Source organism: Mustela putorius, unplaced genomic scaffold (genome assembly GCF_011764305.1).
Source record: "Mustela putorius furo isolate JIRA1106 unplaced genomic scaffold, ASM1176430v1.1 tig00000196_pilon_pilon_pilon, whole genome shotgun sequence".
In the NCBI taxonomy this organism is placed as follows: domain Eukaryota; kingdom Metazoa; phylum Chordata; class Mammalia; order Carnivora; family Mustelidae; genus Mustela; species Mustela putorius.
The window spans coordinates 12,133,540-12,258,012 of NW_025421310.1; the positions used below are offsets into that span (position 1 = coordinate 12,133,540).

General features: G+C 53.4%; 4 protein-coding genes across 13 annotated transcripts; all 4 read left to right on the forward strand.

Annotated features, from left to right (window-relative positions):
• Nucleotides 1-1,273: 1,273 nt before the first annotated feature.
• Nucleotides 1,274-43,176, forward strand: ZNF541 (zinc finger protein 541). 6 transcript variants are annotated; one of them, XM_045077101.1, is made up of 17 exons: nucleotides 1,274-1,353; nucleotides 1,619-2,709; nucleotides 12,950-13,347; nucleotides 16,855-17,098; nucleotides 18,630-20,466; nucleotides 22,170-22,228; nucleotides 22,504-22,663; nucleotides 22,897-23,064; nucleotides 23,942-24,266; nucleotides 31,624-31,687; nucleotides 32,316-32,458; nucleotides 32,840-32,943; nucleotides 33,975-34,050; nucleotides 34,614-34,702; nucleotides 41,833-41,973; nucleotides 42,160-42,341; nucleotides 42,455-43,176. In XM_045077101.1, the coding sequence occupies exons 3-17, from the start codon at nucleotides 13,047-13,049 to the stop codon at nucleotides 42,621-42,623; spliced, it is 4,062 nt and encodes a 1,353-aa protein (XP_044933036.1). In that variant the 5' UTR covers nucleotides 1,274-1,353; nucleotides 1,619-2,709; nucleotides 12,950-13,046; the 3' UTR covers nucleotides 42,624-43,176. The 6 variants fall into 6 exon arrangements, with proteins under 6 accessions (XP_044933036.1, XP_044933039.1, XP_044933038.1 ...); XM_045077104.1 differs by having other exon boundaries at nucleotides 1,276-1,353; nucleotides 2,558-2,709; XM_045077103.1 differs by lacking the exon at nucleotides 1,274-1,353 and adding an exon at nucleotides 1,404-1,490 and having other exon boundaries at nucleotides 2,558-2,709.
• A 4,169-nt stretch (nucleotides 43,177-47,345) lies between these two features.
• On the forward strand, nucleotides 47,346-69,193 carry NAPA (NSF attachment protein alpha). Of its 2 annotated transcripts, XM_013064030.2 has the most exons (12): nucleotides 47,346-47,596; nucleotides 56,280-56,359; nucleotides 58,758-58,874; nucleotides 63,501-63,547; nucleotides 64,273-64,350; nucleotides 64,594-64,649; nucleotides 64,736-64,820; nucleotides 65,621-65,725; nucleotides 66,865-66,933; nucleotides 67,447-67,497; nucleotides 67,603-67,682; nucleotides 68,422-69,193. In XM_013064030.2, exons 1-12 carry the CDS (start codon nucleotides 47,499-47,501, stop codon nucleotides 68,423-68,425), a joined length of 870 nt encoding a protein of 289 aa, XP_012919484.2. In that variant the 5' UTR covers nucleotides 47,346-47,498; the 3' UTR covers nucleotides 68,426-69,193. The 2 variants fall into 2 exon arrangements, with proteins under 2 accessions (XP_012919484.2, XP_004767525.2); XM_004767468.3 differs by lacking the exon at nucleotides 67,603-67,682 and having other exon boundaries at nucleotides 47,349-47,596.
• Nucleotides 69,194-71,851: 2,658 nt separating this feature from the next.
• KPTN (kaptin, actin binding protein) lies at nucleotides 71,852-79,141 on the forward strand. Of its 4 annotated transcripts, none has more exons than XM_004767472.3 (12): nucleotides 71,852-71,878; nucleotides 72,500-72,582; nucleotides 72,679-72,776; nucleotides 72,870-72,924; nucleotides 74,296-74,371; nucleotides 74,497-74,570; nucleotides 74,920-75,029; nucleotides 75,105-75,182; nucleotides 75,852-75,927; nucleotides 76,636-76,771; nucleotides 76,855-77,037; nucleotides 78,717-79,141. In XM_004767472.3, the coding sequence occupies exons 2-12, from the start codon at nucleotides 72,503-72,505 to the stop codon at nucleotides 78,843-78,845; spliced, it is 1,095 nt and encodes a 364-aa protein (XP_004767529.1). In that variant the 5' UTR covers nucleotides 71,852-71,878; nucleotides 72,500-72,502; the 3' UTR covers nucleotides 78,846-79,141. The 4 variants fall into 4 exon arrangements, with proteins under 4 accessions (XP_004767529.1, XP_004767526.1, XP_004767527.1 ...); XM_004767469.3 differs by lacking the exon at nucleotides 71,852-71,878 and adding an exon at nucleotides 71,885-72,168 and having other exon boundaries at nucleotides 72,692-72,776; XM_004767470.3 differs by lacking the exon at nucleotides 71,852-71,878 and adding an exon at nucleotides 71,919-72,168.
• A 2,137-nt stretch (nucleotides 79,142-81,278) lies between these two features.
• On the forward strand, nucleotides 81,279-109,637 carry SLC8A2 (solute carrier family 8 member A2). Its single transcript, XM_004767473.3, has 10 exons — nucleotides 81,279-81,424; nucleotides 85,951-86,640; nucleotides 90,776-91,440; nucleotides 97,288-97,710; nucleotides 101,870-101,973; nucleotides 102,126-102,143; nucleotides 103,559-103,683; nucleotides 103,993-104,092; nucleotides 107,605-107,883; nucleotides 109,129-109,637. Exons 2-10 carry the CDS (start codon nucleotides 85,966-85,968, stop codon nucleotides 109,503-109,505), a joined length of 2,766 nt encoding a protein of 921 aa, XP_004767530.2. The 5' UTR covers nucleotides 81,279-81,424; nucleotides 85,951-85,965; the 3' UTR covers nucleotides 109,506-109,637.
• The last annotated feature ends 14,836 nt before the right edge of the window (nucleotides 109,638-124,473 follow it).

A 124,473-nucleotide genomic window follows, 5' to 3' on the forward strand; every position in this document is an offset into this window, starting at 1 on the left:
CTGTCCCCAGTTAGAGGTATGCTTTTAGTACCGGAGCCACTAGCTACCTGTGGCTAACCTTGAAATGCCACAGGTCTGGATTGAAATGTCCAGGGTTTCAAAAAAAAATAGGCAACTTGCTGAAAATTTTGTATTGGTTACCTACTGAAATAACCTTTTGGGTTAAGTTGTATTATTAAAGTTAATTTCACGTTTTTGTATTGTTTCATTAGGACAGCGCTACTCCAGAACATAAGCTAGAGCAGGGTTGTCTGTCTGACTCAGACGCAGGTCTAGCTTGGAAAGAAGCTCAATAAATATTTGCAGAACAAAGGAATCCAAAAGTAGAATGCCGGTCTTTTTCTTCTCCTTTCTGTTCTGTCTACCCCAGGGACCCATTTTCGAAATCAACTAAACTTTACTGAGGTATCATTTATGCAAACGTCACCCGTTTTAAGTGCACAATCCAAGAATTTCTAGTACATCCACCCTGTTGTACAACCATTGCCGTAACTCACTTTTAGAATCTTCCCATCACCCCAATCCGATCTCCTCGTGCTCAGGTACGGCGGATCCCCAGTCTCAAAACCCAGGCAACCGCAAAGCTATTTTGTGTCCTAGGATGTTCAGAGTTCACCTTCTAGGGTATGAATTCCCGTCTCCGCTCTTCCAAGGTTCAAACTCCTGGACCCGTCAGCGCTCTCTGGACACTGCTCACCCCGTTCCCACCCCTCCCTCAACACGGCCCAGCACCGTGCCAGACCCACAGACGGCTGGGAGCCGGCACGTCGAAGCGCGGCAGCCCCGAATCGTCCCAGCCCACTGAAGGGCCGGTCTCCGTGGCTCCCGCTCGCGCAGTGGCTGCCTCGGGAACACAAGGGGCTGCCTCGCTGGGCTCCACTACCCGGCCAGGGTGGCCCCCGCCTCGGAGCTCCCACCGCTGGCCACCGCCTCTCGGAGCGGCCGCAGGGAGTCCGAGTGCCCTGCCACTACGTTCTAAAGTCGCCCTCCAGGAACAATGGCCGGGGCTGCCGGCCTCCCGACCTCCCGGCCTCCGTGTGGGTGCGGGTGTTGGGGGGCCGGCCCCTCCCCCCGCCGCCCCTTCCCGGGCTCCGCCTTGACACTCTCCCGCCCTCAACGGCCCTCCTCGCAAAATGGCGACCAACCGCCTCCTTTCCCGCCCGCCGCTGGTCACCTGACCGCACCAAAGCCCCGCCCCTCGCGTGGCCCCGCCCCTCGGCGGAGGCCCAATAGCTGCGGAGACTTCGCCACCGGGCGGCACGCGCCGGGAGCCCGGGCGGCGCGAGGGGCGCGCGAGGCCGCCCTGGGCGTCGTGAGGCGACCCACAGCCACGCACGCGCGCCCGCGCCGCGGGTGAGCCGGCCGCTCCGGGGGGCCGGCCGGGGTGCGCGTGCGCGCCCGGCCGGCGGGCAGCGCGAGGGAGGCAGGGGGCCGCTGGGAGGCCCGCCAGGCGCGAGGCTCGAGGCCGGCGCGCGAGCCCCCGGGGGCGGGTAAAACCCGGTTGCTGCTGCCCTTGCCCCTTCCCTTTCCTCCCTACCCCCCCCTTCCCGCCCCTCCTCACTTTTCAACCCCTCCCCCCCCTCTTAAAATCTAATTCGTTTATATATTTGTTTTTTAGGGGGTCCATCTCCTTTTCGAGGAGCGCAGCAGGCGCCGCGGGCACCCCTCACCCTGCGACACGCACGCACCTTCTGCACCCCAACAGCTCCGGGCCCCGCTGCACCCCCGCAGCCACTTCCCCCTTGGAGAAGACTCTCCTCTGGGGTCCCTGGTCCGCTGCATGCCCTTTCTTTCCTCCCCGCCCCGCAGGCCCCAACTGCCCTCTCACAGCTCTCCAGCTCGCGCCTCGGGGCCCTACCGACCTCCGCACTTTCTGCACCGAGGCCTTGCATTCACCCTAGCTTCCAGGCCTTCTGCTAAAAATCCCCTTTTTTCTGAATAGGAGACCGAGATTTATTTGTTTATAGGATCTTCCAGCAAAAACAAAAATCCCTCCTCTCTTATTTGATTATACCCCTCGTCCTCCTTTTAGGAACTTCCTCTAGCCAAAAAAAAAAAAAAATAAATAATAATAATAATAATAATAATATATATATATATATATGTATATATATGTATATGTATTTTTCATTTCCAGATTCTTTCTCCATTAAGGATCACTTTTCAACAAAAATTGTTTCTTCCCACCAAGAGTCCCCCTTTTTGTAGTCTCTTTCTGCTGATAACAGACCAACTCGGTTCTTCCAATATCTCATGTGATATTTGTTTTTCCAACCCTTTTCAGCAAAAATCCTTTTTCATCACCAGTTCTACCCCAATTAGGCTTTTCCTGGCAAAACCTCCAGGTCCCTTACCACGGAAGGACAATAAGGAAAGGAAGAAAAAAATAGATTTCCCTTAACAACAAAGCCCCTGTACCATCTAGATTGCCCAGATTTAGTATTGCTTTCTTCCTTCTTCCAAATATTGCCCATCTTTCCCAATTTCACACCTGTGTGCTTGCTTCTTTGGGGACCCAAGTTCTGAATGCCTCTTCCTTTCCACCACCTGCTTTCAGGGCAAAAGAAGTTGGATGAGTGTCCTGAATTTACTACCCAGAATTCCAGGAGGAAATAGCCAGTGGTCTGCCGATTGCCTGAATCCCCTCTCTGAGGGGCTTAACCTGGGCCCTCCTGTTCCCTGGAGATTCACTCGTTTGCTCTTCTCCTGGTGAGTTTTCTTCTTTTGTCCTTGTCCAAAGATTGTCAGATGAATTCCTTTCTTTCTCAGAAGGGTTTCTAATCGATCCAAGAGTCTCTGTAGGGATGGTGAAACAATTACAAGTTGCTGCTTTGGGAAGTCAGATAAGGAAAAGGTTATTTGTAGTGCAAGCTGACTCCTCTGGAGGAATGTAGACATTTATTAAACTGATGTATGTTTCATTGTTGATTGCAAAAATGCTACCCCCCAACCCCCTGCCATGGCTCAGGGTAGCAAGTTAGATACCTCCAGGGACAGGCAGGCAAAGGCCTGCAGTGTGGTAAGCCAGACTGTGTGCCCCATCTAAGTGATACCTACCAGTCAGTGCAAATGCCAGGACACTGTTGCCAGAACTTAATTTTGTTTTTTGTTGTTGTGGTGGTTTTTTGTTTTGAGAGAGACCAGAACATTTTCTTTATTTGAAGCCTTAAATGGTGATCATGAATTTCAAAGGCATTTAAAGACAGCGTGAAGCCCTTACAAAACATGCCACTGGCCATCACTATGGAATATTTGCTTTAGGGTTTCTTTCTGTGTTAGCCACATGTGCACATGCAGGACTTTTCCTTTTTAGAGCTGCAGTTCTCAAACTTTTTGGTCTTAGGAGCCCCTTATACTTAAAAATCATTGAAGACTCCAGAGAGGTTGTGTGTACAAACTGTATATGCTGATATTTGGTGTATTGGAAGTTTAGTAAGTTTTTAAAATATTTATTCATTTAAAAATAACACTAATAAACTCATTGTATATTAACAAAGTTGATTATTTAAAAAAATTTTTTCAGAAGACTGTATTTCAGAACACAAAAAATTTGGTGAGAACAGTGACATTGTTTTATGCTTTTAGAATCATTTGGAATCTCATATCTGCTTCTGCATTCACCCTTTTGAGGTATTCCCTGTAGCTTCTGGAAAGTTTCACTGAGAATGAAAAAGGCAGATAATGTCTGAATATTATTATGAAAATAGCTGTGACCTTGAAGACTTGCTGGAAGGCTCTTGAAGACCCCAGGGCTCCCCACTCCCACCCACCTCCCTTTAAAAACTGCTGTTCTAGATGTTAATGTTTTTTTGCATTTTATGCTAGGATCAGCTTTTGGAATGAGAAGCTCTGAGGTCTCTTTTCCTCCCTTAGTTAATTCTCTGGTAAAAAAATTTTCCTGGAAAGCATAGTCCTTGCCTTCTGATTCCTCCATGTCTTCTTTCTCTCTCCTGATAAATCTTCTCTTTTATTTTTTTTCTAAGGTTTTATTTATTTATCTGACAGACAGAGATCACAACTAGGCAGAGAGACAGGCAGAGAGAAAGAGGAGGAAGCAGGGTTCCTGCTGAGCAGAAGCCCTATAAGGGACTCGATCCCAGGGCTCTGGGATCATGACCTGAACTGAAGGCAGAGGCCTTAACCCACTGAGCCACCCAGGTGCCCCTAAATCTGCTCTTTTAATGAGCAATCAGAGGAGAAGAGTTAACCCTCTTGTTAGAATTATTTTGGTTCCATGGCCAGGGGGAGGGAGTGTCCTTTGGTTGGTCAGCTTAAGAAACTAGCTACAGAATGTAGGGCAGAAGTCCCAGGCTCGGGGACGGAATCCTCGTGTACAGAGTGGTTACCTGGCAGGGCTTTGACATCAGATTCCCCTGGGTAGTCAAAAACCTTGATTTTGAAAACAAAACAAAACAAAAAAACCCAAAACCTTGATTTTGGGCAAGTTACTTTACTTCTCTGGACTTAATTTTCCTCATCTGTAAAATAGGGTTAAAACGAGAGGATGTGCCCGAAAGGGGCGTTGTGGGGATTTGATGATCCATAAGTGATTGAAGGAGGGCCTGGCGCATGGCAAAGCCAGAGAAGTCTGCTGCTATTGCTGGGTTTATGATGATGATGAAGATGACAGGGGCCAGGCAGGAAGAAATTGAGGACTGTGGCAATGTCTGTTAGGAGGAGGCAGTTGTCCCTCACTTCTCTCCTACAGAGAACTCTCAGGAAATGCAAAACCTAACAATTTTCAAGAGAAGCCAGACATTAATATATTTAGTTGAAATCTCCCCATTAAGAAAAATGTCGGTGACAAACCCAATTGCAAAAAAGAAAGCACCACATGGGCTGGACAGAACAGGCCTATAGTGGCGATAATGTTTGGGGTGGGAAAACAGGGAAAGAATTTGCACCCCCAGGGTAAAAGCTGCAAGTCGCTCTTATTTCCCAGCTTTGGGTGTGATCACTTTCTTTGTGGTAACACTGATGCAGAGAGGGAAAGGAGAAAATGGTGCTTGGCGGGGGGGAAAAAAAGGAAGGAAAGAAGGAAGAAAAGCAGGCAGAATGGCAGGTTGGAGCTTTTCAAAAAGGAATGGGATTTTGTCACTCATTGGCAAAAGGAAAGCAGAAAGCTATCTTTGACCAGAGTTAGTTCCGTGCCAGGCAAGATGCTGTTGAAGGGTTTCATTTGGTAAAGCTACTCAGAGAGAGGTTAGTCCCAAGGAAATCAGGTCCTAAGGAAATCAGGGTCCTAAGGAAAGAGCTCTCCAGGGGCCTGGCAGGGCATAGAAATGAGTGAGGTGGGAGAGGGTGAGAGATTAGGTTTTGGTGGGGACCCTGGCAAACCGGACAGTGTCTGCTCAGTCCGAGCAGCTGCCCTTCTCAGCTCCAGCTGTGGCTTCATTGTAATAGCAAAGCTTCTCTTGAAAGTTGTTATTGCAATTGACAGAGCTTCAGGTTTTTGTTGTTGTTGTTGTTTTAGCATTAAGACTTATTTATTTATGGTAAGCTCTATGCCCAACATGGGGCTTAAAACTCGCAGCCAGGAGATCAAGAGTCACGGTCCCCAAACTGAGCCACCCAGGCGTCCCCCTTCCAAGATTCTGAAATAGAAGTCGGAAAACATGCCTCCAGTAAGAAAACTGCAGAGCAGCGCGCGTCCAGTGTGGTAGCTGCCAGGCACTTGTAGCTATGTACACTAGCATTTAATGACACTTCAATAAAATACATAATTTAGCTGCTCAGTTGCAGCTCCTGCATTTCTAGGTGCCCATCAGCGGCTTGTGGCTGGCGGCTGTCGTCACACAGCGCCGATGTAGACGGTTTCCATCAGCACACAGAATTCTTTAGGACAGCGAGGCTCAGTCCAAAAGAAGTCTACAGATTTTTCAACTTGACAACAAATAGAAAAATATTCAGATTAATTGTGGGTGAAATAAAACCCCTTCATACAGGCGGTGTTTAGATTGTTCCCTCCTTTCCATCCAAACGATGCCCCAGTAAATGTTCCTTACCAAAGTGTGTACCTGTTGCTGCAGGCTAGAATGTATGGTAGACTAATTTCCCAAGAGGCTGTAGCTTTTCACAGGAGAATCCCTGTCTCCTTACACTCCCTCCAGTCATAGAATGACAGGCCTTTTTAAAAAGAAAAACATTAAAATTGCTTTGTATCCCTAGCGTTGGCTTAAGTTGTTTTTTTAAACTATTAAACAAGGCATAAATGATGATAAAACAAGGCATATGTTCCTAAAGCTTACAGTTCTTGTGGTACCATAAAGCCAGAATCAATTTGCAAATTAAATGTAAAACAAAGCAACCAAACCAATGTAATTCAAATTACAAACATCAGTTTAGTGGGAGGGGTGCTATTTTGCTAAAACCGAACAGCTTTCTTGAAACAAACATCTTGTCGAAGGCTGTACTGGGCTGCTGTGGGTTTAGCAGACCCTGTTATGTCTCAGGTCTCCTGTCCTTTTCCTCAGTTCAAACTGCCACAAGACCCATTTGTACCCTGATGTCTGTTAGCTTTTAGGTGACCCCAAAGACCTTGTTATGAGCTAAATCCACCTCTGTCGCCTTCTCATTAGCCTGTGGCAATTAAAATCATCCCTTTTGGCATTCATGCAATTATAAACATATCCCGGGTGTGGAAATCACATGGTAGTACTGGGTTATAAGGTAGTAAACCAATAATTCTCATAGACTGATTTTCTTCTCTTAGGTTGTTCTCTGAATGAAAGCACTAAATTATAAAATTCTTGGAAAGAATTGGGAATGTCGGCAAGGTTCCAGGGGACCACAAACCCTGCCCCACAGGGATTAACAGGGAGCCCTGTATCTAGAAGGTGCTAAAACTTGTTGAATTGAATTTATCTGTTGACAGAACAAGAACAAGTTCAATATTGGCTGAGCAAGGGGTTGCTTTACAACCTGGAAAAGGATGTAAATATCAAAACATGGCCTTTGGACTTTGGGCATGCCTGCCCCAAGTGGTAATGAGACCAGTTTGTCCTGTGGACTATGGGAGTATGCTGGAAAGCACATGACTTGGCCTGTGGGGAATTCTGCCCCATCCAGAACCTTTTGTGCTTTCTAGATTATTTGGTGTTATGCAGTGTAAATTTATTTATGATGAATTAGTATTGTGTAGTGGGTAAGAACACAAGCTATAAAGTCAGAATATCTGGGTTTAAGGTCCAGCTCAACACCTCGTTAGACATGTGACTTTGGACAAATTACTCAGCATCTCAGAGTCCATCATGTCCTTTCCTTCTTTGTAAAATGGAAGTGATACAGCTCCAACCTCCAGGTTGTAGAGAGAAGAAAGTGAACTCGTGCATGGAAATCTCTGAGAAGGAGAAAAATGCTTCATATTTTATTTTATTAAACATGGTTTCATGTTTATTTTAAACAACATTTTCTATTTTCTTTTATTAGCTTGTTTTTATTATTGGAATCTGAAAAGAAGAGATGGCTTCTCTCCTCTTTGTAGTGCTGAAGAAATTTGTTTTGCCTCAAAATATAAATTTCTATGGCCCACACTCCCTTCTCTGCAATTTGGAAACCAGAAAAATTCTGACAATGCCACAGGGTCGCAGACCTACTGGGTGGGCAAACCTGAACTCACAGGTTACCTTTTATAGTATTTAAACTCCGTTCATTCAGAGTCATCACAGGTGTTGATGCAGAAATAGTGATTTGGTTACCAGGTGCTACCCCAGATCAACTGAAGTTTACTTAACATACAGTGTTTTTCATTGATTTACCCATATTCTGAATTCTAGAACTCACTTGGGTCTCAGAGTTGTACTCTTGTGGGCCTGTGTTCCCCTTTTGAGCTCCTCCAATAGGCTCCACACCCAGATTGCAGGTAGCTGCATGAAATGCAGGTGTTCTGGGCATAGCTGTTCAACTACTTTTCAACCTGGAAAGTTTAAAAACAGTAGAAACCAATAGCCTAGGAGTCTGGACCCGAACTCCAGTTACTCTAGGATCCACCAGATTTGTTACCAGTGAGTCATCAAGGATTTTCTAAATGTTTAGGCGAGGATGGAATTATTCATAATAGCCCAAAATGGAAACAGCCCAAATACGCATCAACAGATGAATGGATGAAGAAAATGTGCTATATGCAGACGATGGAAAATCGTCTGTCCGCAAAGTCATGAAGGAATAGTGCACACTGCAGAGTGATTTACTTTGAGAATGCTATTCTTCCTGAAAGCAGCCAGATGTAAAAGGCCGATACTGTTTGATTCCATCGTTTGTGTGAAACAGTTGGCCCTCTCATTGAGCCATACTTTGTTTGCCTACCTTGTAATTATTTTTGTTGAGAAAGTGGACATTTTTAATATTGTAATGTGGTGACTCTTGGAATCATATTCTCCTTCCCTCTACCCCAAGTTTTGTTGCTGGCCACTCCTTATGAGTTATAATGTTTGGCTAGTGACTTTTGTAGATGCTCGCTGTAGACTGTATTCTTTGTCGTGCGTGATCAGCAAAGTCTCTGTTCTGTTAGTCAGCAGTCAGCTATGATTTGTCATAGATTTCCTTAAGTGCCTGGAGTCAAAATACATCTGGTCGTTGCAGTGGGGCTCTATGTTGAGAGTTGGGACACAACTTCTGCGCTCAGCAGGAGTTCACAGACCCAAAGTCAGCCAGAAGTAAGAGCTTAGAGCCTTCACAAATGTTTTCTGAGCATGTGCCTACCCTGGACACATGGCCTTCTTGATTCCTTGAAACATGTGGATGGTTTTTTGTTGTTGTTTGTTTTTTGTTTTTTAAAAGATTTTATTTATTTATTTATTTGACAGACAGAGATCACAAGTAGGTGGAGAGGCAGGCAGAAAGAGAGGAGGAAGCAGGCTTCCTGCTGAGCAGAGAGCCCAATGTGGGGCTCGATCCCAGGACCCTGAGATCATGACCTGAGCCGAAGGCAGAGGCTTTAACCCACTGGGCCACCCAGGCGCCCCAATGTGGATGGTTTTTATTTTTAAAGTTTATTTTATTCTTAGTTAACTAGAGTCTGTAGTTTACATGAGGATTCACTCTTTGTGTTGTGCAGTTCTGTGGGTTTTGGCTAATGTATAATGTCTTGTACCTACTGTTACATGAACCACACAGAGTAATTTCACTTCCCTCAAAGTCTCGTCTTGCTTTACCTATTCATCCCTCCGCCCTCCCCTCAAACCCTGGCAACCACCAGCCTCTGAGTGTCTCTATAGTTTTGTCTTTTTCAAAATGCCATATGGTTGGAATCATATAATATGTAGTCTTTTCAGACCAGCTTTTTTCACTTAGCAACATGCATTTAAGTTTTCTCCATGTGTTTTTGTGGCTCGACAGCTCCTTGGCTTTTTTTTTTTTTTTTAAGATTTTATTTATTGAGAGAGAGAGTGTGAGCAAGCACAAGCTGGGGGGAGGGGGAGAAGGGCAGAGGGAGGAGGAGAAGTAGGCTCCCCACCAAGCAGAGAGCCCAGTACAGGGCTCAATCCCAGAACCTGAGCTGAAGACAGATGCTTAACTGACTGAGCCACCCAGGTGCCCCTAGCTCCTTGGTTTTTATTGCCAAATAACATTCCATTGTACACAGGTGCCAGAGTTTGGTTATCCGTTCTCCTATTGGGAGATATCTTGGTTGCTTCTAGTTGTTTGCAGTTACAGATAAAGCTCCTATAAACATTTGAGTGCAGGTTTTGTGTTGACATAAGTTTCCAGCTCACAGGCAGTTACGGAGGAGTGTGATGACTGGATTGTACAGTGAAACCATGCTTAGTTTTATAAGAAACTGTCAGCATGGAAGCTTTTCAGAGCCCTGACTCTTCAAAGCCTCTCACTGTCCAGCTCTTCCTCCCTGACTTTCAGTGGCAAATTTGTTTTTGGCCCCGATTAATATCCTTTGCCCTGGGCTGCCTCATCTGCCGCATTGTTTTTATTTTTTATTTTCTGAGCATTTTTTGTTGAAGTATAATTAATATACACTTATATTAATTTTGTGTGTACAATGTGACCTTTAATATTTTCAACAAATGCCATCCTCATGGCTGTTCTCTCCTGAGAAATTCCAAGTTAGGTAAAATCAAGGCAAGACTTCCGTGTTAGACCTCCATCTGACAGGTCAAGACAGACAAGCTCAGGTGTGAGAACAAGATCTCTGCTGCCTTCTGCACTAGGATCCCACACCAGAATGTGGCTTCTGCCTTCAAAACCACAGCTGGTGTGGGGGGGAAGGGGGATGAGACAGGAATAAGTTAAAATGCCACAGGACCATGTTTCATTCACCTTTGTCTTGCTCAGGGTTGGTTTGTTTGCAGTAAACCATTGGCTATTTTCCAGAGTTCCAATAAAGCTGACTTTTTTCATTGTTTCTGCGGTGGCATGGGTAGGAAGTTTTTAAGTTACTAACTTAATCTTTTTCCTTCTTACATGGCTATGCAGATAGTTTCTTTCCTCTTGGGTCAGTTTGGTAATTTGTGTCTTTTTAGAATCTGTCCATTTTTCTCCAAGTTACCTTCTTTGTTGGCATGCAGTTGTTCATAGTAATCTTTTATAGTCTTTTCTGGTTTTGTTTCTGCTTTAATTGCAAATTTTAGTCATTTGAGTCTTTTTTCTCTTTTTGGGTGTGGGTTAAATTCTACTAGTTCAGATGTTACATAGTTTATTCCTTTTCTTTTGGTAGTTAAACTTGGATTTTTTTTTTTTTTAGCATGGGTAAAGTACAAAGTTAAACCTTGTCTTTTCTTTCCCAAATGGTTCAAAACTTGTATTAGCCTTTGAGCCAAGGTCTATGTGCAACCTCTTATGCCTTGTCTGAAAACGTCTTTGTTGCACACTCTTAATACTAGTTTCCCTGCATGTTGAGTTCTGAGCTGGCTCTCACCCTGCATTCATCTGCTGGCAGTGCTATACCTGGTCTCCTAGACTTTGCTCTTTTGAGATGTTTGCCAGCAGGCTAGTCATCATCCCTTTGTAGACTGTCTGCCTCTTCTTTCTGGTCCTTTGTAGGATTTTCTCTCTGTCTTTAGTGGTCAGCAGTTCTACTGTTGTGGGTTGAGGAGTGAATTCACTTTTACTTATCCTGCTTGTCTTTGCCCCACTTGGCATTAACCAATTATCTTCAGGAATTATGAGCTTAATTCTGGTGTCCCTGCAATTCTGGAAACTTCTCCGCCAATATCTCTTTAAAATGTCATTTCTCCTGGAGCGCCTGGCTGGCTCAGTCAGTGGAGCCTGCCACTCTTCATCCTGGAGATGTTTGTTGTGAGTTCAAGCCCCACACTGGGTATAAAGATCACTTAAATATAAAATCTTTTAAAAATATATGTCATGTGTTCTGTGTTCTCTCCTCTTTGTGGGAGGGATGCCTATCAGACACTGTTACTCTTTTGCATTTGCTTCTCTGTTTGTACTCTCTCAGCTTCCGATTTGTGTTTTCCATTTCTTTCTCTCTCTCTGCTGGATCCTGGGGGTACTTCCTCAGATTGCTCTGTCGATTCATTATTTCTCTCTTCAGCCCTGTTTCTTCTGCTGCTTAGCCCTTCTAAGTGAGCTCTTGGTTTAAATGTCTTCATGAGTGTTTCACTTGTTTCTTTTTAAAAATGTTTGGTCTTGCCCTGTACTGACTTACTTTTTTCTCATGCTGGGTTTTATTGTCTCTCATTGCCCATTTTCTTCCTGACTCTTGGGGGTACACTCTGGCTTGTGTGCAGATTTTTCTTCTTTTATTTTATTTTTTTAAGATTTTATGTATTTATTTGAGAGGGAGAAGCACGCTGAGCAGAATACCTGACATGGGACTCGATCCCAGGACCCTGGGATCATGGCCTAAGCCAAAAGCAGATGCTTAACCAACTGAGCTACCCAGGTGCCCCATGTGCAGAGTTTTTCTTTTTGATTGTGTAGTTTTCCCATGCATGGCTAGGCTCTTCCAAGGTCCCAGATCTCTACTTCCTGCAAGCTCAGGACCCTGTTTCCTTTTCTCCTGTGTCAGTTATGGCCCTGGGTTGCAGCTCCCTGGATAATGCTCTTTTTTAATAGGGATATAATATGAATCATATATATAAAGTTTTTTTTAGGATCCACATTGAAAAACTAAATAGAAGAAGATGAGATTCATCTTATAACATATCTCACCCACTGTATCCAAGATATTATCATTTTAACATGTAGTAATATAAAAACATACTAAACTTATTTTTTTTTTAAATACTAAGTCTTGGGGTACCTGGGTAGCTCAGAGGGTTGGGCCTCTGCCTTTTGCTCGGGTCATGGTCTCAGGGTCCTCGGATCTAGCCCTGCATTGGGCTCTCTGCTCAACGGGGAGCCTACTTCCCCTCTCTCTCTGCCTGCCTCTCTGCCTACTTGTGATCGCTGTCAAATGAATAAAATCTTTAAAAAAAAATACTAAGTCTTCCAAATCCAGTGTGTGGGTTAGACTCATGGCATGTCTCAGTTTGGGCCAGTCCCATGTCACGTACTTCACAACCCTGTATGACCAGTTGCCGCCATATTGGACAAGAGGCTTAGTATCAGAGTCTGACGTTGCCGTCTGGCTGACTTGAGCCTACACTTCTGAGTTTCCTTTGCATTTTTTCTTTGTTGCTGGCACATGGGGTTTTGCCTCTCTCTTGAGCTTGGCTACGTATTAAAATTTTCTTTTGTCATATTTCTCTGTGTTTATAGCTGGAGAAAGAGGTCAGTTCTGTCCACCATGTTGCCAGAAATCCTTCCATTTATTCCTTACAATAACCTTATGATGGAGTTTCTCTTATGCCCAGTTTACAGATGAGGAAACTGGGGCTCGTGGAGCTTAAGTGATAACTTGGTGCCCAAGTTCCCATGGCTGTTAAGTGGCAGAGAACAGACCCAAACACAGATCTGTTTGAACTCCAAGTCCATGTTCCATCTGCCATGCTGCATTGCCATCTCATAATTTTGATTCCTCCTCATTCATTTTCAGGAATTAGACAGCACCAAGAGCTTTTACTCCCTGACTCCTTACACAGCCTTGCTTGTCTGGAGAGTAGCTCTTGGCCAAGACCTGGCAGTGGAGAGCCATGGACCAGTACAGCCTCGGGGATGAGGGTGCCCTCCCTCCAGAGATGCATCTCCCTTCGTTTTCCGAGAGCCTCAATTGCAGCGACACCCTCAACCGGGATCTGGGTCCCAGCACACGAGACCTGCTCTATGCTGGCCTGAGTGGTTTGGACCTGGACCCCAGCCTCCCAACGCCCGACATGACCAGTGAGGTGCTGGAGGACAACTTAGACACCCTGTCCCTCTACTCAGGGAAGGACAGTGACTCTGTGAAGCTGCTGGAGGAGTTCGCAGACCCGGAATCTCAGGCTTCCTTACAAGGTGAGGCTGTCTACCTGGGTCCGAGGGCCTCGAGGGTTGTGCGAAAGCTCCTGTGGCCAGCTAGGGGTTGCTTCTGCATGGATTGGATATGAAAATTTGTATCCTCCACAGGTGACTAGGAAACAGAGGACAGTCAGTTTCTTTTTTAACTTGGGAATTGTTTCCAACTTCCTAGTCAAGGAAACTAAACATTGATCTGGAGGAATAATGTTGAGAAACTGGGCCATTCATGGATGTCCTGATCTTGTGTGTTGTGTGGGCAGACATTTGAGTTCACAGGAGATTTTCCCACTGATTACATCTCAGAGGCCCTTTTCACGTTTACAGTGTGACCTGGGATCCCGTCTGTCACTTGGTTGGCTAAGCTTCCCCAGCCCCAGTGTCTCATCTGTGAAGTGGAGGGATGATAGTGTCCACTCTGCTTCCCTGCAGAGTATCAGCAGTCAGAAGCAAGAGAAGAAAGGAGTGGAAAATCACTGCACAGACTGTAGAGCACGAGACAGATAGCATTCATTTCCATCAGTGTCAGTAGAGCTCATATCAGACTCAGACAAGTCTTTCTCTCCAACAGCAGAGGAGCACAAAGAGAACAGATGCAATAGTTAAATGGCTTGGTTTTTTGGTTTGCTTTCAGTCTTCCCCAACAAGATAAATCCAATTTTCAAAAATTTTTAAAAAGATGTATTTGTTTCTTTGAGAGAGGGCATGCGTGGGGAGGGGCAGGGAGAGAGAGAATCTCAGGCGACTCCCCGCTGAGCACAAAGCCTACCTCGGAGGCTCGATCTCACAACCCTGAGTTCCAGACCCAAGCCCAGACCAGGAGTTGGGTGCTCAAGTGACTGAGCTACCCCGGTGCTCCAAATTCAGTTTCTGCTAACTCTTCCACTGGCTCGTGGGTCAGTTGCTCAGATGGGTTGACTGAGCTAGAGCCCTTTGGTGGTTCCAATCACACTACATGCATGGAAGGCCATGTCTGTGGTGGCTCTGCTGAGTAGGGATTCAGTGAACATCTGCTCCAGGAGCAGCTCTGGGAAGGTCCTGAGGACTTGCCAAAGTGAGAAAGTCCCAAAGCCCCTCTCCACACAAGACACAGTAGACAAGGGCTCAGCCTTGTCCCCTTGTTGGAACGATGGCCAAGGTGGACTCCTGGAATCATGGGACAGGTGCAGTGTTGTAAGCACAGGGCCAGGCCTGAGGGTGCTGCAGGAATTAGGGTTCTCGACTCAGGCCACAGAAACCACCTAAAGAATGCTTGTAGTGTGAATATGTGAGCATTTTGCTGGACAGAGAACTGGCAGCCTTCGCCAGGTTTTCAGGGGGTTCCGCATCCCTCCCTGCAAAGTGTGTTACCAATCATTAACCTAGTTCAGCTTTTCCTGATGCATTTAAAGAGGAGTCCATTGCCCATCATTACGTTCTGTCTCCTTATACTTCTCCAGCTTACATTCAGGACGATATAAATGCATACACTTGCGTTTGTCATCTTAATCAAGAAACTAACACACAGTTATTAAAGAAAACTTAGGAAACAGAGAAAAGTCCCATCAGGAAAACTCCCTAGCCAGGCCCCCACATGTAGATTTTGGGAAACACAAGTGAAGGAGCTCAGAAAAAGCCTAGCTTTGCATGGGGGCATCAAGGGTGTGATGCGATTAGAGGTTTTTTTCAAACCGACCATATTCGCTTTCTTACATGAGGTATTCCCTTGTCATCACACACTACTCCATCATACTTGACCGCACTCCTGCTCATTAGACCGCTTGTGTTTCTGTGAACAACTTTTCACATGCTGTGCTTCCTTTTGGATGAGTTCTCTGAGCCCACTCCTCCAAGTAGGTCTGCCCATCAGAGAACGTACGTCCACTGTTTTCCAATACTCTCCTAACACTGCCTTCTGTGAAGATACGGCCATTTCCCAGGCCAGTGACCCTACCAGATTGTCCGTGTCTTTGCCAACTTTTTGAAACGATGTTTTGTTTTCCGGGTTCGTAGTTGCTGTAACGAGCATTTTTACAGTAGCTTGGCAGAGCTGAGGACTTCTCTGGCAGGAGTCCTTTTCTTCTGCATTTAACCTGCTGGGATTAGTCAAACACTTGCCGCAGTAATTTCTTACTCAATGAGGAGGAGAGCAGGCATGTTGTGGGACAAACAGTCCGGACAGAGCTGGGGGACTGTCATCCAGGCTCCTTTCTGCCATGTCTCTCAGGTTGCACCTGCTGTGCTCGCTCCTGCCCCCAACAGCACTCAGGAGAAGTGGCGGTTTCTTTTTTTTTTTTTAATTTATTTTCAGCACAACAGTATTTATTATTTTTTCACCACACCCAGTGCTCCATGCAATCCATGCCCTCTATAATACCCACCACCTGGTACCCCAATCTCCCACCCCCACCCCCGTCTCTTCAAACCCCTCAGATTGTTTCTAAACTCGCCATCTCATGAAGCAGTCCGATCCGTCATGAAGACCAGTCTAAAGAGCAGGGATTTCTCCCACAGTTGGTCCGTCCACCAGATGACTATGGAAGTGCCTGTGAGTCTGCCGGGAGGGAATTCCAGGCACTGGAGACGGCAGGAGCCCACAGCATCCTTGCATCCATCACACCTGTGTTTCTGGTGATTTGAAATCTGCTTCTCTTCAGTCGGGCACAACCAAACCTAATCTCTGTCCCTTGGAGCAGGACAGAAGCAGGCTCTTTCCTCCCCACATGCTGCCCCTTGAGATGCTGTCCCACCCCTCTCTCGCCTGAGCATTCCCTGTCCCTTCCTGGGTCCTCAGGTGAATGGTTTGTAAACATTTTACCCAAAGGGATACAGAAAACACAGAAATGTAGTCAGATACACGAGGAAAGGAAAACAGAAGTGTCCAAGAGTCCTCCCAGCCAATGTCATGCTTTCAGCTTGTTTTCTATTCAAATTGTTTTGTCTCCTTCTGTTCTGTAACGGGTCGCTCTTCTCTCACTGAGTAGCACAGTGTGAATATCCATTCATGTCGTCAGATATTTTCCCCCAGTTTTATCTTAAATGCTGTGTCCTAGACCACTGAGAGCGTCCTGCCTGCCCTTTCATCAGATGCTAGGAGGTTTCTAACAGGAAAGGCAGTGCTGCTGTTAACTGCTTTGCCAGCTACATTTTCGTACAAATCCATGTTTGTTCCCTTAACATCCCAGAAGTGGAATTGGCTGCCAGGAAGGATCTGTGCTTTGCTGAGGTCTTGGACTCTATTTTTCTGGCTTGGCCTTCTGAGAGCACCACGGATGGTCTAGCCATAAATCCTGGTCACCTTGTCTCAGAAGTGCTTCAGATTCCACCGCCACCATCCCTCCAAGTGCCATCCCAGGGGTCCCTTCTCCCCCTCCCCCTTCTCTCTGTGCGCAAAGCTGCTGGAGTTGGATGACATAGACGTGGTCCCTCTGCCCCAGCAGGCTGCAGCCCCAAGACTCACTGAGTGCCTTAGCCATGCCCTCTGACTTCCCCACATGTCCATAACCTGTGCTCTCTCCCTCTGTTTAGACCTTGGGCTTGGTGCCCTCAAGGTACCTAAGGAGGCTGATGATGGAGGCAGGGCCACCTGTGGGAGCGCCAGGAAAGGAAAGCGGCAGCACGCTTCCCCCCAGAACCCGCTCCTGGACTGCAGCCTCTGCGGGAAGGTTTTCAGCAGCGCCAGCTCCCTGAGCAAGCACTACCTGACACACAGCCAGGAGAGGAAGCATGTCTGCAAGATCTGTGGCAAGGCCTTCAAGCGCCAGGACCACCTGTATGTTGGAGTGTGGTCAGGGGGCTGGCGGGGAATGGGCGAGCTGCTCCTGGGTCTCCCTTACCCCAGACCAGGCCCCCCAGCCAGCCGTCCAGCTCCCTGGATGGCTGGGAGCTGTGCACGGACGCCCCTCTGTTCTTACACTGCCCGCTGTGGAGCGCGGGGTCCACACAGCCTGGGACAGGTCCCTCCGCCCAGCCAGCATGTTCCCACCAGGATGGAAACCGCTGCCTTGATTGCAGGCAGGACCCTTGTGGGTTTCAAGACATATACAGGTTCACTCCAAGGCAATTTTGTCATGCAGGGAATTGGGCGAACTATATAGAGAAATGCTCGGAGTCCCCAGCAGGTGTCCAAGGAGGATAGATCTGCGTCTCATGAGGCATGTGTGTAGGACTAATTCAGGGGCATGAGAGATTCCAAAATGCCTGTTTCTAGAATATGGCAATGGAGCATTGTTTTTTCTTACTCCTTTAAAAAAAAAAAAAAAAACTCTCGATTTAAAAAAAAATAAAGCCTCTTGTAAGAGTTAGAAGCCAGAATTCCTTTGTTCTCAGTATCTTGGAAATGATGAGCCTTTCTTGCTAGCGAGACAGGACAGACTTTTTTCAAACCCAGAGACTTGACAGTGGGAGATGGCAAGCCCTTGCATTTTTAGGAGGCTCCTAAACTCCTTCTCTTCAGCTTCCCTCAGAAGGGTTTCGGGAGGAGGGCTTCTAGAGATAACCCCATGTGCCATGCGGTTACTGTCCAGGTTAGGGCTGTTGGGAACCTAGGGCAGGACTGACTGACTTACTTGTTCATGCTTGTAATATGTTAACATAGCCAGAAGTAGGATGTAAATGTAGAAATTACAGGAGGCACATTGCTAGAAAGTTTTTACCGATGGGGCATCTGTAATCTTTTTTCCCCGGGGGGTAGGCTCCAGGTAGCAGTCTCCTTGGAGGAGTGCTAGGAGAAAGCAATGACTCTTGGGCTAAAGGAAGGGTTGTGGGGAAGTAAGCATCTCCTTGAGCGTATCCTGCAGAACCTTAGTCCTTAGGGACTCTACAAGAGGCTATTTGAATAAACGCTTCTGTGGACAAATAAGTCCGAGAGACATAGGAGGTGAAAGAGGGGTTTGTCTCCCTACCGCGTGGCTTTCAAATTTGCTGCTCTGATCCTCCAAGGAGCAAATAGTGTTTGTTCAAAACTTGCTTGCCAGCTGAGCCCACGTCCTCAGGGAGCCACTCTGGGGGACTGGTGTTCCTTGGGAACTCACTTTGGGGAACGCAAGTCGGCCTTTCATTGATTTTTTTTTTTTCCCTCCGACGAAGGGTCTGCTTAAAGGTGAGGGACAGGAGTGCCCCTTGCATTTGGCCATCAGTGGCCGCTTGGGTCTCTCCTCATGGGGGCGGGGGGGCAGAGCATGTATAGCTTCTGATATGGCCTCACCACTGCCCCCTGGGGACACCCTTGGGGCCCCCGGGAAGCGGCAGCGGAGGCTGCCGCTGACTCACTGCCCCCCCTCCCCCCCACCGTGTGGCTGCAGGACCGGGCACATGCTCACCCACCAGAAGACCAAGCCGTTCGTGTGCATGGAGCAGGGCTGCAGCAAGAGCTACTGTGACTACCGCTCCCTGCGCCGCCACTACGAGGTGCAGCACGGCCTGTGCATCCTGAAGGAGGCCCCCCCGGAAGAGGAGGCCTGCGGGGAGTCCCCGCAGGCCCACGAAGCAGCCAGCCAGCCTGCGCCCGCTGGCCTGCGCGCCCCAGCACCCCCGGAAGCCCGGTCCCCCGGCTCCCTCTTGCCCAACCGAGACCTCCTGCGCTGCATCGTTAGCAGCATTGTCCACCAGAAGATTCCCTCGCCAGTCCCGGCCGCCGCAGGGCCCGCAGACGGCGGAGAGGGCAGGACTGTGGCCTGTCTCTGTGCACCCTCTTCCGGGGCCGCCTCCTGCACCTCAGCAGGCATCCCTGCGGCTCCTGGGAACCTGAGCACGGACGTTCCGGAGGAACCTCGCCCCCTGCGGAAGGAGCCTGCCGCTGCCATGTTCACGGCTGTGCACTCGAGAGGCGTGGAAAACGGCGGCTCCGACTCCACTGAGTCCGAGCCGGTGCTCCCGCTGCCGCCCAGCCTGGAGGGCTGGCCTGAGGGTGGTCCCCTGCCTGCCTGCCTCCCTCTTTTCCGAGGCCAGACTGTCCCTGCCAGTTCCCAGCCAGCTGGCCACAACTTCCAGTGGCTCCGGAACCTGCCTGGCTGCGCCAAGAGCAAAGGGAACAACGTGTTCATGGTCCACAAGACCCCGTCGATGCCGTCCCGGGAGGGTGGCGAGTCAGGCCCGGGGCCCAGCAGCATCTCCCCTGCAGGGGAACCCTCCCCCAGCCCAGGGACTGTCAATCTGGAGGACACATTGCCCTTCCCTGCCACACTCTTGAAGGCGCCTGGGGAAGCCTCCGGTGATCCCCGATATGCCGGTGGGGAAGACGACGCCTGGGTTTCCAAGAAGAGCAAGTTTGACTGTGACTCCTTCTCGTGGCAAAACCCCGGGGAGCCGGGCCTTCAGGATGCCCAGAAGCCGAGTGGGCTCCCGTCGGACGGCACGCCTCTCTTCCGGCAGCTGTTCCTGAAGTCCCAGGAGTCTCTGGTGAGCCACGAGCAGATGCAGGTGTTCCAGATGATTGCCAAGTCCCAGCGGATCTTCTCCCAGCTCCCTGGGTCCGAGGGCAAGCAGGCTGCCCTAAAGCCCCTGCCGGGGCCCTGGCCGCAGCAGCCAACGCCGCTGGCACCCCCCGTCGACTCTCTCCATGCTGGCCCCGGAAACCTGGAGCCAGAGGGGTCCCCAGCCCGCAGGAGGAAAATCACGCCTGTGTTCCCCAGGGAGGCCTCCCCGGCCAGCACCAGACGGGACTCAAAGGGAGGACCTAAAGGGGCCATCGCTCCACCGTCCCTCACGGCTTCATCATTGGACACCCCCGGCAATCCAGACATCTCCTCTCTGGCCAAGCAGCTGAGATCCACAAAAGGGACCTTGGACCTGGGGGACATCTTCTCCCCTGGGGGCACACGGCAGACCCAGTTAGGTGGGGAGGAACCCTTTGGAGCCCCACTCTCAGGGAAGCAGGCCCAGGCGGAGAACAGCACGTCATTAGGGGCCACAAAAGGGGAAAAGAGCCAGGCCTGCGCCCGGGGCGGAGGCTACAGGCTCTTCTCCGGCAACCCCAGGTCCCAGCGCTTCTCAGGCTTCCGGAAGGAGAAGGTGAAAATGGATATGTGCTGCACAGCCTCCCCGAGCCAGGTAGCCATGGCCTCCTTCTCCTCGGCCGGGCCCCCAGCAGAGCCACCCCAGGACTCCAAGTCCAAGCTGACCATTTTCAACAGAATCCAGGTACCTGGGCTCTCCCTCACGAGACCCAACACCTGCCTGTGCTCCAGCCCGGAGTCTCATTCCTGACTTGCTCCCGCATTTACTGGTTGGTCGGGCATCATGTTTCATCTCAGGGGTTCCTCCAGGGCAGGTTTAGAGAGGTGGAAAGGAATGTTCGTGGAGACTGTGGTCCCTCCTGCCCCCTGCCCCCCAAAGAGCTGAGAACGAGGTCTTTCGAGTTGTCAGATGCTTTCTCCCCAAAGCTTTTCCTGCTTGCTTGCTGTTTGCCTTTCACTTCCTTTTGGATTGGCCTCCTTCAGTTCTTCAGAGGATATAAAGGTAGAGGGCCTGCCCCCGTAAATATTTCTGCGTGCAATACCGTCTCTCTCCTGATGGGAGTCACGGTCACGACCCCGGCTGGCCCTGCCGAGCAGTAGTAGCCTGGTTCTTGCTGGTCCTTGCAGATGGCACAGGGTCTGGGCACAGAGAGGGGGGCCTCTCTGTCTTACCCCGGCCCGAGGTGCAGCACCCTTCCCGCCACCCCCACAGCTGCCTTTTTTTTTTCTTTTTTCTTTTTTTTTTAAACAGCCTGTATCATTTAACTCACCATTTAAAGTGTATCCTCCAGTGGCATTCAGTATATTCACAAGGTTGGGTGTCTGTTACTGCTCTTCGCCAGAACGTTTCATCACCCCCAAAGAGGCCCTGGACCCTTCGTTGTCCTGCCCAATCTCTCCATCCCTCCTGGCCCCTGGCAACAATGAACCTATCTTCTGTGTCTGCAGATTTGCCCCTTATGGGCATTTCGTGTAGTTGGAGTAGTTGAAAATCACACACCGCGTGGCCTTCTGTGCCTGCTTCTCACGCTTAGGCTGGTGTTTTCAAGGCTCGTCATGCTGTGGCACCTCTTGGTGCTTTGCTCCTTTTTGCGGCTGAGTGACACTCCCCGTACGGCTGGGTCATGTTTTGTGAATGTGTCCATCAGCTGTCGGGCGTTGTTCCCGCAGCTCAGTCTGTGTGACTGCTGTGAACATTCCCGCACAATGTCCACGTGCACGTAGGTTTCCCTCTCTCGGGAAATACCGAAGCGGGGCATTGCTGGGTCATATGGTGACTCAGTCTGAGGGACTGTGGGACTTTTCCAGAGAGGCCACACCACTCAGCGTCCCCACCCACAGCACAGGAGGGCGCCAGCCTCACGGCCTCATCAGCCCCGCTTGTGCTCCAGGCTTGTTCACCCAGCCGTGCTTGTGGCTGTGACTTGGCATCTCAAGTGCCACTTGCCCCAGCGACTGAAACTGCCCAGCACCTTTTCATGTGCTTAGTGGCCATTTGGAAAGCCTCTTGGGTTACGTGTCTTCCAGATCCTTTGCTCATTTTTAAGTTGCGGTGTTGGACTTTTCATTGCTGAGCTGTGTAGGAGTTCTTTATATGTTATGAATACAAGTCCCTTGTCAGGTCATGACCTGCAGCGATTTTCTCCCATTCCGGGGCCGTCTTTTCCCTCTCTTGATGGGTCCTTTGACGCATGGCAGTTCGGACTTTTGATGAAGTTGAATTGTCAGTTCTATCTTTCTGGTTCAGTGCCCCCCACCCCCAGGGCACTGGGTCCTCCTCCAAGGTCACGGAGAATTGTACCTGGGCTTTTGTCTCAGAGTCTGACCGTTGGAGGTCTTGTAGGCCTCCTTTCCAACATGGTGGCTCAGATGTGTTTTCATCTTCAGGGTGGAAATATCTACCGGCTCCCCCATCCGCTGAAGGAGGAGAACGTGGCAGGTGGATGGTAAGTTCAGAGGACACACCCCACCCGGCCTGGGGGAACTCAGACCCTCCGATTCCTCTGGTGGCTCTTGTGTGCTGGGCCTGAGTCACCAAGTTCTGGATGCTTCAGTCCTGAAGAGGTATGCATCCGGCCATGAAGATCGGGGCACCCCCTCTCCACTTCCCAGGGTTTATCAAGTGTTAGCAGGGGATCAGACTTAAATAAACAAAGAGAAATTAGTGATGGGGGCCGAGTCTCTTTCTCCCGTTCTTCCCTCCTGCCGTGTTTCCCCACAGTAACCAGCAAAATGGGGGCCCTACAGACTGGGCAGAGCCAAGGAGCACTTATGTCTGCAAGAATTGCAGCCAGATGTTTTATACAGACAAAGGGCTGAGCAGCCACATGTGTTTTCACAGCGACCAGTGGCCATCACCTCGAGGGAAGCAGGAGCAGCAGGTGAAGTGTTGCGCAGTTGGCTCTGTGCTGCTGGGGCTTCTGGGAGGTTTTCGGGGGGTACGCGACCGACCAGACGTCACTTATCTCAGGATGGAGGTGTGCCCCTTGGGGGAGCCTGGGCAGGGGGCCAGGAGTCAGGTCTGGGCTGCTCTGGAGCGGCCTAGCTGGAGCCGCTCTTCTTCCTGTCCTGCCCACCAGTGAAGCTTACAGAGCCGTCGATTCTCTGCATTCAGGTGTTTGGCACGGAGTTTTGCAAGCCACTGCGACAGGTGCCGAGGCCAGAGGGGGATGGGCAGAGTCCTCCAGGAGCTAAGAAGTCCTTGGACAACACGGCTGTGGCCCCTCCAGGGATCCCTGTGCCCGTAGCTCCAGGGAACCGACCCGTCGGGAGCACCGCCAAGGTGGGTGCCGGTCAGGCCGCTCTCTTCCTGCTGCTTCCCCTGCCTGCTGGCCGAAGTGGCCGAGGGAAAGCCCGGCCAAACGTCCAAAAACTCTTTGAGTCTTGGAGCGAGCTCATTCAGTCACTAACATCCTCTGCTCCGCGGTGTCTGCCTATGGGAGCAGCGCTGCAGACTCTGGTGACTGCGCCTCCCCGGGACCTGTTGGTCCGGTAGTGAGTAGACCTGTCCGCCAGGCTGTGAGGGGGACTGGAGGGAGCAAGAGAGCATCCTGAGGGGGCACCAGGGATTCAAACTAAGGAGGTCAGGGGTTCTTCCCAGACGAGGTGTGGGAGCAGAGACCTGGAGGAGAGGAGGAGTGGGACTGGCAGAGAGGAGCAGAGATCGCATGGAGGTGACAGAGAGCATTGCAAGTTCACATGCCCGGTCTCTTCAGCCCATACTGGAGGATCCCGCCGGACAAGCCCGGGGGTATGGGGACAGGTTGCATGGATATCTTTGCTCGTCTTGCAGGACCTATTGCTATTTTTCATTTGCTCAAGCTGTGGCCCTCTCTGCCCCCCACTATCTAAGGGCCAGGCATTTTGACAACTGATACTGGCCTCACCTATTTTCAGATTCCCCTGAGTCAAGGCCTCTCCTTGAGGGCACGGGTGTGGGGAGGAATCCTGTGGCTTAGTTAGGGTCTGGGGTCTGGCTCAGGTGCAGAGGCCCTGTTCTGCTCCCTATTCTGAGGGCCCCAGGCATGGACGTGCTAGGCTGCAGGTCCTGTGTCCTTCTGTCGTGGGAGTCCGTTCCCTCTCGCCCGCTATCCTAAAGACATCTGTGTGGCGGGGTGCCTCAGGAGATCCCCTGAGTTCTGAACTCTCTTCTTCCACAGGGACCAGAGAAAGATGGGGAAGAGAGAGACAGCAAAGATGGCAGCCAACACCGGAAGCGGAAGAAGCGCCCCCAGTCCAAGGCATTGTTCATCCCTCCTCCACCCTCGTCCTTTGGGGAGCCAGGCCTGGGGGGATGCCACCAGAGCTGTCTGCGGTCTCCGGTGTTCCTGGTGGACCGCCTCCTCAAGGGACTGTTCCAGTGCTCCCCTTACACGCCGCCCCCCATGCTCAGCCCCATCCGGGAGGGCTCAGGGCTGTACTTCAACACCCTCTGTTCCACCTCTGCTCATGCTGGGCCTGACAAACTCATCAGCCACATACGTGGTGAGTGACGCCGGGCATGACTGTGGTCTCTGCTCCAGGTGGGGCGGGCCTGCGGGGGGCCGGGTCCCCTCCCTCCCACCGCGCCGGGCCTGCTATGTGAGCCCCACGGCTGTTCGGGAGAAGCCCAGCACCCCCTGGGACCGGCAGTCTTCTAGGTGCAAGAATTTTACAGCCAGAAAGAAAACGCAGGGACTGTTGACCCTGACCACCGTCCTGCTCGCCCTTTGAGTAATTTTACCAGTTTGGGCCAGAACAGAATTCATACACCATACAAATCACCCCCTGGAAGCAGACAGTGTTTCTTTAGTATTCTCACAGCTGTCTAATCCTAGGGCAGTTTTGTCGCTCCCAAAAGAAGCACCAGATCCACGCAGTCAGTCACACACACCCTGGGGCCCCCTTTTCCCCCTGCCCTGAACAACCACTCCTCTACTCTTTCTCTCTATGGAGCTGCCCATTCTGGACATTGTGTATAACTGGGCTCATACCTTGGGGGACGTTTTGTCTAGCTTCCTGCCTCAGCCTCCACAGACATCCATGTGACAGTGTATGCCACAGCCGCACGCCTCTTTAGGGCCTGATGACATCCCACAGTCTGGACATGGCACGTTCTGCGTACCTGTCCCTTACTTGATGGGCATTTGGGGCATTTCTGTCCTCCAGCTGCTGTGAGTTATGTGCTCCTGAACACCGTGTTCAGGTGTCTGTGGGACATGTTTCCTTTTCTCCCGCGTATGTTCCCAGGAGGGCAGTTGCTGGGTCATAGGGAGCTCTGAGTTTAACCACTTCCGTCACCACCAGACCATTTTCCAAAATGACAGACATGTTTTAAATTCTCTCCAGCGTTGTATGAAAGTTCCAGCTTCCCCACATCCTTGTCAGCTGTCGTGGTCTTTCTTCTCATGTGACCATCCTGCTATGTGTAAGGTGGTTTCCAGCTGCATTTCCCTGATGGTTCCTGAGACTGAGGGTCATTCTGCGTGTTTACCATCTGTTTGTAATCTTTTCAGATCCTTTGCCTGGATTTTGAATTGCGTTGTTATCTTTTTATTATTCAGTTGTAAAAGCTTCTTCTCTATTCTGGAATGAACGCCTTTATCAGGTACATGGGTTTGCAGACTCTCTCCCATTTGGGGCATTGCCTTTTCATTTTATTTGTGGTCTTGTTTGTAGCACAAAAGTTTTTAATTTCAATGAAGTCCAATTTATTTTTTGTCACTTGTGCTTTCCTTGTTGTATCTAAAGTTTTGCCTGAGCAAAGATTGCAAAGATTTGTCTCTCTGTCTTCTTGTAAGAGTTGTATCATTTTAAGTCTTAAATTTATGTCTGATCCATTTTGACTTTTATGTATTGTGTAAGGTGGGAGTCCCAACTCATTCTTTTGCATGTGGCTGTCCATTGTTCCAGCGCCACTTACTGACAATGCTGCTCCCGGGGTGCCTGGGGGGCTCAGTGGGTTAAGCCTCTGCCTTCAGCTCAGGACATGATCTCAGGGTCCTGGGATCAAGTCCCACATCGGGCTCTCTGCTCAGTGGGGAACCTGCTTTCTTCTCTCTCTCTCTGCCTGCCTGTCTGCCTAGATGTGATCTCTTTCTCTGTCAAATAAGTAAGTAAAATTAAAAAAAAAGAAAAGAAAAGAAAAGAAAAAGAAAATGCTGTTCATTTCTTCTTGAATTGGCTCTGCACCTTGTGGAAAGCCGATTAACCATAAATGACTTGAGATTTTCTGTTTTAATGCAGACATTTACAGCTATGAATTTCTCTCATAGCACTGCTTTAGCTGCATTTTACAAGTTTCAGCATGTTATATTCTTATTTTCATGTATCTCAAAGCATGTTCTGATTTTTTTATGTCTTTTATAAAAATTTTATTTTTGAGAGATTTATTTATTTATTATTCAAGTGGGGGTGGGGTGCGGCAGAGAAAGAGGGGGAGTCAGACTCCCTGCTGAGCAGCGAGGCCGATGCGGGGCTCCATCCCAGGACCCCAGAATCATGACCTAAGCCAAAGGCAGACACTTAACTGACTGAGCCACCCAGCCGTCCCTGGTTTTTTTGATACAGTGATTATTAGGGAGTATGTTGTTTAATTTCTGCCTCTTTGTGAATTTTCCAAGTTGCCTTTTTAAAATTGATTTTTAATTCTGTTGTGGTCAGAGAATATACTTTGTATTAGTTCAGTGCTTTTACTTTTTTCGAGGCATTTTTATGGGCTAGAATACATTCTGTCATGGAGAATGTTCCATGTGTACTGCAGAAGAATATATTCTCCCAATGATGAGCAGAAAACACTGTAGATGTCTGATATGTGCCGTTAGTCCAAGTATTCTACTTCCTGTTGGCCTTCTGCCTGGTTGTCCTGTGCATCATTGAAAGTATTTATATATTTAAGCTATTTTTTTAAGATTTATTTATTTGAGAGAGAGAGAAAACACATATGCGCGCCTGAAGGGAAGGGGCAGAAGGAGTGGGACAGAGAGTCCCAAGCACACTCCGCATCAGGCACAGAGGCTGACTTGGGACTCGATTCCACACAACCTCGAGATCACCCCCCGAGCCAAAATCAAGAGTCAGTCAGTCAACCGACTGCACCACCCAAGCGCCCCTCCAACTATTATCTTTTAATTGTTCATTTTATTCTTTAGTTCTATCAATTGTTGCTTTATGTATTTATGGAATCTGATTTAGGTGCATTATTTTTATATAATTGCCATATTTTCCTGATGACTTGACCTTTTATCATTATGATAGGATATCATTTATCATTTTTACAAGAATTTTGTCATTTTCTTGAGTAATATTTTTTGTTTTAAAGTCCCAGTTTGCAGGGGCACCTGGGTGGTACAGTCATTAAGCATCCAACTCTGGATTTCAGCTGAGGTTGTGAACTCTGGGTGATGAGGTCACCCTGCGTTGGCTCCACACTCAACAAGGAATCTGCCGGAGACTCTCCCTCTCCCCCTTCCCTACCCTGCTCCCTCACTCTTTCTCTGTCTTGCAAATAAATCTTAAAAAATAATAAAGTCTAATTTTCCTGACATTAGAATAGCCATTCCAGGGCTTTTATGATTGTTTTTCACTTGGTCTGATTTTTCCTGTTCTTTTACCTTCACCTTGTGTCTTTGAAAATAACACGTGTCTCCCACAGACAGCGTCGGTTGGATCATATTTTTATATCAGTCTGAGAAACTGCCTTTTGATTGGTTTGTTTAAGCATTCTCTTTTATGAGCCAGTGATGCAGTTAGATTTATATCTGCCATTCTGCTTTTTATTTTCTATAGGTCTCATGTCATTTTCTCCTTCTGTTCACCCTTTTCTGCTTTCTTTTGTATTCAGTGAATATTTCCTTGTAGAACACATCGTTTCCTTTAATTTTTCACTTTCTCTTAGTCATTTCTTAGGAGTTGCTGTAGAACTTAAAAAGATACATCTTAATTTATTAGAGTATGCTCAGTTGTATATTAATTTAATCAAATATAGAAACATATAATTCCATTTCTTCTAACCCTTCTGCTATTATTGTTGTATGGATATATATAATATTATGTTATATATGTATATACACATATATATTAGAAACCCAGAAATACATTGTTGTAATTATTACTTTATGTAATTTTGTGTTATAATAAAGAAGACAATAAAGGAAAACAGGCATTATTTATAGGGGTGCCTGGGTGGCTCAGATGGTTGGGCATCTGCCTTCAGCTCTGCTCGTGATCCTGGGTCCTGGGATTGAGCCCCAATCCGGGTTCCCTGCTCAGTGTGGGGTTTGCTTCTCCCTCTCTCCCCCCACTGTCCCCCCTGCTTGTGCTCTCTTGCTCTCTCTGTCAATGGAGTCTTTAAAGAGGAGGGGGAAAAAGGAAAGCAGGCATTATAGAGTTTGTTTTATTGCCCTTCTCACTTACCATTACTGATAACTTCATTTATTCCTGTGGATTCAAGTCACTGTCTGGGGTATCCTTTCTTTACTGTACTGCAACTCCTTTTTATTGCCACACATAGTATATTTCTATATTTTATAGGCCCACAATACATACTGTTTTATGCTATTGTTTTTCGAGTCCATTAAAAAATGTCATTATAATCTTAAAATTACCCATATAATTACCTTTACCAGCACCCTTTGTTTTTTTGTTTTGATTTACTTACTATCTCCTATTGTTTGCTTTCAGTCTAAGCAACTTTCTTAGGTGTCTATTATCAGTATGGAGATACAATGTACATAAAATTTATTCCTTTAAAGCATGGAATACAGTGGGTTTTATTAGTCACAGGAGACCTGTGCAACCATTGCTACTGTCAGGTTTCAGAGATTGTCAGCACTTCCAAAAGAAGCCCCACACTCCTTAGCAGCCATTCCTGTCCCTGCCCCCCACCCCCACCCACAGGTAACCTCTAGTTTACTCTCTGTCTCTGTAGATTTGGCTAATCTGGACATTCCATATACTTGGAATCCTGCAGTATGTGGTGTTCTCTGACTGTTTCCTAGCATAATGTTTTCAGGTTCCACCTGTGTTGCCGGGTGTGTCAGTATTCCATTCCCTTTTATGACTGAATGATATTCCACCTTTCTTTCTTTTTTTTTTTTTAAAGATTTATAGAGGGTAGGGGGCAGGCAAAGGGAGAGGGAAAGAGAGACTCTCAAGCAGACTCCCCATTGATCATGGAGCCCAACTACGGGGCTCAGTCCCATGACCCTGAGATCATGACCTGAGCTGAAACCAAGACTCAAGACGCTGAACCGACTGAGCCCTCCAGGCTCCCCTCCCCTTTACTATTTCTTATAAGACAGATCTGATAGCAACAAATCTCAGTTTTTATTTATCTGAGAATGACTTTATTTCACAGTTATTTTTGAAAAGTAATTTGCTGGATATGATTCCTGGTCGATAGTTTTTTATTTTCAATGACTTGAATATGTTATCCTTCTGCCTTTGGACCTCCGTTGCTTCTGACAAGAAGTCAGCTGTCAACCTTACTGGGGTGCTCTTGCGTGAAGCAAGTTGTTTTTCTCCTTTCACTTTCAAGATCTCTATCTTTGGCCTTCAGCATTTTGCCTGTGATGGATGTGTCTAGACATAGAGCCCTTTGTGTTTATTCTCCTTGGTGTTTATAGTTTCCTGGCTGTATATATTGGGGTTTTGTTTTTGTTATTTACCAAATTTGGGCAGATTTCAGCTGTTGTATCAATGCCATGATACTTCACATGTTTTGTCGTCCCTTCCTTGTCTTTCTCCAGTACTCTGATTACACGTATTTTGCGGCACTTAATGATGACCCCCATTTCTCTGAGGCTCACTCCATTTTTCTCCATTCTTTCTTCCCGTCTTCAGATTACATAATCTCCAGTGATCTATCTTCAGATTTGCTGATCATTTCTCCTACCAGCTGAAATCTGCTGTTGAGCCTAATCTTGGTTATTGTGCTTCTTTTTTTCCTGAAGATTTCTTTCTTTTTGAGAGTTGGGAGAAGGGCAGAGGGAGAGAAGGCATCTCAAGCAGACTCCCCACTGAGCTCAGAGCCCCATGCGGGGCTCAATCTCATGACCTTGAGATCACGACCTGAGCCAAAACCAAGAGTCAGACACTTAAGTGACTGAGTCCCTCAAGCACCCTGGTTATTGTGCTTTTTTAATCCCCAAATTTTCACTTGGTTCTTTTAAAAATCTTCTGTCTCTTTACAGTATTCTCTCTTTGATAAGAAGTCATCATACCTCCCTTTAATTCTTTAAGCGTGGATGCTGCTGAGAGAAGAGGTCCCTCTCCTTGGGTGCACCTGCCTAGGGTGAGGCACTCCAGGTAGAGCTTCTGTTAATGGAGCTTGGCCTCCAGTGGGGAAGTGATGGGCAGATGCCATAGACTTTCACTGTTCTTACCAATATTTGGTCATTTTCTTAAATGAGTATTTCCTAAAATGCTGTATGCCTTTAGGACAGCTTCCAGAGACCTTAGCTTCCTGTTCTATAAAATAATTTTTAATCAGTTAATTTGTCATCTTGCTGAGTTCCTCTGCCTCTTCCATGCAGTTTTTTCTTTAAATTGTGTGTTATCAGGGCACCTGGGTGGCATGGTCGGTTGAGTCCCCACCTCTTGGTTTCACTCAGGTCATGATCTCAGAGTTGTGAGATTGGGCCCCATGTCAGGTTTGTGCTCAGCCCCAAGTCTGCTTAGGTTACTCTCTCCCTCTCCATCTGCCCCTCTCCCCTGACTTCTCTCTCACGTAAATAAATCTTTCTTTAAAAATTGTGTTTTATGATGATAAGAAGTTAACATGAGTCTCCCTTAAGTGAGTAAGTACTCAGAACATCATTGTTGATTATAGGGACCACGTTGCACTGTGGACCTCTAGAGCTTACTCATCTGGCTTACCCAACACTTTATGCTCATTGATCAGTAAATACCCACTCCCCACTCTCCTAGCCCCTGGCAACCACCATCCCACTTTTGATTATATGAACTGGACTATTTTTTAAAGATTTTCTTATTTATTTAGAAAGAGTGTGAGCATGCATACGGGTGGGGGGAGGGGCAGAGAGAGAAGGAGAAGGAGAGAATCTCCAGCAGGCCCCGTGCCGAGGGCAGAGCCTGATGTGGGGCTCAACCCCAGGACCCCGAGATCATGACCCAAGCCAAACCCCAGAGTTGTATACTCAGCCAACTGAGCCACCCAGGTGCCCCTGAATTGGACTATTCTGGATACTTACATAAGCAAAGTCATGCAGTATTTCCTTCTCCGTGCCTGGCATGATGTTCTCAAGGTTTATTCGTGTTGTTGCCTATTGGAGGTTCCTCTCAAAAAAAAAAAGGTTGACTCGTATTCCATCCTATGTAAATACCACATTCTCTTTACCCACTCCTTTGTCGAAGGACATCAGATTGTTCCCACTCGGCTGTTGTGAATAGTGCTGAGTAAACATGGAAGTGCAGTTATCGCTAAGATACTGGTTCGCGTTCTTTTGGATAAATACCCAGGGTGGGGGTGGGGCGCCGCCTGGGTGGCTCAGTCAGTTGAGCATCTGCTTCTGGCTCAGGTCATGATCCCAGGGTCCTGGGATTTAGCCGCACGCACATCGGGTGCCCTGCTCAGTGGGGAGTCAGCTTCTCCCTCTCCCTCTGCCATTTCCCCTGCTTGTGCTCTCTGGCTCCCTCTCTCTGTCAAATAAATAAATAAAATTTCAGAAAAAATACCCAGAAGTGGGATTGCTGTATCTTACAGTAGTTCTCCTTTTAATTTTTCGAAGACTCTCCCTACCACACAGCTGTAAAGAGCCGGTTTTTAGCTGTGCCACGAAGGCAGGCAGAAGGGCCTTATGGTCAGTCTTCCTGAGGCTTTTGTTCTTGTCGCGTTTTCTAGATCAAGTGGACAGCTCTTTCGGCATTTGCATGGTAAAGGATGACACCAAGATCAGCATTGAACCGTAAGTTGGAATAGACTTAGCACTAGAGGGTGCGTCCTTCCAAAGTGGGGGTGCTTCTACCTGCCTTGCGGGCCTGTATCAGTTTTCCCGGGGCTCCTTCGTCACAGGAGATCAGGTCTCACTATGGAGCCTCCCTAAGAGAGAAGTGCACTTCTGTGGGTGTAGGTGGGAAGCTCCCCTAGTATTCTTTCTGTCTAGACATACCATAGCTGGGGCCCCGGGGACAAAATGCCCAGGACCCTGGGGTTCTAGGTAAAATTGGTGGTGGTATGGTCCAGACTTTCGAGTGTCCATAGGGTGTGGCTGGATAGTATGGCCGTGGGTGTAGAAGCATGAGAGCTATCAGCATGTACTCCCCTGTCCTGGACCCGCAGCGACACCTGAGGCCAGAGATATGGCAATAAGGAAAATGAGAGGAGGGAAAGAAGTACTCCTTTGAGGGGTTTCTGGAATGCCTGTACGTATCTGTCAGGGATGATGGACACTGAACACGTCTGGCAGATGGCACAGGGTTTGCATCGGGCAAGGCTGTGGCCTGAGAGAGGGGAAGACCACCTGTATCTGTTTCATTTCCCGTCTTAGTCACGGGTGTCTTTCCCACGTGTCTGTGTGTGCGGCGTTGTTTCAGACACATCAACATAGGAAGCCGGTTTCAGGCTGAGATCCCAGAGCTCCAGGAGAGAGCGCTGGCAGCTGCTGACGAGCACGTTGCTTCTCTGGTCTGGAAGCCATGGGGAGATGTGACGACCAACCCAGAAACGCAGGACAGAGGTGGCTGAGGCTCTGGGGCCAAATTCCAGTGGGCCCTGCTCCTAGCCCCCACCCCATGTCTGAGGACATCTCCTCCCAATTCTCCCCTCGGGCCCAGAAGCAGTACCCGGGGTGAGGAGGCGGGAGGGCGCCCCTTGGTGCTGCACGGCTTCTCCGCAGCTACAGTCTCCCGCCCACAAGCCCGGTCGGCTGTTTGGCTGTTTGGGGAAGGGTTTGTGCCTGTCCTTCTTGTCCCTCCCTTCCCTCATCCCACTTTCAGCGGAGATGTAAGGGGGTCAGTGACAAGGAGCCCGCCCTCTGTGCTGTCGGGGAAGTCTCCCCGGCACTTGCTGACTCCCTGTCTCCTCTCTCACACTCTGCTGGGATGGCTGCCGGACACAGTCACTGAGCTCTGCAACGTGGCCTGCTCCAGCGTGATGCCGGGAGGGGGTACCAACCTTGAGCTCGCTCTGCACTGCCTGCACGAGGCCCGGGGCAGTGTTCAGGTGAAGTGGAGGCGGGGCCAGGGGCAGCGGCTGGGGGTGCCTGGGGGAGCTGGAGCGGCAGGCGCATGCCCTGTGTGGTCTGCTTGGGCAGGCCACTGTCCTTCTTCCCGGTGGCTTTGGGATCGGTGTGGTCCTCATGAGCTGCAGGGGTGGGCTCTGGTGTGACAGCAGTGCCGGGCTCCACCAGCACACCCAACTCGGGTCCTGAGCTCATCAGGTTTCTTACTGAGCTTTCTCTCTTCGAATAAAAACCTGTGTATGAAAACTGCTGGTGCATTAGAATTGCCTGTGTCTCCTCTGAGGACCCTCCTCAGTTTGCTGAGTAGTGGGAGAGGAAGAGGCCCATCACCGAGCCAGTGCCACGGTCCTGCTCTTTCTTGAGCTGAGAGGCAGCGGCTGGCACATAGTAGGTGCTCAACAGAGCGGGCAACCCACCTTTCTGGGGTTCCGCTGAAGGCTTGGTAATGAATGTTGTGATGTGGGGGCCGGGGCCAGCTTTGGGGCCCCAGTATTGCTTTCATGCTCATGTTGTCATCTTGAAATCCTTAGTAAGTTTTGGACAAGGGTTTTCATTTTGCGCTGGGTCCCACAGATGCCACAGCGGGCCTGAAGGGTTACTCTGGGGAACAGGACAAAGTCCCTTTCTTTATGGGCTTACATTTGAGAAGAGCCAAAACAGCAAATAGTTCCGGAAGGTGGCTGGATAGCGATTAGCGCCATGAAGGAAACAAAGGGGGCGGTGGGCAAGGGCAGGGCTGTTCCAAATGCTGGTCCTTGATGGCAAGAAACGTGCACCACAGGAGCAAACCCACACAGCCACTGTCTCCTGGTCGGGAGCACCTTCCCGGGAGCGTCCACGGCAGCTGCGCTCAGCGGTCACAGGTGTGGGCTGGTCCGAGGACCCACCCCACTGAGTATAGGGCTGGGGAGTCTTCGGGAGAGCCGGCGGTGGCTTCGGAAGGAAGGAAGGAACAGAGGCAAGACTCTTCCTCCCCTCTGTGTAAAGTATCCTGCGGCCCCTCTTGTTCCAGGTCGCCCTGGAGACCCTCTTATTGCGTGGGCCCCAGAAGCCACACACTCACCCGCTGGCCGACTACCGCTATGCAGGTGACTGGGCGGGGGGTGTGGGCGTGGTTTCTGCCCGGCTGAGACCTCGTGAAAACAGTCCTGACAGCAAGCTTCACCTGTGCCTTTTGGGAGTTCTCTTGGGGCCTTCACCTGCCTTTCCAGAAAGGCCTTCCCTCTCCCTGGGGTGGTGGGGGGTGAGGGGACAGGACTCCGTGGGCCTGTTTTCTGCTAGTTACATCCTGCCTTCCCCCTTTTCCGTTGATTCCCGGGGTGGGGGGCATGCCCAGCCTGGAAGGGGATGCCCCCGGGCCAGGGAGGGGAGGAGGCAGACTGAGCTTCAGGGGTGAGAGTGGATGTGCCAGCCCTGGAGTCAGGCAGTCTGGACCCTCACCCAGTGCAGGCCTCCGTGGCTGCCTCGGTAAAGCACAGATCATGAGGGCCCCACCCGCTGAGGTTTTGTGAGGACTGTAGCTGATGAAGAAAGTAAGGGGCTTAGCAGAATGTTTGACACATGATCATGCTTAGTGATGGCAACTTTGGGAAGGACGGTGGTCTGCACGTCAGCCCCGTCCTGTCCCCATGCTTGACTCTTTCTCTGATAGGTTCTGACATCTGGACCCCCATGGAGAAGAGGCTTTTTAAGAAGGCATTCTGTGCCCACAAGAAGGACTTCTACTTGATACACAAGACGGTAAGGTGAACGCAGGTGCGCTGGCATAGACAGGGCCTCGCCTTGCGCAACTGAGCCCAGCTAGAGCAGAAGGCCCTGCCATTCACATTGTTGTGAATACCTCCAAACAGTACAGAGATGTGTCAGTGCTCAAATAAATGAATGCTCCCATTCTCAGCTTGAGGAATGCTCCAGTAAAGGGCTCCGTGTCCTCTGCAGAGCCTCTTCCTGGCGGCTAACCTTGGCCTGTCTGCTTGTGAGCCTCAGGCTTGGCATGGTCTGTATGCCTCTCTTGCTCGCCCGTGCACGTCCTTATGAAGGCCGAGATCCTTCTACACCAGATGTCCTGCGGGGTTGTTCTTCCGTTAACCTGATGACCACCGACCGACCCATGATCCAAGTGTAACCTTGGATGTTTTCGTATACTTACACCCACACAAGACCATCACCACGGTCAAGATCACATCAGTCCCCCCCCCATTTCCCATACCCCTTGGTCCTCTTTCATGCCACCCCTGTCCCTAGTCAACTCCTTGTCTCCTTTCTGTCCCTGTAAATTGGTTTGCATTTTCCAGAGTTTTTTCTTTGAGTGGAATCGTCGTACGACACATGCTCTGCTTTGGCTCCTCCTGCTCAGCATCCCCGAGCTCCATCCGGGTGGCCGAGTAGCAGTCACTCACCCCCGTTCATTGCCAGGGACCGTGTCACTGTGTGGGTGTACCACTGGCTATTCGGTCTGTCGCCTGTGGATATCTGGGTGGTTTCCAGACACTGGCACTTAGAGATGAAGCCGCTGTGAGCCCTGAGGCGTGTGGCAGACTTCTGTAGCACTGTTTCCCTGTGGGGTGAACGCCTAGCAGGGGGAGGAGAGCATTGTGTGGTGAGGATCATGTTTCACTTTGAAGAAGCTGTCGAACGGTCATCCAAAGCCATCGTGGCACTTCACATGCCCACGGGCAGCTCAGGAGACTTCTAGGGGCCCCTCGCCCTCCCCAGCGCACCCCACGGCCAGGTCTCCTCTCGCCTTTCTGAGCACACGACACGGCCTTCGCTCCCTGCGCTTTCGAGGGACTGACGATGCTGGGCATCTTTCCCCCGGCCTGTGTGCCGTCCCCACACCCTCACGTGCTGAGCTGTCTGCTCCCAATCTTTTGTTTATGTTTTTTTGGGGGGATGGGTGTTTGTGTTTTTATTAAACTGTGGGAGTTCTTCATTCCGAACCAAAGCTCTTCTTCTAGATACCTGCCCTGCACATATTTGCTCCCGGTGTCTGACTTCTCAGTGTCCGTTCAACAGTGTCTTTTCAGAAAAAGTTTCAGATGCTGAGTAAGCTCAGTTCATTAATTTTTCTCTTAGGGACCATGGTTCTGGTGGCATCTCTAAGAAAGCTTTGCCTACCCAAAGTCATCAAGATTTTCCCCTATGTTTTCTTTATAAGCTTTATGGTTTTCAGTTTTACGTTTAGATTTATGATCTGTTCTGGGTTGACCTGCCGTGCAAGGTACAGATTGGGTTCATTTTCCGCACACGCACGTTTAATCCTTCTAGTACCTTTTGTTGAAAAGAATGCATTTTCTGCAGCCAACGGCCTTGGTACCTCGGTCAAACATCAGTTGGCCGTATACATACGTGTTTGTTTCTGGACTGACCATTTTGTTCAGTTAGTCTATTTGTGAACTGTTAAGCTGTTACCATGCTCTTTATTGCTGTTGATTTGTTCTTTAACCCTGTTATTCTTTTTCAAAGTGTTTTCTATCCTGGGTCCTTTGCATTTCCATGTGAATTTTAGAATTAGCTTGTCAATTTCTTTAAGAAAATTTTGATAGGCTCTTGTCTGGTACGGCGTTGACTCTCCAGGTCAATTGCAGACAATGGATATCTTTAGTCTTCCTACCAACGAACAAAGTGGATCTGTTTAAGTCTTCAATCTCTCTCCATGGTGTTTTGAAGGTTTGGGTGTATAGGTGTTACATCCTATTTATTCCTAAGTATTTCTACTTTTTATGCTGTTATGGAAGGCTCTTTTTAATTTTGTTTTCCAATGGTTTCTTGCTGGTATATATAGAAATAAAATTGAAATAATATTGATCTTCTGTTCTGCAGTCTTGCTAAACTCATTTATTCGTTTTCGTAGCTTTTTTGAAGATTCTGTTGGATTTTCTACATAGACAATCATATCATCTGCAAATAAAAACACTTTTAATTCTTCCTTGCCTTTCATCTTTTCTTGCCTCACTGCACTATGGAACCTCCAGTAACTTGATGAGTAGAAATGGTGAGTGGACCTTCTGGACTTGTTCATGATCTTAGTGGGAAACCAGCCCCTATTTTCCCTCCTAAGTATGATATTAGCTGTGGGGTCTTTCCAGATGTTGCTTATCCGGTTGAAGAATTCCTTTTATTCCCAGTTTGCTGAGAGTTTGTTTTGGTGAAGGATATGAGGTTGTATCAATAGTGCTTCCTTGGCATCTGTTGAGATGCTCATATGGTTATTGTTTTTCATTTTAGCATGACTAGCTACACCAATTTTAGATTGTTAAATCGGCCTCACATTTCTGGGATGAGCTCCACGTGGTCCCAATGTCTTGTCCTTTGTATATATATTGTTGGAGTCTATTTATTAAAACTTTGTTTAGAAGTTTTCATCTGTGTTCAGGAGGGATATTGGTCTGTAGACTTTTTTACTTGTAGCATCTTTGGCTTTTGTATCAGGGCAATATGGCCCTTACTGAACAAGTTGGGAAGTATTCCCTACTCTTCAATTTTTTGGAAGAGCTTGTTTAGAATCAGCTTTATTTATTCCTTAAATATTTGGTGGTGAAGTCACCTCAGCCTGGAGTTTTCTTTGCGGGAAGGTTCTGAAATGCAAATTCAGGTGTTTTATACATGTAGGGTGATTTGCATTGTCGCATCTTCCTGAGTGAGCTTTCATAGTTTTTCTCTTGAGAAATTCATTCATTTCTTCTCAGTTGTCTGATATATTAGCAAAAATTGCTTGTAATAGTCTCATATTGTCCTTTTTATATTCATTGACTATAGGGATGTCACCTCTCTCATTCCCGATACTGGTAATTTGTCTTTTTTTTTTTTTTTTAATTTTTTCCTGACCAGTTTGGCTAGAGATCTATCAAATTTATTGATTTTATTGATTTTTCCTCAAAAAGCAGCTTTGGCTTGTTGATCTTTTTTTCTGTTTAATTGATTTCTGCTCTGCTGTTTATTATTTCATTTTTTCTGCCTGCTTTGAGTTTAATTTGTTCTTTTCTAGTTTCAGAAGGTGGAAAATGAGATCATTGTTATGAAACCTTTCTTCTTCCCTCATATAGGTATTTGGTGCTATAAATTTTCCTCAGAGTACTGCTTTGATACATCTTGGTATGTTGGGTTTTCATTTTTACTTAGTTCAAAGCTTTCACTTCCCTTTTGATTTCTTTTTTGAGTAAGTTATTTATTTATTTGGCACAGAGAGAGAGAGATCACAAGTAGGCAGAGAGGCAGGTAGGCGGGGGTGGGCGGCACGGAGAAACAGCCTCCCCGCCAAGCAGAGGGCCTGACACAGGGCTCCATCCCAGGACCCTGAGATCATGACCTGAGCTGAAGGCAGAGGCCTAACCCACTGAGCCACCCAGGTGCCCCTGACCTATGAGTTGTTTAGAAGTGTGTTATTGAGTCTCCAGATATTTTAGGATTTTCTGGAGTTCTTCTGTTACTGACTTTTAATTTAATGTCACTGTGGTCAGAGAAATACTTCATGTGACTCAAATCCTTTTAAATTTTTTGATCCTTGTTTAGTGCCCAGAATATGGTCTATATCTTAGTATGGGTCCCGAGTACTCTTGAAGAAGGTGCATTCTGCCGCTGTTGACTGGAGCTCTAGAAATACCAGTTCAAGATGGTCGATAATGTGGTTTGGATCTCCCATACCTTTACCATCTCCTTGTTCTAGCCATTATTGGGAAGGGGTTATTAAAATATTTGGCTGTAACTGTGGATCTATTTTTCCCTGTAGTCCTCTCAGGTTTTTCTTCGTGTATTTGAGGCTCTGAGTTAAGTGCATAAACATTTAGGATTCTTATGTCCTCTTGATCAGTTGTCCTTTTTATCATTATAAAATGATTTCCTCTATGCCTGGTATTATTCATTGCTCTGAAGCCTATTTTTCTGCCATTACATTATTATATATATTATATTATATAAGAAAGCCAACTATTCCAGCTTTCTTATAATGGGTGTTTGCCTGGTATATCTTTTTTCATCTTCTTACTCTTAACCTATTTGTGTTTTTATATGGAAAGTGTGTTCTTATAAGTAGAATGTGTTGGATGGTGCTTTTTAATTTGTTTTAATTAAAGTATAATTAATATACAGTGTTATATTGATTTCATGTGCACAATATAGTAATTCAGTACTTCTGTACATTGCTCAGAGCTCATCAAAGTAAGTGTGCTCTTATTCCTGTCACCTATTTCCCCCGTCCCTCCACTCACCCTCCATCTGAGAACCACCAGTTTGTTCTCTGTGTTTAAGAATCTGTCTTTAGGGTGCCTGGGTGGCTCAGTGGGTTAAAGCCTCTGCCTTCGGCTCAGTTCATGATCCAGGGTCCTGGGATCGAGCCCTGCCTCGGGCTCTCCGCTCGGTGGGGAGCCTGCTTCCTCCTCTCTCTCTCTCTGCCTACTTGTGATCTCTGTCTGTCAAATAAATAAAATTTTAAAAATCTTTAAAAAAAAAAAAGAATCTGTCTTAATTGTCTTTTTTCTTTTTTTGTTTGTTTTGGTTTCTTAAATTCCACACATGAGTGAACTCATATGGTGTTTGTCTTTCTCTGACTTCTTTCGCTTGGCATTATACTCTCCAGATCCATCCATGTTGTCATAAATGGCAAGATTTCATTCCTTTTTAGAGTTGAGTAATATTCTGTTATACGCTTAAAAAAAAAAAAATCCAGCCTTGGGGCGCCTGAGTGGCTCAGTCGGTTAACCTTCTGCCTTCCGATCAGGTCATGATCCCAGGGTTCTGGGATCGAGTCCCACATCGGGCTCCCTGCTCCATGGAGATCCTGCTTCTCCCTCTCCCTCTATGATCTCTCTCACTTTCACACTCTCTCAAATAAATACATCAAATCTTAAAAAAAAAATCCATTCTTTTAATGAGGGCATTTAGACAATTCACATCTAACATGATTACTGGGCTGGTGAGCTTTAAGTCCATCACCTTGCTGTGTGTTTGCTCCATGTGCAGCATGAGAACCACAGAGTAGTGGCTTGGTCTCTCCTCCTGGCCTTTATACTCTTACTGCTATGCCTTTTCTATACGTTACTAACTGTGCAATACCTTGTTACTGTTTTTGTTTGAACAGTCAATTATGTTTAGAGAGATTTAAGATACAAAGCCTTATATTTTTACCCACATGGCTACCATTTTTACTGCCTTACATCACTGTGTGTAGACCAGTGAGAACAACTTGATCCTTTTGGATATTGCTTTTAGGTTTTTAATGGCGGTACCAGAACAGCTTTTTTTTTTTTTTTAAGATTTTTTATTTTAACTATTTGACAGAGAGAGAGAGATTGCAAATAGGCAGAGCAGCAGGCAGAGAAAGGGGGACGCAGGCTCCCCGCTGAGCAGGGAGCCTGATGTGGCACTTGATCCCAGGACCCCGAGATCATGACCTGAGCCGAAGGTAGAGACCTAACCCAATGAGCCACCCAGGCACCTGGAACAGCTTTTTTTCTAGGGCTAATTATTTCTCATTTCTGAGGCAAAATCCTTCTCATTCCTCTACCAATGCCACACGAATTAGGAGGTTTCCCACCCCTAGCTGGTGGGGACAGGCACTGTGTCTGGCCCCTGAGAGCCACAGGCTGCTTTCCCTCTGATCCCTTATGATGGGTCTTTACCTAGCATTGGGTTCTCTTCACACGCATGTCCCTGAATCCCTGAGGGGAACCCTGTCCAGATCTCTGGCATTTTTCTCCATGCTGCTGTCTCCTCTACTGTCCTTTGTCCTGTGGACTCTTACCACCTCGGTCTCCGCAGTCACTCACCTTGCTTTCAGCTCAGGAGTCTGCTGGACTCTGCCTGGGTCCCTCCCCCTTGGCTGTGGCCTGGAAACCATCCCAAGGTAGTGGTGTATTTTCTGCCTCTCAGAAAGCTGTTTTCAGACCGATGCCTGGTGTCTTACCAACCACTGTTTCCTGTGTCTTCTCGTTTCAGCTGGGAGGGAGACCCAGCTCCTCCTGTTACCCTGTTTTGTTTGGAAGCACAAGTTCAGCTTCTTGGCTTTTTTTTTTTTTTTAACTTAGTGCCATTTCCTAGGACAGGTGATGTCCAGGTTTATTGCACTGGGGAAAGAGGAGTTCTCTATTGTTCTTCAGGTTCCCCCATTGGCAGGTATTTCAGCCAAGGATGTCCTAGGAAATGGACAGGGGGTGTCCCAGGAAATTTTATTCTTACTTTGTAAAGGCCCACACAGCCCAAAAAAAAACTCACACAGAGAAGGAATGTCCTGAAGTGAGCTCCAGATACTAAATGGCCAGTTGCATTTACCTGAGAAACGTTGTCTCCGGGGCAATGAAACTTTTCCATCCTGTTTTGTTTTCACAGAAGGTATTGTTAACGGGATCACTTCTTAGTGGAGGGAGGAGCACATGGTGGTGGTCTGCATGGCCAGGATCTAGCCATGCCTTCAGAGCCCCTTCCTTCTCTCATGGGCCACTTCCTCTGGACTCCATGGCCCTGCATCACTGTCCCAAAGGCTGTGTGGCCCCCACTGCCTCAGGGCATTCTGCTGTCATTGGTCCCAGCTGGCAAATGCGAGGCTCCTGGGTGTGATTTCCCTGTGAACACCCTAGTGGTATGCCTTCCAGTGTACCTTCCCACAGGGGAGGATCCCTGGGATGGACCTGCCCTCTGGCGTGTGCAATGCTGACCGGTGCTAGTGGCGGTGTCTGCAGTCTGAGCCGCTTGCCACCTGCAAGGACTTGTGATTCTCTGCTCCTTGCTCCAAAGGGGCACGCCAGGCCATGCAGAGGGACATTTCAGGAAAGCTTTCCAAAAGTGGCCTCATGGGGAAGGTATTCAGGGCATCATGGCAACACTCGAGGCTGCTCATGGGGTGTTGTCCACAGCCGCCTTCTGTTTTCCCTTGCTAGATCCAAACAAAGACTGTGGCCCAGTGTGTGGAGTATTATTACATCTGGAAAAAAATGATCAAGTTTGATTGTGGTCGAGCCCCAGGACTGGAAAAGAGGGTCAAGAGAGAGACAGATGAGGCAGACAGGACAGAAGCAAAGGTAGACGGTCCGGGGGGAGGTGGGGCTGGAGTTTGGCCCAGATTGGGATGCCGCTGCCCGTCCAAGTCAGGGAAGGGGGAAGGGGGAAGGGCCCCCGCTGGGAAGGGCTTCCCTGCCAGGCCAAGCGGATCCCTGAGAAGCGTGGAGGGTTGGCACCCTTCCATTGTCGTTTCTGCCCCTCTGCAGGTCACTTGCAGCCCTCGGGAGAGACCCAGCCACCGTCCTACCCCTGAGTTCAAGATCAAGACCAAGAGTTACAGGAGGGAGTCCATTCTCAACTCCAGTCCGAATGCCGGCCCCAAGCGGACCCCAGAGCCACCGGGGAGTGTGGAGGGCCAGGGTGTCTTTCCCTGCAGAGAATGTGAGAGGTGCTACTCCTGTCCCCACCCCCTTTCTCCCCACCCCCCCCCACGGCAGCTGCCCTTGAGCCACCTGCCCCCTGAACCCCGCTCTGACCTGTGTCATTCTGGTGACTCCTCAGGGTGTTCGACAAAATCAAGAGTCGAAATGCCCACATGAAGCGCCACCGGCTTCAGGACCATGTGGAGCCCATCGTCAGGGTGAAGTGGCCCGTGAAGCCCTTCCAGCTGAAGGAGGAAGAGGAGGAGGAAGAGGAGATAGGGGCTGACATTGGCCCCCTGCAGTGGTGATTGGGGCGGGGGCGGGGGCTGGGGCGAGGCCGCAAGTCTGGATGGGGGCCTCCAGCCTTGTCAACTATGCCCTCGGCCTCTCCAGGGTGTTTGGGGCACCCTTCTGCCTCCCCCCGATCCTTACTGTCCCTCCCTGGTCAGCCCTGCTCGGAAACATGGCGGGGATTTGGCTAGAAGTCGGCAGGAGGAGCTCCCGGTCCTCAGACCACTGTCGGCTGATGCCAGAGGCTCTGTTCTCTTTAGGTTTTAATTAGTCTCTCCCTTTCTTTCAGTTCCACTCCTTGGAGAGCAGGGAGGCTTGGGGAGGGAACGAGGTAGATCTGGGTAGCTCTTAAATCTTCGCCTCAGTTTTGGGGTTTGGTTACATTTGTTCGATAAGGCCAAGACGTAGAGAATCAGTGGGAAGATACCTTCAGATCTCCAACATGTGGGGCCTCCTCACCGGGGGAGTCTCTGCGTTCCAGATTCAGTCCCTAGTCTTGCAATGACTTGTACATTGTTAGGTTTTTTTTGTACGTGTCGACTTGTAAATCTTATTAAATTGGGTTCTTGAGCAGCTGTCTCCTGGCTTCCCTGGCCTGTTGATCCGACAAAGGCGTTTGAGCCCCTGCTACTCGCTGGAGCCACGGAGATGAGTCAGGGGAACCCCGATCCCGAAGGAGAGAAGCCAGGGGCCCCATGCGCTCAGCCAGAATTTAGCAAGTGCCCACCGTAGAGTGTAAGCCCCAGGGAGCCCAATCTGTGCAGTGGGGCTACAGGGACGCAGGAGAAACAGAGCCCCTCTCCTTGCAGAGCTTCTTCCTTCGTCAGAGTGGGAGAGTCGCGGTGATAAAGGAATGGAAAGGGGATATGGGATGTGGAGGGACACGAAGGCTCTGGTGCAGGGATGGGTGGTGGCCCCCCTGGGGCTCAGCTGTGAGGTCAGGAGCACCCACAGGGGGCCTGCCACAGCAATCACCTCTTTCTACTCTAACACCCAGACCTCTGGAGGCTGCGGGGTAAAAGAACATGGCCCTCTCCGTCCCTTCCTCCTGTCCCTTCGGAAGAGCCAGGAGAGCTGGTAGCAGCCCCCGGCAGGATGCCTCTTTTGTCCTGCTGGCTAACTGTAGCACCTGCCCTTTATCCACGGATCCCTGACAGCTGGAAGGAAGACAGCCACGGTTTTCCCGGACACTCCGGCTGTGTCTCCAGGAACCGGTGGAACCCAGTGTTATCCCTCAAGTTTGTTACCACCAGGTCAAAACTGGAATTTGGTTTGCCAGAAAAAGAAGGGGACACAGAGAGGGCTACTGGGCAGGGAGACAGTGTGTCTACCATAGGGTGACATGAAGAAAATAAAGTGGGGGGGGCCAAGTCCTAGGCCGTGTCTGGGAAGTGGCAGACGGTGGCCAGCCAGGGAAGGCCACACCGAGGAGGCTGCTGGGGCCATGGTCTGGGTTCCAGGCTGTAGCACAGCTGAGCGCCCTGGCACAGGGGCGAGTGGAGGATGGTCTAAGGTCCCCCAGCTGCTTTGTGGAGCTTGTAGGAGGCAAGAGGGCAAGCATAGACAGTAGACACGGTGGTGAGAAGGTGCGACGGTGGCCTGGGCTGAAGAGAGACAGAAATTTGGGGAGTAGGGAAGCATCTTGGGGGAAGACTCCACCTTGCTGGCGGGTCCCCTCCCAGGGAGAGGTGGTAAGGGAGAGGTCAGGGCTGACGTGGCAGCTCTGGGGTTTGGCGCCTGAGTGGATGTCAGTAAGTCAGACAGGGAAGAGCAGGGATTCCTCAGAGGACTGATTGCCTCGAGGTGCGATTGTGTCAGAGCAGAGCGGGTGCTGCATTCAGAGGGACTGAGGGATGGGGTTAGGGGGATGCGGGCAGAGGGCGGTATCAGGAGCCATCCCAGGGGGCCACAGTGTGGCTAAATCAATCTTAAAGCCAGGACTGGAGTGGGAGCAGAGGAGCAAGTTGAGTTTAAAGCACTGAGGACCCTTGTGGTTAAGGGACAGGGCTCAGGCGCCGGAATTCCTTGGCGCCAGAATTTACAGCCTGACTTGTCTTTCTTTGTGACCTTGGACAAGTCACTTTCCCTGTTTTAGCCTCCGTGTTCTCAGTCTGTACAATGGGATGGAAAGTACCTGCCCCCACGTCCTGGTTCAATGAGAAGAGGTAAACGCTTTCTGCAGGGTGCACCACAGGACCTGGGCAGCAGCTGTTAAAAGCGCCCTCCTGCTCTCACTGTTTACATCCTGCCCAGGAGGACAAGCTCAGCTGCTGGAAATGAAAGACCCTGACCTAACGGGTGGGTGATGGTCTGTTAGTTCTCTGGTGCTGCATAACAAATCGCCCTGAAATTAACAGTGTTAAACAAACTGGAGCTTTTATAATAGCCCCGCTCAGACCGACAAGGAACCAAAAATGCCTGTGGCAATCCAGACCCCCCCCCACCACCACCCCCGCCTGATCTGTGGTCAGAATACAGCAGCCACCGCAAGAAGGTGTTCCAAGAGAGTCTCTGAATGTCAGAGCCAAGGTTTCTTGTGAACTACTCCCCCTCAGCTAAACCCCACCCTCACCCCCCCAAATAACAGCGTTGTCTGAGTCATCTGGGAGCCCTGTAAGAAAATTCGTATTCCTGAATCCTGCCACCGACTTTCACAATTGGAATTGCTCTGGATAGGGGGTAGGGCTCTGGAACTTGAATCTTTTTTAAAGAAGATTTCATAGTAGAATCATTTTTAGATTCTTCAGAAAGATTGTGAAAATGGTACCGAGAATTCTCATATACCTCACACCCAGGTCCCCCTATTTTTTTTAAATTTATTTATGACAGAGCGAGAGAGGAAATACAAGCACAGGGGAGCTGGAGAGGGAAAAGCAGGCTCCCCACCCAGCAGGGAGCCCAATATGGGGTTCGATCCCAGGACGCAGGGATCGTGACCTGAGCCGAAGGCAGACGCCTAACGACTGAGTCCAGCAGACGCCTAACGACTGAGTCCCCCAGGTGCCCCCCCCATTATTTTTTAAAAGATTTATTTATGTGAGACAGAGTGAACTTAAGCAGGGGGAGGGGCAGAGGGAGAGGGAGAGAACTCTTCATGAAGACTCCTTGCTGAGTGCAGAGCCCAACTGGGGCTGGATCACAGAACCCTGAGATCATGACCTGAGCTGAAACCAAGAGTCAGACGCTTAACTGACTGAGCCACCCAGTCAGTTACAATTACCGAACCAACACTGACATGTTATTAATAACTAAAGCCCATACTTTATTCACATTTCCTTAGTCTTTACCTAACATCTTTGGTTTCAGGTTCCCACCTAGGACACCAGATTACATACAGTGGACACGTCTCCATAGACTCCCCTTAGCGATGACAGTATCTCTGACTTTCCTTATTTTTAAATAATTTGTCAGTGTTGAGACATCCTGGTGAAGTGTTTCAAAGAATGTGCCTCAGCTGGGGTTTGTCTGATGTTTGTGATTCGATGGGGAGAGGGTCGTGTCAGGAGCCATCCTTCACCGAAGTGATGTGCCACTCATGTCACAGTATTGAGAGCACATTCTATCAGTGTGATTCACCACCATCGATGGTAACCCCAGCCACCTGGCTGACCGGGTTTCTCGGGTTTCTGCGCTGGAAACAGTCCTGCCATCCCCGTCCCATACCACACTCTGGACCTCCACAAGCAGGAGTGAGGGGCCAAGCTCCACGTTCTGGAGGGAGGAGTCCACACGAACTAGGCAGAGCTCTTCTGCATAAAATGTTTGTCGATTCTCCCCGTCTATTCGTTCGTTCGTTCATTTATACCGCGTGGGCTCAGGGACGTTTTATACAGTGGACGACAATCCCGGACTAGTTTAATGTGTTGCTGAAATTCTTCCAGCTTTGGCCATTGGGAGCTCTTCCAGTTGGCTCCTGTGTCTCTGACATATCCTACCACTTGTGTGTGTGTCTCTCTCACACAGACACTTCCTTTTTGGCACTACAAGATGCTCCAGGCTCATCCTGTGTAATTTCCTGCCCAAGACTCAAAGCAGCCACTTATCAAGGAGTCCTGGTTCCTTTTATTGGGGAATGGTATTAAAGATCTAGTCTCTGAGTGTCTGAATTTTTGACACGCTCTCTCCAGCCCTTTTTTTTTTTTTTTTTTTTTTTTAATGAATGCAGGGAGCCCTCGCTCAGTTTTGTTTCCCCGTCTGGTTACTTTACTGGCCTTCCCAAACCAGTTCCAGTATCCGTCAGCAGAGGGCGCAAGAAAAGGCAGAGCGCTTTCCTGACCGCCGACGCCTCTCCTAGTGTAGAGCCCCGCGAGAAAAGGGGCGAAGGCGGGGACTGAGCAGCGCGCTGGACACCAGTCAAAACCGGAGGAAGGCGGGGCGTATCTTCCGGCCAGGGCCGGGAGCTGTCACGTGAGGGTCAGTGGTCAGCTGACGGGGGCTCAAGTTCCGCGAGGAGGGACGGACCGACCCGGGGAATGCTGGTGATTGGTGAAGCAGGAGCTAGAAAAAAGCACCTCGGACAGGGTCTTGGACGGTGGGGAATACGACTGGCTTAGACGAGTCACGTGGGATTTCGTGGAGCGCACCAGGAAGAGTGGAGAGTCTTACGCGGAAGTACGCGCAAGCGTTGAATTATCGCGTCGCTCATTGGCGGCCTTGAGTCACGGGGAGGTGTGCGGCTGCTGGCGGGGGTGTGGCCGGTGGGGCTCGCCCCTCCTTAGCGGTCCGCTGGTTGGCCGGCGCACGTCACATGGTGTCGAGCTGCGGGCGGCGCGCACCGGTGCGACGTCAACGCAGCCGTCTAAGCTTCCCCGACCTGTCTACCGCGGCGGGGCCTCGGCTGAGTCCCCCGTGGGCCCGGGTCGGGCCGTTTGCTGAGTACCTTTGGGGCCGTCATGGACAACTCCGGGAAAGAAGCGGAGGCGATGGCGCTGCTGGCTGAGGCGGAGCGCAAAGTGAAGAACTCGCAGTCCTTCTTCTCGGGCCTCTTTGGGTGAGAACCGCGCGGAGGGGTCGGCTGGGACCTGCGCTGAGAGGACGAAGGAGTCAGGGCCTGAAGCGGCGGCTAGAGTCGCACGGCTCGAGCCTAGAGAACGGAGGGCATTCCGGGAGGAGGTAGTAACAGAGGCGACACAGGCTAAGGACAGCTGACCCCGGCAGTGATAACACGGTTGGAGGAGAGACAGTCTGCGGTGTTGGGAGGGCCCCGGGCTGAGGGCACCCAAACCGAGGCCACACCGTCTGGGCTGAAGATGGGCCAAGGGGCTGGAGGAGAACCTGCGCGGAGCCAACACGGTCTGAGGCCCTCAAGGGGACCGGCCTGGGAGAGCAGACAGGTCAAGGAGTCTTTTGGAGTTCTAGGAGAACCTGTCTGAAGGCTCCCTGATGGGCACGGGGGCTGGGGGCGCCGGGACTGACACCTGGCCGGCGGATTGACCTTCCCAAGGCGCATCGCAGTGGGTTTCAGTGAACTCTGGATGATGGGGGTCAGGGGGGTTAGGGCTACGGTGATCCTGGGAGCGATGAGCCCAAGTCTGAGGTGTGTTGAGGCGCCTGAGAGAAAGCTGCCTGAGCTGGAGAAAAGGCGTGGACTCGAGGTGCTGGAGAACATTGAGGATTTTAATGGGGGTCGTCTTACTCTGTCTGGGCCTCTATGACAAAGTACCCTAGAAGGGGTAATTTATCTCTGACAGAAATTTATTTCTGACAGTCTGGAGGCCGGAAGTCCAGGATCTGGGTGCTGGCAGATTTCGTGTCTGATGAGAGCCCGGACAGGGAACTTGTCACTGCGCTCTCTCATTGTGGAAGGGGTGACGGAAGGGATGAGCTAGCATCCTGGAGTCTCCCATAAAGGTGTTCGTCCCAGTCAGGAGGGCTTTGCCTCATGACCTAATCACTTCCCAAGGGCGCCCATCTCCTAATACCATCATTTTGGAGGTTGGGTTCTTGACACATGAGTCTTGAGGCGACCCATTCAGTCCAGAACAGGGCCACTCTGGGAGGGCTCTCATTGGCCTTTTAGAAAGGACTGCAGCAGCTGGTGTGGGGGAGAGCAAAGGCCGTGACGGTCATAATACTGGATTAGATTTATTAAGTTCTATGATTCTGAGTCAGACTGGGTCAGGCACTTCACCTGTGTCCTTGTGTTGCATCCTCACAACATCCCTGTGGAGATGGACAGATTTACTTGCCTTGGACCTCAGTAAGTGGGAGACCTGGGCCTGTCTGATCCCAGAGCTATCTTATTGCCACACGCATTTCTCCCCGAGGGTTGTGCCCATTTCTGGACCCTACGCTTAGGGAGGATGTTGACAGACTTTCCAGTGTCTGAGGGGGCTCTCACCCCTGTAACTCTCCCTCCTTCCCTGCCTCCCATGGCAGTTTTCTCCAAACGTTCGAGAGAGCCGGTGTATTCCTCCCAGTCCCTTCCAGCTCCAAAAGCGGTTGAGATGGTGCTGAGAGGGGAGTGGGCAAGGCGGGAGTAGAGAGCAGAGGGACTGACCAGAGCCTGTCAGAGCGACAGGTCAGCCCAGACACTCCTCTCGGCCAGCAGCCACTCTTGGCACCTCCTCCCCTCTGGAGCTGGGATTTCGTGTGTTCAGCATTTCACAGCTGCCTTTTCTTGTGGCTTCGGGGACCACGGGAGGCATTCTGGGGCTCGGCTCGTCCCTCGTGGTTTTTCCTCCTCTTTCAGAAACCTCAGCGGTACCATTCCAGACTGAGAGTCCTCTGGTCACATCAGAGTGCCAAGTGGGATAGCGCCCAACCGGGATTCAGGGCCAGCCCCATATCCTTGGATGTCAAGGCCTTCTGTGTTCTTCCCTGTTCCTGGGCTCCTGGACACTAGAGGGCTTTGGGGCACCAGCAGCCCACGAGAGAGGAGGGAGGCGGTATCAGCCAGTTAGCAGATCCAGTTAGCAGATCGGAGCTCCTTGTGTCCCTTCCCTCTGGCTCCCTCCTCCTTCAGGCCCCCAGCCAGAGGTGCACCTGGGACAGGGAGCTGTGGGGAATGAGGAGGGGGCAACCCAGGCGGCTCTCTGGAAGCAAAAAGATGGAGAGTTCCTGAGTAAAGCACAGTGAAACCACCGGAAAGGGGAGGGGAAGCACGCTTTCTCCTCCTTCCCGCCCCAGGGCTTCAGATGGGTCCAGAAACTTCACCACTGTGCCCCCTCGGGAATGGTGCAAGCTCTAAATGGTGGTTGTGTTCCCTGGGGCTTGTCCTCATCCCTGACAACTCCACCCTCGTCCCCCTGCTCCCACCAACTGAAATCCAAGACAAAAACTTCTTTTCCACTGGGATACCAGTGTTGATAGGAAGTTTCTCTGTCTGTGAATGGAAAATCATAGTAATACCTACTTCACGGGATGGTCCTAAACAGTAACTGGGAACATGCTCTGTGGTGAGCACACAGCGCCTGGCCCTGGTGAATGTTTAAGTACTCGCTGTTATTAATACTGTTACTGCAAGTTGGGCAGGAGGCGCCAGGGAAATAGGAATGGTAGCAGGTTGCGCAGACCAAGAGCAGGTTCCTGAAGACAGAGTGTGGACCAATCAGTTCCTGTTTAAACTGCCTATAGGCCCCAGCACTCCCCAGGAGCCCTGGAGGCTGGTTTGTGTAGAGGAAGAGTGGGTGCCCAGGTCAGGTGGGTGGGCCCTTAGCCCAGCCCGGTGTAGGAACCTCAGCTTCTGGCCATGCCTTGGACAGCCTTTCTGCCTGTAGAGCCTGCCCACGGCCCGGCCTGCCTGTGTCCAGCAGGTACTGCGGTGACAGAGCTCCCTGCCAGCTGCTGGGCTCCACGGCCGAAAACTTGGGGGTCCCTTGTCCAGTCTCAGAGTGGAGTCCTTCCCTAAGGGATGCAGGGTCTGGGGTACCCCGGCTGTCATTTTGCGGTGGTCCCAGGGTTCTGCCTGTCAAGATGGAGGGGACCTTGCCACCTGGCTATACAGAACTTCAGTGCTCCTGTTTGGGATGGGACAGCAGAGAGGCCAAGGTCTTTCGGAAATGTCTGTTAAGGCAAGGAAATACGTTCAATTCCTGGGCCACGGTGAAGTCATCTTGTCGGGGTGCAGATGCATCCATAGCAGAGCTAGAGGAGTACCCATCCCACTGTGCACAGGCTTGACCCCTGCCACCGAGCTTATGGTCAGGAAGGCGGTGGCCCAGAAATAAGCTTGGTCAGCAGGATGTAGGAAGGAGGGGTGGGGACGTTGGAGGCCTCGGGGCTCTGTGGAAATCAGAGTGGGTGCCCTTTGCCAACCTGGGGGGCAGAGGAGGTTAAGCTCACACTGAGATTGGAAATAGGTAAACATTTCTAGAACGTGCTCTCTCTGCCAGTGCCGATAAGAGCCAGGCTGAGCACCTGCCATGTGGCGGGCACTCTCCCAGGTACTGCCCGTGAGATTGCAAGAGCCTCCAGTGGCCCCGTCAGGTACAGTGTCTCCCACCCCCACCCCCCACCAGGGTCACAGAAGGTTCTGTGTTTGAGTCCAGGCCTTGCTGCAGTCCCCGATTTTTTCTACCACCCCCTCGTGACTCTAGAATTCCCCTTGCCAGGTGGCTGGCAGCCCTCTGAGCACTTTTCTCCTCCTTCACAGAATAGCAGCCGTTTGAGCACCTGCCCTAGCTCTGCCCTTTGTGCCAGGCTGGGCGCTTCTGTTCTCTCTGATCCCCACAGGGCCGCTTCTCAGATTGGGTTCCTTGCCTCTGTTCTACAGATAAAGCAACTGAGGCTCCGCTGTTGCTAACCCAAGGTCACGCCGCTATCACGGTGCCTGAAACTGGGCTCAGCCCAGGTCCCTTGGCCCCCAAGTCCATTCTGTTTCTGCTTGTTGCCCATTACAGACATGTCACAAGAGCAACCTGAGGTGGTTGCAGAGTGCAGCAATTAGCATGTAACTTTATCCTTTCATTGTTGCCGGGACCTGTGTGTGCACTCTGGGGGCCCAGGCCCTGCCCCGCAGGAGCTCATACCCATGGGGTAGGTGGGGGGGGGGGCACTGCTGAGCCCAGTAGGGGGTGGGAGCTGTGGCGGTGAAGAGCTTAGCCTCACAAAGGGGGGCGGGAGGGGATGGCCAGGGATTCCGCGGTGCTCTGACAGCTCAGTGTTGTCAGCAGAGGAACAGGGCTGGTGGCTGCCCACTCGCTGTGCCAGGTGGTCCTTCGTGTTCTCTGCTGTTCCTTCCACTTGCAGCCCTGATGGGGGCCCCTGTGGGGGGCCTGGTTACTGCCTCTCTCCCTTGCCTAGAGGCAGCTCTGTGTGGCTCCAGCAGAGAGCAGCGTCTGCCTGTCGGGTGAGGGAGATTGGCCCAGTGTTGGCTGTTTACTCTGGAGCAGGTGGGGACCATGGTCCCCTTCTCATTTTCCAGAAGACCCTTGGACGTGGGGAAGGAAGCCTCCAGATCACTGAGTGAGAAGCAAGGCAGGACTTGATCTCCAGGCCTGGGTCCTAGTTCTGGGCCTTGCCACTTTCTGGCAGTGTGAGCATGAGCTGGCCCCCCAACTCTTCCAAGACCCAGCTTCCTCCTTGGTGGAGCAGAGGTGACAGCCAGGGCTTCGCTGTCAGGAACTCGGCACTCCTAGCAAGCAGTTCTAGTCACGTGATAGGGGTGTATAAACCGTGAGACACAGTAAGGGTGGGATGGGCCCTGGGGTCCCTTCTTGCCCATCCAGGACACTGCCTGGAGAAGCAGAGCCAATTGAGGACAAGGACAGGACCGAGGGGCGGTGGCTGTGGCCCTCTGGACACACAGGAGGCCCAGGGCTGCCCGAGGACCTGCAGTGGGAGTTACTCCATCCGGCCTGCCCTTTGCAGCCCTTGGGAGAGTGCCGGTGGGCCGGGTGGCATGTTTCTGGGAGCCAGGAAGTGCCCAGGGGGTGGAGGAAGGAGCGAGGGAGGCTGCGGCTCTGCCCTGCAGACCCCCCTCCACCAGGCCTGGGGCCCACTGGACCGTCTGTGCATCGCTGGCACCGCACGCGCCTCTCCATATGGCAGTCGCCGGAGGTTGGTGGCTGTGCCTGGGAGCCCTGAGGCTGCTTCCTCCACCCGGGGAGGGGGCAGAAAGCAGAGCTGAGTGGGTAATTATAGACAGCCCTGCAGCAGGCCAGCCCAAACCAGTTCCCTCTATTCCCGGCGTGACTCGGAGCCGAGCTGCGGGATAGGGAGGGCCAAGCAGAGGCAGCTCGGGGGAGGTCTGTGGGGGAGGGACTGTCAGCTGTCACTGGTGCGGCCACTGGGCTCTTCAGGAGGGGCAGGCCCAACTAGCTTTTCTGGATCTCCTGCAGGAGGCACTGGAGGAGGGCTGGTTTCTTCCCAGAAGGGAGTTCACCGCGCTTCATGGGTGCTCCAAGAGCTACCCTGACCTGGGGGAGAAGTCCTGTAGTCAGCTATAGCCTCATCCTGCAGGGCAGCCCCTTGGTAGAGTGCTTGCGCAGACTTCTTCCTTCTGGTCACTCTCCCTGCCAGAAACCTCCCTGTCATGTTATATAAATAGGGCCTCACCCCTTCCCCCGGCCTCCTGTATGGGGGTTCCCCACCTGCCTCTCCGCCCTCCCTGCACCATGGCCAGCCTGGCCCGCTGCTGTTCCTGGAACTGGCTGTGCCTGTTTCTGTCCTAGGGGCTTTGCACATGCTGTGACCGCTCTCTCGAATGGTCTTCCCTCTTTCTGTTGGTAGCTCCTTAGTCATCTTTGGGGACTGAGCTTGAACTTCCCGTCCTCACAGCAGTGGCCATGATCTGCCCGTGCATAGAGGCCCCCTCCTCCCCCAGTCCCTCCAGGGCTTACTCAGTCTGAAATCGTCTTGCTGATTTCCTGTTTACCGAGGGCCAGGTCCTTCTCCTTGGTTTACTGTTAATACCTGCGAGTGTCTGGCACATAGAGAATGCTCAGATTTGTTCCCCAGGTGAGTCAGTGGCTATGGGAAGGGCTTCTGTTTCAGGATCTGCCAGTGACCCAAGGCAAGTCATTTGTCCCCTCTGGGAATTCCACTTCCATCTCTTAAAGAAGATGATGGAATCCCAGAGATTCCCCTGTCATCGTCTGGCATGGAAATGGCCAGGACCCAGGTCCTGAGAGGAGGGAGGAGGCAGGCCTGAGCGGACATTAATCCCTCTGGTTTTCCTACTCTGCAGTTAGAATCATTGACCTGGTGCAGGGCTGGCCTGTGATCACAGAAATTTCAGCCTGGCAGCTGCCGGCCTTTGTGTGCTGTGTTCTCTCTGTCCCACTGAGCTGAAACACACCAGCTGGGGCTGACCCTGTCCATTGTTGGTCACCCCTCTTTGGGCCCCTCAGTGGGTCGAGCTGTTTCTGCTCATGGAGCCTGAGTTTTTTTCAGAGACTGGCTGAATCTGGATAGGGCTTCATTGTTCTCACAAAGAAGGGAAGGAGGAGCTCGGCACGGGGAGACCCGATTTTGGTCTGTGAGCGCATCCATCTACTTTAAGTCAGAGATCGTTCTAGAGAAGGTCCCCCAGAGGATTTTGTAGCCAGGCCCCAAAGGTCCCGTACTGCCGGTGAAAGTTCCTCTTTTCTCCCAGGCCAGTAGTAGGTTCTACAGAAGTCACTCCAAGCAGGAGCCCCGAGCCCAAGGTGTGTCGGCCCTGCTGGGGTGAAGCTGGCCTGGGAAGACCGTGAGACCCAGCAGAGTGAGCACAGGCATGCATTACTCCGCGGGGCCGCTTCCTATGGAACAGCAGAGGCTAGGGAAGACGGCATCAGCATAACTCTGGAAGGTAGAGACTTTTCATCCAAAGAAGAACTTTACCTTCTGGGATGTAGATCCTGGAGGCCGGGATTCCAGTCCTCGCCAGCCAGCTAGCCTGCCCTGGAGCGGGGGGCATATTACCAACGGAAACAGCCTGACTCCCAGAGAGAAGAGTGAGCCATGGGTATAGATCAGCTTTTTCCTCCCGAACTCACTTGAGCTCTCCAAATCCCCTCGGCCCACTGTGTAAAAAAGCCTGACTCCAGGCCCCACCCAGACCCACTGAGTGAAATCTTCCCAGAAGGTGGCTAGGGGGGGTCTGTTGTGATCATGGTAACCATCCGCTCCTGTGATGCAAAGGAAGGGACCGAAGGAAGGAGCCCTATGAACACAGCTTCCAGAATTACCCCGGAGGCCCTCCATAACCATAGCGGGGGGCTGGCTGGTTTCCAGGGCCAGTGAACACAGGTGTTGGGGGGAGGACAGGAAGGCTGATTTGTGTGGCTTTCTTTTTTTTTTTTTTTTTTAAAGATTTTATTTATTTATTTGACAGAGAGAGATCACAGTAGGCAGAGAGGCAGGCAGAGAGAGAGAGAGGAGGAAGCAGGATCCCTGCTGAGCAGAGAGCCTGATGCAGGACTCGATCCCAGGACCCTGAGATCATGACCTGAGCCGAAGGCAGTGGCTTAACCCACTGAGCCACCCAGGTGCCCTTGTGTGGCTTTCTGTTAGAAAATACCTCTCTTTTTTCTTCATTTAACACAAAACATTGATGTCAGCGAAGAGAGAATCTGAAATCCATTTGGTGGAACTCGGTGTGTGGGGTGTTTTCTACTGGTGGATGTGGGCATGGGAATTTGGACAGTTGCAGAGACCACAGACCTCATGAGCCAAGGCGGCGTTGCATTCTTGGAGGTGGACAGAAATATGGTGGGGACTCACAGGGTACACATGAAGGGCGCCCCCAATTCCGGACAGACTTCCAGTGCACAGCTTGGAGATCAGGAGGGCGGAGTAAAGCTGCCCCAGCGGAGTGCTCTTTATTTGATTTTTTTTTTTCAGATGTACCTCTGTATATCTCTCAGACCCCTGCTCTGGCACAAGAAGGTCTTCGAAGGTGGTTTTGTCATTTTAATTAATTCTGCACTGAACATCCTTGCACCTTCTCTGATTAGTTTTTTTGGGGTAGAGTGCTAGAAATGTAACTCATTGCTGGACCACAGAACCAAATGTAAATCCTGATATTTAAAACGATTTATATATATCTTTTCTGTGTTCTATATAAATACGTTTTAGCAGATAAAATGGGCAGAAGATAAGAAAATTCAAGCAGTACAAAGGAGGAGCGTGTGAAATCTTGTCTCTCACACCTGGCCCCCCCAGTCCTGTAGACCCCACCTTAAGAGAGGAAAGGCAGTGACTGGTTTTCTGTGTATTATCTGCTCCTACCTGAAATAGTAATGGCACACACGTAGGGTTGGGAGGTCTTCCCAGAACACCTGCAGCGAGTAAGGCATGGGCTTGAGGCATTGGGGGATAGACAAGGTGTCCAGAGTGGGCTCCTCCCCGAGAATGCTTTGCGATGTGTTGGTGGGGTGGGGTGGGGGGGTAGTTTGCGTAGAGCCTGGGAACCAGCGTTCAATGAACAGAAGTGGAAGAGGCCATCAGAGGCTGGCCTTACAGGAAGGCTGGGAAGTCTTCCCCCTCCCCAGCCTACCCCTGCCGTGTGATGACAACCTCGGCTCCCCTGGCTGCCCAGGCACCTGCAGTGAGTGTGCCTTTGTGCAGGGGGAGCGGGGACCATGGGCTCGGTCTCCCCTAAGCCATCAGCAGAGGCCTGGGCTGCAGAGGGCTTCACAGGGGCCTTATGGGGGTAGGGAGTGCAGGTACCCACCGTCCCCAGGACAGAATGCGGGCTGCTGCTCACTGCCTGACTCGTGCGTCTCATCTCCTTTTCCTTCTTTCCCCAGAGGCTCATCCAAAATAGAGGAAGCATGCGAGATCTACACCAGAGCAGCGAACATGTTCAAAATGGCCAAAAACTGGAGTGGTATGTGATCTCTGCAGAACCCTTCATGCTCCTTTCTTCTCCTTTCCCTCAGCTTCCAGTCCTGAGGGCCTGGCTCCGGGGCTCAACCCTCACCACCCCCTCCCCATCTCTCTCTGCCATCTGTGGCACCGGAAACCCATTGGCCTACCTTCGGGTCACTTTGAGCCCCCGGGTTCTTTTACTTGGGCCACGGGGCCTTGGCAAGAGGACTATAGGGATAATACATTATTGAATCCGGGTAGCTCTTGGAGGGCTTTCTCCTTAAACCCAGAATGTCCAGTTTGCCCCGGAACCTCCTCCCTAGTGCTTTCTAGGCCTGAGGAAACGTTCCAGCGGTCCATTAGTCACCTTAACCATCGGCCATTTATTGAGGGCACCCCTAGGTGCCGAGCATGCGTGTTGAATGGAACTGGCAGGGCAGCTCTGTGAGGGGCGCTGCCTCTAACTTCCCCGTGGTGGGAAACCGAGGCTTGACTCAGCCCCGAGGCCTCAGGTGGTGCCCCTAGTGAGGGACTGAGAGCCAGAATTCAGAAGGCAGAGCTCCGATTCTGGAGTGCGGTGCTCGGCCGGCCTCTTTGCAGCTTCAGGACCTCCGCAGCCGGAGGGACTGAGGTTTGTGGCACAGCTGGAGCCGGCCGTGTGACCCCAGGCACCATCTGTTGCAGCTGTGAGCACTGCCCCTGCCCCGCCTTGGGGTGGAAGCTGAAGTGCTCACAGGACTCTGGTCCGCAGACTAGCAAACTTCCGGAGCGGCCACAAGGTGCCCGGCACAGCCTCCCGTGTGCTCTCGCTCCGACTGGGGGAGGACACACTGTGACAGTGTCGCACACTGCTGCAAGGGCCTCCATCCTTGGGGGGAGGGTGTCCCAGCTCCCACACCTCCGGGGATGCTCACGACCTGTGTTGGCAGGCGGAACGAGCCCAGAGTTACGACTCCTCTGACTTGGCTGTGGGGCTGTGGTCTGGCTCCGGCAGGGCTGGCTCTTGGCGGGTTCCACGGAGCCGAGGTGGGGTGGGCAGGCAGGCAGGCAGGGGCTCCTAGAGGTGGGAGAGACCAGAAGAGGTGGCCAGGAGCCGCCTGAGGGCCTGGAGGAGAGCTTGGAGAATCTGGCGTGGCGTGGAGCTCATCGGGCCAGTTCCGGGATGTGGCCTCCAGCCCCAGTAAGACTGAATCCAGGAAATTGGGCAAAGACAGGTTTGGGACCCTGGGAGGAACTTTCTGACCAGAAGGAGACACAGCCTGGCATGGGACCCTGGAGGCAGAGGTGTGGAGGCCTGGGGTGAGACGGAGTCGCCTCATTTCCTGAGCACACCTTTGGTTTCCTGGAAACTAGAAGGGTTTTTCCTGAGCTTTCACCAGATATATTGTGCACAGAGCCACACGCCCTATATAGTTTCTGCTCCCAAGCTAACGAGGTGCCATCAGAGAAGGAATATTTACTTCTCGATTCGCATAGGTGTCGCTTTGCCCCTAAAACGTGTTGCTTCCTCCCCACCCCTAACTAGTCAAAAAAATCCTGGGCTCTGTTTCATTTTTCTCCCTATGATACTGCTTTTCTGGAAATTTTGCACTCACGTTTGAGCCTTTAAAGATAATATATCCTACATGATGGGAACTGGGCTGCATTTGTCTTTCTTGCTGCTCCGATGTCCCAGGATGGGTCAGGCCCTCCTGTCCCCTTCCCGCTTGGAAGTCTATGATTCCGATGTGGCCAGAGGAAGACAGTAGTGGGCATTGGAGCTTCCAGTCAGGACACTCCCACCCCCCACCCCTGCTCTCCAGCCCCATAGGAGAAGCGATGCCATTGTTTCCAGCAAACCGCCAGGCAGCTTAGGAGTCACAGGTGACTGCAGTGGCTTGGGAGCAGCGCAGGAAGACCACATGCAGCCAGGGACAAGACAGACTGGGCCTCCGGTGGTGTCTGCACCGCCCCTGCCCCGGGAGCACTTGTCCCCTGCACCTGATTTCCCGCTGTCCCCCGGGGCCACTGCTGGGGTCAGCTGGGGATAGTTTTTGTTTCCTGCGTAGCTCTCAGCCCCATTGGCCTTCTCCTCAGATCTTTAGAACCAGGTGGCCCTGGAAATACTGCCAGAGGCTGGGATTCAGGCTGTGGGATCATAGCGGGCCCCCACCTGGCTCTCTCTCTATATACACAGGGCTTAGGGGCCACCCCCAGGGGGCCGCTTCCTCCTCCCTCCTTGTCCACGTCAAGGCCTTCAGGAGCCTCAGCCCTGTCTAGGGTCAGGAAGCCTGAGGTCAAGGCCTTCACCTCCACTCCCCCAGGGCCAATCTGGAGCCCCCCTCCTCCCAGGGGGACAGGGTTGTGGGGGGCATCGTCAGGGCGGCTTCTGACGGGCAGAGCCCCACTCAGGCTGCGCACGCTCTCTCCTGTTCCAGCTGCCGGAAATGCTTTCTGCCAGGCAGCCCAGCTGCACCTGCAGCTCCAGAGCAAACACGACGCGGCCACCTGCTTCGTGGATGCCGGCAACGCATTCAAGAAGGCCGACCCCCAAGGTGAGCCTCTGCGGGTCCCTGGGGCCCGGCGAAGCCCTCTCCCAAGAAGTCCTCAGGTGTCCGGCCCAGGGCCGGCAGGGAGATACTTGCGCTTGAACTTCATGATTGGCTCCCTTCCGGCTGGCATTTGCATCCCGCTCCAAGCCTCCGCCTCCCCCTGCTGCTTTGTGCGCGCAGCTGATGCTTCCCTCCTGGAGCCTGGAGCATTTGGGAGTGGGAGTTACACCGCAGACCCACCGCATGCCAAGGAGAGAGGAAAATCTGTTCTGGTGTCAGAATTAACATGCAGAAGGGGGGTGGGAGGGGGTTCTGAGACCAGCCAGGTAGGAGTTGCTGCCGAAAAAGGAGCGGAAATTATCCTAACCTGGCTTCCCTACCCCCTGGGGGGGAAATCAGAGCAGAGCCCAAGATGGGAGTTGCCAGAGAACAAGTTACTTAAAACTAGGGCGTGCTGGGGAGAGAAGCCCGCTTTGGGACTGACTCACGGCAAGAAAACCACTTGTCCCACTGGGTTCGTCCCGACACAGGAGCACAGCCCAGTGGGGACCAGAATTTTGGGTCTCGGGAAGCTGGAATTTTAATTTCTGTTTTTCATCTCAGTGCCAGACACAGGTTGCTAACTTTTTAATTTAAGCGAGCCAAGATGCTTTTTTTGGGTGACCATCTATTGCTACTGTTCTCTCAGAAGAGAATAGGGAATACGTGAATGTTTTAAGGGAAAGAAAAAAAAAAAAGATGCCTCATCTTGGAACAAAGACCAGCCCTTCCCAGGAGAGAACAGTTTGCAGCTGGGCTTCGAGGTGCCTGCGAGGCTCAGTGAGCGCTGGTTCCTACCCCCGTGTGGGGGACTTGCTGGCCGATCCACTACGGCCACCAGGAACCTGTCGTTTCTAGGCGGGGATCGGGTGTCTCGATAGACCAAGTAGTGTCTCTGTGTCCCCAGACTTGACCAGTCTCTGCTGTGTACCTGGGGGTCTCCCAGAGGTTGGCGTGAGGGGTCACATGGTGGGCCCAGGCTCAGCAAGGACTGGAGGGAAGGCCTTGTGGCGGGGTTGAGCCACAGCTGGCCGTGTGGGTGATGTGAGGAGGACCTAGGGCAGCCTTGAATCACCCAGGGACGTCTGTCCCATTCCCTGCCCCACCCCTCGCCATCACCGTCAGCCTTCCCTCTGCTCCCTGAGGAACTGGTCTTCCTAGAGCTGTCACCCTAGGCCTGTGTGATGGTCAGCTGCTGCTCCAGAGTGACTGGAAGGACAGGTCTCTGGGGGCAGGAGTCAAGTGCAAACAAAGGCCAGCGCTTCCCTTGGACGGGCCCCCACCCGGCTCCACGATGTTGCATCTGTGATGTTGCGTCCTTGGGCCTCAGGTGGCTTTTGATCTGAGCTTCTCCAGCCAGAGGCAGGGCTCTGCAAGGGGTGGGCTGGGTGCTGGGGCTCAGGCCAGGGTTGGCGCCCCGCCTCAGGAGCTGTGCCACAAGAGTGGGAAGGCAGCAGTCGTTGGGTATGCTAACGTGGCCATCGTGAGGCCCAGAGGCCAACTTGGTTTCTCCAGGGATCAGCAAGTGCAGTTTGCTGCCTGGATGCTGAGTGTGGTGGTGGGGCAGAGGTGGGTTTGGGGTGGGAAGGACCTTTCCGGCAGCAAGAGGAGCAGTGACGAGGAGGGGAGCCTCATCTGGGCACGGCCTGGAATGGGTGCCTTGGCCAGAGCGCTGGGTTCTTGGTGCTGAGCAGGGAGGGGCCCCGGAGTAGTGACCCTGCACCGTAGCCTCGCTGACTCCCCGCCTGGGTAATGGCTCATGCGACGTGGGGCTCGGCATGCTCCCGAGTCTGGACCCAGCCCCTTTCCCTGTGACCTCAGGCTGGCAGTCACCTCATCTTTTGGGCCTCCGTTTCCTTGTCTGGCAAGGCAGAGGCCACATGTGAGAAGCACAGGCTCAGCCAGCCCAGCACCTGGTGTGTAGCAGATGTCTGGTGTGGGGTGGCCCTTGGCTCCCATCAGAGGCCCAGCCTCCCCCGGCCTCCTCCCCGTGGCTTCGTGGCTTATAAAACAGAGCCAGAGGGCCCGCTCAGATCCCCACTGGACTGCCCCAAGCAGGTAGCCAGCTCCCTGGGGCCTTCCTCCCTGAAGGCTTCTATCCTGTGTCAGCACCTCCAGGAGTCCTGGAGGCCCACTCCCGCCGCCCCCGCGAGAGGCCGCTGGCACCCAGCCCACACAGAAGGCCGGCCAGAGCTGGCCAGGATGGAGGAGCGGACTTGGCGGCTGTCAGCATGCCCTGTGTCTGCCAGTCTGCCTGGAATGGTGGACCGGGGCTGCCTGCTGCCCCCTGGGTGGCCAGGGGTGGGGCCGCGATGCCCCTGGCTGTGGGTGCTTCCCGGGGTCCCAGCCTCTGCCTGCTACGGTGGAGGGACTCAGCCTGGGAGGTCTCTAACCCCAGCCACCCAAGAGCCAGGCCCGGGGCTGCGTGCACACGCTACTGGGTATCTCCTGCGAACCAGACATGGCCAGAGCTTGCTTTAACCCAGGCCACTTCCCTGGGGGCCTTTGCCATCTGCCCCCATTATACCCAGGAGGGCTGAGTCCCAGGCTTGATGTGGGAACCAGCAGCCAGACCCAGAGGCTGCTGGAGCCCAGCAGGTAGGGCGAAGGCCCTGGGTTGCACGACTCCCAGTGAGCCTAAGCGAGCACCTTCCCTGCTCTGGACTACAGCACCCCCCGCCCTGGGCTGGATCTCATCCAGGGGTGCTGTAGCTACTCCTCAGGGACCTGGTACCTGGAGATAAGCCGGTTATGTCCCGGGTGCCAGTGCTCCCCGGGGTGTTCACTGGCAGCTTGCCGCTTGTCCCCGAGCCAGGAGCAGGAGTGAGGGGGCCTTAACCCCATGAATCCATGTTGCTGCTGGGGGTGGGGGCGTTGATCTTCTGCCCCCTGCTGCTGCTCCAGGGGCCGTGCCTTGCTGACAGCCCTGTAGCACCAGAACAGCCACTGAGAGAGCCTGTCCTCCGGAGGAACTTGCAGCCTCTCCCTGTCTCCCTGTCCCCATGCTCCTTGTGGCGGGAGCAGGCACAGGTGTGGGGTGGGCCTCCCCCCCACCACACTGTTCCAGAAGGGGGAGCCGGTGAGAGGCGCTCCCCTGTAGCCCAACCAGCCAGCTCCTCCCCAGCCTCAGCACCGGGTTGCAAGCAGCCCCTTGCCGGTCACCCGGCTCAGAAATGCTGTTGCAAAACGTGTATGCGTGTTCAAGCAAGACCGTTTCTGGCTGTAACTTGGGCCCTGTGTTCTCTCTCTCTGCCTTCTCTTTATCTCATTTTATTTTCTCTGGTGCCCCGGGCTTCCAGCGGTCAGCCTCAGAACCCCAACCGAATGCTGTTCGTTCTCTGAATGTTTCTGGCATCTCAGGAGATCTCTGGCATCCAGTTTCAGAATTGGACCAAACCTACAGGCCCTCCCTTCCCCAGAGCAGTGCTCACAGACACCCACCTTTTGCATGTAAATTTAGGGGCGCCTGTGGACTCCCTGAAGGCCCAGCCACAGGTCTGAGGCAAAGAGCCTCTCTTCACATACCCCCCACCCCGCCCAGGTAGTGAGACCTTGGGCCTTGTGAGAACAGCACGAGCTTCGGCCCTTCTCAATGGCCTCTCCACCCAGCGGACCTGGCTGACTTGGGGTGGGGGGTAGAGTAGCCCTGGAGGCAGACCAGGAGCCTGCAGGGTGCCTGTGACGTCAGGACGCTAGCCCTAGCCCAGCTTCGAGCCTGTGTCCCCGGTCTGTCCAGGCTCTCTGTCCTTCCCCCCGCACCTCCCCCAACACCTTTTCCTTGGAGATGTGTTTTAAAAAAAAGCCACCCTGAGAGCTCATCTCTGTCTGCTAGAAAATGCCTCCCACTCATGCTGCTCGCTCTCCTCCAAATAACGTGTCAAAAAAAAAAAAAAAAAACCAAAAAACCATACCCGAATTTCAGGTCTTAGAAGAGGTAGTACCACAAAGGTAGCCGAATTTCTCTCCTCGTGAGCCTTCCTGGTGTTTGCTGCGTGGTTTCAGGAGTGGGCGGATGGCAGGGGGAGGGACGAGAGCGGAGGGCTCTGCTGAATGCCGACATGTGTGCATGAGACGGTGACGGAGGTCACAGCCCCAGGGGCCTGGGTGTTCTAACGTCCGGCTCCCCTCATGTTGTTGACAGAGGCTGGTCAAGTGCAAGGGATGTGGGGCAGTGTCAAGGTTCCAGGGCCCTGGTGGAACCTAGGGGTCCCTCACATGTCAGGCCTGGCTGCCTCTTGTCCCCCTTGCCAGCCCCTCTTGTCTTGGCAGGTGGGGCCCTCGCTGGCCTGGCTCCAAAACCCTGTAGGAGGCTGGCTGTCGGCCTGTGTTCCTTGCCTGGCGTTGCCGAGATGACAGCCCTCAGCAAGTCACGGTCTGCACCGTTCATGGTTCTGAGCACATTCCCTGAGGCTCAGGGATCCCTTCAGACCCCCGGCCCAGCCACAGGAACGCAGCCCTGGCAGCTGCATGAGCCCGATGTTCTCCACAGGCCCCTGAGCACCCGCCCGGCCACCCGCTCCTCTCCAGCCTTCTGCCTGGATGACTTCTTTTTCTCATTTTTGCTCCTCACTTACCTTCTTCTCTCCCCAGAGGCCATTAACTGTTTGATGAGAGCCATCGAGATCTACACAGACATGGTAAGGGTCGCTGCCCGTCCTGTCCCCTTCCTGTCCTGCCCTATTGCTCCAGCCTGCTGTCCCCAACCGCAGCACCAAGAGCATGTGCGAGGGGCAGTGGGAGTGAGGGGAGTGTGGTCCTCTGGGCCAGCCCCTGCCCCAGGGAGCCACCCCCACGGTAGGTGAGGCCCAGAGGCGGCTCCGCCAGGGACCCAGAACCCAGGACCTAGACATGCTATGTGTGTCTTTGGGGGAAGATGGGCACTGACCTCCGTGGCCGCACTGGGGGCCCAAGGAGGCCAAGAGGGGCTGTTCTATGAGTAGTCTGCAGACTACTGGGAATGGTCAGACCATCAGCCTGGTTTCTCCAGAGCTCTCACCAGGCAGTTCTAAGCTGGTCCTTCCACCTCTGTGGGCTATCAAATGCTTCCCCGGGCCAGGCCCTCTACTGGGTACCCATGCCACCATTACCTCTGGCGTCGCCTTGTCTGCCCGTGTCCCTGTGGACAGGATGGACACGGAGGCTAAATGTGGAGGGACATGCACAGGGCTCCCCCGTCAGGGCAGCACCCAGACCCATGCCTCAGCAAAGCCTCCTCTTGAAGGCTTGTGCCCTTCTGGCTCAGTGGTGTGGCTGAGGGGCAGGGACCCACCAGCTTTAGTGACCTGGAAGGGTGAGGAGGGGCTGAGGTGAGGCGCTGGGGCCAACACTCGTCACAGAGAGCTCCTTCCCGTGTCCCGCCCAGGGCCGATTCACGATCGCGGCCAAGCACCACATTTCCATTGCCGAGATCTACGAGACAGAGCTGGTGGACATCGAGAAGGTGAGGGGTGGTCAGCTGCCATGCCTGGCCAGTGGTGGGGGAGGACCGCGGCAGCTAGTCCCCTTGGACTGGGGCTCGTCTCACTGCTGTGTGCACTTGGGGAGTCCCCTGATGTCTGAGTACTGGAAGAGGGCGTGGGGCTTGGGCCGAGCTTGTGTAATGGGCCCAGGGCCCGGCCTGTGATGGGCAAGGGCTGCACTGCTACCCCCTTTTTCCCTCTGCGCCTGCCTCATGTCTCCCCAGGCCATCGCCCACTATGAGCAGTCTGCAGACTACTACAAAGGGGAGGAATCCAACAGGTATGGGGCAGCGGGCTCCCCTCCCCAGCCCTTAGTAAGCCCCTAGGCCACTACTGACCTCTGTCTTCCCTGCCTACCCCACACAGCTCAGCCAACAAGTGTCTGCTGAAGGTGGCTGGTTACACGGCACAGCTAGAGCAGTATCAGAAGGCCATTGACATCTACGAGCAGGTGGGGGCTGGTGGGGCTCTGAGCCCTGCTCTCTGGGAGGGCCCTGCACCCGTGCCTTCCTCTCCACTCCCTGCATCACCTCCCTGGCGCTCTGTCCTGGCCTCACTGGCTAAACCTTTCTCCACACACAACCCACATGGTGTCACCGTTCTCTCCCTGTACGCTTCTCACAGGGAGCTTTCTGGGAGGCCTAGGGTCCCAGAGGGAGTGGGCAGAATCACTGAGGCTTGGGTGGGGGGGGCGGGAGGGGTTGGCCAGAGGAGGCCAAGGGGCCTCCAGGAAGGTGGCCAGGTGGGAGGGATGGGGAGGGAGTGTCCTTTGGGTGCGCAGGCTCCCTGGGGTGTGTGGGGAGGGCTGGGCGGGCCAGGCTGTCCTGGTGGGTTCAGTTTGGCCAAGAGAATGGCAGGCAGCTGGCCTCGGAGGAGAAGGGGGGTGGGCACCACCTCTCATGTTCCCTCAGCCTGCCACCCCTCTGCCCACCGAGAGCCAGCCTCCCGTGGGGCCTGACAGCAGAGCCACCTCCTCCCAGCGTCTTGGGCACCTCGGGGGGCCCACGGACACCTGGCTTCAGCCCTGTGGCAACACCCACCCCCTGTCAAACCCTGGGCCTTGGCTGCTTGTGCACCACTGGCTGACTTCCCTGGGGCTGGTCCTTGGCCTCCCTGCCCTTGGGGTCCCAGGTTAGAAGGGCCTCACCTAGGATACAGGTGCTGCTCCCCGCTGGCCCGTGTGCCTGGCCATGACTCTGACCCTCTGGCTGCCTGCTGCAAGCCCATGGCACTGCCTCCACATGCCCACAGGTGGGAACCAACGCCATGGACAGTCCCCTCCTCAAGTACAGCGCCAAGGACTACTTCTTCAAGGCAGCCCTCTGCCACTTCTGCATCGACATGCTCAATGCCAAGGTGAGCAGGGGCCCCATCAGCCTGCCCAGGGCTTCCCCCGCCTCCCCTTGACCACCTCAGAGCATCAGGGCTGTCACTGAGCTAGGTTGCTGCCTGACCCCTTAGTGGGTGGTGAGCCCCACCCTCACATCTGGCCCCCCAACAGTCAGCTGCGTGTTGTCGCTGCTGTGTGGCCATCCCTGGCATCCCCCGCCCAGTCTCTGCTGCTTTTGAGTTTATCCAGCTCCTGGCTCACGCAGTGCCTGGTGGTGTTTCAGCTGAGGGCACATTTTGAGTCCTTCCTGCCTCCTTTGAGGTCAGCGTCACTGTCCCCTGTCCTACCGATGAAGATGCTGAGGCTGAGACCAGAGACCCTTATTCAGGGCCTCATGGCCAGAGTCCAGATCTTTCTGGCTCCCAGTGTCATGATCTGAACCACAGCTTGCGCGCCCTCGTCATCCGTCTGCAGGGCTTCTTGGCGATAGAGGGGTCAGTGCTGGGCGAGGGGGCAGGGAACGGCAGGGTGGGGGGGAGCTGGAGTCTCGAGGGGCCTCCAGCCGCCCTGCCCTCCGCCCTGCCTTTTGCCACATGGGGTGTCTGAGCACCACTGCTCTCTGCTCCCACTGGGGTAAGAGCCCAGGCTCTGGTGTCGGGCTGGCTCGCGTCCCCACCCCCATGAACTCTGTGCCCTGAGCAGGTTATCGGGCGTTTTCCACTTTCAGAATGGGGGTCACTATCATTCAACCCTCCCCGGGTCCACGTGATGGTTAAATGTGAGACGAACCCAGCACTAGTCCTGGCACGTAGGAAGGACTCACATGAGGCAGCGGTCATTTACGCCCTACCCTGTGCACCGGCCTGGCATTTGCCCCCTACCCTGCACGCCGGCCTGGAAGACCTTCTCCCTCCCCTCTACCCCCACCTCAGCTTTCTTCCCCACAAGCTGTCTCTGCGGCCAGGCTTGGCCGGGCACAGTCCCACGGAGGTGCCTGCGGGGCACAGAGCCAGGTGATACTGGAGGCTGGCGGAAGGGCACAGAGTGCTGACTCGGGGCCAGGTGGCTCAGATCCCCTTGGCTGCCAGGCCGGTGGCTCCCATGTCCCATCTTCATTAGCCTGTCCCCTTCCTTCCTTCCTTCTTACCACCCTGGCGATGTCCAGCTCGCTGTCCAGAAGTACGAGGAGCTGTTCCCCGCCTTCTCCGGTTCCCGGGAGTGCACGCTGATGAAAGTGAGTGCCAGGCGCCCCGCCGCCCTCTCCCTGCCTCTGAGCCTGGAGGGCTCAGCCAGGACCCCGTTGGGGGGCGGGATCCAGAGGCTGGGACTCTGGGTATTACTGGCACTGTCACCATCACCGTCACTGTCACCGTCACCAAAGTTTGTACGGGCGGTTCTTCAGGGTCTTTCGTTTGTTTGTTGTTTTTCCTCTTCTCCTGTCTGGGCCTCCATTTTCTAGGTGCGAGAAGTAAGGCTCAGGTTATGGTGGAGGTGGGAGCAGAGCCAGGAGGCCGCGTGATCTCTTGCACGAACACGTACACACATGCACACGTACACATGCACGTGCACACACGCACCAGGCAGAGGTAGAACTAGCTCCTTCCTCCACCCTCCCCTCCCCCACCCAACCTACAACCCCCAGATGGAGTAGGTGTGTGTCTTATCAGGCCTCAGTGATAGGACTCTGGTGTCAGGCCTCAGGCCAGTCTTGGCCCCTGACCCCTGCCTGTCTGCTGTCTTCTTACAGAAACTATTAGATGCCCATGAGGAGCAGAATATTGACAGCTACACTGAGGCGGTGAGTGGCTGGGGCAGGGGCAGGGGGCGTCCTTCTCAGACACGCTGTCCTGTGAATCCCACCCTTGGTCTGGGCCCGGCCCTGGCTGTGAATTCCTTTCTCCAGTCACCCCAGAATTCTCACGGGGAGCCCCAGAGGTACAGGAGGTGTTCCCGGCATACCAGAGATGATGACACCGGGGTGAGGTGAGGAGACTCATCCTCGGCCTCTTGGGGGCAGAGTGGGGAGGCAGACCCACATCTGTCTCTCTGTTCCCTGAGCCAAGGTCTTTGCACCAATGAGTGCCCCCCATGAGCAGTGGGGACAGGGAGAGAGGGAGACAAGTCATGAAAGGGGCCTCCCCTTCCATAACCACCTTCCCTGGTAGAAGCACCCTACAGAGGTGTTTCTCCCTTTTCTTATTCTCTGGAACAATCTGGGACTCTGTTGGGCCCAGTTCCGGTCCTAATGCAGTTGTGTAGACTGCGTCTGTCCAGTGGTGTCTCCTGGGAGCTCCTCAGGAATCCTCACTATCAGTGATGACAGATACTGAAGTCCCTCCGTTCCCTCCTGTCTGGGACGATGGGCTGGACGTCAGGAAGCTCCAGCGAGGAGAAGGGAGGAGTAGGGCTGCCTCTAGGCAACAGGGCACTGGTTCTCCCTCTGGCCTCCGTCCCTGTGAACAGGCCTTCACACCTCCAGGCCTGTTTCCCACCCATAAAACAAGGAAGCTGGAGCATTTTTATGCTGCGACATCTTTTCCTCTTCCCAAGGCAGCCTTAGAGGGAACCCCCTCCCTTTGCTCCTCTCTGGGAGGCAGGCTGGGACACACATAGAGAATTTGGGGACCAGAGACTCTGGAACTGGGGACAAGGAGGGAATCAGGGCCAGGGCCAGCTATGGGACCGGCCCCTCAGACACCCCCCCGCCCCCTGTGTGTCCCAGGTGAAGGAGTACGATGCCATCTCCCGACTGGACCAGTGGCTCACCACCATGCTGCTCCGCATCAAGAAGACGATCCAGGGGGACGAGGAGGACCTGCGCTAAGCCCCACCCAGCCCCCTGGCAACTGTCTTCCTGCCCTGTCTTCTCTCCCCTGCGCCCCTCCAGTGCGTGAGCCCAGAGAGAAAGGCGGGGCCGAGACCTTGGCTGTGAGACCTTCCCTCCCTTCCCACAGAGGAGTCTCCCCAAGCCATAGTGTGGGTTCAGCCCTGCTTTGGAGCCCCTGAGGCGGGGCCTGCTGGCCGGACAGTCCCCCTCTGTTCTCGCTGCACCCCTTGCCTCCTGCCCATTTATTTAAGCCCCCCAAAGGTCCCCTTCTCTGCCCCAAAACACAGACTCTTTGACACAGACCTTTTTGCTGTGGGTGCTGCCAGGGGTGGGGGTCAGTGTCTGGTCCCCCATCTCCTGACCAGCTGAGGCGCGAGGCTGGTTTCTGTTGTTCCCACTTGTCCTCCAGCCGAGCTCTGAGCACATGTAGCTGCTGAGATTTGCTCTCACCTCGGGGGGGTGGGCCCCTCCCCCCTCCAGTGCCGGGAACCACCCCCCCCCCCCACTAAGCCTCCTGCAGCCCTGACCTCTCAGGATAGACCGCAGGCCCTGGAGCTCAGGGTCATCCCTGCATTCACCCCTTCTTCTGCTCCTTCCCTAGTGCTTTGAGGTTTTATGGTCAGAAGCTGCAGCTGGCCTAAGAAAAAAAATAAAAAAGAATACTTTGCATGAGTCTCCTTTCCTCCTCCTCACCTCTGCTGCCCCCTTCTCCCTTCAGGGCTGGTGTCCTGTCTCCCTACCCCTCCTGGTCCCGGGCTTGGGCTCTGGACACACTGGGTGGGAAAGAGGGCAGGTGTGACCAGGAGACAGGGCTGGGGTCAGAGGTCCCCAGGGAGGCCTAGGGATGAGTGGGCTCGGGAGTCTAGGAGTACCCAGCTTAATCCTATGGCCTCTGAGTTCTGTGGGCCTGAGTTTCCTCAGCTGGGATGGCGGGTGGCAGTCCCAGCCCTCAGCTGGCTGGAGAATGGAGGTTAAGGACAGTGGTGGTAAGGAGGCTGAAAGAGAGTCCCCTGGTGCTCAAGTCTGCCTGGAAGGAGGGTTGAAAGCCCCACTGCTATTTGTTCCAGGCATCCCAGGACAAGGGGGGAAACAGCTTAGGTGGGCAGTGCATGAAGACCAAGCGGGCATGGCAGTGGAAGAGGAGATGGCAGGAGCCCTCTGCCCAGGGAAGGTGGGCAAGAACCACCAGCCTCCACCACACGCCACAGTGGAGGCCTGTGTGGAGGTGAGCAGTCTGATGTGCATGGGCTGTGCCTGGCCCTGGGCTGTGGGGTCACTGAGCTGGAGGAAGCTCTGCCCAAAAGGCACAGTTGCTATGGGTTGGGATGTCAGGAAGTGAACTGGGGGGTGGAAGTGGGGTAGATGCAGAGGAGGGGCTGCCTGGGAGACCAGGTCAGGCTCCTCAAAGAGGTGCTCCAGGCCAGAACCCGGAAGAAGTCCAAGAGAGGTTCAGGTTCAGTGTCAAGTCCATTCTCTATGGACTACTGTAGGAGGCCCTGCTCCTGTCCCCTTCAGCTCCTCCCACAGCTCAGAAGGATTGATTGATGATGGCTGCCTAGGGCTCAGTTAAGACTCCTGAGACCTGAGATCGATTACCAATGTCTGCCACTGGCACAGGTTTAAAGATATGTAGGTCAGAATTTTTCTGCCACCCTGACCTCAGTAGTGAGTCTCGACCCTGGCTGTGCTTAAAATCATTTAAAGTACACAAGCTTGGGTCACAGCGTGATAAATTGTGATTTGGGTGAAGCTCCCCACCCTTCTGGGGGGTTTTGGTTTTTCCTGTAAATTCCACAGCTGAGTCACATGTGCCACAAGAGGTGGAAATCACTGAGCAGGACACTTCTTTCCTTCCCAACATACAACTTTATTTATTCACTTAACAGATGTTAAGTGAACATAGTTCAGAGGTTACCACGTGAGGGAGAAGCAGCCTGAAGAAAACATTCTTGAGAAGCAGAATTAGACCCCACGTTCAACTGACACAGCGAGTATCTACTAAGCACCTACTGTATGCCATGCCTGGGCTACGCCCTGGGAATACAGCATGAAACCACACAGCCAGACCCTGCCCTCCAAGATTTGGTCACCAAATCCCAAAGTCGAGAAGGGACACAAACTCCCCTTCACCACCCTCCAGATCCCATGTGCCTTTGAGAAATTTCCCCTTGTGTCTCTTACGTAACGTCCCTGGTGCTTGGCAAAGGGGCTGGCACAGAGTCTTTGGATTTCCAACACCTATATACTGAATGCTTAACTTTGTGTCCAGCCTTGTGGTCCAGGACTGGGGATCTGACTGTGACCAAGGGACATCTAGTCAATACCTTCATGGTTCCCGCTGTCCTTGTTTATTGTGTGCACACACGTGAGCTTTCTACCGTGTGTGTGTGTGTGTGTGTGTGTGTGACAGATCATTCAAGGTGGCCGCATAGTTGGCCAACTCATGTCTTCTGGAAATGATGTACAGATGTATACAGAGTCCTCAAACTCTTGATGCCCTTCTAGGTCAAAAAAGAAAAAAAAGAGGCACGTATGTGAACCCCTGAAGACCCCAGAGTCAGAAACACCGGGCTGACACCCCAGTCTCCACCACTTTTGAGTCCTATCAGAGCCACAATTTCATCCTCTGTAAATTGGGATAATGAAGTTCTTTGCAGAGTTGGAAGGGTTTGTTGAGACTGATACATAAAGGATGACCGGGCACACAGGAAGTGCTCAATAAATGCTGAGTAAATGAATTCAGAGTAACCACAGCCGGGTGGTTGTCAGCATTCCGTGACAATCGGGGCCAACGTGCCGGCACCAAGTAGGTATTCAGTGAAGGAGGTGGTTATTTGCCGGGACAGACAGCCAGATCCTTCTTCGTTGAGTAGGAATCCATTTAACCACTTTAAAGGGAACGTGATGAAGACAACAGACTGTGAACTATCTTGTTTGGATTCCACTACTGCTGCTTACCAGCTGTGCTATAGGACGCAGATTACCTCAGGAGCCTCGATTCCTTCGTAAAACCTAGTAACTGCCTCAGCCTGCTTCTGAGTTTGAAATAAATAGATGGAAAGCGCTTAGAACACCTCCTGATACGTAAGGACGATACGGAGTTTTAGGATTACTACTGTACCTTCCACACTGCACTACGAGACCGCCCCCCAGTTCAGGCCACAATCTGCTAGCGGCAGCCCTCAGAAAAGGAGCGGAGAGGAACGCGCACGCGCGGTGGGGCAGTCATGGGACGGAAGCCCTGGCCGCCCGGCGGGTGGCCATCTTGGTAAAGGGCAGCGACGGCAGCTTCTTTACGTCATCAGTCTGCGCGACGTGCGGGCACCCGGCGGTTCAGGTCGCATAGGGAGCGGTGGGTAGATGGGGAGGGTGGGCGGCGGCGCCGGGCGCTGTCGGGGGGTGAGTGGTTGAGGGGCGTGATGGGGGAGGCGGCCGTGGCCGCAGGGCCGTGCCCGCTGCGCGAGGATAGCTTCACGCGTTTCTCGTCGCAGAGCAATGTGTACGGGCTGGCGGGCGGTGCGGGCGGGCGCGGGGAGCTGCTGGCCGCTACCCTTAAAGGCAAGGTACTGGGCTTCCGCTACCAAGACCTCCGACAGAAAATCCGGCCCGTGGCCAAGGAGCTGCAGTTCAACTACATTCCCGGTGCGTGGCGCCATGGGGTTGGGGGGCCTCGAACTTGGTGTTGAGAAGGTTTCTGAGGCTCTGAACTGGGTCACCGCGGTGAGAAAATGGGATCAGTGTGACTGAAAGGTATCAAGGCTGATAATCGGGAGGCATCTTGTCAATGGTTAGGGTTCAGGATTCCTGAGACCCGGAGGTTAGGATCCCTCGTACCAGGGCTGTGATCAGGATTCACAGGGACCAGGAGATGATGGTAATTGCCATGGTCAGAGATTAGTGAGTCCTAGAGATCAGGGGTCACCATGATTGCATATATAGGGTTCTGCCTGACGTGCACTTTGTCCCCTCCCAGTGGATGCAGAGATTGTCTCCATTGACACCTTCAACAAGTCACCCCCAAAGCGGGGCCTGGTGGTGGGAATCACGTTCATCAAGGTATCCAGGCCCCCTCCATCTACCCATTCCCTCCTTACAGTCCCTGTACGCCTGACCCAAATCCCTCTCACTGCCCCTGCTCTCCCCTGAGGCCAGTTTCCTACTTCAGGATTCAGGGGACAAGGGCAGCCCCTTCCTTAACATTTACTGCGACTACGAGCCTGGCTCTGAGTACAACCTTGACTCCATTGCACGTAAGTGTGGCCTCGAGGGAAGGAGGGTAGGGGAAGATGGGAGGGGGCACCTGTCAGGTGCCTGGTCCCTATCTGCGTGTGCTCCCCTTACAGAGAGCTGCCTGAACCTGGAGCTCCAGTTCACTCCTTTCCAGCTGTGCCATGCAGAGTACGTAAGCTGCAGGTGTCATACAACAGAGAGAGAGAGAGTGTGTGTGTGTGTGTGTGAGCGCGCATGCACGCAGGCGTGTGTGCACACAGTGGAGGCTCCTGCCAACAAGGCAGACCTGCCTGTAGACAGTCACACTCCAGTTTTTTTAGAACATTGTGCTTTTTTAAAAATATTTTATTTATTTATTTGACAGACAGAGATCACAAGTAGGCAGAGAGAGAGAGAAGGGGAAGCAGGCTCCCCACTGAGCAGAGAGCCTGATGCAGGGCTTGATCCCAGGACCCTGAGCTGAAGGCAGAGGCTTTAACCCACTGTGAGCCACCCAGGCGCCCCGAATATTGTGCTTTTAAAGTGGCTGTGGACCAGCCTCAGCCCCGAGCTAGCTAATCTGAGAGCTGATTGAGCACCTGTGTTCTGGACATCTAGAATCTTGGGTTCCAATGTGCTAGATTTGGATCCTGCAAGATCCAGAGATACTGAGATTTCTAGAGTCACAAGTTCTGAGATCCCATGATTTTAAAATTCTGCAGTTTGGTAATTCTGAGATTCTTTAGTGATAAAGTCATTCTCCTATTTTATATTCTCATATTTCAAGAATACAGACCATCTAGATTGTGAGGTTTCTAGAATCCCAAAGTGTGAAAATTCCACTTGAGCTCTGAGTTCCATTTTAGAACACCAGTGGTCTAGCACAGTGAGTAGCCAAGTTTTTCTGTTAAGGGCTAGATCCTCTCTCTCTCTTAATAAAGAGAGAGATCACAAGTAGGCAGAGAGGCAGGCAGAGAGAGAAGGGGAATGGGCTCCCCGCTGAGCAGAGAGCCGGATACAGGGCTTGATCCCAGGAGATGACCCTGAGATCATGATCTGAGCTGAAGGCAGAGGCTTAACCCACTGAGCAACCCAGGTGCCCCTAGATCCTCTCTCTTATAACTACTCAGCTGTGCCACTGTAGCAAGAAATTGATACTTTGTAAATAATTGGTGTAACTGTGTTTCAATAAAACTTTATTTATAGCAATAGGGGGTAAGTTGGATTTGGTCTGTAGGTCATAGTTTGCCAGCCTCTGGTCTAGCAGGTGAGAATTCTAGAAGCTGATATTCTGGACTCTAGGATTTGGATGTTCTGCTCTTTTATGGTGGCAGTTTCTAGAAATTCGAGTATTTCAAAGGAGATGGAAAACAGAACTGCTGGAACACTGGAGTTCTAGATTAAAGAGGTTCTGGTATTCTAGAATATAAGAGTCCCATGTTCCGTGCCTGAATCCATAGCCAGAATGAGGGTTCTAGCAGATGAGGGCTCTAGAAACAGAAGGTTTCCGCGATTCAGAAAGTTCTACCACACTGGGGCTCTAGATTTCTCTGCTTTCAGGGTCCAGGTCGGGAATCAGCTCGAGACAGTGTTTCTCCTGAGTGGGAATGACCCAGCCATTCATCTGTACAAGGAGGTGAGGCAGAGGGAGGCACGGTGGGCAGGGCCCTGCCCAGGCTGCCACTGGCTGGTGCTGGGTGTGAGGCCGGCCACTGACTCCCAGGTCGGGGGTTGGGTGGGGGTTGGTCTTGGTTCCCCCAGAACGAGGGGCTGCATCAGTTTGAAGAACAGCCCGTGGAAAACCTCTTCCCAGAGCTCACGAACCTGACCAGTAGGTAAGAGAGCCCCTGGAAAGCGAGGCCCATGGGGATGGGAGCAGGGAGCCTCAGAGAAATCAGGGGTAGCGGGGATAGAGATGACCTCAGAGAAATTGGGCAGGAGAGGGGACTTCAGCAAACTCAGGCCACTTAGGAGAAGCTGGTCAACGGTGGTGTCCACAGAAAAAACACAAAACAGACTCTGAGATCTGAGAAAGCAGGTGGTAGGGGTAACCTCAGAGAAATCAGACTCCCCAGCGGGGTCCCAGGGCTACAGGAAGGGGGTGGATGCTCCTTGAGGGGCAGAACATGGGGCCAGGACCCAGTGATGCCCTCCAGCCATACGGTCTGCCCGCCCACCCACCAGCGTCCTCTGGCTTGACGTCCACAACCTCCCTGGCACATCCCGGCGACTCTCCGCTCTTGGCTGTCAGAGCGGTTATGTCCGAGTTGCCCACGTGGACCAGCGAAGCCAAGGTGACGGCTGGGATGGGGGCGGGGCAGGGGGCTAGGGGCTGGGGACAGAGCCCTGAATCCCCCCTTCCCCCACAGAGGTCCTGCAGACATGGACGATCCTGCAGGACGGCCCCATCTCCCGGGTCATCGTGTTCAGCCTCTCGGCCCCCAGGGGTGAGCTTTGGGCCTGGTGGGGGGGCAACTCCACAGGCCCCCCACACCCAGATTCATGCCCTTTGGGAACAAAGTGTCCGATCCCTTGGCACGTCCCCCATCCCTCCCAGGCCCACTCCCTCCCCTTCGTGCTCTCCTACTGTACTTCAGTGACTTACCACCCCATGGTCTAATCGAGACCTAACCTAGTGTTGAACTTCTGCCTTTCCCTTGGTGGTCTAACCCACAACCTGCAGACTTCCTCTGTTCCTACACCTCCCCACCCCGCCAGCCTCTTCATCTGTCTCTTGCTGCAATCTAAGCCTGAGCTCTTCTCCCAGCCCCAATCCTGGGGACTCCACGCTGCCCTCCTCCTCCTCCCCAGGCTCCCCTTTACCCACACCTGTTGCTCCATTCCTCTTGCTGGGCCCTTCCCTGGCAGCTCCCTTCGCCTGACATTGGCAGGCCGCCGTCTACCCTCTGGGTTGGTCTTCACTTCTCTCCCTCCTGCTCTGGCCTCACACCTGCTCCTCTTCCTGGCGTCTCCCCTCACTCCACCTCTCATGATCCGACCTCGATGCATCCTTCCCTAGCACAGCTTCGGGTCTCCGCCCTCACACGGGGGTGAGGGGGATGTGAGGAGCCTGAAGACTATCCCCTCAGTGCCCCCCATCCGTGTCCCTTCTCCAGAGACCAAGGACCCCACAGAGCAGGAAGAGTACAGCGTGCTCGTGGCCAGCATGTTGGAGCCGGCAGTAGTATATAGGTGAGGGCTTGTTCCAGGTGGGGCGGGTCAAGGCGGTTGTGCCCCCCGGGAGGGGAGCGTCAGTGTTTGGGTCTGGAACTGGTCGGGGCTGCATTGCGGCCTTGGGATGAGAACGGAGATGCCCACTACCCCCAGACAAGTGTGTGGGCAAGAGCTTATGAGCCAACTCGGTGCGTAAGAAAGCCTTGATTCAGAGGGTGGCCAGTTTTGGGGGCGTACCTCTTCCCACCATGGTGGGTTTCAAGTCAGCTGGCAAAATTTCTGAAAATGTCCCAGTCTGCTCTCAGGAGCCAGAGCCAGCCAGCCGTGGCTCCCCTGGTGGGCAGCACAGGTGTCCAGGTGGGGTCCGAGCCCCCCACGCCAGCTTCCCAGAGGCCTTGTGCGTGTCCAGACTCGAGGCAAGGGTGTTGCCAGAAAGGACAACAGGGTCCTCTGTGCAGGGGTGAGACGGCTCCGCCTCTAGGGGGCAGTGTGGGTGGGTGTCCCTTCTGGGCAACAGTGAACAGTCTGAGGAAATGATCTGGGTTCCCCTTGGTGGATATGCAGATGGCCAGGCTGGAGACGAGGGGGTCTGGGTGTCGGGAGGAACAGCATGGCCGAGAGCCGGGAAGGGGAAGCACTGTGGGCCCCCAGCCCGGGCCTGCTGCCTAGAGGGGGCAGGCACTGTGGTGTGACTTTGGTCTCCCTGCCGCATCCGGGGACCCTCAGGGACCTGCTGAGCCGGGGCCTCGAGGACCAGCTTCTCCTGCCCGGCAGTGACCAGTTTGACAGCGTCCTCTGTGGCTTGGTCACCGACGTGGATCTGGACGGGAGGCCTGAAGTCCTGGTGGCCACCTACGGGCAGGTGGGGCTGAGGGATGGGACCACCGCATGTCCCCTCTCACTGCCGCACATCCCCGTGTGACCCTCGCCCCCCATCCCCTGCAGGAGCTGCTCTGTTACAAGTACTTCGGCTCGGAGTGCGGGCTGCCCCAGGCCGAGCACGGATTTCGCCTGCTGTGGCAACGGGGCTTCTCCAGCCCGCTGCTGGCCATGGCGCACGTGGACCTGACTGGGGATGGGCTGCAGGAGCTCGCCGTGGTCTCCCTGAAGGGCGTGCACATCCTGCAGGTAGCTGGGCTCCCCACCTTGGGTTCCCCTCGCTGAGCCCGACCTCGGGGTGGGAGTGGGGGGATCGGTGCACCCCTGCTGTGTCAAGGGTGCGCTCCCCCAGAAACACGGAAGGGGACGGGGAGGAGCCCCACGAGGAGATGCATTCAGGGGCCTGACCGCACAGGAGCTCGGCAAGCCTGAGCCCACCTTCAGCGGGGGGACCGTGGGCCGCCCCCACCCCCCGGAGGAAGGAGTAACTGTTTCCAGGAGGCAGTTCCTGTTGGCCAAGGACAAGTCCCGAGAGACAGGGCCGACGGGGCAGCCAATCGGGAGGGGACTGTCTTGCCAGAGGGAACCCGCCCGGGCAGCTGTCCGCCCCCAGCCACCCTCAGTCTCCCTACCTTCAGTCCTTGGCTCCATGCCTTTTGTCTGACTCTCTCCTTTTGCCCTCCCTGCAACTCCTACCCCCTTCCCTGTGACCTAACCTCAGTCCTTCCTCTGGGGTCTAACCTCTGCCCTCCACGGCAGGCAGGGAGTTACTGTCCCTGTAGTCCAGCCTCCAGCCCTCCCGCAACCAGTCTCTGCTTTTCCCCTGGCATCTAACTAATCTTGAACCTTCCCGCTTTGGCCTAATCCCTGAACGTCCTGTAGTGAGCCAGCCCTTGAACCATGGGGTCTGTCGTCCGGCCTTCTGCAGTACCTAGACCCCCTCACTCCCCCCGCATAGCAGCCCAACTGCCATAACCCCCGCTGGGGTCTAGTACCCAACCGCTCCAGTGGTCCAGGGTCTAACCCTAACCCCCACTGCAGCTCATCCAGTCTGACCTCTCACCTTTCCCCTGTGGCCTCCCGCCACCTCTCAGGCTGTACTCTACCTTGTTTCCTGGTGTGTTGTTTGCCTTCTCCTTGCCTCTGGTCCACCTCCAAGGCCCTGTCTCTGTGGTCTAGCCTGGCTGCTTTCTCTCAGAGGTCAAGGGTACTGGCTCCTCTGCAGGCTTTGCCTGGGTCTTTTCCTACATTCTGTACCTCAATGGAATGGTCGAGGCTAGACCTCAGCAGAAAGGAGAAAGGATGGACCCCAGTGGAGGGGTCTGAGGTTAGAGCCTGAACTGAAAGGACATAGGTTAGATCCCAGTAGAAGAGGCTGGGGTCCAACCGTGGGACAGAGGACTTCCCTTTTCTGTGGCCAAACCATCCCCTCAACCCTCTGCCTCATTCAAGGCATGTCACTGTAATCTCTTCTGTCCCTTCTATTAGGGTCTAGCCTGAGACCCTCCAACCAGGGTCTCATTTTGTCCCTCATGTGGTGCCACATTCTTCCCTTTTTCAGTTTGCTGGTTTCCTCCTGCCCCTTATTAGCCTGTCCTTTGTCATCAAGGTCTCACCTTTGTCTCCCCCACTATGGGCTAACCTCAGCCTCACTACCGTACAATGTGTGTCTCTCCCGTGTTTCGGTCCTTCCCTGTCCCTTCTGAGTTCAAACCTCACACCCGCACATTTCGGCCAAGGCTCTGTCCCTCCCACTGGAAATTCACCAAAGGCCGTCCTCCTGGGTCTAACCTTCACCCCATCACAGAGACCTGTTCCCACCCCACACGCTGGTCCACTCTCCGACCTCCCGCTGCCGAACTCCCGTGTGGTCTAACCTGCGCCCCTCCTGATCTTTCTCAGCACCGGCCCCCTCTCGTTCCCCACAGCACAGCCTGGTCCAGGCATCAGAACTGGTTCTGACCCGGCTTCGGCATGAAGTGCAGCAGAAGAGACATCAGTCGCAGAGGCCTGGGGACAGAGGGGGTCCGGGGCCCACTGAGACCTCGGCCTCCTGAGCTCCCACCCACTGCCCGTCCCAGGCCCAGGGGCAGTCACTGGAGTAATTGCCTCTAACCGTTCACAGTGGCGAAGCCTCCTGAAGGAAGGGAGGGTCTCCCCTGGCCCCCCAGGATGGTGGAACTGGGAGTCAGTGCTCTGACTCTGCCCCCTTGTGCACTGCAGGCCTGGCTGACGCACTCCTGTCTCTGTACCTCAGTGTCCCCGTTTGAAAAATGGGACAGTCTCACCCCCCTGATCACCCCCATGGAGACTTGGTCAACCTGTGATTATTTATATGTCCAGAGGAAGTGGACTTCAGTTGTCTTCATTCTTTTGTTCTGGCAAGTGTTTGACAACTGCCGTGGGCCAGGCTCGTTGTTGGGTGCTGGATTCGCCCAGAAGAATAGGAGAGAGGGGCACATGGGGAGAGAAAAATCCAAGGTTCAACCTAGAACCGGGACTGTGGTGAGATCCTAGTGTAGACCTCAGAGGACGGAAATGAGGACCTGCCATAAAGGCTGAAATGAAACCAAGGTAGAAGGTTACAGAAGCGGAAAAGGACTGAGATTAGACCCCCTGGGGGAAGTACAGGAAATTAAGCCTCAGAGGAAGGATATGGGTGGGAAGGGCTGTTGTGGGAAACTGTGGTCAGATTGCAGCAAAGGGTTTGAGGCTAGACCCCCACCACCACGACCATGAATAATGCTGAGGTTGGACCCCCAACAAATTACTATGGTTAGACTTTGTGCCAAGGGCCCAAGTCAGACCCCAGCAGAAAGCAACTGAGTTTAGATCCCAGTTGAGACATGCTTAGATGGAACCCAGGAGGGAAAGACCCCTGGTGGGCCATGCTGAAAGGCCCAGGATTAGACCTGATTGGACTGGAAAAGACTGGAAAGCCCAGGGGATCCAGGGACCAGGAAGTCTGAGACAGGGCTGATTTCCCTGGCCCAAGGCTGGGAGGGCTTTAGAAGTTGCCCCCTCCTGTGGCCCTGTCTATGGCAAGGGAGAAGGAAGCAGCGGCCTGTATTTGCAGGACCAGTGGAGGGCAGGAATCAGGAGAACTCTCGCCCTCCCCCACAGGCCAGGAATAGCTTATGTGGGGCGGGGCGGGGGGGGGGGGTGTTGGGGAAGAAATTCCTGAGCGGGATCCAGGCTGGTGGAGAGGGTGGGCTTTTTCGTCCGTGGGACAGGGTTTGGGTGGGACTCCTGCTTCCCAGGGCAGAGGGGGCAGATCCCCCAGGCATCCTGGCCATCTGTCTACCTCCTACCAAGGAAGTCCACCCCATGGTCTGACCACGCTCACAGACCATAAACACCAAGCCACCTGGTGGGTTTTTAGGGAGGCAGGAGCCCACCAATCCTTGGCCGCCCTTGTCAGCTCCCAGAACCCTGGACCCAAGCGTGGGAAATTGCAGGGAGCTGAACCGCCTCCCTCTTGCTGGCAGCCCGCCCAAGGCTGTCCAGCCTGGACCCGTGTTGGGCACAGTGGCGGGGGCGGGGTCTCCTCTCTCCTGCCACGGGCCTCAGCTGCATCCCCTCCCGTCCTGGGTGGGAGTGGGACTCTGGCGTGGGATTTTGGTGAGTTTAGTCAGTGATGGTGTGAATATGAAGCGTGTGTCCCCTTCAGGGCTCAGGATTGTGTGTTTTCAGGACTCGGCCCCTCGCCCGGCTGTTGGCTGTTTGCTGACCACTCGTCACTTGCTCCCGCATGTGGGACCACACGTGCCGTGGAGTGGTTAAGGGTGTGAAGCCCAAAGCTCCGCTTGGCCACTCTGTGCCTCGATTTCCCCATCTGTATAATGAGGCTAATAATGTTACCTCATGGGGTTGTTTGGAGGACTAGTTGTGTCAACACCTGTCAGTCACTTACCAAAAAAAAAAAAAAGTGTTTAACACCGCCTGGCACGAGGTAAAGGGGGTATGAATGGCAACTGTTGTTACTATTATTAATGGGTACCTTTGTGGTTGTTTCGGGCCCGCTGGGCGAGGTTCTGTCTGGAGGCAGAGCATGTGAATTTGGATCTGACTCTGGTTAAACATTCTTGCCCTCCCCCTGGTTCTGTGAGCCTGTAACTATTTGTAGCTGTTCGTGCCTCTCTGGCCCTTGTATGGATCAGAGTCTGTGTGTGTTGGGGAGGAGGAGGGATGCCTCTGAATGACCCCCAACCCCTCCCAACACGCACACACCGAGCACCCTCCGCCGCTGTCCCCGGTCTGTGGTGCTGAACCTGAAGGGTGGGTGGGAAGCTCAGGCTCCCCCCAGCCTCCTCTCTCCAGGCCCCTCCCCTAGCCTCCCCCGCCCCGGCAGCCTCCCCTCTCCCCGCCTCCTCCTCCTCCCCTCGGTCTGTGGCTCCTCCTCCTCCCTCCCAGCACTCTCCCCCGTCCCTCCTCCTCCCTCTCTCCCGACTCCCCCCCTGTCCCTCCCCCCTGTTCCTCTCCTCCCTCTATCCCCTCTCCCTCCCCTCCTCCCTGGCTCTCCCTCTCAGTCTCCAGCTTCTCTCCCTCTCTCTCTCTCTCTCTCTCTCTGTCGGGCGGAGTCGCCCACCACTGCCAGCCCAGTGCTAGGGGGACCTGCTCCAGGCTGCAGCTGCAGGTAAGAGACCTTCGTTGGGGAGGAGGGGCAGTGTGGGGAGCAGGATGGTGTTGCCTGGGCAGGCTGGTAGAGGGGGACATTTCAGGAGCCAGGAGCGGCTTTTCCCTGAGCTCGTTTATGGAGGTTGGGGGTTGCTGCATATCCCGGGTGGGGATACCAGGTTCCTTCCGTGGGTTGGGGGCGCCACCAGCAGCCAACATCCTCAGCTCCTCCTGTGTTCTAGGGAGCATGGCCGGCTGGGGAGGGGGTGCCTCCTGGCACTGAGGGGGCACTGAGGCACCATCTGGGGCAGTCCCCCTTCCCCTTCTCTCCCTCTACCTCCGCCTTCCTGCATCTGGGTCTCGTCTGTCTGTCTTTCCACATCTCTTGGGGGTCCTGTCCTGCAGAGTCTGGCCGCCTCTCTGAGTCCCTTTGCCTGTGTCCCTGTCTCTCAGTCCCTCACTCTCGCCTCTGTCCCTCTGGTTCCTTCTGTGCCGGGGTCTGTTCTGTGTCTTTTTGGGGTTCTGTCTCTGAGTCCCTGGTTTCTTTCTGCCTTCCTCTTTCACCATCTGTGTGTGTTGTGTGTGTTGTGTCCCTGTCTCTCTCTCTCCCATCTCTCCTCTCCTGTGTCTATCTCTTCTGTCTCTGTGGGTGTCTCCCTCTCTCTTCCCTGCCCCTCTCCCTCCTTCTCTCCCTCTCCGTCTGTAGGTATGAGGTCTCTGTTTCTCTGTCTCTCTCTTCCCTGGTAGCTGGTTAACTCTCCTCCCACACACCTTTGTCCCCGCCTCTGGCAAGGGGGAGACCTGGAGGAAGAAGACTCCCCCTCCTGGAGAGTGGGCTCCCCCAGAAGGTGCGGAGTCCCCCAAAGTCCTCCCCCTTCTTCAGCCGAGCTCCCGCCCATCCTTCTGGCTGGTTTGTACCCTGTCCCTTCCATGAGAACAGAGCTCCTCTCCTCTCCCCTGCCTTGTATCTGGCGTCCGGAGGCCAGTCCTTCTTGCAGTCTACCCTCTACTCTTTGTGGCGGGGACTGCAGCAGTCCTCCCATCTTGCCTTCCCATTCCCCCTCGTAGAGACTAGACCGGTCCTTCCTACAGTCTGACTGCTGTGTCTCTCACCCTTTGTCCATTGCTTGCTTCACTCATCTGTTCCTTGGACGATTACTGAGCACCTTGCGTACTCCAGGCACAGCACTAGGCACCGGCGTGGGTCAGGCCAGTCTTTTGTGCAGCCTTACTTCCATCCCTCCTGGCATGCCAGCCTCAGACCTCTCAGTGGGGGGGTGGCTCTCCAAAGCTACTCCACCATTCCCTGGGGGCTCCAAGAGGGCCCCTCTGAGTCTGGAGGTCCCTGGCCAGTACATCTTCTTTCCTGGGGAAAGTGGACCCTAGAGAAGCTGGGTGAGAGTTCGTGACCATGGGAAAGGGGAGAGCCTACCCTGTAGCCCTGGCTGGGATGGGGTGAGGTCCTCAAGTATCCACGTGGGGCCCAGCTGGGTTTGGAAGATCACCAGCCTAGGAGTTCCATGCCTTGCGTTTCCATCCTCCCCTGCTCCTGCCCCTGATTTGAAGCTGCTTCACCTGGCCAAGCTTTTTCCTCCCTCTGGACCTCAGTTTACCTATCAGGGTGTCATGGCCCTGAACACTGTGACTATGTGTGTGCCCCCCCCATCCCAGGCCGGGATGTGGTGTGGTTCTGGGAGAGCCTGGCTCACCACCGGAGCAATAAGTGGGTGTGTTTAGAAGCCTGTGTCCCCACCTCGAAATCCCTCCGAGGGGTGGCGGGCAACACTTGCTCCCACCAGACCACAACCAGGAACAGCCACCTCCCTTGCCAAGGTAAGGGAGAGGAGGGAGGGAGGAGGTCCCACCTGCCAAGCCAAACTAGGCTTTCCCCCACTTACGCCTACAGTCCCGCTCTAGGCAGAAGGTCTCCAAGACCCCCGAGAGGCATGTGAGGCAGACCTGGGGTACTCGCCACTGACCCAGCTGGCTGCCTGCCCACGAGGGTGGGGAGAAAGGGAGAGATGCCACTATCGGCCCTCCTACCCTGGCCTCAACCTGATCCTTTTGCCCCTGGGTTCTAAACTCAGATTAGGTTTCAGGGCTGCTGGCGGATGGACGGAGAGAGGCAGAGGCGGGTGCGTCTAGCAGAGGAAGCCCAGCTGTCCCCCGGCAACAGGACTCAGAGCTCCTGGTTCTTCATTTCACAAATATTTATCTCACGCTTTCTCTGTCTGACCCCTCCTCCCCTAAGGCCTCAGTGAGAGAAAACCAGGTTTTACCGGAAAAGGGATTGAGGCAGGCTTCTTTGCCCAGCCCCTGAGCAAGGAGGGCAGGCATGAGGACACCCTTTGCCAGACTCTGGTCTCCGTGGAGGACCTCACCAGCAGGGACGGGTGGTTGGACTTGAGGGGGCACTTTCCAGGGCCCTCCCATGATAGAGGGAGTTGATGCTCGAGATGAATTCCTGACTCCCAGGTGGCCTTCCTCACTCCTGAAAACCAGGGAGAAGGGAGGGAGAAGAGAGTGAGTCTTTGCTTTGGATCCTGGTGGGTTTGTAATTATGCCTAAGTTGTTGCTAATTAGGGGGCCGCTAATTGGATGTATCATTAGGGGCCTTGTTGAGGGGCTAATTGTGTGGTGGCCCTTTAAGAATCCCCCTCGCCCCGCCCCACACACACACACACACACACACACACACACACTCCTCAGGGAAGTTCTGCCAACATTCTGCCTCCCTCCCCCAGGAGCCAGCTCCCTGCCCGTGAGTACGTGGGCGTGTTTTGGGGGCAGGCTATGGGTTAGACTCAGAGAAGAACTTTCAGACATGATATCCGGTACCTGGAGGCACTGGCCAAGACAGGATCAGGAAGTTGTAGGCTCAGACGACCGACCGTCTTTCTTCTCTCAGTCCTCCCCCCCTTTTTTTAATAGGCTACTGGGTTACCAAGGCAATGCAAGAGTGGGCAGAGGAACTGGGAGTTCAGGCCACTCTTAGAGAGGGAGTTGAGTTGGTGCCGGGGGCACTGAATGAGCTTTTGACCTCTGAGCCTTGACCCTCTCCACTGAAGAACCAGCTAGGGACACCCTGAAGTGGGGTGGTGTCATTTTTAATCGAGAGCTCAGGAAGGTGATGTCTGGGTGGAGAACCGGAGAGGAGAGAGTGAATATGTGGGGAAGAGCATCCCAGGAAGGGGAAATAGCAGGTGCAAAGGCCTGGAGGCAAGAACTTGTCTAGTATGTGAGGAGCCTTGAGGTGGCAGGGGCCAAGCAAGCAAGGGGGACAGGGGGAGACGAAGCCAGAGAGGGAACAAGTGGGGCAGATCCTGCAAGACCTCATGAGGCAGGACGAGGGCTGTGGTACTCTAGCTGAGACTGAGTTGGGAGCCGTGGAGGGTTCTGAGCAGAGGGAAGAGGTGAACTGACTTACATTTTTTTTTTTTAAAGATTTCATTTATTTATTTGAGAGAGCGAGAGCATGAGCTGGGGAGAAGGGCAGAGGGAGAGGGAAAAGCAGACCCTACTGAGCTCAGAGCCCCACATGGGGCTCGAACCCAGGACCCTAAGACCATGACCTGAGCCAAAGGCAGATGCCCAACAAACTGAGCCATCCCAGGTGCCCCCTAGTTTGCATTTTTAAAGGGAACTGAGGCAAGACACAGAGATAGCCACTCAGAGCCAGGATCGGAGGCTGGAGGAGAAGTACTGAAACCGTAGAGACCCCACAACCCACAAAGGAGACCAAAAGTCCAACACAGGGCCTTATGTCACAGCTGCTGGAGACCCGGGCACCTCACAGAGACCTGGGGGCTCCTGGAGAGAGACACCTGCCATCGTTGCAGGAACGAAGTGAGTGCAAGACCCTCCAGCAGCCCCTCCCCAGCCCCTCTCAGACAGACAGACAGATGTCCCAGACCCTGAACAGGAGCCCTCTGGGGGCCAACTCAGAAACCATGAGACTTACCTCATGAATTGAGGGCCTCCAGCCCCTCGCCTCACCCACTAAATTATTCACTCTGTGTTCTCTGGGGCCTGGCTTCATTCCTCCCTTGTCTGTGGGATTCGTCTGTGTGGCTGGGCAGGCCAACAGCCTGTTCCCTTTCCCTATAACATTCCTCGGTGTGAGGGCTCCGTGCTGGGCTTCTCCATTTACTGCTGAGAGGCATCTGGGTTGTTTCAAGACGGGAGCTGTTAAGACATTCTCGGATGTGTCTTTTGGCAGACACATGACCTAGGGCTCCTGGGTGCGTATGTACCTGAGAGTGGGAACAGCTGAGTCCTAGGACACGGCATATTCAGCTGTAGTTCCCCAAAGTAGAGAGACCAATGTACACTCTGCCAGCAGCGTGTGGCGCTCCTCTGTCTTTTTATCTTTCTCCCCTGGTCTCTGTCTGGCCCTCTCTGTCTCTCTGCATCTCCCTCTGTCCTCATCCTCCCTCTGTCAGTCCTCTGCTTGTCCCCCATGCCCTACTCCCAGCAAGCCTTGGCTCCTGTGCAAATGGGAGGGGTCCATGCCCCTCACCCACATTCTTCCTCCTCCCCCAACAGGACCCAACACCCTCCATGGCTCCCCTGGCCTTAGTGGGGTTTGCGCTCCTCCTGGGGACAACCCCCTGCTCGGCGGCGGCCACCCCAACCCCCTCACTGCCGCCTCCCCCGGCCAATGACAGTGACGCCAGCACCGGGGGCTGCCAGGGCTCCAACCGCTGCCAGCCAGGGGTCCTGCTGCCCGTTTGGGAGCCCGATGACCCGTCCCTGGGGGACAAGGCGGCACGAGCTGTGGTCTACTTTGTGGCCATGGTTTACATGTTCCTGGGCGTGTCCATCATCGCCGACCGCTTCATGGCATCCATCGAGGTCATCACGTCAAAGGAGAAGGAGATCACCATCACCAAGGCCAACGGTGAGACCAGCGTGGGCACCGTCCGCATCTGGAATGAGACAGTGTCCAACCTCACGCTCATGGCCCTGGGCTCCTCAGCCCCTGAGATCCTGCTGTCCGTCATTGAGGTCTGCGGCCACAACTTCCAGGCGGGCGAGCTGGGCCCAGGCACCATTGTGGGCAGTGCTGCCTTCAACATGTTTGTGGTCATTGCCGTGTGCATCTATGTCATCCCAGCCGGTGAGAGCCGCAAGATCAAGCACTTGAGAGTCTTCTTTGTCACTGCCTCTTGGAGTATCTTCGCCTACGTCTGGCTTTATCTCATCCTGGCTGTCTTTTCCCCGGGTGTGGTCCAGGTGAGCAAGGACCCATGGACACCTTCTTGGTGCATGTATGTCTGCAAAATCCAGAGGGGTGGCCCCCTGGGCTTGGAGACCTGATTCCTGTATTTGCAGAAATGCATGCTCACATCTGGGAGGGCCTCTCAGTTGTGCAGGTTGTACACTGCACGAGGGCATGGGGTATTGAAGGCAAGTTGGGGCTGGAGTCCATCGAGTATGCCCAAGCCATGTCTGGATGGCTCTGCAGACCCTGGAAAGGGCTCATCCACCCAGAGAGGGGTGACATTTTACACTATACCCATTTGGAAGGGACCTCTTTAGCTCTCACTTTGGTGCCGTATGTGTTAACAGAGTCCTTGTGATCTGTGTAACGTATACCACACCCACTTCATGGTCTAGCCAGGTATTTGCCAGGTAGGTTCACATGTTTTCTTACCCTCCCTGTCTTTTACATAATTTATTCCTGTCTTTATAATAAGACCACCTCATTTGCATAATTCATGCCACAGTTGCATAATCCAGCCTTGTATTTTCTGACGGTGCTAATCAACTTGGGTAACTTGGTACAATTTGCATAATGTATCCATGGGCCTGCATAGACGTTGGCCCACATCTGTGTAATCTAGCTCTGTATTGGCCAGATATGCAATTGTGATTTGCAAAATTCATTCATCATTCATAATTGATTGCTGATGGTAGGATAATTTATGCCACATCACTGTAATTTATATGCAATCCTTCCAACATAGGTATAAGCCCAGTCCACTGCAAAGGCCACTTTCCATAATCTATTCCAACAAAATTTAGCCCCACCGCTCCATAATTTACACCCACGTTCCCATAATCGTTCGCCTCTCGTTTGTCCAGTGTCTTAACCACATTCTGCTTGGTCTTCCTTTAAAACATGTGCCTAATTCATTTCCCACAACTCCAGGACTGCCATCTGCATTTGCATAATTTATTTATGGGCCTGGCCTAATTCATTCACACACATGCATAATTTATTTGAGGCTACCCAGAATTCCTTCACACATGTGTATAATCTCTCTGCGCAAATCTATCTGGTTCTGCCAATTCTAGTCTCTTTCCAGGAAGCAGCTGAAGTTAGAAGTATAAAAATTCTTTGCAGGTGATGTAAAAGCAGAGGGAGGGACCAGAAATCACAGGTGAGCTAAGGGGGAGATGGTAACACCAGGAGACAGGAATAAGAGAGGGAGAGAGATGTTTACTGTAGCTGAATAATGACTAGAATGCTGAGTCTCCTGGAAGCCGTGGTGAAAAGTACAGAAGGTTGCATCACACGGTTCTCATGAGCTTATAGAAAGGATGGTATACTGGCTTGGGTTTTCAAAATGGTCTTTGATGAGGAGTCACAGCAAAGCTATGAAGAGAATTTTAGATACCATGAGCGACAAGTGGGTAGGGATGGGGGTGGAGGAGAGAGATTCTCCCCACCCCGAGAAGGAGCCAGGCTCAGACTGAGAAAACAAGCTTGAAAATATCACAGCTCTGGGTGGAGAAGTCGCCATGGGGGATCCCTTTGGGAGTAACGCGGAGGCCAGGCTTATGGGACATTTTCATGAAATAATGGAAGGAACTGGCATGAGATCAAGATAGTGCCACTTCCTCCTCAATGGAGAGAACTGGAGCAGCAAGATGGGTCTGGCTCTGAGTTTTCTCCCCAAGTGCTGTGTGACCTCAGGCAAAGCCCATACCTTCTCGGGGCCTTAGTTTTCATATCTGAACCATGGAAGGGGTTAGACCGGATCCTTGGTTCTTGACCCTTCATACCGAGTGCTCCCTTTTTCTAGCAAATGCTTTGTTACCTTTTACTTGGACGTGAAATTCTTAGATGAGAGAAGAGAGGCCTTCTTCCCCAGTAGCCAAGTGCATGGACCCTGGACCCAGACACACTGGGTTCAAACTCCACTTCTGCTGCTCCCCAGCTGTTTCTTGGGCAAGTTCCTGACCTTGTCTGCCTCAGTCTCCTCAGCTGTCACCTGGGCATCAGCATAGCACTGACTCCAGAGGGTGGTGTGGGGATCAAACAAATTACACATGGAAGGGCTCAGAACAGCAAGCCCAGGACAGAGTAAATGTGAGTGATTCCTCCCATTAATGAACTTGCCTGTGCTGTTGGCTATCCGAAAGTCTGTATATGGCCAAACTGATATAAAGGAAAGCGATGTCTCATAGCTACGTTAAAAGTCATGGTGTGGGTACCAGATGCCAGCACCTACTTTCACCGAATAAGTTTGGGTTTAAGAGAAAGAAAAAGATCAGGAAACGTTCCATGCAAGGAGCCGAGCAGAGGAGTGGGTAGCCACAAGATTAAAAATAAGCACATTCAGCATATATTAGAGCATCAGGAAAACACTTCATATACATGTAACAGAGCTGAGTTCTAGATTCTAATTATTAGAAGCAGGTTTTTTCGCCACTGCACATGTCCAGCGGGAGGTTCTGAGGTCAGGCAGCACGTGGGACAGGTGTGCATTGTGTGGGGCTGCCCCATGAGTCGCTGGACCAGATATCCCCCCCCACAATTGTGGTGGCAGCTCACAAAGGACCCCAGATTGGAGACGCCTCCGCTTGGGGGTGTTCTTGTCCACAAAAGCTGTCTCACTTCCCTCCCAGGGTGTGCAAGTCAATATGCCCTTACACAGTAGGTGCCCTGGAAGGAAGATATAAGTCTCCTAGATTCGCCTTTTATTTACCTGCAAGGGGGTGGGGCAAATCTTAGGGGTTGGAGGCTGTCTGGGAGAATCCTGTTGCAATATACACAGTGACCAGTGCAATGAACACAAGGCCAGAGTTCATTTTACAGCTTGTGTAGAAAATTCAGCTTCTTTTCACAGACCTGCCTGGTGGCCTTGTGAGGCTGTTTCCAAGTCCTGCCCTTCTCTCTGAGCCATCAGTAAACACAGCGACAAGGTGTGTGGGCATTGGATCGGAAAAGATATTTTCCCTTTTGGGCCTATTTTAAAGACACCTCTGGGGGCCCTCTGATGGTAAATAACCTTTAATGGTTCCTTCCTTATCTTTAATGAGAAAGGTAACTACTTGCAGACTGAGTCCTGGACCTCAGTGAGTGTTAGTATAATAATGGTAATGTTAATTTCACATTCTGAGTCTTTTCCACGTGTCAGGAACCGACAGTGCTAAGTGTTAGGGGTACATAAGCTCATTCAGTCTTGGGGACGCCCCCACCTTACAGGCAAGAGGCTGAGCCAGACCTCCCTCTTCTAGACCAGGATCTGGACTCAGTCTTTCCTTGTTTCTCTGGGGAGGTAGCATATAAACATGGGAACTTGCTGCATGAGGCTGTAAGGGGAGCCAACTTTTGCTTCTTTTAGAGTCAAAGTCCTGTCCCTAAGGGCCAGATTCTAAGGAGAGTCTGGCAAAGGCTGTAGTCACTGGTCCAGGGAGGCGGGGCGGGAGAGGGGAAGGGAGAGGGAATCAGGGAGCTTTAGCAGGAGGTAGAGTGGAGAGCAGGCCCTAGGTGATGGGTGGGGTTTGGACAAGTCAGGGGCATCCCAGATGAGGAGGGGTGGAGGGGAAGTGGAGCAGGGAGAAAAAGATGGAAGGAAAGAGAGGCAGGAAGGGACACAGGCTCTGCCCCTTGAGGGGAGCTGGGTTCCCGGCACTGGGGCAGGTGGGCGTGGTTCTCAACGTGATAAAAGGCAGATGGGTGGATGGATGGATGGATGAACGGATGGATGGACGGACGGATGGGTGGACGGGTGGACGGGTGAGCGGATGGAGGCATGCATGCATCAGGCGACCAGGAAAGAGGCGGGGGTGGGGGTGGGATGGGGAGAGAAACTGCGAAGCATCTCACAAGGGAGAGAGATGGGTATCTACAAAAGATACAAAAGGCGGACAAGGGGACAGAAGCAACAAGACAGAGAGGAAAAAAGATTCAAAAACCGACCGGCGCCGAATGGGACGGAGGCAGGGAGAGAAAGAAGGAAGCAGAGAGGGGACGAAGCGGGGCAGGGACCGAGATGCGGGGAGATGCGGAGCGGAGGGGCTGACGGGGGGCGCCAGGCGACCACCGGGAGGGAGACGCGGGGGGGCGGCCGGGCGGTGGGGCGGCGAGCGCGCCCCCTGGCGGCGCGGCGGTCCTGACCCACGCGGCCACCCGCAGGTGTGGGAGGCGCTGCTGACCCTCGTCTTCTTCCCCGTGTGCGTGGTGTTCGCCTGGATGGCCGACAAGCGGCTGCTCTTCTACAAGTACGTGTACAAGCGCTACCGCACCGACCCGCGCAGCGGCATCATCATCGGCGCCGAGGGCGACCCCCCCAAGAGCATCGAGCTGGACGGCACGTTCGTGGGCGCCGAGGTGCCGGGCGAGGTGGGCGGCCTGGGCCCGAGCCCCGCCGAGGCCCGCGAGCTGGACGCCAGCCGCCGCGAGGTCATCCAGATCCTCAAGGACCTCAAGCAGAAGCACCCGGACAAGGACCTGGAGCAGCTGGTGGGCATCGCCAACTACTACGCGCTGCTGCACCAGCAGAAGAGCCGCGCCTTCTACCGCATCCAGGCCACGCGGCTGATGACGGGCGCGGGCAACGTGCTGCGGCGACACGCGGTGGACGCGTCGCGCAGGGCCTCCCCGGCCGAGGGCCCCGGCGAGGACGAGGACGACGGCGCCAGCCGCATCTTCTTCGAGCCCAGCCTCTACCACTGCCTGGAGAACTGTGGCTCCGTCCTGCTGTCCGTCACCTGCCAAGGCGGGGAGGGCAACAGCACCTTCTACGTGGACTACCGCACCGAGGACGGCTCCGCCAAGGCCGGCTCCGACTACGAGTACAGGTGGGTTGGCGGCTCTCAGGGCGGAGGTCCCGCCCCCCCGCCGCCGGCCTCCGCGATCGCCCGGCTCCGGGCTGCCTCCAGCACCCACCCATCCGCGGCTTTCATTCATGGTTCATTCATTCATTCCCGCTGAGAGCCTTCTTGGCATAGCACGCTCTTCTAGCGCTTGCCAGTTAGCTCGGCTGTCCCGGCTCCCCGGCATACCGGCTACCTGCGGGTTCTTGCGCTTGACGACACCTGCGTTCATGATTACAGCTCATTCTATGTGGTGTTACTGGATAGGACAAGTCCCCTACCACCACCACCTAACACACCGTGACTAAAGTAAAAATGTTTATTGAGCAGCTACGGTATACCTGGGGGTGTACCGTGGTGAACAAGACAGCTAAGGCCCCTATCCTCAAGTTGCAATAAAGCAATGAACTATTGAATAGATTAAGAATATGAAGGGGTTTTAAGTGCTAGGTGGGAAAATTAAATGGCATAAGAGGGAAGAGGCGGGACCCAAATTATCTCCAGGTTTTTGTGGCACCTTCAAGAAGCCCCCCCTTTGTACCCTCCTGTATCTCTCTGCCCCTCCCCCGTCCCTCTCCTCACCCCTCTTTGAGGAGATCTGTGATCTTCCCTCCTTCAGCAGTTCCTACTGAATACCTACTATGTGTCAGGTACAACCTTTAGACGCAGAACAGTTAGGGTGCCTGGGTGGCGCAGTGGGCTTAATCCTGGGACTCTTGATTTTGGCTCAGGTCATGATCTCCGGGTGGTGAGACAGAGAGCCCTGTCTGGCTGGGCACTGGGTGTGGAGGCCGCTTAAGATTCTCCCTCTCCCTCTGCCCTTCCCCACCTTAAAACAGCAACAACAAAACACAGAACAGTAAACAAGATAACTTCTCTATCCTCACATGACCCACAAAAGTCTTATCTGTTTGTAGTTCTTCTGTCCATACCATACTCTTTCAAGAATGATAGTTTTACAGTGTCATTTGTTGACCGATGTGCAGTCTGCCATAGTTCTCTATAATAATACCATTTATAATGGGTCTACTATGTGCCAGAAACAGATCTGGGCCTTGAAGACCAGCAGTGAATGAAATACGTCAAGCGTCTGCCCAAAAGCAGCTGACATTCTCGTGGGAAAGACGGGCCATCAGGGAGTAGACACTGAAGACAGAAAAATGTCAGCTGTGAAGAAATTAAGGCAGAGGACGGGAGAGAGTGTTGATGACTGAGCTTCTCCCCGGTTCCACCTGCCAAGTAGTCTGCCATACCTCCCTTTCATCCTCTTCCCTGGGTAAAGCTAAGGCGGACCTAATTGTAGATCTTCAGTTCTGCTCGCCCTCGTTCCTGTAACTCTTCTCTCGCTGGAGCCGAGCTTCTGGGTTTCACAAATCTTCAGCTCCGCCACTCTGCTCCAGCCTCCCCCTGCCTCTGCCGAGGCATTTCCAATCTTTCAATATTTTGGCAGCTTCAGGCATTTGTAGATCATTCCCTCCACCTTGGGTCAGTCCAAGGTCCTTTGGTCTGCCCATCCCCTTTCATTTCTCCCACCCTCCCACCTCTCTCCCCCTCCATTCTGCTTCCCCTGAGTGGGGCTCAGGATCTTTGTCCTGTCATCCTGTGACATGGGATCCCTTTGGTCACCCATGACCAAACGCCCCCTCTCCCTACCCTCCTCCATCTCCCAGCTTCCTTAGACTGAAGAAGAAGCATTCACCATACTGGGGCCTGCTGTCACTCAACCTCTTCACCCTTCCACTCCTACCCACCCCCCTAGTCTGCAGCTGCCCCCACCAAAGGTTTTGCAGGAGGAAGTGAGGATGGGTGTCACCTGCTGGGATCAGAGGCGCCTCTCTCTCCTGCAAATGACCTCAGTACTGAGATGTCTGAAGTGTAGGAGTAAATGCTGCTCAGTGGTGGAACCAAAGAGCTAGGCAAAGTTGACACCTTTCTCTTGTCCCTGCTCTCCTATCCCAGGTGACGGTCACAGGCCTGGCATCACTTATCAGTGCAGCTTAGGTCTAGGACTGGGAGGCAGGACAACTGGGTTCCAGTCCAAGTCCTGGAACCTGTTTCTTGAGCAAGTTCCTGCTTCAGTGTGGGCATTCAGGGATGTCATGTATGGTTATTAAGGTTGTGCACTGCCTAAGAGTACCACATCTAAGAAAGCTCTATTCACATAGTGGACATTGTAGATTTGTATGTCTGTTATGACAATGTCCTGATTCATGGAAATAAAGGGTCTTGAGGGAGGGAAGCCATTTTCTGATTTGCCCACAGAGATCATATGGATTAGGATCCATGGGCCTCAGTTTCTTCAAATTTAATATGATCTCCGAGCTACCAGAAGAGCACATCTGTTCCAAGATTCTGAGATTTAAGCACCTATAATCCTAACATGCTAGGGTCTAAAGTTTTAAGATTCCAGGATTCCCACATTTGGGTATTCTACTCCACACCTAACCAGTCTCCCATGTGCTGGTTCTCATATTTTCATCTTCTCAGAATTTGTGCGTCCAGTGTTGAAACACAAGTCTGTCTTCTATATTTCTATCATACCTGGTTTCTAAAATCCCCATGTTCTTTGTCTTTCTGACCTTTGATTTTGGAAAAAATTCACGCCCACAGAAGGGCTGCAGAAATGGTTTGGTGAACCCTCATATCACCTTCGCCCAGAGTCACCAACTGTTCATTTGCTGTCCTGTTTGCCTTCACTCACCCTCCCTAATATATACTAGTATTAATCATTGTGGAGCTAGATGGGAACGGCTTGAGACAGCATGACCACTCACCTGTAAATACTTGAGTGTGCCCCTGCTAAGATTTATGACAGCCACCCCCCCCAGTCACAATCTGACTGCCACACTCAGGAAATGTAATACTGAATCAATATTATTGCCCAGACTGCGGTGCCTGTTTGTATCCCCACCACACCCCACCCCGCCCCGCCTGTCGTCCCTGTAACATCTTGTGGCTGTGTTTTCCCTCCCTCCCTCTCTTCCAATCCGATCCAGACCCAAATGTTGCATTTCGTTGTCATGTCTCTTTAGAGTTCATCAGTCTGAATCCATCCCTCTGCTTCTCTAGGACTTTCGTGTCCCTGACACTTTTGAAGACAGGCTACTTAGTAGAACAACCCTCAATTTGGGTTGTCAGATATGTCCTCATGATTAGATTCAGGCGATGCACTTTTGGCCAGAATTCATGCAAGTGGTGCAATGTCCTCCTTGGTCCATTATACCAAGAGGCCCATGACTCCCCCCCGTCCCACTACCAGTGATGTCCCTTTAACCATTTGGTAAAGTTGGTGCTAAAATCCCCACCTAAGCTAACATCTCTAACATCCCATAACTGTAGGATTCTAAGATTCTAATCTTTTTTAAAAGATTTTATTTATTTATTTGAGAAAGAGAGAGAGAGCATGCAGTGGGAAGAACAGAGGGAGAGGGACAAGCAGACTCTGAGTGAGGACCCCAACGTAGGGCTCTGTCTTACAGCCCTGAGATCATGACCTGAGCTGAAACCAAGAGTGAGACACTTAACCCACTGAGCCACCCAGGTGCCCCTAAGATTCTAATCTGAATATGCAAATATCACTAGCTAACTTGTGCTGAGTGCTTTCCTTGTCTTATAACTCAATCCTTGTAACACCGCCCGCCATGAGGTAGACACTGTTATTAGTTCCACTTTACAGAAGAGGAGCCTGAAGTTCAGAGGGCCGCAGATCCTAACCGCCGAGATCACACAAGCCAAGAGAGCCTCGAGACCCTGCTCAGAGCAGGTGGGCTCACCGGGCTGGGTGACTCAGCTACCATGGACAGCGGCTCCAGGGAGGAAGGCTACAGCCACAGGGAGCTCCTTACCTGTCTCCTCCCAGTCTTATCATCTGATTCTACCTCTTTGCCAGAACCTTGGGGTCTCTGACCCGCCCCCCACGCACATACACACAGAGCTGAAGTTTTTTGGGAGAACTGGAGCCCAGGACCTGTTTCGTATCAAATTTATCACAGTAATGATAGAGAACACTCATGGATCATATAACACCTTTCAGAAATGGGGTCACTGGTGCATGCTGGGATGGATTGGGAGGAGAAATTGTAGATTTTCAAGGTGCATTTACATCCCAGAGTCACTTTGATGCCTACAACCCTGCCAGGAGCCCACTCATTCCCTGTCCCCCCAAAGTTTCACTCTGACTACTCTGCCATCATTATCTCATTTCTTCCCCTGCCCCATTATAGAGCATCTCACATATGTTCAGAGACTTACACAACTGATGCTCATTTAGGCCTAAGCCAGTTCATATCCTTCCCCTCCTCAGAGGCCCGCCATGCTTCCCACCCTACTTGGAATAAGCACCAGATTCCCAGCTGGGGCCCCTGACATCTGCCCTGTTTCCTCTGTGATGTCATCTGCCTCATCTCCTTCCCCCCACCCTTGCTCCCTCCACTGGAGCCACACTTGCATCCTCAAATACTCCAAGCTGTTCCTACCTCAGGACGTTAGCACTGGGATACTTTTCCCCAGATATCCTCCATATGGCTCCCTTCCTTACCTCCCTCAAGTCTCTGCTCAAACGTCACCCCTCAGAAAAGCTTTCTCTGACATTCTAACACAACATCTCACTCCCTACCCTTTTTCCTCTGTTTTCCTCTATTTTTCTCCATAACACCATCACTACTTGACATTTTATTATATGTTTGTTGTTTATCCATCTCTTTTTAAAAAATCTATTTCTTTGAGAGAGAGAGTGAGAAAGAGAGAGCATGAGAGGGCGAGTAGGAGAGCAAGAAGCAGGCTTCCCACTGAGCAGGGAGCCCATGTGAGGCTCTATCTGGGGACCCTGGGATCATGACTGAGCTGAAGGCAGACACTCAACTGACTGAGCCATCCAGGCGCCCCTCTGATCTGGTTTTGCTGCTGTTTCCCCAACACTAAGAATAGTGCCTAGCACACAACAGCTGTTCAGTAAATATTTGTTGAATGAATGGACCATAATTAAAATTATTAAATGTGTAATTGTCACCACGATATGGCTCTCCCACGGGCCTGTGAATGTGGTGAGCCCTGTGAAGACAGGGCCTCATCACCCTCTGTTCCCAGCACCACCCAGAACAGGGCACAGAGAAGATACTCAGGGAGTCTTTGTTGAATGAATGAATGAATGAATGACCCCAAGTTAAGGAGTGTGGGCGTTCTCTTGAGAGTACTCAGGAGGACTCAGAGGTTTTCATCAGAAGCGTGAATAAGGTCAGCTCTGGGCCCCACATCCCTGCTGCTCCCAAGTGTGGCCCCTGTATCCTTCATGGGAGAGTCCACATCTGTGGGAGCGACTTAGAAATGCAGTCTTGAAACCCAGAGCCGCTGAACCGACCTGCATTTTAGCAAGACCTCCCAGGGGATCTATATGCCCCTTAAAGTTGGAGAAGTGTGTTTATGGAACACTGCAGGCTCTCTCCACTCTGGGATTTTGCATGTGCTGTTCCCTCTGCCTGGAGCATTGCTGTCCACTAGAAACACCCCCAGGAAGCCGGCACTGATCTCATCTTCAACATTATTTAATGCTGGCGTTCCTAATCCTCATGGGTTCCATGATGGAGGGACCCACTCTGTCTTATCCCCCTTTGCTGCCCCTTCCCTCCCACCCTCGGAAGCCCACCCTGATTCATCCTCAGTATTTTTTTTTTCATCCTCGGTGTTATTTACGTAATGCCTGTCCATCCTCATACTCGGGAGTTTTCGGTGGTGCCTTTCCCTTCTCCAGGAAGCATGCCCTGAGTCCCCTCCTTCCCACAGAGGGGACCCACCTTCACCCCTTTCTTTCTCCCCCTCCCATCCCTCCCGCGGCAGTGAGGGCACGCTGGTGTTTAAGCCGGGCGAGACACAAAAGGAGCTGCGCATCGGCATCATCGACGACGACATCTTTGAGGAGGACGAACACTTCTTTGTGCGGCTGCTGAACCTGCGCGTGGGGGACGCGCAGGGCATGTTCGAGCCCGACGGCGGTGGGCGGCCCAAGGGACGGCTGGTGGCGCCACTGCTGGCCACCGTCACCATCCTGGACGACGACCACGCGGGCATCTTCTCCTTCCAGGACCGCCTGCTGCACGTGAGCGAGTGCATGGGCACCGTGGACGTGCGCGTCGTGCGCAGCTCGGGCGCGCGGGGAACCGTGCGCCTCCCGTACCGCACGGTGGACGGCACGGCGCGCGGCGGCGGCGTGCACTACGAGGACGCGTGCGGCGAGCTCGAGTTCGGCGACGACGAGACCATGTGAGCACGCGGGGACGGGGAGAGGATGGGACTCCGCGGGGAGATGGGGCGGGGCCGGAGACGTGGGCGCGGCCGGCCAGTGGGTGAGCCGCAAGAGTGGGCGGGGTCGCAGGACGAGGGCCGGGCCTCGGCGGAGTTGGGGGGCGTGTCTTGTGGCGGGCGGGGCCTGAGGGGAGGCGGGGCACCGCTCTGAGAGGGAGCGGGACAGGGGCGAGGGGGGAGGAGACAGGAGTGACGGGGCGGGGCTAAGAGGAAGAGACTGGGCGTGGGAAGGGCGGGGGAGAAAGAAGCTGGTTTGAGGAGAGGAAGGTGGACCGGGGGAAGTAGGGCCAGGTGAGGAGAGAGAGGAGAAGAAGGAGGACAGAGGCCTGGGGAGAGGAGTGTAGAGGATTTAATTGTGGATAGTGGGGATGGAATGCGGCCTGAGGAGAGGGGCCTCGTGGACAAGAGGGGAGGTTCCAATCGAGGTGGGGCGGCGCCTATGGAAATGCAGAAGCAGCTAGGCCTAAGCCGATGGATGGGGTCTGGGAAGGGACCCACGGAGTTGGACGAGGAAGGCGGAAGAAAGCGGGACCTAAGGGGAGAAGGTGGAGCTCGGGGCAGGACTAGGGAAAGGGTGGAGCTTGTGGGTAGGAAGACACTTGAACCTGGGGAAATGGCCCGACACTTAAGGGGAATGTGGGCTAGGCTTTGAGAAGAGACCGAGTAGGACTGTGGGGGCCTGGGAAGGTAAGTGCAGGGCCAGGGGAGACACAGAAGACACTGGATTTGCGGAAGGTGGCGTGGGGTCTGGGGTAGTGCGCTGGATACAGACACACCCAACACACACGCTGGCACATGCGGAATCACTAAGTCACAGACACGCTCACTAAAACACGGCGTCAGGGCTGGTCTCACGCCCAGACACCCGGCCACCCCCTTACACAGATGCCCGAGTCTCCCCACTGTGTGCCTGCAGCCTCACGTCCCCCGCTGCCTGCCTGGGAGGCAGACGGCGCCTCCCCCCTTTGCCTGAGCCCTCCCGCCCCCGCATGCCCGTCTGTCTCCCTCCTCCTGCCGCCCACGCTCCTCCCACCGAGCACAGCCCCCACCGCACTCCCTTCCCCCTCCACCTCCTTGCCTCTGTGCCCTGGCCTCCGCTGAGCTTCTCACTGCTCTCCCCGCCTCTCCATCCCTTCCTTCGCGTCTCGATCCTGGCAGTCTATCTCTAGGTCTCTCTTAATCTCTAGATCTAGGTCTTCAGTGTCTAGCTCTCTGACTCGGGTTATGTTTCAGTTACGGACTCTCCGTACCTTTCCATCTCTTCTGTTTCTGGCTTGAGCTGAGAACTTGGCTGAGGGCACCATCCCAGACCCTATCTATCACATTCAAGAGGCAGAGGCAATGGGGAAAGGTGTCTTTCTGCTCATTCTGGTCCTTCCTGTAGTCTAACCTGTTTCCCTCCTGCTGCTGCGACCCCACAGGCCCTCTCCTCCCCCACACGGCTTCCCCAGGCTGGGACGCCCTCTGCTGCCGCCCCCACCCACGCCCCCGCCCAAGCTTCCAGCTGTGGCTTCAGATGACAGAGAACAGGAGGCTAATTAGCGATTAGGGAAACACATCCTTCCTCTCACGGGCAGGCGCTAATTAGAGGTGCTTGGAAGCAGCCGGGCTGGAGGGGCGGCCCCAGGCAGGATCAACACCGAGGTGGAGGAGAGCCGCCCAAAGACGGGGTGGTGGGGAGAGAATGGGAGAGAGAGACAGAGACAGAGAAGATGAGAGATAGAGATGGAGAGACAGAGACAGAGTTAGAGAGAGGAAGACAGAAACTTTGATACAAAGGAAGAAGGAAACTGAAAAATTTGGGGAGAGAGGGTGCCAGGGAGATTGAAAGGCTACAATCCAGGAAGCCTGAAGGGAAGTGAGACGTGGGGAAGAAAGAGAGACCTTCCTGAGAGAAACTCAGTGGGACTCAGGGAAGGAGAGGTCCTCTTGATGCAACAGAGAGAAAAGAGTTTGGGTCAGAGAGAAGCACAAGAGACAGGATACAAAGAAGCCTGGTTCGAGATCAGTGGCTGCAGAGGGTGGGAGAGCGGGGTTTCCAGGAAACGGCAGGCAGGCATGAGGGTGACAGAGTGACAGACTGGGGAGAAAGGCTGCTTCCTTTGATCTCAGGAAGTCCTGCCTTTGTCAAGCTCGAGTCCCTCTTGCTGTCCCCTGCCATCTGGGTTTCTCCTCCCTGGGTCCCCTGAGGGCACGCCTGTCAGGGCGCCCGTTGGCACACGTGTCACGGCGTGTCAGTCACCGCATGTCAGCGGATCACGGCGTGTCTGCAAGAGTGTGAGCGTCGGAGGTGTGTGTGTGTATCACCCTGTCTGTCAGCTGTCTGCATGTCACAGTGTGTGAGGAGAACGTCTCCAGAGACCCTGCTTCTTGCCACGGCGTTCCAGCACCTTGGACAGTTCCCAGCCCGCTCCTGAGGTTGGGGGCGGCCATTTCTTTTCACCCACAGAAAATTTAAAATATCCTGAGACCAGGAGGGGATGAGGGTGGAGGTGGGCATACGTCCCCACATGACTGTCTTGTGTGCATCTGTCTCGTCATGGGTGTCGCTGTGTCCTGTGCCTCCGTTTGTTGAGATGGGTCCACTGAGAGACTGTATGATTGAGAGCCCCTTGCTTGAGTTGTGTTGACTTTGGCAATTCCATCCTATGGACGTGGAGAGACAGAGATGGGGAGAAAAGAACACAGATAAAGAAAGGCAGAGAGCTGGGGGAGAGCCTGAGACAGAGAGGGTCAGAGATGGAGAAAGAGAGAGACTGAAGGGAATAAAAATAAACAGACACCAAGAGGCAGAATGAGGGAGATATAAGGAAGGAGAGTCTACATGGTACCACAGCGGGGCTCTGCAGGTTGGCGAAGTCGCGAGGCTGTGGTGGGGGTGTTGTGCTAACAGGCATCTGGTCTGTGCGATTTTGCCACTGCATAGGGAATGGCTGCGGGGTGCGATGGTGTGTGGGTGTGGGCGGTGTGATTGGCTGAGCTTCCTCTGCCGGGTGACTGTGTGGGCTGGGTGTTTGTGTTTCTGGGTTCTGGGGCCGGGCCCTCGAGGTTCCTACAGCTGAAAGAGCTGTTAGTGGCAGGGCTGTGGGCCTTCTGGGTTTAGAGGGTCTTTGTGAGGGGAGGTGGTTTATGTGCCTGGAGGGCACAAATAACTTCTGGCTGTTTCTCCCTAGTCACCCCCTGGGTTACCATAGCAGTGGGGATGCTGAGAAAATCAGTTAGCACTCAGTTAACTCTCAGAAGTGGTCAGGACAGAGGGCAGGAAGCAGCGTGTCTCCTGAGCCAAAGGATTAGAGTTAACAAATGTTTCTGGAAGACACACTATGTGCCAGGCACTGTTCTAGGTATTAGAGATACAGAAAAGAATGTAAAGGAACAAGGGTCACTGCCCTGGTGGAACTTACATCTTAATGTGAAGAAGCAAATGGCAAACCATAAACAAACAAACAAAAAAACACATATTAGGTGGTTTGTTAGAAGGTGATACAGAACAAAGAGGACATAGAGCAGAGTAAGGGGGCCGGTGTGCTGGGGTCCGGGCAGGGCTGGATTTCAAAATTAAAGAAGGTGGTGGGAGGGAGCTTCAATGAGAAATTAATTTGAACAGAGATCCAGAGAAACTGAGAGAATGAGCCCAGGGAAGAGTGTTCTGGGTGGCCAGAACAGTCAGTGCAAAGGCCCTGAGGCACAAGCAGGCCTGGCGTATTCAAAGAACAGTGAGGAGGCCAATGTAGCTGGAGTGGGTGAGCAAGGGGGTGTGGGGCAGGGGGCCAGGAAGAGCCACATTGCATGGGGCCTTGTGGGCCACTGTAAGGACTTTGGTTTTTATTTTGGCTGAGAGAGGAGCCATGTGAACATTTTGAGCAGAGGAAGGACCTACTCTAACTTTGGTTTTACCAGGATCCTTCAGGTTGCTATTTAATAAACGTCAGCTTCCTTAGTTGTTTCCAGGCTTGTTTCTGTCAAGCAGGAATAATAGAGAGCCTTCCTGTGGGGGCAGTTGTGAGGATTAACTAAGATTAGGGACCCTGGGATGGAGGGCTGCTCAAAAAATGGGCCAGTGGGTGAGTTATCTGGGAACTTGGGGAGGGGGCTTATGCTGTGCTCCCCCCCCCAGGAAAACTCTTCAGGTAAAGATAGTCGATGATGAGGAATATGAGAAAAAGGATAATTTCTTCATCGAGCTGGGCCAGCCGCAGTGGCTTAAGCGAGGGATTTCAGGTGAGTGGTGATGGGTGGGCTGTGGGAGAGGTAAGGGGTTCAGGGTGGGAGGACCCTTGGAGGCTCCATTAGTGGGTACTCCTTCAGGCTCATGGATCTGAGCTTCCCAGGGAAGCAATCTCACCTTCTCTCTGTCCTCTCTCTCCCCCCAGCTCTGCTGCTCAATCAAGGTGAGTAGTTACCTCTGAGCTTTGACTGGAGGGGGGACACAGGAGGGAGGTCTCAGGGGAGGGTTCCAGTAGCTGGAGGCTACTTCTCCAGGTCGCATTTGAGGCAAGTTAGAAGTGAGATAAGGGCAGATTCAGGGCTGGGTGAGAGTTGGAACTGACCTCAGAGTTGGTAAGACCTTTTGAATTTGGAGTTACAATAGGGGGTTTGGAGGCCAAGATCATGGTTTTGTTTTGTTTTTGAGAGAGAGAGAGAGAGTATATGTTGGTAGGGAGGGTCAGAGGGAAAGGGTGAGAGAGAATCTTGGGCAGGCTCCATGCCCAGTGCAGAGCTCAGTGTGGGGCTTGATCTCATGACCCTGAGATCATGACCTGAGCTGAAATCAAGAGTCAGACACTCAACCGACTGAGCCACCAGGTGCCCCAAGATTGTGTTTTGTTTGTAGTTAAGGTTGGGAGAATGGAAAGGCAGGATCCCATCTGGGTTTATGGTGGGGTCAGATTAGAATTGGAGTCAGATTTAGGTCAAAGCCAAAGTGGGGGTTTAAGGTGACTTTGGGGGACTTACAGTTCACACTGGGCCCAGAGTCAGAGATTGGGGTGGGGGTGGAAGCAGTGGGTTGAAGATAAGGGACAGAGCAGTTTTGGAGCTGAGATCAGAATTAGGGTTTGGGGTTAGGACTCAGGTCAGACTAAAGATCATTTTAGGGTAAGTAGTAGGAACTTCATCCCAGCAGCTTAACACAGTAAAAGTCATTGCTGGCAGAGCTTTCTGAGAGTGTTCCTGGTGGAGGTGACTTTCCACTGAGAATTAGGGTTAAGTTGGTACTGGGCTTGGACCAAAGGACCAACATGCTTTGGGGAGATGAGCTGTGGCTGGGTCTGGGTCCAAGATCTGTACCAAAATTGGGAATCCCTTCTTTCCTCACCACCTCAGACACACTCAAGGATGTTTTTCAGAGCTTGGGTGGTGATGATAATGATGACAGTGGTGATTTTAACAAAGGAAATACCCTTTGGGATTATTTATTGTGTAGCAGGCACTGTGTTAAGCACCGCACATGAATAAACTTCTTTAACCATCACAAGCACCCATGAGGTAGCTACTGCCTTTGTTCCTGTTTTATGGTTATGAACACTGAGGCACAGAGAGTCCAAGGCATTGCCCAAGGTCGCACAGCTTCTTCCATATGAAGCTCAGAGCCCACCAGCTGAACTTCATGGACCAACTGGGTCTTAGGCTGGGGAAGATGGTGGTCAGATGGGACACTGGGGCAGGCTGGGGGCGTACCACCAGGGAGGCTTCCCAGAAGACAGCAGACAGAGTTTTCTTTCTCAGTGGGAACAGGTAGCAAGGGCATCATGGGCCCAGTGAGGTGGGCCTCCCTGGAGTCTAACTCCCATCCTTCATGCTGCAGGAGATGGAGACAGGAAGTTGACAGCTGAGGAAGAAGAGGCTCGGAGGATAGCGGAGATGGGCAAGCCAGTTCTTGGGGAAAACTGCCGTCTGGAGGTCATCATTGAGGAGTCATATGACTTTAAGGTGACTTTCTGGGGCCCCAGCTTCCTCGAGTCATTTCCTTGGGGAGGGTCCAGGAGGAATCAACTATTGGGTTGGGGTGGCCCAACCCAAGGGAGGGGTGGCCAGGGGTCCAAGACCATCCTCCCATCCTTCTGCTAGCACCATGGACAGCAACACTCCCTTTCCCCTTCTTGCTATGAACCGGGCTGTGGGGGGTTGGGGACCCCTGAACATGGGCTGTGAGCCTCAACCCCAGTGTTCCGCAGGAAGCCTCGGGGTGCCCTGAGGTGGCCATGGGCAATGATCTCTTCCCCATCCTTTCATCCTCAGAACACAGTGGATAAACTCATCAAAAAAACCAACTTGGCTTTGGTGATTGGGACCCATTCCTGGAGGGAACAGTTTTTAGAGGCCGTTACGGTGAGCGCAGGTAAGTGGGGAGGGAGGAAAAAGGAGAGGGAGAGAGGGATGAAGAGACAGGGGAACGGGGAGAGAAACAGAAAGAGGGATGAGAAGGACAACACGATAGAGAAGAGAAAAAACAATAAAGAAAGAGATAGGGAAAGACAGAGGAAAAGATGAGGAATGGATACAAACAGGAGAGACGGACACACAAAGAGATGCACAGAGAACCACGGAGAAAGACAGAGACGTGGAGAGAGCATGAGAGATATAGAGCGAAGTGCCAAACTGCAGAAGGCCAGAGACAGAGAGACTGAGAGACATGCAGAGAAAGACCTCAGGAGGGGTGGAGGGGGAGAGCTTCAGGCAGGAGCCGTCTGGCAGGGCTTTCTCATCAGACAGCCCCAGGGTGGGACCAGGTTACAAGTCTTGGCCTCCCGGGACAGGCTGGATTCCTCTGTTGCCATGGAGATGGTCACCAGGGCGCCCAGCTCTCTCCCACCTGCCCTGGTTTCCCTCCTTAGGTCTCGGGCGGGCCCACACTGCCCCCCTGTGGCCAGAGACACCATGACACTTGGATTCACAGACAATCCTGAAGACCCACACTGGCCCTTTGTGATACCGGGGAAACTGAGGTCCAGAGGCAGAGGAGGGACTGGCCTGAAGTCCCACAAGGAACTCAGAAAGAGCTGAGGTGAAGCTCAAGGCTTCTGTCCCTTATACAACCTCAGATTTCCTTCAGGGAGGCCTAACTGGTAGGAATTGAAAATACACCAGGAATTGTGGTTGTTCAGTGGGATCAAAAGAAACCAGGCTTCGGGGATGGAAAAGTAACAGGTAGCAGAGCTGCAGACACCAGCTCAGAGGCCTAATGGAATCGAAGTGGTGTCTTTCTCTGAAGCCACGTTCTTTCAGTATCTGTTTCAGAGGGATCTTCCGGACTCAGCCCTGTGTAGGACAGTGCTGGGGACAAAGAGATAACCATGACAGTTTGGGCCTTGTTCTCACAGAGTGGGCAGGGCTGGGACAGGGGATCCGATGTGGCTGTGGGAGCTCAGATAGGGTGCTGACCCAGCCTGAAGGTCAGGGAGGGCTCCCTGCAGGAGGAGGCTTCTGAGCTGAGTCTTCAAATTGGAATAGGAGTTAGCCAGGAGGAGGGAAGAGACAGGGAGGTGTTCTAGGCAGAGGGAAACCGAGAGTCTGGAAGTCAGCCAGGTCATGGCACAGTTTGCGGGGGAAAGGGGGGTGACTAGTTTCAGGCACAAAGAAGCAGCAAGGGATGAGGCTAGCGGTGGGCAGAGTCCGGACTGCGCAGGTCCTCACGGGCCACAGTAGGGAGCTTGGGTGTCATTTCAGTGCATGGGGGCCCACAGAGCATTTTCAGTGGGGGAGGCTCCAGGAGTCTGTGGAAGGAAGGAGAGGCTGGGGTGGGGCGTGACAATGTGGTGAGGAACTGAACCTCCCATCCAAGGAAGCTGGAAGTCGCAGCCTTCCCTCTGGGCTCAGTGAAGAGGAGAAGGCGTGAGATTGTGGTCACGGAGAGCCAACGTGAATCACCCAGTGGGTCTGTAGAAAGCAACAGATGAGATCGGAGGAAAGAGTGGGGGGAAGGGAAAACCAGACCAGTAATAAGTAATCAAACTGATGGTGACAGTGATGACGGGGACCGTGGAGTGCCAGGCAGCTGGGAAGTCCATTTCCTGTATGACCTTATTTAACCGATGTTTCCCAAGTATCTGGCTTGGTGTTTGATCATTTTACACTTTGTTCAACAAATGCCTTTCGATCCTTGAGGCTCTGTGGAGAAGGGCGGTTCTCACCTCCTTGAAGGATGAATCGTGTTCCGTCTGGCACATAGAGGTGCTTCTGTCTTACATCCTTTCTGTCCCTGCCTGAACTGTAAGCTCTTTGCAGGGCAGCCTTGGTTTGCAGCATCTGTGACTCTCCCTAGGCACTAGAAGGGGCTACCAACATTAACCATCACACTGGAGGTGGGCCAGGTTGCACACAGAGTTCTTTCTGGGGCCCTCCTCCGGAGGCTCAGAGAGGTTAGAACCCTGATTCAAGATCACACAGCAGCTTCAGGGTTTGACACCAGAGAGGTATCCCCAGAGCCACAGACATAACCACGAGGCCCCCTCCATGAGAAAGGCTGAAGAAGATGGGAAAGACCAGAGAAGTAAGCAGAACCTGCACATTCTTGGATGCCAAGCGCAGGAGTGTGGGCCTGGGTATAAGGGCAGTAGGAAACCAAGGCAGGATATGAAGCAGGGCAGGAAAATCCCCCAAGAGATGTAATGACAGCAGCCCCTTCCCTCCCAAAAGTGTGTTCTCCCCACTCTGACTTTGGCCATTTCTCACTGTAGCCAATTAGAAATGCATTCAGCTGCAAACACCAGAAAACTCAACCACGGTGGCTTGTGCATGCTAGAGTTTCTTTTTCTCACAGAACAAAGAAATCTGGAGGAGGCGATAAAGAGTTGGCAGCTCAGTAACATCCTTAAATGCCCAGGCTCCTTCTTTATTTTTCTCTCCCACTTTCAGCGGTTTGCCCTCATGGTTGCAAGATGGCTGCCACACCTCCAGGTGTCAAGTTCACATTCCAGGCAGGCAGAAAGCGGAAGCAGGGAAGCAAGGAGGGTTACACTGTTCTTTATCGGCATCCTTCCATCTGTAGTGCTTGGCCATTCGAGTTGCTCACTACTGCTCATTCATGGTTTTATGCTTCTCAGTTTAGAGCAAAGTAGACAAAACATAGCATCTGTGCTTCCCTGTTACAAATCAAAAGCAGGTGAAATTCCATCACAGTGCGTGACACACACAACTGTAACAGTGAGTGAGGCATCCTGGACGAGGTTCAGCCAAACAGATCCGTAACACGGTGCCCATGTCAGGAAAGCTGGAGCCTTCCAGAAACCCTCTGTTTAGGTCTCATTGCCAGACTGGGTCATATGGCCCCTGCTGCAAGGGATGGTGGGAAAGCAAGTATTCAGCTGAGGACAGGCCTGCCACTAGCTGCAAGGAGTTCCGGGAAAGTGAGTATTTTATCTGAGGACCCAGCTGTTGCTAGTCCGAGCGGATTCTGGGAACATGAATCATGTTAGCTGGGTGTCTGGCGTGCTCTAGCTGCAAAGGATTCTGGGACAGCAAGTACCATTAGTTGAGTATGCGGCTATGGTTAAATGCAGTGAATCAGAGGAAGTCATTATTTGTAGCTACAGAAATGCCTGTCTGTAAATGGCAGCTGAAAAGCCTTCTGAGAAAAAGACTCTTTTTTAGCTAGGGATGTGGCCACGTCTAGCAGCAAGGGATCCTAGCAAACCTCATATTTTTATTCTGGCGCACAGCCTCTAGCTTCAAGGGATTCTGGAAAAGTGAGTGTTTTTTTTCTGGGCCCGTGTATTCTAGCTGCAAGGGATTCTGTGAAAGCAGTTAGTTTCGTGGAATTCACTGCCTGGAAATTGCCCCAAATGGGAGGGGTCTGCAGGTGAGAAAGAAGGAGGCGTGGGTGTGTGCCCCAGCTGGGTCGTGTGCCCACAGGGGACGAGGAGGAGGAGGAGGACGGGTCCCGGGAGGAACGGCTGCCTTCCTGCTTTGACTACGTCATGCACTTCCTGACGGTGTTCTGGAAGGTGCTATTTGCCTGTGTGCCTCCCACTGAGTACTGCCACGGCTGGGCCTGCTTCGGCGTCTGCATCCTGGTCATTGGCCTGCTCACTGCGCTCATCGGGGACCTGGCCTCCCACTTTGGCTGCACCGTTGGCCTCAAGGACTCTGTCAACGCTGTAGTCTTCGTGGCCCTGGGCACCTCCATCCCCGGTAACCCCCTGGGAAACTGCATGTCCGGGGAGAGTCTCAGAGACATCAGACAGTAGAACCTAAAAGAAAGGTTCTGCAGATATCAGGGGGTGGGATGGAACCCATCACACGGAACCCATATGGTGAGCCCCACAGAGATATGATGGTGGGTTCCATAGAAAGGAGGGGGTGGGGCATTGTAGGGAAAGGTAGGAGAGGGGTCCCACAGAAATAAGGTGGGGACTTCATAGGTACCACTCAGTGGGTACCACAGAAACAAAATGTTAATTACCTTCCCCTGGAGAAACCACGTGGAAGATTCCATCCAACCATATTGGTGGGCATGACAGGAACGAGGCCAATGAGTCTCAAAGCTTTAACTAAGATGAGAGGGCAGAGTCCCAGCCAGACGTTGGAGGCAGGGGTGCCATGGAAATAAGACAGTGGAGCCTCAAAGACTTTAGTGTGTGTCCCTGGAAACACAATGGCAATGAGCCCCTCTTCCCAAATAAACCTGAGGGAGGGTCTCTTAGAAACCAGGTGGCCCAGACAGAAATTCTTACAAGAGTGGGAAGACCAGATGTGGGGAGCCGGACTCCTTTATTTTTTTGCCCACGTGGGTATGTTCGCTCGTCAGGTGGTGGCGCTGTAGGCCTAGAAGCAGGTGGCGGGTCCCGCCGACTACAGTGAATGGTTCTCCCGATGCCCGCATTCCCCCGGGGTCGGGGTGGGAGGGTTGACAGCGACAGCGTCGCGTGTGGATGGAACCTGACACTTATTTTGTCCAGCCTGGTGGCAGTGGGTTGATTGGGCCAACAGAAAGTAGGCAGTGGATTCATGCGATGCAGAGAGTGGTTCCTATGGAAAGCAGCGAATCCCATCGAAAGTACGCACGCAGCAGGCCCCATAGAATGCAGAGAGGGGGGGTCCCCTCCACCCAAATCAGACACTGAGTCCATAGAAAGCAGGCAGCGGATGGCATGGAATGTAGGTAGCGGATACCACTGAATGCAGACAAGCCCCCTCTAAAGCAGGCAGCGAGTTCCTTAGAAAGCAGGCAGCTGCCTCTGCGGAGAGCAAGCGTAGGGAAGGTCTCCTGGGTGGGGGTGTCAAGGTCTCAGGGGCCGAGCTGCAGCCGTGGGAGGCGGGTAGGGCCCACAGCGCGATCTGGCTCCTCGGAGCACAGGGATGGCATCGGGTCTTAGGGAAAGCAGGCGGCGGGGACCGGCCAAGCCCCACTGACTGCTGTGTCTCTGCCCCCCGCAGACACGTTCGCCAGCAAGGTGGCGGCGCTGCAGGATCAGTGCGCGGACGCGTCCATCGGCAACGTGACCGGCTCCAACGCCGTGAACGTGTTCCTGGGCCTGGGGGTGGCCTGGTCGGTGGCCGCTGTGTACTGGGCGGTGCAGGGCCGCCCGTTCGAGGTGCGCACTGGCACGCTGGCCTTCTCCGTCACGCTCTTCACCGTCTTCGCCTTCGTGGGCATCGCCGTGCTGCTGTACCGCCGCCGGCCGCACATCGGGGGCGAGCTGGGCGGCCCGCGCGGCCCCAAGCTCGCCACCACCGCGCTCTTCCTGGGCCTCTGGTTCCTCTACATCCTTTTTGCCAGCCTCGAGGCTTACTGCCACATCCGGGGCTTCTAGGGTATCCCCCGCCCCGCCCTAGAGACTCGGCTGCCCCTGCTCCAGACCCGCGTCTCCTTCGCGCTCCAGAGACTCAGCCTCCTCTCCTGGGACTCAGCCTCCCTTCCTCCTGGGAACTGATATCCCCTTCCTCTGTCCCCACTAACACCCTCCTTCTCCCTTCCCCTTCAGGAGTCACCGGAGGGACCCGCAACTGCAACCCATCCCTGTTAGTCACTGTTCACACCCCTGGGCACAGTGCCAACTCGAGGCCTGGCCCCAGAGAACCACTTCCTACCCAATGACCTTCTGGAGAATCTACCATCGGTCTCCCTAGACACCGAGGCTTTCCCTATCCCTTACGACCCCCGTCCCCTAGTGAACCCCCCCATCACTACCACCCTGTGCCCTAGGGCCTCGGAACCCAGCCCCCCCAGGGGGACCTTTGAAGGAGGCTGATACATCCCAGGATGTCCCCGATCTCGGCCCTTCTCCCCAACCCTCAGGGAGCTCTGTTCAGCCCCTCGGGGATGGGGCGGAGGAACAGGTAGGTGCGTGCATAAGGGGGCCACACCTTCCCTGATTTCTCCACTCAGGCCCTTGGGAGGACACTAATTCTCGAGGCTTGGAGAAGGGAGGGGAGAAGTTTGGGGTTTCAGAGCTGGAGGAGGCACATTTGAACCTGCAACTTCTCACATTCCAGCGCCCCCACTTGCCTCCACTACCTCTGAGAGCCCAGCCACACCTTGGAAGGAGGGGAGGGGGCCTGTGTGTATATATAGTGTGTTTGGGGGAGGGGGGACGAGGGAGGGTGCATGTCTTGGGGAAAGGGGGTGACAGACTTTCCTTTTGTGAGGGCAGCAGACTCCCCCAGCCATGAGAATTGACTTTGGGGAAGAGGCCAGGAATCAAAGGGAGTCCAGCCATCTCCCCTGACAATCTAGAAGGCTCATTTTGCCCTCAGTGCCAGCCAATCCAGGCAGGACCCTCGAAGAGGAGACCGAGGGTCCCAGAGGACCAATGCTACAAGCCAGCAAATGCTGCCACATCTCTGCCTGATGGGGAGCAGGGGTGGGTGGGAGGGTGGGACTGGGGCCAGGGGGTCTGGGTGGGCATTTTTAACTTTGGAGGCCACCCGTCTGTAGGTAGGCCATCTGTATTTTCTTATTATTGTTTCCTGCCCAAAGGACACACTTGGGGAGTGCGATGTGCTGCCCACTGCTTGGGACCCTGAGGATCACCCTGCAACTCCCATAACACCCTGCTTCCCACAGGTTTTTAGCGTTCTGTCGTCCTGTTGCGCATCACCCCAACATCCCAGACCTGTTACCCACTCCCTTTTCTCTACTCCTAGCTCATCAGCACCAGTCGCTGTCTCTTCTCTGTGATTTCTGTAAAAGTTGCCATAAAAATTTGAAATTCTGCCTGAAAAACAGCCTTCCCGTGAGAAGTTGGGATTCTAGAGGAGGGAGCTAATGAGGTCTCTGGCTGAGACTTGGGCAACTGTGGAACAGACCAGGTACTCTGGGTTTTTCCATGTCCCGCATTCTCTGAAAGGACACCCACATGCACCAGCCATACTGAAAGTCCACACTTGCTTCCCGTATCCACACCCCCCTTCACCGCCCAGTTTTCCCTAGCCACGCCCCGACGCCGCGCCCGGGATCTTTTAGCCACGCCCCCGCTGGACACCCGGTACTCCCTAGCCACGCCCCCACGCCTCACTCGGGAGCTTTCCTAGCCACGCCCCCATCCCACCAGCCACAAACTATTCCTCTTCACTGGCCATCCTGGGAGCATAAAAGAAGACCCAGATTTGTCTGATCAGAGGAGCTGGGGTTGATGGGAGTTTCCTGAATAAAGCAAGTGACTTTTCTCAGAATCCTGAAATAGGAGAAGGGGCGTGGGTGTGCGTGTGTGCGCACGTGTGGAAAAGGGCACAGCCTATGTAAAGGTGTACAGACTTGTGAGTTACTGGCTTTTTCATACTCCTGCCAGTGGTTAGCATGAATGGGGAATGGGTGTATGGGGGCGGGGAGTGGAGGGATCTCAGGAGACCTTATCGCCACTCTAAGGAGCTTGGAATTTATCCCAAAAGCAAAGGGGAGCTTTGGAAAGGTGTTAAAGAGGGGGCAGGCAGTTGATGTCTGATTTACATTTTTCAACTTTCCTCCTGGAGTAGGGAGATGGAGGTGTGAGGGGACGGTTTAGAAGATAATGGATCAGGCTGGATGAGGGGGTTCAGGGGGAGCCTGCAGGCAGGGCCCTGGCAGGAAAGTTGTGGGCGCAAATGAAGTAGCCAGGGGAAGTTTAAGGAAAAGCTATTAAGGGATTAAGGGGCGGGCAAGGTCAAGGGAAACAAGCCTGGGGGAAGGCGCAATACCCGGGGACCAGCAATAGAGGGAGCAGTAACCACCCCGGGCTTGAAGGTGGTAGTACCTGAAGCTGTTGAGCCTTGAAGCTGTAGGTTTAGTGAAGGCCAGGAGTAGGCACCCACGTCCCACACTGAAGAGAGAAGGGGTCTGGAGAGTGAACACCACCTGGCTCTCCTCCCACCCACCAGGCTCCTGCTGGCGCCTCCCATTGGTTGAACTCAACCGGAAGCCAGGGGTTAATATTTGGTGCATATAGATCAGCCTCCCCCGGGGGAGATGGGTGGAGGGTGGAGACAGGGAGGGAGTCAGTGTGGAGACTATCTTGCAGAAGCAGCGAGGTCTCTCCGGGGTTTGGGGAATGAAGGTGGGGATAACTAGGGGCGCCAGGTTTGGAGAACATGCCGGATTCAGGTGAGTACATGCTAAGGGTGATGCCTCGGGGACATCCAGAGAGACATGCCTGGAGGGGGGACATCCAGGGGACATCTGGGACAGAGATTTGGGGATCTGCTGGCAATGCCTTATCACCAAGCCACGGAGGGGGTGGGGCACAAGGAACATGGGATACCTGCAGATGGAGAAGAACATGCCAGAAAGGTAGGTGGGAAACCAGGAGACTAAGACACCTGAAGCCCAGATAAGAGTTTCCAGAATGAGGGTGCGGTTGACAGGGCTGAAAGGTGGAGGAAGGTGAGCAGCAGGAACGGACAAGAGCAATTTGGAGAAGGATGTGGGGGAGGGGTCAGGCTGGTCTAGAGAGAGGAGGGAGCGGAAGGCCGCCAAATGGAGGGAAAACATGCAGTCCCCTCCTAGGGTCACCCCCCTTCTACAGGTGTGGAAACAGGCTCAGAGAGGGGAAGCAACTCACCCAAAGTCTCATAGCTTGGAAGGCGGGGATGGAAGAGGATGAGGGCCAGAGCACCAGATGGGACAAGGACACCTCTGTCTTAGCAGGTTGATCAAAGACAGTGGGGTAGAGGCAAGGAAATGGGTGAGCCTGGGCTGGGGGCGGTGAGTAAGATCTCAGCTTTCCAGAGAGCATATCCAGAGCTTGGGACGTGGATGAGACAAGGTCCGTCCCATCCCAAAGTCACTATTCTTCCCCCATGCTAGGAGTTCCAAGAGAGTCAGCGGGGGAGTGATTTCAGTTACTTGTCATGGTAGGAAGCAATAGCACAATGATTTCCTTTCTTCGTGCCTCAGTTCCCTCATCTGGAAAATGGGGACAGGAACAATAATGATGGGGACTAGTGGTGCAGGGTTCTACTGAATTATATATATATATCTTAGGATAACACCAAGCACATAGAGCGCAACAGATGGAAAGGTTATACTTTCTAGATATTTCCAGCTTGCCCACTTTTATAATTTATATTCTCTCTCTCTCCACCTCCTCTCTCTCCCCTCCCCAATGGCACGCACCAGGATGGCCATCCTAGAACAGCCCCAGAAGGGCAGAGAAATGCAGACTCCATATACACCTGCTTTGCCACCTGAGACTTGGTTCCTAAAAACCCAAACCCCAGGGAGACAAAATGGGGACTATCCCTTCCTCTCCCTCTAGCCCCCAGATTCTTCAATCTCGTATATCCAGTACATGCCTGCTCTGTGCCTGGCCCTCTGCTGGGGCTACTGCGGGGACCACAATATCCCTGGGACATGCTCTCGCCCAGCTCGCAGGGCAGTGGGGGACATATGCCAAACAGGGTGCAAGAGGGGGCGGTCAGGTTGGGACCTGTGAGTGGAAGGACTCTAGCAGGACACAGGTGGGAGGGAACTGGGAGACTGGGGACGCTCTAAGCCAGCAGGGTGTAGTGAAATGGACAAAGGTAGATGCAGGCCTCTGGGGCTGGCAGAGCTGAGAGCTAGTAACGCCCCAAGCCTGAGGGACAAGGTGTGGGGACAGTGACTTCCAGAAGCTGGAAAGGATGGCCACATGGAGAGGGGCTACCCCTACAAGAGCTGTGACTCGGGTAGGGGCATACGAGTGGACCCACACCCATGGGGCGGGGCCGGGCAGGGGGGAGGTGCGAGGGGGAGTGCCCTGACCTCACTCCAGGGCTCTAGGAGTCCATAGGACAGAACCCTTGGATGCACTCCATGAAGCCACATGGTGGTAGGCTGAATAACAGCCCCCCCCAGCAGGTCGTCTTGTTAACCCTCGGAACCTGCGGATAGGTTCCTTTCCGCAGCCAGAGGGACGTCACCAATGTGATCAAGGCCGACATCTTAGGAGGTGAACATGACACTGGCTTATCTGCGTGGGCCCTAAGTGCAACCACAAGGGTCTTCCGAAAGGGGGAGGGGGTGGCCAACAGCAGGACCTGTGACAGGGGAGCAGAGGTTGGAGTTCCTGGGGAAGGGCTCAGTCACTTCTGGAAACTGAAGAAGACAAGGGACCAGCTTCTCCCCTAGAGCCTCCAGAATGAGCGTCCATCACCTTGATATTGGACCTCTGGTCTCCAGAACTGTAAGGAGAAGCAGTGTGTGTCATTCGAGCCCCCGAGCTGTAGGTAATGGGTTATAAGAGCAACAGGAAATGAGTACAGAGGCTTGCCGAAGCCTCCTAATGCCAACTCCCATCTCTCGCTGGACCTCAGTAACGTGAGCACACAGTGGAAACTTCTCGTATTTCTGGCTCCTAAATGCACTCCCTATGCGCGGGGACATTTCCAGCCTGGGAAGTTCGTATCCACCAGAAAGGGCCATAGAACTCACCTTCTCGGGGCCAGACTCGCCAGCAGGAGTCCTCAACTCCAAAGGCAAAAGGAGACTCTGTAGGGGGTCCATGGAGCTGGTGAGGCTGGTGTGGCAGCGGCCCCCTCTGGCTTGCTAGTTGCAAGAAGGGGCACAGACACACAGGCAGCATCTGTGCTGGGGGGCAGGTGCGGTTATGCCCCAGACCCTGCAGCAGGACAAACTGGGATGACGTCCAAGACCCAGATCTGCCAATGGCCATCGAGGTGCTTTCCCTGTTGGGTCTGTTCTTGGCATGGTTTGGAGCTCTTTTCTGGAGCCTTGGCCTCAGGACCAGCTCTCCAGGCCACTCAGTGCTTCTGGGAGCCCCTCATACCTTTTTTCTTAAGTTCCGTATAGTCAATTGTATTGGCATTTGCTAAATTCTGTTTGCCTTCCCTGTGGGAAGACTGTGCATTCCCAGGCCTTTGAACTCAGTAGTGACCAGGTGACTTGCCGCAGCTAAAGAAAGAAGGCAGGAGGGACAGGAGGCCCTTCTGGGTGGAAGCTTCCAATGCCGGTACGTGCTCTACCATGTCTCTTTTTCTTGAGCCATGGTGAGCTATAATGTATGTAGGGACCGCTCTAACAGCCTGGGGTCCTAGAGTGAAGGTGTTATGTACCTGACTTGCTGTGGGCTTGTAGCTGGATCAAGAAATAAGTCTGGGAGGCCTGGCTGGCTCAATCAGTAGAGCACGCCAACTCTTGATGTTGGAGTTGTGATTCGAGCTCCATGTTGGCCATAGAGATTAGGAAGGAAGGAAGGGAAGGGAAGGGAAAGGGAAGGTCGGGTCTTTATTTCGTTCAACTGAGATTTGAGGGATGTTTGTTACTGTATCACCCAACCTAAGCTGACACATACACTTGGCTTCTGTGGAATCAGTCAGTCACCTTCCACTGTGCGCATCCAAGACCACAGACAGGTGCTGAGGGAATAGACTGCATGAGGATTCTCAAGCTGGAGTCCACATGTACTAAGACCGGTGGACAGCTTTCAGGAACTTTCTGAGCTCATGTGTAAACTGCACATATGGGAGCCTTTTCCCAGGAAAGGGCCTGTAGCATTCACTGGACTTTCAGGTCAGTTAAAGACTTAAAAGACTCAAATACGTTGGTCCTCGAGTAAGAGGACCTGGGTTCCAGTCCCAGCTCTACCACTCACTGGCTGTACCCCCTGGACCAAGTCACTTAACCTCTGTGGGCTTGTTTCTTCACCCGTAAAAGTGAAGAATAGTGCCTGACATGTATTAAGCCCTTGTAAAGGCTAACCGGTAATATTTTCACTGATAGTAGGTAGATGTGGGTTTAGATGTGAATAATGGGGATCCAAAAAAATAATGGGTTCAATAAGGTAAGAGCTTATCTTACTCTCGTGTGACAGTTGCATCTGGAATAGCAAAACTATTTCACTGGGGCAATAAAATCTCAGGTTTCTTTTGTCTCATTTCTCTGGCATAGCCAGAGTGTGGCCCTCATTAGTTTAGCTCAGGATGGGCTCATGTCCGTGGTATCAGCCTAACCAGAAGGCTGGGGCAAGGAGGAGCGGTCTGGGATCCACCACTCCCTGTAAGGCTATGACCCAAGAATGATACCTATCACTTCCTTCTGCATCTCGGTGACTTGACTCACGTGGCCATGTCTTGCTGTGAGAGGAACTGGGGAAAAAAATGTAGTTTTTGTCCTGAGTCATCCTGCTTAAAATCTCCAAAGATGTTTCAGGAAAACTGGGAGAATGAATGTTGAGGGAAAATGAAAAATGTCTTCTGCAGAAACGTCTGAGGGAGTGTGCGGCGTGGATGCTGAGAAACTCAAAGCCGTCAGAGTAGGGGTGTGGGATGAAACCGACATCAACACTAGAGGGTCTCGGACCCTTTGCATCACCTGTTCAGAGATCAAGGTCCCCATCCAGACCCAGTCCAGACCCTCCAAATGGCCCCAAACTTGAAACCCCTGTTTCCCCAACCTCATCTTCCCAAACCATTCCCCAAGTCCTTAGCCTGTGTCTCCCAATTAGATCTTCCACCTAAGACCCCCCCACTACTCCCCCGTGTCCCACTCCTCACCCACACCTGTCCCTGACCCTCCAAGCTCCCTGATCTGGATGTCTGTGGCCACAGAGCAAACCACCCCAAGACTTAATGGCTGAAAATGACAGGTCCGTATCTTCTCCCACAGTTCAGTGGGTGGCTTGGCTCCCAGGGCTCTATGGGTTGACCTGGGGCATCTTTGCTTGGGGTATGTCCCGGGACCACAGTCAGAAGTCCGCTGAGGCTCCAGCGATCTGAAGGCTCAGCCCGGCTGGGTTGGTGTCTCAGGTAACACACTCATGGGGCTCATGGCTGGTGCTGGCTGAGGGGCTGAAAGCCTGGCTGGGGCTTCAAGCCCCTGACTCTCTGCCTCTTGTCTCTCCACTGTTGTCTCTCCCCACTCTCTGTCTCCAAAGTTCTCTTTTAAGCCTTGCTTTCTCCACCTCTCTTTTGTCTCTGTCTCTCTGCTTTGCTTTCTTGATCTGTATCTTCCCTCCCTCTCTATCTGTTCCCAAATGTTGGCCCCCCACCCGAGCGCGCGCGTGTGTGTTTCATCAATCACCTATTGCGGAGTAAGAAGCCACTTGGAATTTGGTGGCTTGAAACAACGCTGCATTATTTCTCACATTTCTGTGCATTGACATTGGCTCTTCTGGTCCACCTCGCGTTGGCCAAGGTCATCACACGGCTGTATTTATTCGGGAGCTCGGCTGGGGCTGGAATGAGCGAGATGCCCTCCCTCGTGGCTGGCAGTGGGCGCTGCCTGTGGGCTGGGCCACTTTGCTTCTCCACGCGGACCCCTCCTCCCTAGTTGGTTGGAACAACTTCTCCACCAGGTTGCAAGGGAGCCTCTATAGAAGCTTCGGGGCCTTGGGTCATGTCTACCACAAGCCATTTGCAGGACTTCAGAAGGCAGGGAAGTCCCCACCGCCTCTTTGATGGGTGGAGTGCGAGCCTAGAGGGCGGGGAAGAATTGTTGGCAGCCATTCGTGGCATGCTGAATACTAGCGCCCCCGAAGATATCCATGCCCTCATCCACAGGACCTGTTGAATGTTACCTTGTAGGACATTCAGGTGGGATTTTGCAGGTGGGATTAAACAACGGGTCTTGAGATGGGCCGATCATGCTGGATAATCCTGGACAGCCCTGAATGTGGTCTTAGGCATCTTTAAAAGAAGGAAGCAGAGGGAGAGGATACTAGACACGAATGGGGGGGGGGTAAGCACGAGGCACAGAGATGCGAGGATGTTGGCCCTTCGAGACAAGCGTCACGTGGCCACAAGCCGCCGGAAGCTGGACCACAAGCCCCCGGAAGCTGAACTACAGGCCGCCGGAAGCTGGACCACAAGCCCCTGGAGGCTCGACCATAGGCCGCCGGAAGCTGGACCACAAACCCCCGGAAGCTGGAAGCGGCAAAGAACGGATTCTTCCCTGGAGCTTCCAGCGCTTGCCGACACCTTGATGTAGGCTCAGTGACTGGTTTCGGAACGCTGACTTCCACAGCTGTGAGAGGATAAACCTGAGTTGGTGGTAACTTGTAAGGGCAGCTTCGGGAAGTTAAAGGTAATAAATACGTTGTCTTTAGAGCTAACCCACCATTGCCTCTTGTCCCCTATCTTCTCGGTGTCTCTACCTCTTGAACCCCTTTCTTCCTTTTTTTTTTTTTAAATGGGGGGGGGGGCAGAGGAAGAGAGAGAGAGAGCCCAAGCGGGGAGCGGCAGGCCCAGGGAGCCCAATGTGGGGATGGATCCCAGGACCCTGGGATCATGACCTGAGAGGAAGGCAGACACTTAAGGACTGAGCCACCCAGGGGCCCCTAGATAGATTTATTTTAAAGAATTAGCTCATGCAACTGTGAGAGCTGGAGAGTTCAAAGCTGGCAGGCCAGCTGACTGGAGACCCAGGGAGGCGGTGATGTTGCAGCTCAAACTGGAAGGCAGTCTGGAAGTAGATTTCCAGCCTTCCCAGGGGACATCTGTCTTTTACTCTAAAGGCCTTCAACTGATTGGGTGAGGCCCACCCACTTTACATAGGATTATCAACTTTACTTAGAGTCCCCTGATTTAAATATTAATCTCATCTAAAAAACACCTTCACAAGGAACATCTAAGCTGGGCACCACCATAGCCTAGCCACAAGGACAGATCTGATTCTCAGGGGATCTCTCCTCCCCTTACCCACTTTCAGTGCCTATCCACCTCGCCCCTTGCCTGGCCACCGTCTGAGGCTGGACTCTGCAGAAGCTGGCCCAAAGCAAGGATGGGAGGCAAGTGGCTTATCTGGGAAGTGATTCCAGGAGACCCTGGGGGTGGGGGTGGGGGAAGGAAAGCATTAAGGATGTGTTGATTAGCAAGTCACCCCCTTCGGGAAACAGGGTCTCAACCCTGCTGGGACCACTCAGGGATGGTGCAGAATCCTCTTTAGGGTGCCCGACCTCAGGGTGAGGAAATTGGGGTGTTTATCCACTACGTCCAGACTGCTGATGAGGCTTTCCAGGGCTTGGCTCCCAGCACTTCTGGTAGGTGCAGGTGCCAGTATGGGAGCTAATGGTGGGTCACAGGGGCATGAGTGGGGCACCTTTGCCCCACACGGCCCTATCCTCTCCCTCGTCCAATGGGAAAGTGCATGGGCACTGAGAAGGGAGGCCTGGCTGTCCCTCCAGGGGACAAGGAAAGGCTGGCTCCTGGCTGTTCCCCTAAGGATCGAAGTTAGGGAGACCTTCCCGGCACTGAAGACTGGGGGAGAGAAGGGGTGGGCTTCCCAGTTCTCAGTGTCTCCTCAGGCCCTGGCCCTCTTGCCCTCCCCGCCCCCTATAGTTGGCCTCCCTGCCCCCCTGCCCTCTGCCTGCAATTTTCTCCCCAGGAGATGGAGAGAAGGAAATGTCAAGGATGATGGATTGAAAGGGGCAGTTGGGGTCAGTAGAGGAGGGGGCCACAGAACAAAGCAGAGACAAAGACCAAGGAGAGACGGGAAAATTAGACGGGGAGAGGGGAGGGCAGAGACTTTAAAATGCTGTGTGGAAGCAGATGGGAGAGAGAGGGAGAGATGGGGCGGAGATGGTACAAATGGGGCGGAGATATTACTAGAGGGTCAGAGCCCCTTAAAGGCACGGGATGCCAGAGAGCTGTGGACCAGGGAGCAGACAGAGGGGGACCAGAGCAGGGCCTGGTGGGGGTGAGGAAGATGTCGGGGAGACACAGAGACCGGGGATTGTGAGGGTGAGAGACAGAGAGATCATCCAGACAAAGAGAGACTGAGACAGAAAGGAAAAGATGGGGAGAGAGAGACAAGAGACAGACAAATGGACAGACAGACACACTCAGGACAGGGAGGTGTATGGTGAGCGAGAGGGAGAGAGGGACCAGAGGGACTGAGAGGGAGAGGAGGAGGGGGAAGAAGGCGAGGAGGGAGGGGGAGGGGAAGAGGAAGAGGAGGGGGAGAAGGAGGGGAGAGAAGAGAAGAGCAGAGATGAGACCCAGAAAGCAGACACTAAGGCGCGGAGCAAGGCTGGCAGAAGAAAGCCGATTGGAAGAAAAAGGAGGGAAGGGACAGGAAGACAGGAGTGGGGTCGGGGGTGGGAGTCCTGGCCAGTGCCCCTCCCCCACCTGGGTCAGGCCAGTCCTGGTGGCCTCTGCTGAGCCATGGCTAATGGTATGATTGCTTGGTGGGGCAGCAGGCGGCAGTGACAAATGAGCTGCCTGAGTCGTGGGCTCCGGTGATGGATGGGCCCAGGAGGCCGGCAGAGGGGTGGGGGGGGCTCCTCCCCCCAACAAGATAAATGTTTCCCTCTCCTGGAGCCAGACAGGGGAGGCACTGGGGATTGGGGCGATGCATCTATGAAGGGCCTGGGCAGAGGGTGGGGGGGCAAGGGAGAGATACAAGAAGGCGGAAACCCAGGGCCACGGAGTTGGGGGGGTTGGAGGGGGACGAAGGAGGAGGGGAAAGAGGGGGGACACGAAGGCTGAGAGACAGCAGTCCCCAGAGACAGAGATGAGCTAGTGGGAGGGGGAGGCAGAGAGACCATCCAGAGAAAAGGAGACACAGAGACAGATGACAAGAGGGAGGGAGAGACAGTGAGACAGACAGATGGAGACATACCCAAGACAGAAGGAGACACAAAGGACCCTCTTTTAGGATCCCTTCATCCTAGCCCTGAGCAAAGATACAGATCCTTGCAGAGAGGCTAGGATGAGGAAGGAGAAAGAGAGATGGAAAGACAAACCCCGCGCTGTTGACAGAGGGGAAACTGAGGCAGAGAGCTTGTAGGACCACGACAGAAGACAGGGGACCCCTGAGCAGCTCCTTGCTCCCTCCATCCATTTAGAGCTGACTGTGGGGGATGCCCCCGGGTCCCTGGGAAATCACAGCCGCCTGGTGGGCAAAGCCCCAGAGAGGACAGAGCTGAGGGAGAAGGTCCTCCCCAGCCGCCATGGAGAGGTTGGCGGCCAGGTGGGGGTAATCTGCATTGCAAGGACCTGGAGGTCCCCCAGGGCTACTCATAGAGGACTTGATGGGCTAGAGAGTGAGACCCCCTCCTGTGCTCGGGGCTCACCTGGGTTGGGGGGGGTCTGTGTCCATGCTGAGCCACACACACTCCCCATACCTGTACCCAGGGGTCCAAACACCGCCTTCAGAGAAGTGACCACACCAGGGTCAGTGAGCGTGCCCCCCCCCCCACCAGGATCCAGGCCTGGACCCCACCTGCTCCCTCCCCTGGGAGACAAGGCAGCTCAGCTCTGCAGAGGAGGCTGGAAGTCAGAGAGAGAGAAAGAGAGGTGGGAGACTGGGGTGCAAGTGTGTCTGTCTGTCTGTCAGAGACAGACCGGCTGGGGGGGCAGGGCAGTGAGAAAATTGCAGACCTCCTTCCTTCCCCTCCCTCCATCAGTTTTCCAGACACTCCTACTTTCCCCTTGCCAACATCTCGCTCCTCTCTTTAATTAAAAAGATTTATACCCAAGAGTCAGAGGCCCTCCTCCTTGTTTGGGGGGCTGGGGTGTCCTCTGAGCTCAGAGCAATGGCAGAGATGACTCTTGTCTCTTTCTCCCTCTCTCCCCCCCTCACCCCCCACCCTGTCTGTAACTCAATCTGCCCCCAGCCCTTCCCTGGCTCTCTCCACGATGGTTTGGCCTGGTTCTCATTCACAACCTCCCATTGGCCTCCCTGGGACGCCCCACCCCAGTGAAAACGCGGTTGCCTCTCTCCCTCTGTCCACGCACTCCCCACTGGGACTGTCACATCAGGCCACACGTCTTGTTTTCAGAGTCAGCTTGGGGAGCGGACCTCAGCATACCCCCCAAGATGTAAGGCGAGCCTGGGCGTCCACATCCTAGGCTCTCCCACCCTGAACCTCAGCTGAAGGCAGTTGTGGGGGGGCAGACAGAAGAGCTTTGCATCTTTAATTAAAAAGTGATTTAAATTAATTTTCTGCTCCAAAACCCCTATCTGGGGGGCGGGGTGTGTGGCAGTGATGAAAGGCTCTCCCGGCCCCCTTACCCTGCCTTCCGCCATCCTTAAAGGGCCAGCGTCACCCCAGGGACAGTTGCTCCCAAGAGCCTCAGGAGCAGTGCCCACTGGCACAGGGGGCCCCAGAGTCAGCCAGGGCTCTCCGGGTCCTGGCACTCTCTGCTTTAACCATGCCCCCCCCCACCAAGCCCCTTGCCCATTCTGCCCATGGGGAGACAGACTGAGAGGAGGGGCCAAGGTGGGTCTGGACCCCGGGTTCCTGGAGGACACCCAGAGATGGCCAGGCTGGAGGGCTGGTGGTGGAGTCAGGGACAGAGAGACAGGGCCCGAGGTCCCGTGTGAGACAGAATGAGGGAGTCGGAGAAGGTGACCCAGTGAGAGAGACAGAGGAGGGAGGGTTCTGGAATGACACCAGCTGAGCCTGGGGTGGGAGAGGAGGGGACCTTCCCAGGAGTGACAGGGACCGGGGCCATCGTCCTGTCCTTGCCCTCCTCACAGCCCTCTGCTCCCTAGCTCTCTCCCACTGGGAAGTGCTGCTGCTCTCCTAACCTCAGTCCCTCCTGCTTTCGCTGCCATGGGCTCACTGCAGCCCTGGGTGGTTTTGTTTCGCTTCCACATGATGGGAGGGTGGAGAAGCAGATCACCGCAGAGGAGAGCTGTTTATGAGGGTCATAAAAATATCCTTAGCGAGCCCAGCAGGGGTGAGCACACTGCCTCCACCCCTCTCTCACTGCCACCCCTGCCAAGTCCCTTTCTTTCTCGAATTCTGTCCCCCTTCCTTCTGGATCTCTGTCTCCCTCTTTCTGGATCTCTGTCTCCCTCTTTCTGGATCTCTGTTGCTCTCCCCCTTCCGTCTGGATCTCTGTCTCACTTCTCTCTGGCACACTCACTCAGGAGTGATGTTTGGGTAACTTTTGGGGATCCAGTATCCCTTTATGACAATAGGATGAAAACAAGGGGCCATTTCCCTGGGAAAGGAGCACACACGGGCACCCAGCCCACCATTTGCAGTTTCACAGCATTCACAGGCCTCCAGGATGTGCATGAGCACATCCTCTCAGGAATTTGAGGCCACCAGAAGATAAAGACCCCTAATGTAGAAAAAGCCAGAGAGATGATGAATCCAAGGTGTCTGTCTCTCTTCTCCTACCTGCCCTCTGCCGTGGTCACCCTTGCTGACCTCCTCACTGTTTCTCCAACGCACCAGACACATTCCTGCCCCAGGGCCTTTGCACTTGCTGTTCCTCTGCTTCTGGGTTCAGAAGTCCACATGGCTCCCTCCCTCACCTTCGGGGTCCCTGCTCAGATAGCACCTCTTCTGAGGGCTTTCCACATCCCCTTATATTATCTCTGTCCTTGTTCTGCTTTGCTTCAGAACACTTGTCAACTCCAGGCATTATTTTTACACTGGTCTACTCTTCCCCAGACCTCCCCAAGAGAACTCAAGTGCCAGGGGGCCAAGAAGTTTATCTTTTCTCCCTGCTATGTCTCCAGGACACTCCCCCCACCCTGCCCCATACACAGTTAGAGCTCAATATTAATTTTTTAAAAGATTTTATTTATTTGACCCACAGAGACAGAGAGGTCACAAGTAGATGGGGGGGGGGGAGCAGGCTCTCTGCTGAGCAGAGAGCCCAATGTGGGGCTCCATCCCAGGACCCTGAGATCATGACATGAGCCGAAGGCAGGTCTTAACCCTCTGAGCCCCCCAGGCACCCCTCAATATTAATTTTTGTTGCAGAAACCTCCTGTGTCTCATTAGGACCCTAGTTGCACAGGCTGTCTGGGTCCCAGATCCTCCAGGAGCCAGATAAAAGCTCCAGACCTGCTCTGAGCAGGCCCATGGTTTACCCTCAACTTTGCACATTCCACAAACTGCCCAAACCCAGGGCGGGGGAGACCCCTGTGAAAGGCCGGTGGTCAGAACTGGGCAGAGAGACACAGGAACACCTCCAAGCCTGCACATCTGTGCAACCCCCCATGTGCACACACACGCACCACCCCCCCAAGTCGGGGGCTGCCACACCACCGTGGGAGGCCTGATGCTGAACGCAGAGGCAGACACCCCCCCCCCAATAGGCACCATATTTAGAGACAGCAATAACCCTGCATCATCCCACAACCAGACACACACACACACACACAGCCTCAGACACAGGCCCATGAGCATCCTTGGCTCCCAGAGGAGGGAAGTTAGGGGACCCGGAGCAAGAACAGAAACTAAAATATGGGGTTTGGTTACTTCCAGACTCAGGTTCTCTTCTCTGTCTGCTCATTCGTCTCCTAGAGACAGACTGACGGACAGAGTCGAAGAGAGAGAGACAAAGAGACAGAGAGGCCAAAGAGAGGCGCACCGGAGAGAAAGGGAGCCGGGGAGCAGGGGCCAG

Coding starts and splice junctions, on each gene's coding strand:
- ZNF541 (XM_045077101.1), top strand. CDS start 13,047: ATGGACCAGTACAGCCTCGGGGATGAGGGTGCCCTCCCTCCAGAGATG. Junction 32,459..32,839: donor CCCAGAAACGCAGGACAGAG/GTGGCTGAGGCT, acceptor TGCCGGACACAG/TCACTGAGCTCTGCAACGTG. Junction 32,944..33,974: donor AGGCCCGGGGCAGTGTTCAG/GTGAAGTGGAGG, acceptor CTCTTGTTCCAG/GTCGCCCTGGAGACCCTCTT.
- NAPA (XM_004767468.3), top strand. CDS start 47,499: ATGGACAACTCCGGGAAAGAAGCGGAGGCGATGGCGCTGCTGGCTGAG. Junction 47,597..56,279: donor TTCTTCTCGGGCCTCTTTGG/GTGAGAACCGCG, acceptor TTCTTTCCCCAG/AGGCTCATCCAAAATAGAGG. Junction 65,726..66,864: donor TCGACATGCTCAATGCCAAG/GTGAGCAGGGGC, acceptor GGCGATGTCCAG/CTCGCTGTCCAGAAGTACGA.
- KPTN (XM_004767469.3), top strand. CDS start 71,946: ATGGGGGAGGCGGCCGTGGCCGCAGGGCCGTGCCCGCTGCGCGAGGAT. Junction 74,571..74,919: donor CTCACGAACCTGACCAGTAG/GTAAGAGAGCCC, acceptor CCCACCCACCAG/CGTCCTCTGGCTTGACGTCC. Junction 75,183..75,851: donor CAGCCTCTCGGCCCCCAGGG/GTGAGCTTTGGG, acceptor TCCCTTCTCCAG/AGACCAAGGACCCCACAGAG.
- SLC8A2 (XM_004767473.3), top strand. CDS start 85,966: ATGGCTCCCCTGGCCTTAGTGGGGTTTGCGCTCCTCCTGGGGACAACC. Junction 91,441..97,287: donor GGCTCCGACTACGAGTACAG/GTGGGTTGGCGG, acceptor CTCCCGCGGCAG/TGAGGGCACGCTGGTGTTTA. Junction 104,093..107,604: donor GGCCGTTACGGTGAGCGCAG/GTAAGTGGGGAG, acceptor GTGTGCCCACAG/GGGACGAGGAGGAGGAGGAG.